Source organism: Ochotona princeps, chromosome 14 (genome assembly GCF_030435755.1).
Source record: "Ochotona princeps isolate mOchPri1 chromosome 14, mOchPri1.hap1, whole genome shotgun sequence".
NCBI lineage: Eukaryota > Metazoa > Chordata > Mammalia > Lagomorpha > Ochotonidae > Ochotona > Ochotona princeps.
Genome location: NC_080845.1, coordinates 957,877 through 1,095,277, shown reverse-complemented (window position 1 = coordinate 1,095,277; position 137,401 = coordinate 957,877). Strand labels below are relative to the sequence as shown.

The window sequence follows — 137,401 nt, the reverse complement described above, 5'->3', positions numbered from 1 at the left end:
CCCCAGTGAGAAGCAAGGTGGGACTCACAGACCAGCACCGCCTACCAGGTGTGTGACCGGGAGTGGGGGAACCCTGGCACACACAGGGACTCCAACCCTCCCCGGGTGGGGGCTGATGGGGGTGTGAGTGCGTATGGCCGCCTAGGCAGCAGGGGTGCACCCTCCTGGGCCCAGCGGTGGGTGACAGTACCACACCCCGTAGAGATGGGCCCCGGAGGCTCCTGGGAGCAGTGGGCAGCTGCCGTGAGTCTGGTCTGCCCTGGGACATAGGTGAGGCAGGGGGCCTGGCCAGCTGAAGAAAGGTCCTGGATACGAGGCCAGGGGCTGAGGACTCACTGTGAAAACAAGCTCAGAATGGGGATGGGGGCACCGGAAGGGTCACCTTCCATGGGTGACTCAAGGATACCCCAGGAGGCCCAGGCCACAACCTGCTGTCCCCCGTCATGACCACCCTCAGGGCCGTGCACCCATGCCCGGGGGTGGGGCAAGCTTGGCTCCTTTTTGGGGTAGGGAGAGAGCTTCTGAGTGGCCGTGTCTGAGCACTGTGCCAGCCTATGGCCCGTGGGGCTGAGGCCACGATGCTGGGGGCCTCATCTGGACAGGACGTGAGCTTAGAGAACATTCTGGAGGCGGGGCCTGGGAGGGGGTCCCCAGAGGGGGTCCCATAGCTCTCCTAGCTGTGAGTGTATTGCGGGGGTTGGGGGAGGAGCCTGGGTTTTCCCTGCTTCCTGTCAATCAGCCAGTGGTGGTCCTGGGACCTTTCTGGCCCCCAGCCAGGTCCATCCCTGCTGTGGGGTGCCCAACCCCTGACCCCAGGAGTTTGGGTGTCTGCAGGCACTGGGCTGGGATCTGTTGCAACAGATCCATTGGGCAATTCCTGCTGCGGGGGATGTGGGGGGATGTGGTCAGCCAGGCAGGGGCCAGCGCCTGTGTCCCGCCGTCTGTATGGCTGCCCTCGTCTCCTCCAAGCCCCTGCAGTGTGGTTGGACACTCGGCCAGGGGGATGTCACCCAGGCCTGTGGCCCCCGGCCCCGAGGGGGCCTGCACTTGGTGGGGGGGTGTGTGGGGGTGGGGAGGGGGGAGCTGGGTTGAGCCAGTGTGCAGAGCAGAGCTGGCGGCAGGCCACTGTCCGGGAGTGTGTGTACCGCCAGGCCCCAATTAGCCCAGTATGTGGGGCCTGTGACCCGGGCCGGCCAACCGACAGGGCCCCAGATCCTCTCCCAGGGCCCTCTGTGCCCTCGACAGAGCAGCGCCTGGAGTCCCACGACCCAGGGACATTTCCAGGGGCCAGAGGGTGTTCAGCACCCCCTCTTCCGGCTACCATCCCCCCAACCCTGGACCTGTGTGACAAGGCAGGGAGGAACGAGGGGGACATGAGGCAGCTTGCAGTCCCACGGAGACCTTGGGCACTAGGGGTGACCTGGGCCCTGCTGCCCCTCTTGGCTGGGAAGCTACATACATTCGGCTTCAGGGGGCTCAGGTCATGGGTCCCCAGGAGCGCCTGGCATGCTGGGGGAGGGTGGTGATGAGTGAGGGCCATTGGGGGAAGGGGATCCCTGGCGGAGGGCCCAGGAGGAGGAGCGGTGTTGGGGAGCCAAGGCCCAAGTCCAGGCCCCTGTGTGAGCCACTGGGCCAGCCTGGGCCTGGGGGCGGTAGTTAGCAGCCCGGGGAGCTGCCTGGCCCTGGCCCCCGCTGGGTCCCCACTGGTCACCCGTGCAGCAGCTCTGGCCTCTAGCTGGGGCCCCCTGGGGCTCTGGCTGTGGTCCATGGCCCTGGCACAAGTCGTGGGGTAGGCCTGGGCCAAGCCACGTCCTGCCCAGAGCCTGTCTGGCACCCCAGGCCCGCAGTGCCTGGCTGGTCCCACTGAGTTGAGCTGTGCCTGCCCTTGTCCCAGCACCTCCCCCAGAATCCCATGTCTGTGGATCTGTCGGGCAGCTGTCCGTGCGTCCACAGGGGCCCCTCCTGCAGGCCCGGCCTCCAGCGCAGAGGCAGTGGCTGTGTGTGTCAATGGTCAGGAAGGTCCCGCAGGTCCTGTGTCAGGTGCTCTGGCCCTCTGGGGACCCTGCATGGTCTTGGGGACAGTGGGAGGAAGAGGGGCTTCCTGTACCTGCACCCCCTCTGTCTGGCTGAGGCACCTACGTGCTGGTGTGTCTTCCGTCCCCCCTGCCTGTTCCATCTGGACCCTGCCTTCCTACTTAGGGCTGGGTATGCATGGGGGTGGCTTGGGGCGCTCAGCCTGTACTGCCCACCTCTGCCTACCACTCTGCACCCTCCTGGCCCTGCGCCCCAAACTGGGGCCCTCTGGCTCCCTTTCTTGCTTTTCCTCTTGTGGGGCGCTAGGCGGCCTTGGGGTCCAGGGCTGGGGTCCGGGGCAGACCCCGGGCTTAGAGCCAACTTCGCCCTGGTGTGTCTGGTGGCTGTGCCTGGCTCCTGAGCCATGAGGCAGGAGGGGCAGTGCCTGCCGGCCTGCAGGCCCAGGGGTTGTGTCCTGCCCCTGGGGCAGGGCGCAACGAGGGGCAAGCAAATCAGCCAGGCTGGGAGTGGGCTATCCTTGCCCTTCACCCTGGGACCCCTCCCTGGCTGGGGCCATCTGTGGACTCTTGGAGCAGGCGAGGCTCAGGTGCCAGCCTGGTGAGGCTGGGACCGGGCGGCATTCTCACCGTGTGTCCTCACGTGGGTCCCCCAGACTTTGGTAGCCTGAGGACTCTGGGGTCTGTCCCCCTGCTGCCACACTCTGTGCTCACAGATCGTGGGGTGACACGGCAGAGCCCCCTCACTGGGCTCTTGCAGAGTGGACTTGCTCAGCCCTGTGACCTCCCAGTGGTTTTTGGCACACAGGTAGCTGGGGGCGGGGCCGTGCCTGGGACTCCCCAACTCAGCTGCCAGGAGCCCAAGGGGCGGATGGCCTGGTGGCCCCAGCATTGGCTGGCCCTGCTCCCCAGTGGGCCTCCTGCTGCGGCCAGCCCGGGGTGTGGGGGGGCTATGGCCTTGCTCCAGGCTGCCGGCTCCCTGTAGTCACAGGAGACCGTGGCCACTGTGGCTGCCAGTGTGGGCCCTGGGGGCAGAGGTGCTGACTCTAGGGTCAGGCCGCTTCCCAGCCATGCTCACTGGAGGGGGTTGGCGTATTGCGGCTGGCACTGCCCACCGTGGCTGCAAAGGGACATGGTTCCTTCTGTTTGCCCTTGCTGTACGGTGGTGGATGGGGTGCCTGCTGTGTGCCGACACCGCGCCCAGCCCCAGTGTCTCGACCCTCTGCTCTCTTCTCTCTCTGGGAGGTAACCCTGCCTTCCCAAGGGGTTCTGTGTGTCTCTCCCACCTGCCCCAGTGGGGTTGACCTAGACATTCGGAGGTGCTCCTAACCCTGTCCCTACAGCTCCTAAGTTGTCCAGCAGACAGCAGGTGGCACAGCTGGGGGCGCTGGGGCTCATGTCACCAACCCCAGGAGTGGTGCTGGGCTTGCAGGCTCTGGCCAACCTGCCCTGGGTAGGAAGTGGCTGTGCCCATCTTACAGGCATGAAATGGAACCCCAGGGTGCAGTGATGGTCCACAGGGCAGGGCCAGTGTCTGCCCCTGTGGTTGGGCCTGGCGTCTGGGGCTCACAGAGGCAATGCCTCCGTGGGGCTGGAGCAATGCCCAGAGGGGGATCCCTGTGCCCTCGGAGCCTTCAGCTGTGCCACGTGGAGCAGGCCCGGGGGCTCCAGGAGACCTAGGGGTGCTAGGTGGCCAGCCATGGAGCAGGCTTGGGAGCTATGAGGCTGACCCTGAGCAGTGTGGCTCTGCAGCGTCTCTGCCTTCAGTGCAGGTCTCCGAGTGGCTCCTGGAACTGGGCTCTGGGCCCTTCTGTCCCTGTAGGGAAGGCTTGGCACTCCCCCGACTGGGCTCTGGGGAGAGCTGGGAGAAGGGGAGTAGTGCCACCCACGCCTGAGAGACACACACAGAGGCAGGGCACCCTCCTGGCGCACACCCACAGGCTTTGGCGTGCTTGTGCAGGCACCTGTCTGTGTATGCTGGCCGGCTGTTGCACATGCGCACCTCAGAGCTGTGCAGAGTGTGTGGGGCTGGAATGTACAGAGCTAGACATGCAACACAGACAAAGCTGGGCACACACGGGTGAGCTCACATGTATACACACACTCAGAGCTGGGCACACACACGTGCACACACTCAGAGCTGGGCACACACACGGGTGAGCTCACACACACATGTGCACACACTCAGAGCTGGGCACACACAGGTGAGCTCACACACGTACACACACTCAGAGCTGGGCACACACATGGGTGAGCTCACACACGTACACACACTCAGAGCTGGGCACACATGGGTGAGCTCACACACACATGTGCACACACTCAGAGCTGGGCACACACACGGGTGAGCTCACACATGTACACACACTCAGAGCTTGGTACACACACGGGTGAGCTCACACATACACACACTCAGAGCTTGGCACACACACAGGTGAGCTCACACATACACACACTCAGAGCTGGGCACACACACGGGTGAGCTCACACACATGCATGCTCACACACATAGAGCTGAACACACACGGGTGAGTTCACACACACACACACTCAGAGCTGGGCACACACACGGGTGAGTTCACACACATGCCCACACACAGCCACCTGGAGCCGGGCCACGGGCAGCCGCCTCCCCCACGCCTGTCTGTGCAGCTGGAGCGTCCTCTTGCAATCCTTGCATTTATTCCCAGCCCTTTGTATCGGCAAAAGCTTTCAAAACACTCCGGGCTTGTTTACTGAGCAGTGTGAGAACATTTTGTTTCCTCTCCAACTTGGTCTTCCAGAAGGATCAGGAACGTGCCCATCGTCTGTACATTGGGCCAACCCAGCGCCGCACCAGCCAGCAGCAGCCTGAGCTTCTTAAAGGGCCAGCGGGGCCACCTGGGAGGGGGACGGTGGAGCCTTGCACGGTGCCTCCTGGTCCTGATCTGGGTCCCTGAACAGTGAGGCAGTGGAAGGCAGGAGATGTGCCTGACATGGGGGCCCTGGGAAGACAGGGGCTGCCTCCTGTCCTGGCACACCCCTCCCATTAGGGCCCTGGGTGGTGGGCCATGAGGCATGCACAGGCTGCTTTCCTCTTGGCAAGAGCCAGGGAACCTCACTGTCCCCGGGGCCAGCCCCCAGTCTGTCCTGCAGCGGCACCCCCGAAGTTCCCTAGCAAGGCCCCAGGAGCTGGGGCCCCAGGTGATCCTAAGAGGCAGAGCAGGTGGGGGCAGAGGTATGGCCTTCCTTGAGACTGGGCACCTTCAGACTACTGTTTCAGCTGCATCCCCAGGCCCCTCCCCTGGCCTGAACCTCCAGGCCCCTCCCCTGGGCTGCACCCCCAGACCCCTCTCCTGGGCTGAGCCCCGGACCCCTCTTCTTAACTACACCCCCAGACCTTTCTCTGGGCTGAGCCCCAGACCCCTCTCCTTAATTATACCCCCAGACCTTTCTCCTGGGCTGCACCCCCAGACTCCTTCCCTGATGGTAATCTGGAGAGCGAGCCCTGGTAGCACCCCCACTTAGTGCCTCCAGATGTCACTGCATTCTTCTGGCCCCACAAGGCTCACGGCCCACATGAGCACTGGCCCTGTGGGTGGGGGCAGCTCCGTGGACTGTGTGAATTTGAGCAAATGAAGGTGAGCCCACCTTGGCCTGCTGAGCTTGACGTGGCGCCAGGAGACATGGGCCTCTAGAAGGATGGACAAGAAGCAGAGCAGAGCCCCTGCCTCCCGGGGTAGGCTGGGGGCGGTGGCCATCTGGGAGCAGCACTGAGCTTCCCGGCAGTCGAGGTGAAAAGCGAAATGCAGCCTGAAAGGGGCCTTCCCTGTTGAGGAAATCACCTGTGGCACTCGTTGCTGGAGGGCCCTTACACCAGCCTTATGGGGCAGAGGAGGAAGACGCAGCTAGGGGAGCCGTAACCCAGCTTCCTGGTCTCCCACAGCTGCGAGTAAACCTGCGGGGCTCAAGCTGTGCCTGTCTGCACCGCAGGGAGGGGTGCCTGGTGGGTGATGATAACTCAGGCTGGCCCCCAAGGCTGCAGAGCCCAGGTGTGGGGAGGCCTTGCTGGGGGGCTGGGCCCTCTGGCGTCACTGCACTGGAATGAGCTCAGTGGCAGGCCGAGGGTGGACGGCCGCGACGGAAGCCCCGGCCCAGAGGGTCTCTGGGTCTTTCCTTCCTCACTGTTGGTTTGGTTCGCACCCTGGTGGACAGGGGCTGACCTGTCCAGGGCTCCGCTTCTCCCAGAAGCCGATCAGCTGGGCCCGGGGTGGATGCAGGGCCGGGGAAGCGAGGTGAGGCCCGGGCACCCGACCTGTACCTGAGGGTGGCGTCCTGCTCAGCCGTGTGGGGGCTGTGGGGCTCGTGCCTGGCCTCCTCCTTCCAGAGGAAGAGCGGTGCCCCTGTCCCTGGCATTGTCCTCCCTGCCTGTCCGCTTGCCAGCCAGGCTGCCATCTCCTCCCAGCCCTGCCCACATCTCACGTCCTCCTGGGAGTCCCCTCATCCCTACCCCACTCCCAGCAGAAGCTGGCCGCCCTCCAAGGAACCTCATGGGATTGGGGCTGTTACTCTTGCGTGCCCGGGATGCCCCAGGCCAGGTGTGGCCACTGGCTCAGGAGCCCGTCTGCCTGATGTCTGGGCTTTCAGAGCCCGTGCAGGCACGTGTCTGTTTATCTCTGTTCCCACGGCGATGCCTTGGGCAGGTCAGCTAGGCTCCCTGCTTCTCTCCTGAGTCTCCTTCCCGCTACCCGCTGCCATTCACTGTGCTGGCCTAGGGCTGCCCAGGGACACCAGGGGGCTGCAGAGGACTGGCCAGGCTGGGGGCCCCTCTACTCTGCTGAATGTCCAGAGGCTGGTCCCCCACCTCCCCCTCCCTCTTGTCTTCTTGCCCCTGCCACCCCTCACCATACCCCTGGGTGTCAGGCAGCTGGCCCTGGCGCTGCCTGCAAGGTGGGTCACCCAGGAGGTGTGAGGGGTGTCGCTTTGTCCGGGAGGCAGCCTGGGCTTCCAGGACGGAGTTGGGGAGAACTGGCCAGCAGGGAGGCAAGGCCGCTGTACCCATTGGACAGGCATGTAAAGCGAGGTCAGGGAGAGGTGGACAGGCCCAGAAGCCAGCACCCAGGAGGACTTTCAGGAGAGAGCTGAGGCTGCAATTCCCCCATCTGGCTCCTGAGACCCCAAGGGTGCGTCAGCCCACCTCCCAGCGCCCCAAAGCCCACAGAACTCCCGGGGAGGTTGCGCTGGGAACTGGAGCTGGCTGTGGCACGCTCTCACGTGGGAGAGGCAGCCGCTCACCCTGCCCCCTTCCCTGTTTCTGGTTTAGTCCCAGGGTCCCCTGGGGCGGGGGCGGGGAGGGAGTCCAGCCAAGAGGCCGGAAGGGCTGACACTGCGGGGGGGGTGCAGCCCCAGAAACCGACCTCTGGCCTCATGGGGTGTTCTGGCGCTGCACTCCCCAGAGTCCCGTGCCGTGGGCTCACTCTGGCCTCCAGTCCAGGTCCCATGCACGGGACCATCCTCGGGCACCTCCTCACAGGCCCTGTACGGGCCAGATTGCCCTGCCACCGTGGACACAGCAGGCCAAAGTGAGGCCATGCCCAGGGGCGTCCAGGTGACCAGCCCTGGGGTCACCAGGCACCTGGCTGGCAACCCTGGAAGACTCCTCCCGGTGTTGGTTTTCTGCTTTGGGGACACTGTGTGACTGTACCCCAGCATTGTGGGAGGATAGAGGAACTGGGGTGCTTGGAGAAAGATCCCCCTGCCCAGGTCTGCAGGTAAACCCTCCCAGTGCTAGAAGCCCCTCCTGGGTGGAACTGGGGCTGCCTGGGGCCTGGCCCCCCAATCCTCAGACCTGGGGTCCCTCCTGGGACTTGAGGAATCAGAGGAGGAATCCAGGGAGACCCCAGGACCAGGAGGAGCTGCGTCGGGGTGCTGCCTGAGGCTGCCCTGGAAGTCCCAGGCAGAGGCCCTCTGCCTCCCTCTGAGGGTGACTCCAGCCTCAGCACACAGTCTGTGCCCCCATCCCGACCCCGCCCCACCCCGTCCCCCGCCCCCCACCGTCCCCCGCCCCCCACCCCGTCCCCCGCCCCCACCCCCACCCACCCTGTGACTCCACCAGCTCAGCCCTGGAGCCTCGCCCCTGCTTGTCCCTGAGGGCCAGCAGCCTGGTCTCCTCCACAGGCCCGCTTATTCCACCGCTAGGCTCCAAGTCCCCCTTCCACGTCTGAGAGCGGAGGCGCAGTCGCAGGCGCGAGCGGCTCCGGGCCTCCAAGAGAGGTCTCTGTGGAAGTGCCCGATGGGGGTGGAGGGGCCTGGGACAGCCACCCCTCCCCTGGCTGTGGTCGGAACGCTTCTCTGAGCTGTATCTGGTGCTCAGAGGCACGGCGTTTGGTGGAGGGGGGTCCAGGTATCGCTCTGGCTGTAGCACCCCTGCGGGGCCTCCACTGTTCAAGGGGCACTGGTTGGCAAGGCCTGGGGAGGCCTGTCCAAGCCTGGAGCCGCACGATGTTGAGAGCCAAGATGTTCTCCTCGGGCCGACGTTCTGACCAGACTAAGGGCTCTATCCAAGGATTAATTAGGCACCCACTGAGTGCTGGGTGCCAGCTGGCTCAACATTTTTCCAAGGGGATCGCTCCACAGGCACCTGGCAAGGGCCAGGCTGCCCCGGGGGTATGAGATGGAGGGGGTGGGAAGCCCCTCCCTCCAGGCATCAGTGTGAGCCGCCAGGGCAGTGACCAGCCAGGCGGAGGAGCGTGTCCCTGTGGGGCATGTGCCCCCTGCATGGTGCTTCTCCCATGACCCCTACACAGGCAGGTGGTGGGCACTGGGTGGGGTGCTCACTGGGCTCAACAGGAAAAGCTTAGAGTTCTGGAGGTCCGCAGGGGACCCAAACAGCCATGTGCCCAGGCTGGGATTTGAACTTGGGGCTTGAGCCTCCTCTGGCCCTAGAATTCCAAGTCTCTTGGTCCAGGATGGCAGTGGAAAGTTGTGGAAGGCCACAGACCCATCCTGTGCACCATTGCTCACACAGGGCCACTCCGCACCAGGACTTAACACCCCCCCCCCAGCAAAGGCCTCTCCCCTGGCTCTGGGCTACCGGGAGGGTGGGTGCTCAGAGCTGCAGCGGCAGGCCCGTGGGCTGGGGGTCCATGGGGTGGGAGCTGTCCCCAGGCGAGGCACGGGCTCAGAACAGGAGCCGGAGGCAGTTGTGGCCCCACGTGTATGCATGTTGGGCAGGCTGGGGCAAGCCTGCTTGACCACGCTGGTCCTAGTGGTTTCTCTGGCTCAGGGGCTCTGTCCTGTCTCCTGTCCTCGCAGCTGGCCCACACCCCCCTCGAGGTTGTCCCTCTTCCCTGAGGAGGAAGCCGAGGTGAGGAGAGAGGTCCCCACGCAGAGCCTGGAGGATGCAGTGGCTAGGTGGGTCCGCATGGCTCGGCTCACATCCCTGTGACCCCCGCCGCCTCCTGGACCTGCCTGGGGAGGTGCAGGGCAAAGGGCAGAGGTTCGCCAGGCTGGCACTGAATCACCGCCCACCTGCCTGTGCCCCACAGGTTGATGCCTTATCTGTGGCGATGCCCTTACGAGCGAAACGCTGGGACCGTGGAATGACAGCTCCTGAAAGGACTGTGGGGTCAGGTAAGGATGAGCTGCAGGATAATGACAGGGAGAAAACTCAGTGGCATTTAACAATCATCATGCCTGAAGATGTTGGCGAGACCTGTGGCGGCGCCTACCGGCTCTGCCGCTCGCCTTCCGAATGTGGAGTTTGCCAGGGCCCGGTCAAGGCCAGAGGCGGGGGTGCAGGTTGAGGTGGAGGGCCACCCGTGCGAGTTCTGTGGGGCCAGCCTGGGGTTTGGATGTGTCAACACACCCGCAGGGAGGAGAGCTGAAGCACCCTGAGGCTTGGGAGAGTCCCTTGGGGGCTCGGCTGGCTAGGTCAGGCAGGATAAGACGCCCTGGGGCGCTCAGTGCACCCCCAGCTCCAGCTGTCAGCTGGGGTTGCTGGGACGGTGGCTGGCCAGGAAGGGAACCCCGAGTGCTACCACACCGCCTGGTACCCCACAATGATACAGGAGTGGCAGAAGAGCGAGAAGGAGCACAGACCCACAGACCACCCAGCGGGCCGCGTTGTCACCCGTGGACAACACAAGCCTGCTTTATCTGGACAGCTAGCATCAAGAAGGGGGTCAGGGCTGTGGCACAGTGCGTGAACTCCCCACCTGTGGTAACAGCGTTCCCAGTCCCACCTGCTCCCCTCCGACACAGCTCTCTGGCCTGGGAAGAGCAGCAGAGGACGGCCCAAGCGCGTGTGCCCCTGCACCCAGGTGGAGTTTCTGGCTTCAGTCTGGCCCAGCCTGGCCACTGTGACTGTCTGGGAAGTGACCCAGTGGATGGAAGATTTCTGCACCTCCCTCCCTATCTCCCACCTCCGTTACTGCCCAGCTAACAAACTTCTGGAACTGGAAAACGCAATGATTGAAGTTAAAGACAGGATTAGCAGCCGGCAGGAGAGTTCAGTTCTCGTAAAGTGGAAACCTCAGGCAGTTTGAAAACTGTCTCGGGAGAAGCGAGCTGACAAGGCTGAGCAGGACAACTGCCAGGAGGCGACGAGCACTCCAGCACAGCACGGCTAGGGCGAGGAGGGGCTGGAACGGGCCAGCGGGGTGCAGGGAGCCGAGGAGTCCCCAGAACTGATGGCAAAACGGCCAGCGCAGGGACAGCAGGCAGCGTGTGTCCCTGACTGAACACGATTAGAATAAAGCCTCACGGCTGGACACTTCTCCAGCTTTGATTCTATTTTCAAGTTAAAAGAAAATAAAAACAAGCTGAAGACAGAGAGGATCTCACGCATCGAGCACCAAGTGTCCTCCGAGTCCGCTAGAGACCGCAGGAGTCAGGACACAAGGCGATGGCCCAGGCCTGCAGCGCCCGAGCACGGAGCGCAGGGTGGAACCCGAGCTGGTGGCACAGTGCGTGCTTCTTCCGCCGCTGGTCCTACGCGTCCCCTGAAAAGGGTACCTGTGTGACATGGTGATCGCACACCTGGGTGACAGCCTTGCAGTAGCAGGAAGGCGAGGGTTTGCAAATTCCAGGAAAAAGGTCTGTTTAATTTCAAAGTCAGAGACACAGAAAGAACTTCCATCTGCTGGTTCTCTCTTCAGATGGCTGCCGAAGCCAGGGCAGGGCCAGGCCAGGGCAGTGCCAGGAGCCTCTTCTGGGTCTCCCACGTGGATGCAGGGACCCAAGCGCTTGGGCCGTCCTCTGCTGCTCTCCCAAGTGCATGAGCAGGGAGCTGGGCTGGAAGTGGAGTAGCCGGGACTTGAACCTGCGCCCCTGAGGGATGCTAGTGACAGCTTTATCTGCAGCATCACAGTGCTAGCTCCAGGAGCAGGTTTGTAAGGAACTGGTGTGTATGTGCTACTAGAACTGATTTACGATTCGTCTGAACTGAATTGTTGTAAGACGTTAATAGTAACTCCTAGAGCAACTGCAAGAAATGAACACGCACACACATTTCATAATGATGTAAAAATGGCAGAAGCGTGTCCTTTCCTGTGATTCAGGAAATACAGAATAAACCCAAGGCAAGCAGGCGGCAAGGCTGGATAACACGCTGTGACCCAGCAATACACTATCTACAAGTCTGCATGGTCAGCTGTAGGGTTTGTTTAATCGGCAGGCGGAGGGACAGAGCTTTTCCAGCAACACAAGATGCTGGTGTCAGGGTGGTGGCCCAGCGGCCACAGTGCAAGGCTGACCCCACAGTCAGGCTGGCACCCAGAAAGCTCCCGACCCGTTGACAGCTGACACACCCACAGAATGTTCTCTAGGGTGGAGCTTGTGCCAAGGCGTTTACAAGGTCCCGGAATCATGCGAGGGCCCTCTCTGCTCCCAATAGAACCCGATTCACACGTCACGGGGGGACATCTGAGCAAAGCGGAGGACCGGTGGAGGGAAAGCAGCATTTCTGTGGTAACTGAGGTGCTGAAGGGTTACAGAGGAGACCAGCAAGCCGTGAGGAGGACCGTGGTGACGGGGGTGCAGTTAAAGCCATACCCAGAGCACACACATAGCTCTGACCGTCCACCTTAAACAGCAGAGGAGGTTGGGAGACACCTCAGGGAGTCCTGGGAAACCCAGGAGCTGTTGATGGCTCTGCCAGGGTGGTCTTCTGAGAAGACGAGGCAGGGATGGGCTCTCTGGGAGAAGCCAGTAGTTCCTCCATGTCCCAGCCTCCTGGACCCCATGTTGCTGGCTGCCTGTAGGTCCAGGGCCCCTTTAGAACCCAGGACCCCAGGGGAGAGTCTGCCTCAGGGGATGCAGAACACATGGGGACACCTCCTGGTGACTCTTTCGGGGGCTCACTGGGTCTTGGCCTCTGGAACTTTCTAGAAAGTTCTTAGTGGCAGCACCTTGGAGCTGAACCCCATCTGTGTCTCCCACCGCCCTGAGTCGTGGTGAGACCATCAGCTCCTGGCACCCCGATCCCAGGGTGGGGGTACCAGTGTTCCCACCTGGGGCAGCGATGAACTCTCGTTCTTTCCCCTGCTGGGCATGCCCTTCATCGGGGAGCTCACCACCTGCAAAGGCACGGAGGTCTCCCCGAGGCAGAGCGTGGGCACCCAAGGACACTGGGCAACCTCAGACCCTTGGCCTGCTCTGTGTACCCATGGCACCCCAGAACCACTCTGAGCCCTAAGCCCCTCACTCATAAGCTCCAATTCTCCCCTGGCCATGCGGGCCACGTCGTTGTGGGGTCTTTTCTTACTCATTTGTTTGTGAGAGTGGGACAGAGAGAGATACACTACCACACACCATTTCACCCCACAGGCCTTCAGCAACCAGGGCTTGGGGGGCTGAGCCAGGGCTTGGGGGGCTGAGCCAGGGCTTGGGGGCAGAACCAGGGCTTGGGGGGCAGGCAGAACCAGGGCTTGGGGGCAGAACCAGGACTTGGGGGGCTGAGCCAGGACTTGGGGGCAGAACCAGGGCTTGGGGGGCTGAGCCAGGGCTTGGGGGGCTGAGCCAGGGCTTGGGGGGCTGAGCCAGGACTTTGGGAGCTGCCCGCAGGTCTCCCACGTGGGTGACAGGGGCCCAGTGGTGAGCTGGTGTTGCCTGGCAGGGTCTGTGTTGGTAGGAAGCTGGAGCTGCGAGGCGGGGCTGGGAGCTGAGCCCAGGCCCTCCTGGACCTCGCTTTTGGAGTCTTTTCTGAGCACACCAGTGGCATGTGACACCCCATAATGCATGTGCAATTGTGTGTATGTGTGTGTGTCGGGGGTGCGGCCTGCGGGGAGGTGGGAGTGTGTTTTGGGGTCACGGCACATGTCTGGATCGTGTGACCAGGAGTGGAGCCCCCAGCCTGCTCCTGGGTGGAGCTGAGGTGGTCCTGCCCCAATGCCCACCTTTTCTGGAGAGGCCAGAGTGCCCGTGCAATGGTGGGTGGGCGCCATTCTGGGCTGTGCCCCTTCGTCCTGCAGGGGAGCCCAGCCAGCCCCGCTGGATGCAGGCTCTTCAGGCACACTGTGGGGGACAGGGGAGGAGCCTGGGGCCACCTGGCTGACCCAGGCAGGAGGACGGGGCTTTGGGCTGCCTGGGGAGAGGCTGGAGCCAGGCTGAGGTGCACGGTCAGGGAGGGAACTGCTCTGGGGCCCACGACGCCCCCACTCCTGCCCTGCCTGGACCCTGGGGCCACAGTCTGCCCCAGCTGGGTGGGGGTGGGCTCCTGGGAGCCTGTGTGTCATGGCATTGGTTGGCAGAGGCTGAACATCAAGCGCTGTGGGCTGGGAAGCTGGCTCTGTCCCAAGGCCCCGGGGTCAAGGCTGTGGCCCCCGGTACCTCCCTCGTTTCCCCATTGGATCCACTGCAACTCCCCCACTGTTCCCCCAGGATCTCTAAGGGGGTCAGGCCCTGGAACCTGGTGAATGTTGTGGGGTGATCTTGTGTGCCCTGGACTGGGGCCTCCTGGGGACACTTCTCAGGGTGCAGAGTCCCCTCAGGAGGGCACTGGTCCAGGGACAGGCAGGGCCACGGGGGCGGCCATCAGGACTGGGCCGAGAGCCCTGGACAGCAGGCAGCTCTCTCAGGTTACCCAGGCCATGGTGCCTGTGGGTGGCCCCAGCTGTCCACTGCAGGGCACAGGGCTCTGTGTTGGTCTGGAGGCTGACAGGACATCTGCAGGAGAAGGGTCCTGACGGGGCTGCAGGCCTGGACGGGCTCCATGCCAGTGTGTCCTGGGAGTTCGATGTCTCCCAGGGGCTCCTGGTCTTATAGGGGGGTTTGTTTTTTCATGTTAGCTCTCCTGCTACATGCACAGGCGGCAGAGACCCCAGCAGGGAGCAGGCCTGGGGCCTGGAGGCTGTGCTGGGTGCGTCCCAGCTCAGGGCTCCCTGGCTGGGGGACCTGCACGTCCCCTCCTGATGCAGTGGCCGTGGCAGGGGTGGGGTGGGGTGAGGAGGAAGGGGGTCAGGGATGCACGCAGGGGTTAGGACCAGAGGGGGTGCATGCCTGTGTGTGTGTATGTTCAGGTGTGTTTGTGATGTGCACACACACGTGTGCCCTGTTCACACACACGCAGCACATGTGTGTACGTGTGCACGAGTGTGCAAACATTTGTGCTCACACGCGTGCATGTTTGTGTGCCACTGTGTTTATACATGCATGTGTGTGTGTCTGTGTGTACTCATGTCTGTCAGGGGGCATCCCAGAACACCCGGAAGGGGCGAGAGGAGTCCAGGACAGGAGGGAGGTGGGAGGCCACCAGGTGAGGCCTGTAGGGCAGCCAGAGCTCCATCCCCAGGTCTCAGGGACCTGCAGCACCTGTCCCTCGGGGGTCCCCCAGCAGGAAGGGAATACAGCTAGGGGTTGGCCACTCCATCAGTCATGGGTGAGCCCCTGCCCTGGGGACAGTACTGGCTCATGCTGAGTCCTCAGCAGAGTTGGCAGGGCAGGCAGAGGTGTGTGTGGGCAGTGGTGTGGGGGACAGGCGGGCAGTGGTGTGGGGGGACATGGCAGGCGGTGGTGTGGGGGGACGTGGCGGGCTGTGGTATGGGGGACATGGTGGGCAGTGGTGTGGGGGACATAGTGGAGCTTCTTCCACGTGGGTGCAGGGCCCAAGCACTTGGCTGTCCTCCGCTGCTTTCCACGGCGCATCAGCAGGGGGCTGGATGAGAAGTGGAGCAGGTGCCCATATGGAATGCCAGGGCCAGGACGGCTTTATAGGGGTGAGCTCCCTGCACCTTGCAACAGCCCAGGAGAGCCTGAGGGTCATTGCTACCCATGCAGAGCTCCCAGCCCAGTGGCTGGGGAGCGTGCAGGCACTACCTGCCCATGTGCCTGCGGTTGCCCCTGACCTTGGCCTCTGTTCTCTCTGGACAAACTTGACCGTAGAGGGCCTGGTGTTTGCTGATATGGCTTTGTAGCAGCCGGCATGGCCTGATGAGACTGTACCTGCCCCGAGCTGTCGTATCCAGCAGAGCCGGGGCTGTAGCACCAGGGGCCCACCCAGACTCCCGAGGGTACTGTGTCCCTGCCTGGTGACCTGGGCTCTGGGTGGCTGCAGGTGCTCACGGGACCTGAGTCAGGGTCTCCTGCAGGCTCAGAGGTCTCAGAGACAGCCCCTCGGATGGACTTGCTGGGGTGTGTGTGGCTGAGGCCACCGTCTGGGCCCAGGCCATCAGTGTTTCCTGTCCAGGCCCAAGGGCCTGCCAGCATGACACACACACAGCCTCGCCTCCCAGAGCGCCCCAGCCAGGTCTACCATGTCAGCCAGCACCCAGCCTCTGACCAGCAGCATCAGGGGCCCAGCTGAGCAGCTGACCCCACCACTGGCTGGGGCTCCCCACGACCCTCCCCAGCGTCCCCATGCCTTGGATGATTCTCAGGAGAAGGTAGGGTACTTGCCACCCCAGGTCTCCTCCCGCCATGGGGCCCCGCCCACCCCAGGCTGAGCCAGGTGAGGGGCCAGGAGAGCCCAGATGAGACCCCACTTCGCCCAGATGCAGGCCAGCAAGACATCACCCCTTAAATGTATCGTCTGCTTGCTCTCAGAGGAGGGGGCTCATGTGGGGGTGGGCGAGGGGTCTCCCTGCCTGGGTTCTAGGGTACCGTCCTCTGCCTTAGCCAGACATGCCAGGGAGTTGGGGGTTGCCCAGGCTGAGGGGAGGGCGGGGCAGGCGCTGCTTCCTCCCAGACACAGCCCCAGTCCCTGTCCAGCCTTGGGGGCCTTTGGTGGCACTGCTGCCCAGCCCAGTGATGGGGCAGGCCTTCCAGAAAACACAGCCCCCTGCAAGAGTGGGCAGGGAGGCCGGAGGGAGGGGGAAGACCAGGCTGAGAGGGGTGGAAGGTCGGGGCAGGGACCTGATGGGAGGGACGGGCTTGGAGAAGCTCAGAGTCCCCGAGGCCAGGGCAGGGCACCCACTGCTGTGTCCCTGGCAGGGACTCATGCCCAAATGCCCACAACATTTTGCTGCCCGGCTCCTGTTCTCGGGGACCTGGGCCCAAGTGGCCTTGGAAGCCTTACCCCTGGCTGGAGACGGCCAGGCGGGCTGGGCAGGGACACCTGTGTGTGTGTGTGTGTGTGTGGCCACCTGTGCAGAGTATCAGCCAAAGCCATGCTTCATCCAGAGGCCAGAGCGAGTGAAGCTGTAGGGTCAGGCAGCTCCCCTGCGGGGTGGGGACAGGACCTGGCGCCTTGGGGAAGGAGGTCTGCTGGATGTACACGTGCTGCCCAACATCTGCCCACCTGAGGAGGTGGCACAGGGAACCACAAGGGAGCAGGAGGCCCCGCCAGTCCACACTAGGCCCCCTGAGATCCCCCCGAGGCCCCCCAGGCCCCATCAGTCCACACCAGGTCCCCTAAGGCCCCGCCACCCTCTGAGGCCCCACCAGTCCACACTAGGCTCCTTGAGGTCCCCCAAGGCCCTGCCAGGCCCTGCCAGTTCCCCTGAGATTCCCCCCGAGGCCCTGCCAGGCCCTGCCAGTCCCCTTGAGATCCCCCCGAGGCCCTGCCAGGCCCTGCCAGGCCACATCAGGCTCCCTGAGGCCCTGTCAGACCCCACCAGCCCCCCTGAGGTCCTGCCAGGCCCCCTAAGGCCCCCTGAGGTTCCCCCAAGGCCCAGCCAGGCCTCACCAGTCCACACCAGGTCCCACCAGGCCCCCCGAGGCCCCCCAGTCCCCCCATCTCAGAGAAGCACTACTCTCACGAGCTCATAGAGCTACGTGCTTTCCTCGTCCCCCAGGGTCCAGAGCGTCAGGTGTGTGCAGGTGAGGGCCAGGGCTTGGAGGACATGCAGTGTGTTGGTGGAGGGAGGGGCAGGGCAGGCCCTCAGCAAACCTCTGGAGGAAGCATGCCCGAGGTCATCATGCCTTCGTGACTGGGGACGGGACATGCCGTGACCGTGGGCCCAGCACACACCCGGGACGGGACACGCTGTGACCGTGGGCCCAGCACACACCCGGGACAGGACACGCTGTGACCGTGGGCCCAGCACACACCCGGGACGGGACACGCTGTGACCATGGGCCCAGCACACACCCGGGACGGGATACGCTGTGACCGTGGGCCCAGCACACACCTGGGACGGGACACTCCACGACCGTGGCTCAGGGGCTTGGGGCTGCATGCCTGCCTGTGTGTGTTCACGTGTGTGCACACGTGTGCGTGGCAGCCGCTGCCTCACACAATGGCCACGATTGCCTGCTGAGCCACGGCTGTTCTTCAGAGAGGGCGTGCGTCTGCATGTCAATTGGCTGCCTCGACAATGGCCATTTAATTAGCGTGTTTTGAAGGGGAAATGAGGAAACTCAGAATAAATCCCAGAAAAGGCCTCGGAGGCGCGAGGGAGGGGCGGGTAGCTGGGGCTGGGGGCTGCCACCCTGTCCCCAGGACTTGATGGTCTCAGCTGTTGGACAACACGGGGTCGGTTCTGCCCTGGCTGTGGGCCACGGGCCGGGGAGGTGGCATGTGGGCACGAGGCCTGCACGGGACTGCCGGCCCTGGCTCCTGTTCCCTGGGGTCCCTGCCGGCTGTGCCACCACTGCGGTGGCAGTGCAGCGTGGGGCCAACGGGGCACATAACCCCGACTCTGGAAGGACAGCGGTCTAAGGGGGCTTCACAGTTGTGTGTGTTGCTGAGGCACCCCTCTGACACTGCCACGGTGGAGGGAAGCCTCAGTCACCCCTTCCCTCGTGGCCAGGCCACTCTAGGGCCGAGGCCTCTCTTCCCAGCTGCCCACTGGGAAGTGCGGAGGCCCAGGCCTCAGGTAGACGCGGGCCAACCCCAGCCCATCCATACTCCGTGCCTCTGGGGCCCCTGCAGCTGCTCAGCGGCCGCTGGCTTCCCCAGCCCCATTGCTGGCGCCTGGGAGGGCGCGTTCCTTCCACCCAGGCTTGGGTGTGTTCCTGGCCGGCCTCACAGCCAGGACTCCTGCAGGCCTGGCAGGCTGGGGACGGGGAGTGGGTGCCAGTCCAGACCCTCCGTCTTGGCGGGGTGCCCCTGTGCCCAGCACCCCTGCCCCCTCTTCCCCATCCTGACTTCACAGGGGTCCGGCAGTGGCCTGAGCTCGGGCCCGGGAACCCACAGTTTTTTAAATTCTGTGTTGTTTCCATCGCCCAGCATGGGTGCTTGTATTTCACAGCCTTTGTGTATGATTTCCAAAGCTCACGTTGGGAAAGGCGAGTTGTGTAAAGTGTCTGTGTAGTAACTACACGGGCCAAAAGCAGTGTGTATATATATATATATATATATATATATATATATATATATATATATATATATTTATATATATGTTCATGATTTCTTCATCAGCAGCGCCTGCGGAGAGGCATCCGTTATCTTCCCCGAAACTGGGCGGCAGGGCCTGTGCGGGGGCTGGCTGGACCTGGGCACCTGCAGGCACAGTGGCTAGCTCTGGGCTCAGCTCTGCCCCCACTGCCATGGGACGCGGCCCTGGCCCGTTCCCATAGAACCGCTGGCTGCCACAGGGGGCTGTTGAGGACCCTGCAGGGAGGCCTAGCGTCAGTGGCTGGTGCCCTGCAACCAGGGGCAGCTTCGCTCCTGGGGCGTGGCTTTGAGCTGGCACCAACCCTGCTAGCTGCCGGGGTCTGCAGGCACTGAGCACGGCCACTCACAGCCCACTGACCTGGGTGGGTGGGCGGCTGGTCAGCAGGCTGTGGGGTGCAGGGCTGCACAGCCCCCCTCCACAGCCATGCTCTGTGCTGGGCCCCTGCCCGCTACAGCCACCTAGGCAGCCTCACCCATGGCCCACCGGCCACACGCGGCCCTGCCTCCTCACCCCGTGAGAGTCAACAGACCTGTTTGAGCAAGCGTGGAAGTCACAGCGAAGCAGAAAGGTGCCAACTGACGCCCAGCCCCACCAAGGGGCTCTGTCACTGTCCAGTCCTGCCCACTTGCCCCCTTGACGGCCCTGTATGCCCTCTGCACCCTCAGGTCTGACCATCCTGCCTCGGCCTGGGAGACCTGGGTGGGCTCTCAGGGACCGCTGGACAGGACAAAGTCCTCCCAGAGGTCTCTGTGCAAGGGGACAGGCCCACACTGGGAATGGACCTCATCAGAGCCCCCAAGTGTCCACGACGCATGTCAGATATGTGAGACACCTCCCCGCCTCAGGGAGACTGGCAGCAGTGGGGGTCAGGGTGGGGGCACCCCGTGGCACCCCCAAAAGCAGGTCGGGAGCTTTTTGCAGGCTTCTCCCGCCCCCTCCGCTCCTTCCCCAGGGCAAGGTCTCCGTTTTCTGCACCACTGCCACAGGCGCCTGTGCCTTAGGGTGGGGGCAGGGGCGGAGGCCAGAGGGAGGTCTCCATCCATCACGCCTCAGCCCCCCGCCTCTCTCCCCCCCAGGCCCTCCCGGGCTCGATTTGTTGGCTCGGTCAAGGCTGTCTTCCAGGTGACCATTGCTCAGAAACATAACCTCATTATCACCTTTGGCAGCTTGGCGCTGGGGGCAGGCTGCCTGTGGCCGAGGGAGGCCCCGAGCAGCTGAGCTCAGGGCAGGCACGCATTGAAGCCCTGAGCAGGCTGGGACCCCGATCCGGGCAGGCCTGACGGAGACGGATCTGTGGGATTATGGGGCTGCGAGGAAATATTACATTATGATAACAAATCACTCAGCTGATTGGAATTTAATTACGTCTCTTTTATCTTGGTGACAGTCATGCACCTGGGCTCGGGCCCGGCTCTGGGGCTGGCTGAAGCAGGCATGGGGGAGGCGGATTCAGTCCCAGGGGACTGTGAGACCAAGCTCTCGCCCTGGCTGCTGCTGCCTCTGCAGAGGAGGCACGGGGGTCCTCCCCTACCCCCTGCTGGGTGGGACCCCGGGAAGGACCCGCTTCAGCGGGGGTGGGGAATGGGTTGTGCCCAGTTCATGGCAGAGGCTGCTCAGGTGTGCCGACCGTTCCAGCCCGGTCCTCCTGGGGGAGTGGGTGCTGACAGCTCAGGGGTACCCCAAAGCAGGCGCACAGCAAGGCAGTCTGAGTGCTGGCTCCCAGGCATCCACCGCTGGGGCCTCCTGGCGGTGCAAGCAGTCAGGGGACCTGATCCTGCCGCCGATGCGCGCTGTCTGGGCTGGGCTTGCAGAAGCTGTTGTCTGCAGGTTCTGGGACACACCTGGCCAGGTGGGTACATGCCTGCGCTACAGTCACCATGGGGCCCCTGCCAGCGCCCAGCCTGGGGGCTTGGTGAGCAGTGAGGCGCTCATGGTCCCGAGGTACTCTGACCTCTGGGGACCCTCTGTGTCTCCTTTTTGGGGTGCAGCTACTCTGGGTGTTGGAGAGCATCGTCCCTGGTGGCCCTGGGGCTGGGTGCACACGGCTCCGAAAGCTGCTGAGTTAATCTGCTCAGGCTGCACGGCGGAATTAGCGCTATTGCCGAGCCGGCTGGTGGCTGCTGAGTCATCGCGGGAGGCAGTCCGTCAGCTGGGCAGCCAAGGGCGATGGCAGCCGCGGCCATGTCACTGCTTTGGGGATGGAGGGAGGCGGGTGCGTGTCTTCCACCCTGTTTCTGACAGGAATTGAACTGTGTGTAGGGGGAGTGTGTGAGTTTGTAGGTGCACGGGGGCCTGCAGAGTGCCTCCCCTTAGCTGTTGTGAGTGGGCAGGAGCTGCGTAGGGGCTGCAGGTTGCACGTGGGTGCCATGTGAGCTGGGCAGGCAGCAGGTGGAGGTGGTTCACGCAGGTGCCTGGGGACTGGCCCTGGAGCTTCCGGACTTGGGTGCTCTGTGCTGCTCGTGGAGTCCCCGCTTTGTCCCCCTGTACAGCCTCCCTGCTCTGGTCTGAGGACAGCGAGGTCAGCAGAGCTGGAGCCCCAGGGACAGAGGGAGGCAGAGCTGAGCTCTAGAGGGGCACTCCATCACACGCAGCTTTCCTCGGGGTTCTCCGGACAGAGCTGGAGTTCTGACAGGGCATTGGCTTTGTGAGGTTTGATCATCGTTAGTCCCGCAAGATGTGAACATCTGAGGAGCGGACGCACTTGGAGCAGGTGCAGCCAGCAGTGCACATCCTAGCGCAGCAGTGCACATCCTAGCGCAGCCGCTGCCTGCTCCCGCCTGGCTGTGTACCACACCTAACTGTCTCTCGCCGTAGCTACAAAGTTGCCTCCCCACTCCCTTCCCAGCACTGCATTGCATCCTGAGTCCTGCAGTCAACTCCGGAGTTTTCTCTTCTGCGCTTGGCGTGGGCAAGCAGACACTTTCCTACACCCTTCCCCCACCTCTGGATCAAAAGCCACCGCCCACCTTGAGGGGCCCTCTGCCCTCAGGCATCAGGGAACACTCCTAAAACATGCCCAGAAATGTTTACCCGAATACAAGGGCACCCCCGGCCAACGCAGCGAGGTGGCCACACGAGCCGCGGCGGGGTGGCGTGCACATGTGGGCCTGACTCCTGGGCTCACTGTGTTCTGGCGCGGAGAGCTGCACGCTGGGTGTGACTGCACTGCGGTAGTGTGTTTGTACTTCTGTGCTCTCTGTGCACACCTGTGCTGACACGTGTGCTCACAGGCGTGTCTACGCGCAGGTCCCGGGGGTTCACACCCTCCGTCGCCAGGGACCCTTGGCTCCTGGTCTGAGTCCCATCCCTTCCAGTCTGGGGCCCTGCGGGCTTGAGCTGCGTGTGGGAACAGTGCTGTGCCCAGGCAGGGAGGCGCTGCCAGCTGGGGCTATGAGGGTCGCTGCAGTGGCCTGGGGCCCACTAAGGACATGCGGCCTCTGCATGGGCACAGTTGGGAGCAGAGTCCCTGTGTCCCAGTCCCCAGGAGGGCACCAGCCTTGGCAGCCCCCCATTGTGAAGGGTAGAGCAGGGCCCTGACGGAGACAGCCAGCCAGGTGCAGGGTCCCAAGGTCTTGGGCCGTCCTCTGCTGCTTTCCCAGACCATGAGCAGGGAGCTGGCTGGGAAGTGAAGCAGCTGGGACTTGAACTGGCGCTCATAAGGGATCCTGGGGCTTGCGAGGCGAGGTGTGGGTGTGCGTTCATATGAGTGTGTGTATGTAAGACTGTGTGTCTGTGTGTCTCAGCTTGTATATTTATGGATGTATGGCTGCCTGTGTTCCATGTGTGTGTGTTTCGGGAGAGCGTATATTGTGTAAGGTGCAGGGCAGCCCGGGCAGTGCCTGGGACACCTGCTATTACATGGCATTGTCCGGTACAGTCTCACAGGTGACTCATGTGGCAGGTCCTTCTCCCAGGACCCAGGTGTCCTCCGCTTGGTCCGCGGATGCCTCCTCCTGCCAGAACTGTCTCCCATGCCTTGGTCCGGCTCTCCTGCAGTTCCGTGCTGCCTGTGGGTGGGGAGTGACATCCTTGGGGCCTGTAGCCCTGCCAGGCCTCCCTCTCTGGGATGCCCAGGCAGACCGTGCACGGGGATCCTGAGGATACAGACTCTGGTGGAGGTGCTAGGGCACCCCGGGGCACCTGCAGATTTGAGGGACCTTGGGTTGCTGAGTTGGGGCTCCTACCAGGGGACAGCACCCACAGGCCAGAGGGCAGGGCCAGGCCTTCCTGAGGAGACGGCCTCTGCCCCTGAGCTGACTCTGTGACACCCACCCCTGCCTGGGGGTGCCATCCCTGCACAGGCTGGCTTCCCTGCCCTGTGCTCACTGGGTGAACGGATGGCAGGCAGAATGTGCGTGCCCTCCTTCTGTCCAGCTCAGCCTTGCTGTATCTAGGGGAGCCCCTCTTCTGGGGACTGTGGGTCAGAGGGGCCAGGCCGGGCACTGACTCCTAGCCCAGCGGTGCCCCCAGCCCTCAGACAGGATGGTTATTCCATACCAGGTGTCTGTGATCAGCTCAGGGCAACCCTGGGGGCCCTGACCCCAGCTGGCAAGGAGCATCTTTCTCTGGGGATGACTTTCAGGGACACCTGATCCCTGCGAGCTCGGGGCCGGCGGCCTGGGTGCAGAGGGGCTGGTGTCTGCTGCTTCACAGTGGAGTGAGCCAGGGTGCAGGCTTCTGAAAACAGATTTTCCCTAGAATTTGGCAGGCAGCCCGCCCGTGGGCAAAGGGAGGGCAGGGTCTCTGCGGCAGGACCGGAGAGCTGGCACCGTTAGTCAGTCAGTCACAGGGTCTTACGCATCACCCTGCCCGTCATGCTGCTGCCCTTGTCCCTGCTGGGGCCCCGCCCCCCTGCTGCCACCCCATGAGCCACCCCTTGCATGGTGGTGGGGGGAGCTACACTTGCCTCCCTGGAGGTCCCCAACCCCACATTCCCTAAGACAGGAGCTCATGGCACACTCCAGGTGCCAGCTGAGGGTGCAGAAAGCCCAGGTCTCTGTGTAAGCCATCCAGGCCTGGCCTGTCAGGTCCCTGACTCTGGGGGCCAGGTGGGCTAGTACACTGTCCCTCCTTCTTGCCCCCGTTCTGCTTCTTACCTCAGCTGAGCACCAGCCAGCCCTGGAGCCCACACCCCTGGCCATGTCTGCTTTCCTGTGGGACTCCCGCTCCCACAAGCTCCTCCCTTTAGGGGACGGGGGGGGGGGGTCTTCCAAACTCCCTGCCAGACTCTGCCAGTACACTCCAGAGCCCCCAGAGAGATCCCGTCCATGAGTGGGAGGGACTAGGCCTTGTGGGGCTGGTGTCGGCCCCTCATTCTACCCACTCAAGAGATGGACTCAGAAGTGCAGCGAAAGCCACGAGGCTTGATCACCACTGGTCCTGTAGGATCAGACATCCAAGGAGTGGGCACACCTGGAGCAGGTGCAGCACAGCGCACATCTCAGCACGCAGGCCCCTCCCACCGCTGTCTGATTGGCTGAGGACTGCAGCTGCACTGCAGGCCCCGCCCACCGCTGTCTGATTGGCTGAGGACTGCAGCTGCACTGCAGGCCCCTCCCACCATTGCCTGGTTGGCTGAGGGCTGCAGCTGCACTGCAGGCCCCTCCCACCACTGTCTGATTGGTTGAGGACTGCAGCTGCACACCCTGACCCCAGCCTGAGCTGCAAGTTGCCTCCCTCCTCCCCTCTCTGCACTGCAGGTTCCTCCCATGACTTACCCACGCGGAGTGCGAGTTTGACAGCAGGTGCCAATCAGCTCTTGGAGCTTTCTGTTCTGTGTTGAGCTGGACCACCAGACACTTGATCACAGCCAGGCGGAGCCTCCTGCTACTGCCTCGCACAGGCCAGGCACACCGGCCATCCCGCATGACCAGACCTCTGCGTCCACTCACAGGTGGGCATCCGCTGGGTTGTTCTTCAGGTCCCAACGGGAGCTGGGGTGAGCGTGGGCAGGTCCCTGGGTGAGCCATCTGTGAGGGCTTCCTGTCACCTCTGACGCACGGCACGGCCTGTAGGGACTTCTTGGGCTGCCGAGACGTGGTGGGGTCTGAGGGGGCCGTTGCGGCTGGAGTAGGATCAGGGCTCAGTACACACCTTCTTCCCATGGGGGCAGCCCCAGGAACTCTGCCTGCACCCATCGCCCCTGGCCAGGAACCTGGCAGACCTCCCACAGTCCCGTTCGCTCTCCCTTTCGCCAGGCCTTGCAGGAAGAAGGGTGAACAAAGCCACAGAGGCTGGCCTCTGGCCGGGCCTTTTCTCTCTTTTAAATTGGATTTTAATAGGGTTAGAGGAAGATGCTTGGCCCAGTCGGGCAGGGGGCTGTGGCTGGTCTCCTCTCTGCCTGGGGCTGGACCCCAAGGCCCATGGGAGCATGGAGCTAGCTGTCCTTGCCCTGGCCTTTCCTGGAGTCTCTGTGCAACCCCTAGGGTGGAGCCCCTAGCTCCAATTTCCAACCCTTTCTGTGCCCAGCCCTGATGCAGACTTTAAACTCCTCCTGCCCAGCCTTCATGCCATCTTCCACTCCTGTGGTCCCTTGCTCACTTGCGCTGGATGCTCCGTGGGTCAGGGCCCGTCTGCGGCCCAGCCCCTCCCCGCCAGTGAGGCTGCCTCTGTTGCGGACATGGAGGATTGGACGTAAGCAGCTGGCCCAGATCCCCAGGCCCCGGCCTCCCCTCCAGGACACCCTACCCCCCGGGCACTGGGGGCACTGGGACAGGGGCAAAGCTGCAGCCAAGGGACATTTTGTCCTGGGCTCTTGGAACCTGGGCAGCCACATCGGGCCTAGGGGACCCCAGGATCTGCCCAGGCCTTGGGGGTGGGGGGCAGTACTCCAGCCCCTGGCTGCCCCCACTCTCCCTCAGGGGAAGGGAGTGGTTTTGAAACCAAAGGGAGATCAACTCCCAGAGCACTCCCACCCCCAGGACAGGCCCCAGCCGCTGAGGCCACTGCCGCTTTGCAAGCACAAGGGTGGCTCTGTCCGGGGAATCAAGAAGGGCAAGCAGCCGAGACGGCCACCAGCGGCTGAGTGGATGGCAGCAGCATGTTGCCCAGCCAGGAAATGGGAGGCTGGATGGAGCCTGCACAGCTCAGGAGCACCAGGGCAGCAGCTGGCCTGGCCCCGAGTGGCCACGTGCTGGGATTGGAACCGACACTCCCACGAGGGACGCGGGTGTTACAAGCGGCAGCGTGGCTCAGTGTGCCACAAGTGGCCCCCTGCTTGCTGACAGAGCGGGAAGGCGGGGGCTGTGCTCTCCTGTCAGCGGTGGGCGGGGCCTCTGGCGGCCCCTCCAGGCTTCTTCACTGTGCAGGTGGAGGTCCCCTGGAGCGGCCGTGGCTCAGTCTCCCTGTCCGCGCCTACCACGGGGGCGTGGGAACCACCTGGCAGCCTCATGGGTTTCTGATGGATTCACCTGGATCCCAGGGTGTGTGCTCTGACTCTATGCCTCCAACCAGACTGCGGCCTTGAAGCCAGAGGTCATTCCAGCCATGATTGCTGTGTAATGGGCCCAGCAGGCAGTGGCTCAGAATGGCAGTACCCAGGACCCTGGTGCATGGCAGGTTAGACCTCTGCCGGTGGCACTGACATCTCCTATGGGTGCTGGTTCAAGTCCTGGCTGCTCCACTTCTGCTCCAACTCCGTGCTAATGTGTCTGGGAAAGCCGTGGTCCAAGGCTTTGGGCCCCTGCGTCCATGTGCGGGACCCAGACAGAAGCAGCCCCTGGACACTGGCTTCAGATGGCCCAGCTCCGCCTGTCTCAGCCATCTAGGGAGGGAACTTTTCTCTTTCTCTCTTCTTCTAACTCTGCCTTCTAAATAAATAAATAAATCTTAAAACAACAATCAACTGGGCCTGGCATGTAGAAATAGAAAATAATAAGTAAATCTTTAGAAAAAATAAGAAACTGAACAAAGCAGCAGCACCGTTTCCGCCCCGTGGGGCTGGGTCAGGCTCCTGGGAGAGCCACGCTGGTCAGGCTCCTGGGAGCTGCCACACTGCGCCGGCCGGGCCAGGAGGCTGTGGTGAGGGCACTGACAGGGTGGCAGCAGGGTGGTGGGAGAGCCATGTCAGGGGCTCCCACACTGGCAGGCGGCGCTGGCAGTCTCGCTTCTTCCCTGCTCCCCTCCCTCGACCGGCTGCCCACCAGGGCAAGGGACCAGAGATGGGGCAGGGCCGGCCTGCCTGCGTACGCACCAGCTCCCATGGGTTACACAGGGAGACCCTGGAAGAGGGGCCCACGGGCCCAGGCGGAGGGTGCTGGGGTTTGTCTTGGTGTGCGTGGGGTGTGGGAGCTCTTTGATCCGCTGTTTTCTGTCCTTCGAAGTAAATTAATCATAATTCCCTGTGATTACCCACACTGCAGTGCATCCTGGGAGCGGCTGCCGGCCCGAGGCGATATTTTTAAAGCTGCCTAACACGGTTGGCTTCGCAGACCGGCCAGCATCTCACGGCAAAAGCATCCCCGTGCACCTGCCAGGATCCGAACCCTCCCTGACTGCTCTGTGCGCTTCGTGCCCAAAGCCAGCACCCCTAGCCCCCTGAACTGTTTGGGCAGCTGTGGTACACTGCCTCCTGGGTGCCCCTTCCCACCCCCTGGGACCCCACTGCCCGGGCATGCCCAGGAGCACGCCCAGGGCTGTCCTCTGTTGCCACAGCTTGAAGGTGCTGGGTGTTAGGGGGCCTGAGGCATAGGTATCTCTAACTTTGCATGCACCCTGACTTTTAGAGAGCCCCGGGTCTGCACAGTGTGGATTAGGGCAAAGGTGTGCGGTGTGGCCAAGGCGTCGCTGAGAAACACAGGCTGGGACTTTCTCCCACCTGAGGGAGCATGCTAAAGGCGTGGCCAAGCCCTCTCTGAACCTTCCAGGCTACGGGGTTCAGCGAGGTTGACAGGCATCTGGCATCGCATACACTCCCAACCTGCACCCCACTTCCCGTCCAGCTCCCTGCTAGCCTTTGAAGGCAGCGGAGGAGGCATCCGCACGGCAGACCCGGATGGGGTTCCTGACTCCCAGCTATGGCCTGGCCCAGCCTGGCTGTTGTCACCAGACACATCTCGAATTCTGTCCTTCTGAGCAGGGTGAGGAGAGGCACTCCCTGCCCAGGGTCCGGAAGCCTGTGGACCAAGGGTGTCTGCTGAGCCGCAAGCACCCTACACTGACCGCTCCCAGGGTCCTGCCACCAGCTGGGAGCTGAGCCTCCAGGCCAGCCAGGCTGAGCCCTGTGGCTGTGCTCCGGGTCCCGTGCAGGGGGCAGGAAGGGAGAGGTTGGGAGAACCCCCTGAGTGGAGGGGGAGGAAGAAGACCTGATGGACAGCCACCAGGACACAGTGTCTCAGGCCTCCCCACAGGGCCTTCCCTGAGTCTGCGGCTGTGGGTCGGCCTCCCCCTCCCCCGAGGCCTGGGAGTGCTATGCACCTGCTGAGCTCCCACCCCCCACCCCCACTTCTCCTGCAGTAGGTTTGAGGGGCCAGGTCATCCCTGCTAGTGCACCCCCTCCACTGGCTTCCTCCCTTTCTTGCAAACCCCAGACTGGGGCCGGGTCCCGCCCGCACCAAGCCTCTGCAACACACTGGCCTCACCCCTGCCTCCACCCTCCGGGCCAGCCAGCCTGCCAGTGTTCACTGCTGGCTACGTTCTCAGCTCTGAGCGCCAGGAGAGGTGCTTGGGGGCTGTACCCCAGACACCCCAATTGGGGAATGAGAGACCAGGCCCTTCCTCCTCGTCATTGTCCAGTTGGGTCCTTGCAGAGCCCCTGCCCTGCTGTCCTTGGGTGTCTCTGCCCTGGGACCCCCGGGGTGGCTGAGCTGGGGTTCCCTCAGCCTCCATCTGCGGCTGGGGGCGGGGAGCATTTGGCAAGTCGTCACCTTGGTAAAACCCTATTAGAAGTTGGAAATCCATTCTCCTGCTGCTGATTTTTCTCCTTTTCATTTAGCAAACATTGATTTCCTGCTCCTGCCGAGTCTGCAATCTGAGGCGCCCCTTTGGGGCGATTTAGTCATCAGAGCCTGGGGCTGTGCGTCTCTCGTCACCTCCTCCACGGTGGCCTCATGACCCTAGACAGGCGTTTAGCCTTTTGCCATGGCCCACTGCCTCCCTCAGCTAGGAAGGGTGCCCCCTGCCCTCGTCCCTGGGAGTACCCCAGCAGCCTCTGGTGGAAAGCCAAGTTCAAGGTTGTGTCAACACCAAACACCACCAACTGGCAACGATCCTATTAGCCTGATTAGTGTAGACAGCGCCTCCCGCTGCCCTCCCACCCCTTCCCGAGCCCCGACAGCTGTGGGGGCTCTTGGAGGCTCCTGGGGTGCAGGGCCAGGGGCCCTGTCTGCTTCTACTCTGGCGGTCACAGGCCTCTCTCTGGGGTCTGTGGCTGACCTCTCGTAAGCCTCCGAAGAGAACATGTGGTGTGGGCCGACCGGGTCTTGCTGTACTCCTTGGGGTGGTGTGGCCTAGCACCCCCCTCCCCGGCCCGTGCTTGGTGTGCCCGGGAGCTCTGACCACCGGCGGTGTGGGGAGGGAGGGGGCTCCAAGGGTGGTGATGGTGGCTGAGCTTGCCCCCAGCAGCCCTAGCTCTGAGTCCGACAGCTCATCCTCGGCTTCCTGAGGATGCCTCCCGCCACCACCGCCCCCTCCCCCACCTGGGAAGTGTCCTTGGGTGAGCCTGCAGGACCCCTGGCCTGGGACAGCACTTCCGGGGCACTGGCCCTTGGCCCACAGCTCCTCTTTGTGGTTGGACCCAGAAGGATGGCCGTGGGACAAAGAACATGATGACAGTTGTAAAAATGATGATAATGAAGATGAGGATGATGATGATGGTGGTGATGGTGGTGATGATGGTGGTGATGGTGGTGGTGATGACGATGATGATGGTGGTGATGATGGTGGTGGTGGTGATGGTGGTGGGGATGGTGATGATGATGATGAGGATGATGATGATGGTGGTGATGATGGTGATGATGGTGATGGTGGTGATGATGATGGTGGTGATGGTGGTGGTGATGATGGTGATGATGGTGATGGTGGTGATGATGATGGTGGTGATGGTGGTGGTGATGATGGTGGTGGTGGTGATGGTGGTGGGGATGGTGATGATGATGATGGTGCTGGTGATGATGGTGGTGGTAAAAATCTTTCTCACAAAACACTGGCTCACTGATCAGCCAATCAGTGCAATAGCCTTCCAGAGAGCCCTGGCCCAGTCATCCCTGCTCAGGGGAGAGCTGGGGTCCAGCTCCTCTCCTTGGGACCATGGGGTAGCTCTGCAGGCCACTCAAGCCACAGATCATGATGGAAATGGTGGCCAAGATGCCCAGGGCCATGTCAGCCTTGTAGCTCCCTTGTTGGGCCCCTGGGGTGTTGTGGCAGCCCTGACCTGGGCCAGAGGTAAGAACATGACCCTGCAAGGCCGGGGGTGGTGATGCAGTCACAGGAGGCCCACACACCAGCTGAGCCCCAGTCAGACAAGAAGCCCTTTCATGCCGTGTGGAGCAGGGCAGTCACCAGGCGGACCCCAGAGTATACCTGCACTGCTCTGTCACCAAATGCGACCCATTGGCTGCTGTGGAGTGTGCCACACCCAACTGGAATGTTGGATCTGGATGGGTTTGCATCCCAGCCGTGCCCTGAGAGAGCAGCACACCGCATTCGCAGGCAGCTCCAGGCCTGAGCACTTGGCCTGGCCTTGGGATGCTACAGGCGAAGAGAGATCGAGGTCTCCTCGCAGTGGGGTGGGCACACATGTGTCAAAGCTGGTATTCAGGCCCAGCGTAGTGACCTAGTGGCTAAAGTCCTCCCCTTGATTGCGCTGAGATCCTATATGGGCACCGGTTCTAATCCCAGCAGCTCCACTTCCCATGCAGCTCCCTGCTTGTAGCTGGGAAAGCAGTCGAGCACGGCCCAAAGCCTTGGGACCCTGCACTCGCGTGGGAGACCTGGAGGAAGTTCCTGGCTCCTGGCTTTGGATCAGCACAGCACTGGCCATTGCGGTCACTTGGGGAGTGAATCATTGGACAGAAGATCTTCCTCTCTGTCTCTCCTTCTCTCTGTATATCTGACTTTGTAATAAAAACAAATAAATTTTTTTAAAAAAGCTGGTATTCACAGAACGAAGCTGGTCAGGGGCTCCCTGGGGCCCTGGGCAGGCCCCATGGTGGAGCAAAACCACTTGCCAGTGGCCTGGAGGGTGAGGCTGGACAGTGTGGGGTGGAGTGACCAGCCAGCTTGGGGATCCCTGCTCAGGCCAACGCACTTCCTCTTGCCAGGCCCTGCTACAGGGAGAACTACTGGCAGGCCCCGGCTACTTCCCACGGGCAAAAAACGGATGGGCAATGCAGAGGAGATAGGAGACCGATGGCCTAAATGGACTGCCCCACCTGCAGAATGTCAGGGCTGGCCCAGCAGGGCCCCCTCCCCGGAAGCAAGCCCTGGGGGGGCTGTGCTGGGCCTGGACTTCATTGTGTCCCTGCCCTCTGCCACTTGCTCTCTGATTGTCCAACACGGGACAGGGTAGGCAGCAGGGCGGACCATGAGTTTCAGGGTGAGGGGTGATGTTCTGTGTCTTCCCACCCCGAGGCCCCCTGTGAGCCTCAGTGGGGCACGCCCCGTCTGTCTCAGAGGGGCCTCCCTCCACCACAGCCTCGCCATGTCTGATACCATGTCCCGGGCACCCAGAGCTGACACAGCACTGTGCTCACCCTGCTCCATTGTTCTGATCATGGGCTGTTCTCATTCTAGGTGCATACGCCTTACGCTCAAGGTCATACCAGACACCCACCCCCCGGTGCACACACCATGGACCAATACTCACCCCTTTTGTGCATGCCATGGGCACATGCCCACACTGCACAGCACATCCATGACCACTTCCGGTGTACACTGCGCTCCCTGCCCCGGCCCTGGGGGTTGATGCCCGCTGGCCGCCTGGCCCTCCGCCCTCTGGAAGCTCGTCCTGCAGGCTCTCCTGTCTCTTGGGCTCCCGGATGGGCAGACGGCTGGGGAGAGGCGAGGACAGTGCTGACACAGGGACAGCCGCCTGTCCCACGGGAGCAGCCACGTCCCGCCGGGGCAGGAACAGCCCCCATTGAGCGCTCTCTAGGCTTGCCTCTGTTCAGGTGGCACACATGTACAGACCCCTGGCTCGTGTTCCAATGTACAGCTTTTGTTCCTATTTAATTGGAAATGTTATTTGTATATTCTGAACATGACTTTTCTGTGGGTTATATGCCTTACAAATAATTTCTCTTAATATGTGAGCTAGTTATTTTTATTTTTATTTATTTTTAAAGGTTTATTTATTTGGCAAGTCAGCATTGCAGAAAGAAAGAGGGAGAGATCTTCCATTTTCTGGCTTGTTCCTCAGTTGGGCACTAAGGCAGCACTGGGCCAGGCCAAAGACCAGAGCCAGGAACTTCCTCCAGGTCTCCCACGCGGGTGCAGGGTCCCAAGGCTTTCCCAGGCCACAGGCAGGGAGCTGGATGGAAGGTGGGGCTGCTGGGATTAGAACCGGCGCCCATATGGGATCTCGGGGCGTTCAAGGCGAGGACTTTAACCGCTAGGCCATCGTGCCGGGCCCCTCCTTCATTTCTGTGTTCTTGTAATCCTGAACCAATCCCCAGGTTGTAGAATTTGCCTTCTGGATTTCCTTCTGGTGGTGTTAGTATTACGCTCACCTCAAACTTTGGAATTTCATTTTAAAAAAAAATTTCAACGTATTTTGAAAGACAGGGAAAAAGCCTGCATCTGTCCAGTCACAGCCCAGATGCCAGTGATGTTGAGGCCAGGCCAGGCAGAAGCCGAGGGCCAGGGCCTCTGCCTGGGTCCCCCCCGTGGATGGCAGGGGCCCGAGGACTTGAGCCCTTGTCTGCTCCCCCAGGGTGTGTGCTGGCAGGAAGCAGTGACAGCCAATGGAGCTGGGCCCTCACCCTGGCACCCTGGCACCCCGGCACCCCGACACCCTGAGCTGGACCCGCCATCCATTCCGGGGGCTGCTGCCCTTGCCGGAAGGGCTAATGTACTGTTGTGTGAGCATCCAGTTGGTGCAGCAAAGCTGCTGGTGTGTGTCACACTCACACACAGACACACTCAGACACGCATCGACACACTGACACTGAGACCAAGACACACAAAGACACAATCAAGGATCTTCGGAGAGTTTGTGGAGGGTGAAACCAAAAAGCAAAGCCGGAACATGCGAGTCGACTGGCACACTCAGATAACTGCCCCCTCAGCGGCTCAGCCCTCCCCTAAAGACCAGGGGGCCCTGAGATTCCCTCACATCCAGGAAATTGTGTTTGTGTAATTGAATGAAGACGAGTTCTACAGTCAGCACACAGAAATCAGAGGGCCACTCAGGAGGGCCAGGTGGTGCCCACAGCATCAGAGGGCCACTCAGGAGGGCCAGGTGGTGCCCACAGCATCAGAGGGCCACTCAGGATGGCCAGGTGGCGTCCACAGTGTCAGAGGGCCACTCAGGATGGCCAGGTGGTGCCAACAGCATCAGAAGACCACTCAGGATGGCTAGGTGGTACCCACAGCATCAGAGGGCCGCTCAGGATGGCTAGGTGGTGCCCACAGCATCAGAGGGCTACTCAGGATAGCCAGGTGGTGCCCACAGCATCAGAGGGCCACTCAGGATAGCCAGGTGGTGCCCACAGCATCAGAGGGCCACTCAGGATGGCCAGGTGGCGTCCACAGCGTCAGAGGGCCACTCAGGTGACGTCCACATCGTCTCACAGTAGTCCTGGCCGAGGAGGAGCGTCACTGTATGGGTGGGAGTGGGCTTCCGCAGGTGCTTTTGTCTGAGCTTGGGCTGGCTTTGCCCACCCACTTCCTGTGCACGCCACTGTGCCTGGACCCCAGCAACACACCTGAGAATCGCACACACTTTCTCCTGGGCCCCCTCCTCCTTGCAGTAGCCACTGCTTTGGCTGTTGCTGCCATCAGGACGGTAGGGGCAGAGCTGTGACGAGTTCAGGGTGTGCAGCGTTTCCACTGGGAACCTGGCCCTGTCCACTGCTGGGCACTGCCCAAGCAGGAAGCTTCCTCCACTTCCACATCTCGCTGAGCCGACGCAGACGCCTGGTGTGCTGGTGTGCTTCCCGTTATCAACGATGCCTTCCGGCTAGGGTCTGAACACGCTGGGTTTGTTTCCCCAAACAAGCGGATGTAGACGGGCTGCCGCTTGGCCCTTCTTAGAATGAGTTTTCGTTTGGGGCTGGTGTGCAATGTGCTGGGTTGAGCTGACACTTGTAACACCAGCACCCCTGGCTGGAGCCCCGGCTGTGCTGTTTCTGTGGGTGCAGCTGGGACAGCACGGCTCTAGGAATTGCGTCCCTACCATCTCCCGGCTCCTGGCTTCAGCCTGGTCCAGCCGCAGTGTTGCAGCCATTTGGGGTGTGAACCAGCAATGGAAGATCTTTCTCCTCTTCTCTCCTCCTCTGTTGTTCCGGCTTTCAAACAATCGATCTAAAAAGCTGAGTTGCCCTGTTGTAAGCTGCCGGCTTCCTGGAACATCTTCCCCAGGGGTGGCCCCGCTCTTCAGCCGGTCGTCACTGCCCTTTGGATGTTTGTCCCTGCTTCTGCTTTGGCAGGGTTCCTGGCTGAGGCCTCTGCTGCTCAGTGTCTGCCCCAGCAGCGTGCGGGGCGTCCTCCTGCACGCACGCCAGTGGGCGTAAACGCACGGGTTTACAGAGCGTGCTTTCCCGTGTGCACACGTGCGGCTGTGCATTAAATGTATTCCAGAGGCGCTCAGTTCATGCAGGTTTACAGAAGGGCCACAAGCTGGAAGAGGAAAACGCTTCACCTTGGTTCTCTTATTTAAAACCTGCTCTGGCTCTTCTAGGCCATTGCGGCTTCATACACATTTCTGAAACAGATCATCAATTTACTTTAAAAGAAAGGTTCACTTATTTTTATCTGAAAGACAGAGTAATGGAAAGAGAGAGACTCTTCCTCCACTGCTGTGTTCCATAAAAGCCACAGTGACCAGAGCTGAGCTGATCCGAAACTGGGAGCTTCTTCCAGGCCTCCCACGTGGTGCAGGAGCCCAAGGCCCTGGGCCGTCCTCCACTGCTTTCTCAGGGCATTAGCAGGCAGCTGGACGGGAAGTGGAGCAGCTGGGACATGCACAGGCATTCACATGAGATCCTGGCACTGCAGGCTGAGGACTGGTCTACTACACCACCACATCAACATCCGAACCTCCCCACCCCCCAAGAATCAATTTTTGGCTTTTTTTTCTTTTTTTGCATCTCTTTGGGGAACTTCTGTCTTCTTACCCAGTCTGTGGACATGGCACACCTACATGTATTTGCAGTTTCCTCGGCATTGTTTCTCGTACTTCTCAGCAGGAAGGGCTTGGGCAAACGTGTGAAACCTGTCTGGGTTATTTTTCTCATTTTGCATGCTATTTTTGAGGTTTAATTCCAGCCTACAAGGAGGCAGGAGCTTTGTGCTGTCGGCCTTGTGTCTGTGACCGCTGGCTACGTCTCCTGATCCTTGTGGTGGCGGCTTCGGTCCGTCCCTGGACGTGACCAACCGTCGGCCTCCTCCACCGTGCTGGCCGCCGCCTGGCTTCTGCTCTGAGCCGGGCGGCCTGGCTGGCAAGGACCACGAGTGTGCAGTGGCTGGGGGTGGCCTAGCCACGAGAGCCCTCCGCTCGCAGGCCACGAGCTCCCTTCCTGGGTCCTCAGGGTAGCTGTGGCCACACCCTCTGCCCTCAGGAAGCCATGACTTGCGCCCTCCCCGTCTGAGTGGCGTGGACAATGGCACAGCTTGCCAAGCTTCCTGCTCCCCCGGGGCCCCAGTCCTGAGGGCCCGGCTCTGCACGCAGGCCCCAGGTCTCAGAAGCCGAGACCTCCCCAGGGGCCAGGCAGGCTCTGGTGACCGCACCGAACTCAGCTTGAGGCAGATGACACGGAAGGGACCCCCGGTGTTTTCTATCTGGAGAATCTGCCCAGGAGGAGCCTTGGCCTGCTGCGTTGCAGTGCTGGGCCCTGGCGTTCATGTTCCAGCGCGGCGGGTCCCAAGGCCTGCCGGGCCCAGCTCAGCTCCCGCTGCCCACCGAGGAGCCCCAGCGCCCGGGGACGTCTGGGTTGAGCTTAGTCATGCTGGGCCACGCTGGTGGACACCTGTGGGCTGCGGGGCAGAGCTGTTTCCCCTGCCAGGCCTGGCAGTCCTGGGGGCTGGCGTCTGTGTGGTATCTGCTCAACGCAGGCCATCGTCTCATGCCTCCATCTGTGAGGGCCACAGGTCGCCCTGTGGGGTGGACACAGAGCCCCGGGCCGAAGTGGCCATGATGCGAATGGTTCCTGCGGCTCCAGCCAGCCCCTGCCTGGCTTCACCGTGGCTGTGCTGGTGCCGTCGGCCTGGGAAATGCGAAATGACAGTGAACCTCCCCACTTTTTTCCCAGATCCAAATGCCTCCCAGGCAAGCCGCTGCCCCAGAGGCCCAAGGGGAGCGGCAGGATGGGATGGGGTCTTCAAGGGGCAGTGCGGGGCCTTTGGTCTCTTTCTCATGGCTCCCCAGAGGTCTTGTTGAAGTCCTGGGAGATAGGGGCCTGTGCGGGGGAGCCTCCCTGCTTCAGGAGCAGTGATTCCTGGGGCACCGGCATGACCTACCTGGGAGGGGCATAGCCTACCTGCAGACTTTGGGGTCTCCAGGAAGTCCTCCTCTACAGTGGGCACCCTCCACCTCACCCCCTTGGGTGGGCAGAGTATGGGGATGTCGAGGCTGAGCCGTTTGTGTCTCTACCTGCGCCTCTCCCGAATGGCCCTGGTGGGGATGCAACCCCCACAGCCAGGCACACCACCTGGCAGGCAGAGGCACCGCCTCCGGCAGGTACGGCCCACATGAGAAACGCGGGAGCCTGTGGCTGGGGCGTCACTGCCCAAGGGAAGCCTCCACTGTGGGTGGGGGCGACCCAGGAAACCTTGCACCCCCTGAGGATGGCGTCCCCCCCAGGGGTGTGGCGAGGGTTGGACCTGTACTCCAGAAATGTGTGCTGACACCTTCCCGGAGTCCAGAGCGAGAGACAGAAAGAGAGTTTCCAGCTATGGGTTCCCTCCCCAGACACTCACAGCCAAGGCCAGGCTGGGGCCAAGCCAGGCACCCAGAGCCCCTCCACTGGGTGTCCCACACGGGTGGCAGGGTAGCACCCTGCGCTGCCTCCAGCACCGTCAAGAGGGGTCAGCTGCCCAGTGTGGGCTGTGTGGCCCCAAGCAGTGGCCGAAGCTGATGAGCCACCGCGTCTGTCCCACCAGGGAGCCATCTCAGCCAGGATGCTGAGCGATGGCGGAAAGTCAGTCCCAGCCCCCGCCCCTGCGTGGCCTACCAGGGACTTGCTGCTTGCCACGGGCCCGGTACAGGGAGCTCTGGCCTGGGCTTCGTGGGCCTGCCTGTGTGTGCCTGCCTCTCTGTGTGCCGTGGGCCTGCCTGTGTGTGCCTGCCTCTCTGTGTGCCGTGGGCCTGCCTGTGTGTGAGCATTTGGGAGCATGTGTGCCTCTGTATCTATGAGTGTGAATACCAGTGTGTATGCCTGTCCTTCGCGTGTGTTGGTGGTGGGGGGGGCATGTGGTGGCAGGGGAGGGTCCCCAGCTTTGGGGCCACATTGGGAGCTGGGCTCCCCGCGGCCTGCAGCAGCCAGTGGGGGCAGACACAGGTGCTGGCTGGGGGTTGGGTTGTGGGCCAGGCTGGGTGCGGGCAGCAGGGAGTGACTCGGGGCGGGTAGGCGGGAGGCAGAGTTGGGGAGGGCTGCCTGAATGAGTGGACTTTATCCTGAGAGCAAGGGGTGCAGGGGAGGGGGTGGAGTGTTGGCTGGGAGTGTCTGGGTGGGCAGGGGCGCTGCCCGTGTGTGCAAAGCCCAGGGAGGGGACGAGCCAATCAGCGACATGACCGTGCAGACTCCCCGTGTGGACCTGGGCCCCCTTGAGATGCAGCCTGTAGCCCAGACAGGCCCTCCAGGACATGCAAGGCGAAGGCCAGGCACCCGCCGGGAGCCAGCACACCTCTGCCCCAGCTGTGCAGGTGGCCCGCACTGTGCTGCATTCTGCCCTGAGGACACAGCAGAGCAGGCGGTGGGCACAGTCTGGGACCTCAGTCCATCCTTCAGTGCCGGGCAGCCCCTCTTCGGGCCACCATTGGTAACGGCTGCCACCATGGCCACCCACAGCGGACTGGGACCGCATGGCAGCGGAGGGCTGAGGCCGCCGGAGAGTCTTAACCTCACAGGCCAAGATGGTTCAGACCACGTCTGTCAAATAAATAGCGTGAATCACCACCTGTTATCTTTATGGGCAGGTGGGCCCCATCAGGGGGCTCGGGCTGCATATTCACCCACCCCTTACGTTCACACATGTGAACAGAGATTTACAACGTGATTGTCGATCATAAATGCCCCTGAGAAAACTCTCTTCTCACTCGAGGGGCGGCGTCTGCGGGGCCTGGCAGAAGGAAGCCAGGGAGGACCTGCCTGCCAGCCTGAGCCAGGCGGGGTTGCATTGGGACCTGCAGGCTGGGCCCCCTCCCCTTCCCAGCCAGCCACCGAGTGGTTCTTGTCTCCCACTGCTTGGACGCAAGGACTGAGGTCCAGGGAGGGCCTGTCCGAGGACTGAGTGAGGGTAGGTGGCAGAGCCGCCTCCAGCATCCGCCTTCCCTGTGCCCCAGCACGCTGCGTTCCAAGTCTGCACCCCTTTCTCTTGGAGTTCTGCTCAGACCAGGCGCCCCTGCCCTCCCGGCCCGGGGAGTGGGGCAGCTCACAGGAGGTGGGAGAGCAAGGTGGCCTCATGGCCTCCAACCTCAGTGAGTGGGAGTCAGTCATGGAGGGGCTGTCGGCCTCGATGTTCCCAGCTGTGAAGTGGGGGAACTGGCACCTCTCAGGGCTGTGCACAGTAGACTGGGCATGCCCTTGTCAGCCCGTGTACTCTGCCTGGACTCCAAGTGGCCCAGGTATTTGCACAGGGCCCACAGCTCCTTCCTCCAGGCAGCTGGGTTGATCCAAGCCCCCACACAGCTCCCTGGGGTTTGGCAAGCAGGATCCACTGCCGGCGTTTTGGGGGGCCCGCTCCCTTCCCTGGTCAGCACGGGGCTGTCTGCACACCTCACATCAGGCCGTGGATGCCGGCTCTCCCTCCGAGTGTAGGTGTGCAGGTTCCTGTCCTGCCCCTGACGATGGTGCATGGAGGGAGACGAGTGCTGGACCTTAGGTCCCGTCCCAGGCCCACCTGGCCTGGCCGCTGGCCTGGCTGGCAGTGGCTAAGCGCCTCCCCCTCTCCAGTCTACCTGGCGAGGGGGCCATGTGGTCCCCAGCCCTGGAGTTCCTGCCTTGGGGCACATGCACAGCCAAGGTCCAGCGGCCTCAGGTGCCCGGCCTTGCGCACAGGCAGGCCCGGCTGGAGAGACGGAGCCGAGGCAGGCGTGTGCAGGCCAGAGTACCTTAAAAAGCACCCTTCAGGGACTTCAAAAAAAAGCCCTAAACCAAAACCAAGACACAGAACCCTCTCATGGCCCGCGGGTAAATGGTCGGATATTACTACAAAAATATTCTTGGCCAGGGAGCAGCGGCGGGGTGGGGGTGGTGTTTTTCCATGGTGGCTCCAACCTGGCGGTTCTGAGCCGGCAGCCAGGCCCGGGAGTCCCCGGCCGAGGGGACCGGACGGGAGGCCGCAAAGCCAGCGGTCCAGCCCTCTCCCAGCCGGCTGCAAGGCAGGGCTCCTGCAGCAGTTCCCAAGACTCCTGGGCCAGGGGCGAGGCTGCAGGAGGGGAGGCCACCACCGCACCCCACTGCCCTCCCTGGGAGGCAGCCTTTAGGTCTTCGCAGCTGCGGCCTCTGCCCACACCACTTGGGGGTTTGCCAGGGGAGCTCCGGGGTGCAAGGTCCCTCCCCCAGCAACATTTCCTGGTGGAGCCATGTCCCTTTTGCTGAGCCCTTCCTCCCCAGCGCCTGCTGCCTCACACGCCCCCCCCCCAACTCAGGGGGTTCCCTCTAAGCTCACACAGCCCCCTCTGCCCCGAGACCCTCGGGCAGGGCCACGGCTGTACATGCCCGCAAGGCTGGTGGCTCCGGGCCCACAGGGAGCAGGGTGATGCGTACTTGGAGGCGGCTTCCCGGCCACCCTGGTCTCAGTCGCCTCTCTTCAGGGCCAGGTGTGCCGGTCAGAGCTGGGATGGCTGAGGCGGGCTCCAGCCGTGGGACCCAGGCCCACGTGAGGAAACGTGTCCGGGACAAGGACAGAATGAAGGGCCACAGCCTGGGAGACGGGCAGTGCCTGTTGTGACAGAGAACAGACAATGTTCCAATTAAACAGGCTGCTGGACACGGGCCTGGCTGGGGAGGGGCGGCTCATGGGAAGGGATGAGGAAATGGCAGAAGGGGGGAGAGGCAGGCAGAGCTGTCCACCCTGGGCCACCGCCCGGCCTGGCCTGCGCCAGGGGCACCTCCTGCCTTCTAGCCGGGTGCAGGCCTCGGGCTTGGGGACCTCTGGTTCATGGTGCTGCGACTGGCCCATTTCCCAGAGACGCAAAGTGAAGGCCAGAACGAGGTCACCCAGGCCGCCCTTCTCTCTCTCTCTCTGCGGGGCAGCCCGCCAGCCGCCAGCCCTGGGTGACCAGGGCCCCGCAGCCCGCCCACAGAGCCCCAGCCGGGCAGGAGCCACCCCCCCCCCCCCCAGCCAGGGCCCGGCACCAAGCACGCGCCCCTGGCGTGGAGGCGCGCAGGGCGCTGGTGCCCGGCCCCAACTCCGGCCACCCCGGGACCCGGGCAGCACTTCCTTTCGTTTTTAAACAAACCAAATCACGAATTGAGAAACCTGCGCAGGAGCCGGCTCCGGGGATTAAAAACAGCCGCGGGCCAGGCGGCGTCCACCGCCCCCGCCCCGGGAGGCGCTCCCGGGCCTCCGGGCAGGGGTCGCGGCTGGCGTCGGAGCGGGAGCCGGGCAAGAGCATCCCGGGGAACGCCGCAGCCCGCACCCCGGCCGGTGCCTTTGTGCGGCCGCCGCAGACAATGGCCCGGCGGCGGCCGCCGGACTCCGGGGCCCCGCGCCCCTCCGCCTCCGCCCGCGCCGGCCGTGCGGTTTTTTTTTTTTTTTGGCAGGCGGGGAGGGAATTCTGCGCCCGCCCCCGCGCGCTCGCCCCCGCCCCGCGCTCCTCCCACGCCGCCTGCTCGCGGCTCCCGGGAACCCCTGGCGGACGCAAACTTGCAAGTTTGCGCAGCGCTCGCAACTCGGCGGTGGAGCTGAGGAGCCGGGGAGCGAGCCGAGGAGCGAGCGAGCGGGCGCGGGGCCGGGGCACGCAGGGCCGGGGAGCAGGGCGCAGGGCCGAGGCGCAGGGCGCAGGGCGCGGGACCCGGGGCGCGGGCGGCGGCGTTGCGCCCAGTCCGCGCCCGTCGCGGGCCCCCCGCCGCTCCCCCCGCTGCAGCGCCGCGGGCACGCGCGGCGGGGGCGCGCGCGGGCGGCCGGGCGCGCGCGCGCGCGCGCGCACACACACACACACACACACACACACACACGCACAAGTAGTTTACATTGTTGCCCGACTTTTGCAACAACTCGCCGCGTCGCGGCCTCCGCGCGCCGCCGCCGCCGCCGGCTCCCCGCGCCCGGGCCCCGGCCGGCTGCCCGGGCCGCCGCCACCCGCCGCCACCCGCCGCGGCTGGGCATGAGTTAGTCGCAGACATGGACACCAAACATTTCCTGCCGCTCGGTGAGTGCTCGCGCCGCGCGGGGCCGACGGGGGGCCGCGGCCGGGGCCAGGGCCGGGCTGGGCGGCGGGCGGGGGCGCGCAGCGGGGAGGGGGTGGGGGTGGTGGGCTCCCCACCCGCTCGCGCTGAGAGTTGGGGCGCCGGGCCGGGGTGGGCCCGCGGCAACTTTTCCTCCTCCCCTCCACCGGCCCGGCGGACGGGGTGTTGGGGGGCCAGGGCGGTGCGCGCGAGGGTCCCCGCCAAGCCCCTCTCCTCTCCACCGCTCCTTGCGGGCGCAGAACCGGGTCGAGCGGGAGGAGCAACTTGTGCGGCCGGCCGGCCTCCCTGGCATTGGGACGGGGCCGGCGCGCCGGGCCGCGGGTGGCCTGTGCGCGGCCGGCCCGGAGGAATCGGGCCGGGCCCCGAGCCGGGCGGGTCACCTCGGCCCCGCTGGGCAGGCCCCTTCCCGGGAGCGAGCGGGGGGCCCTCACTCGGGCACCCTCCCATCTCGGTCCCTGCCTGTCCGGGCCTGGCCCTGCGCCGGCGAGGAGGAGGCGGAGGACAGCTCGGGTCTCCTGTCCTCCCACGGCCGGCCATCCTGCTCGCAGCTCCGGGCCCTGGACTGCCCGCCGCTCCCGGTCCTGGACTGCCCGCCAACTCCAGGCCCGGACCTAGCCAGGAGGAGGAGGAGGCGGAGGAGGCTCTGCCGCCCCCACCCCCCTGCGGCTCCACAGGGCCTGGGCACCCATGGGTACCCAGGAAGGAGACTTTATAAATGCGCTGGGGCAGGATGGTGATCTGCTGTTTGGGGCGGTGGCCAGGCTGTCAGGCCTGGGTGAAGAATTTGTGCGGGATGGAAATGGAAACAGCCAAGTGTGAGGGGAGCCCCCAGGGACCCCTCCTGGCCTCTGCACCCCCTGCAGCCAGGGTACACCCTGAGGGGAGCTCCAGGGAGGGAGAGGTTTGGGAGGGGAACTTTGAAGTTTGAGGGGTCCCAGGTGTTAAGTAACTCTGGGGGTCCTGTCTCCAGGTGGGCCACCACTTTGAGCTTGCAGAGCGTGCATGGGGTGTGGGGTGGACAGTGCTGACGTTGTGGCTTCCATGGGCACGATGCACGCACCCAGCCAGGCTGTCCCCGAGGGTCCTGGCCCCAGTGACACCCTGAGCACCAGCTGTGGTGCTTGACCACCCGGGAGGGAATGGGCTGGTGCTGGGAGCTGGTGTGGAGGGCAGGTTTGGGGGTGTCCAGGCTTGCGCCCCCCAGAGTCTGGGCAGGACAGGCTGGATCAGCAGGCCTGGCCACCCTGGCAGCCCCTGCCCTGAGTTGTGGGGAAGAGGCCCAAGTTCTCATGACATGCGATTTTTTTTTCCTAAGCTTCTGACCGGCTCTGGCGTCCAGCGCAGTTGAAGGTCCATTTAAGCGGCTACTTGCCTAAGCTCTTTTGTCAACAGTGCCTAATCCCTCGTGGGGGGTGAGTGTCCGAGGGCCTGGCTTGCCGTCCTGGGCCCTGCTGGCCTCCGGATCAGTCCTGGAGCCACTGCGAAGGTGTGGCTGCCCCTCTGGTGCCCAGTGCCACCAGGCGTGGTGGGCCAGGGAGCCGCCTGGCCCGGAGCACTGGGAGAAATGCCGCTGAGAGGCCCGCCTGGGGCAGCCCCGGCCCCGCTGCCCAGAGCTGGCCTGGCTCCCGTGCCTGTGGGGGAGAGAAGGGCCTGGCAGGCCGCGGGCTGCATGCTGAGTCTCTGGTCCGAAGGTCTCGGGCCACGCCAGACCCTGTGGGTTGCCAGGGCGGCCGGGAGCGGAGCCCTGGCTGCCTGACCGCCCTGGGGAGGTGGGCACGCAGGGAGCTCCGAGAACGGGGGGCTTCTGGGAACCTCAGGGCCCTCAGGACCCAAAATAGAACACAAGCCTCCCGAAATAACAGGGTCACGTGGCGTCACTGAGGCCGGGCCTGGCCAGGCAGCTCCCCGGCTGACTGCGGGGGGCTGCTGGGGGTGTTTGTTTTCATAAACTCTGGAGTTGGGAGGGTTTGTGTTTGTTGACTGGGAAAGTGTCAGGGCAGGAAAAACGGCCCTCAGATGCCAGACTGATCGTGGCCGTGTCCATGGCCTTGCTTGCCTGCTGACCGGCCAGCATGCCTTTCTACAGCCAGCTGCCACGCGTGGGCCCGAGCACACAGCCCTGAGCCCTGTGCCCTGAGTCGGGGCAGGGAGCGGGGGACCCCTGCGTCCCTGTCCTGGCATGTGGCGGCCCCAGGCCCCCGGGCTGTGGGTGCAGAGTGGAGCCCGCGGCACCGATCACGTGGGCCGGCTACCGGCTCTGTCAGCACTTCCAGCTGGCTCCGTCCTTTAGGAGCCATGGAGGACATCGTGGCGTGGCCGTGGTTCCCTGGTCTGAGATGGAGCCCCTGGAGGGGTGCAGCTCTAGGAGGGCTCCTGATGGTTGCAGAGGTGGGGGTGGACAAGGTGGCATGTCGGGAAGTCAGAGGTGTCCACCCAGAGCTGGGGGACACAGTCGGGGAGTTGCCTTCCCTGGGGCATGTGGGGTATCAGCCCCTCTGAGTGTCTCAGGGCTGGGGCCTGCATGCTAAGCAAGGCCTGGCCCCTGGAGCTCGGGGGTCCTGGGCCTGGCTCAGCTGTGCCTGTAAGCCTGGGCATGGGGCCTGCTGGCTGGCTCGCAGCCGGGCGCCGTCGCTGCAAGCCGAGGCCTGCCCCTTCTTCCCTCCCGTGCTGGGCTGGTTTGTCTTCCCAGCTTGGAGGTGGGAGCTGAGCTGTTCCGGGGGCCGGACCAAGTGTGGGGCCAGGGTCTGGGGCGTCTAGGGGCGGCTGTTGTCTGGGGAGGGGAGACGTCTTCCAGACCCTCCTTCCTGTGCTGTCCCTTTGCCCGCCTCTGTCCCTTGCCCTCTCCTACTCTGACAGGCCAGGGGCCCCTCGAGCAGTCGGTGGGATGGGCGACCCTCACTGTCCGTGCGTGGCGTGTTTCCGGCAGCCCCTTGCGGGGTGTGAGGGCAGGGGTCGGGGCCTCTGGGCCTCTGGGAAGGAGGCCACGAAGCAGGCACGGTCACTGGTGTTGCCGTGGGCCGCGGGCGCAGCAGGCCTGGACAGGGCACGTCACTGTACACCGAGAGGGGCCCGGGGCCAGCCTGGCCACCACATGGACTCTCCCTGGAGCTCCGGGAGACAGTGAGCGGGTGAGCAGGGCACACGCCCACCCGCGCCCGGTGTGGGCTGCTCTGCGCGGTTGCACCCCAGCGCCTCGCACGCGGGCAGACTGCGCAGTAATGTTGGGAAGCGGTCGTCGGCTTTAGCAGCTGAGCGAGTGTGAAATGAGGCAGGGAGCAGCAGACCGGCCGGCATGACAGGAGAGGGAGGCCCCGTGCCACTGCGGGCCCGTCTCGTGCATGCCTGCTCGGCATGGGTGCGGTTGGGCGAGGCGGGCCTGGGGGCTGGCGGAGGAGGGGAGCCCCTGCCTCTCTCCCTGCTGCCCGTGGACCTCTGCCCTGCCCAGCGAGCTTGCCCATGGGCCCCTCCAGTGGGTGCTGTGGGGTACTGCAGACTTGCCTTCTGCCCTGAGCAGTGCCTTCCCATGATGCCCAGCTGATTTCACAGGCTGGGGAGGGGCACAGGTGCTCTGCCCACCCCCAGATGCTCCTGTTCCCTGCCTGCTGGGGTCTGGGTCCTGCTGCGTTGACACCAACGAGGGCTGTGGTCCCACTGGATCAGCCTGGCCCCTGACACTGGAGCTGTAGCTTGTCTGCGGAGGGGAGACCCCGCGCTCCTCACTTAGGGTCTGCCTTGGCTGGGACAGGGGCCTGCCAGAGCATGGAGCCATGGGCTGGGCGAGGGGCCCGAGTCTGGTCAGCTGCGGCCTCCCTTGACCTGGGCAGGGCTGTGTGGCTGCTGAGGGACCCGGGGGCACTGGCAGGGTCTGCCGCACGTGGTCTCCAGGGCAGGGACGCTGCCCTGTCCTCATCACACACTTGTGTATGCATGCACACGTGGCCACGAGCCACACCGTGTCCTCAGCACACACACACATGGCCATGAGCCACACCGTGTCCTCAGCACACACGCATACACGTGGCCACAAGCGCACACATATGTGGCCACAAGCCACACCGTGTCCTCAGCACATTTGTATACTGACACACAAACACACACACAGACACACCTCACACCCTCTCTGTAACTCGCAAGTGCACACACACACACACACACATAATCACACTTGACCTGAGCCCTGGCGCTTATGGTCCCCACGGGCCCTCTGTGTGCCCTCGAGCATGCTGCCCTTGGGGGATCCTGCGGGGTCCTGCTGGGTCCTGCGGGTGAGGAGCGGGGTGAGTTGTGCGAGAGGAGGCTGGGGGCCCGGTGACCTTCCTGGCTGGAGTTAGGCCTCCAGGGGCCCCTGCCGGGTGGTCCTGGGCTGCCCTGGGGGTCCCCACCTCTCCGCTGGCTGGAGGCTCAGCTGGTGCCGTGGCGGGCACAGGCCTGTGTGACCTTTGCTCCCTCGGCCTGTGCCGGTTCACGATGCCTGCCCTGCCGTTAACCAAGGTGTCTCAAGGCCTGGGAGTTGTGGCGTCTCCTCTGTGTGTGTTGGGGAGGGTCCTCAGGTCAGTGAGGGCGGGTGGCAGAACGGAGCAGCCGTTGGAAGGTCCAGCTCAGGCCCCTGAGTACTGCGGGGGCAGCCGTACGGCGTGGACGCAGGACAGGGTCCCCGAGGGCCGTGGTGGGGACTCGGCACTCCCTGCTTGAGACGTCTGCCACTGTCCCTGGGATTGGCCTTGGAGCCAGCGCAAGTGGTCTGTGCCCGGGAATGGGATACACGAAGGCCCTGCGTGAGATGTGGGCCTCAGTTTCCCTGGCTGCGCCCCAGGGCACTGGCTCAGGCTCCCCGCCAGTCAGGGCTGGGCGGGGAGGGGCGGGCAGTTGGGCCGGGGCCAGGCTGTGTGTAAATCCTCCAGTGGCGTGGATAAGCCCCGCGGAGTTCAAAGCCAGCCCGGGTTGGAGCGGGGCTGTAATGAGGTTACTGATTCAACAGGCTTCCTGGAGCTGCCGCCCAGAACGGAGGGAGGCTGGGAAGCCCGGGGCAGGGATCTAAGTATCCCGTAATTGGCCAATTTAGCTTAAGTGTCCGAGCTGGCCCGGGGCAGAGGTCAGGTGGCCACGGCCCAGGTGTCTGCACACCAGGTCCTCCCAGGCCCCTCCTGAACGCCCCTGCCTGAAGCACCCTCTTCCCACCTCCAGCCCCCTCCCTGCAGCCCCTCATGTATGCAGGGCGGATCCAGGTGCAAACACCCCCCTTCCCATCACCTCTGCGTGTCCTCTGCCCGCCCCCATGGTGCTCGCTTTCCTCAGGGGTGGGGGGCTGTGGGGTGACTGTGCCCTGTGGGGGCTTTGGCCCTGGTGTGGCGGGCACAGGCTCAGCTTCAAGGGCTCCTGAAGGGAGCACCCAGCACTGGGGGCTGTGCCATGGAGGTGCACCCAGGGGTCGGCAGGCGGTGCCCAGGCCCTGTCCCCTGGGTTGGCCACAGTGGGCACCCCTGTAGCCAATGAACGTTCCCGGAGCAGAGGCTGTGGGCAGCTGTCTGTAGGGACAGGCCCAGGCCAGGAGGATGGGGGAGGCTCAGGCTCCTTGGCAGAGGCGAGCCCCGGGGTGTGCAGCTGGTTGTCCACTGTGGTGTGGGTCATGCTTGGCCCCTGACCTGTATCCCTCAGGGTGGCTTGGGGCCGCCACGCCCCTCCAGGTGGTGGCATCTTGCACGCTCAGCGGGCAGGTGAAGTGAGCTCAGGACAGCTCTGGCCCCTCTGGTTCGCTCACCGCCTGGCCCTGGGCTGCTCTCCCTCGTTAGGCCTGGGGCAGTCAGGGGAGCTTCGTGGAGGAGGTGAGGCTGCACTTGGGTTTTGAAGCATGAGGAGGAGTTGGGAGACCTTCTCCAGGGAGTTGTGGCCCTACCACGGGGGCAGCAGGGTCCTCCTCGGAGGGTATCAGAAGCGTCTCCTCCAGTTGGGTGGGTGGTGGCTGCGGTCAGCTGGTCTGGGCCTCCCATGCCGTGAGCTATTTCCGTCCCCATGCTGGCTGAGCCTGGGTTAGCTAGGCATCCCTTGTCCTTCCGCCAGGCACCCAGAAAGCTCTAGTGTGGAGCGTGACCCACGCTGTCCCTCCCCACTCTCTGTGCTGTCACCAGCTGGGGGTGCCAGCTCCTGGGACAAGTGGCCCGTCCTGGGGGGGAGGGATCCCTGCCGGGGGCTGCCCTGGGTGTTCCCCTGCTTGAGCGTTGGGCTTGTGTTGTCCCCTCGGCACCCAGGAAAACAGCTTCGACTGGGACAGAGTCCACGGGAGGTGATGGTGCCGACCCCACCGCACCCCTGCTGCTGGACTTTCAGCCCCAGATCAAGGTCGAGGTGAGGGCGGGGCGGCTGGGGCCGCAGTCATTGGGTGCCAGACCTCTGTGGGCTGGCCGCAGGGGCAAGGCTGGGCGGGGGAGTGGCCCTTCCAGTCACTCTGGGCCAAAGGGCAGGGCACCTACATGCGCCTGCCCCGGTGGGTCCTCCGGAGCCGGGCCTTGGGGTGCGACATTCACTTCCTGTCTCAGTGCCCCGCTCCTTGTTGACACGCTGCCAGGAGGGTGCCGGGCAAGGTGGAGCTAGGCAGGTGGTCCCGAGACCCGGGGTCTGCCCCCCACTCCCCGAGGGGCTGCTGGCTCCCGCCTGCTCCCACCACTCCAGGTGCTACACAGGCCCGGTGGCGTCTGCTGGGCCAGTCGGCTCTCGCCGGGTCAGAGAGCTGGGCCTGAGCTCAGCCCTGGGAGCATGGGTGTGGAAGTCTTCCCGGTGGCACAGACTCCCTGCCTCTAGGGGTCTCTGGTCAACTCCGAGGGGAGGGAGTCTTGCTGTGTATGTGGGGGTCTCTGGCTGACTTCAGCAGGGCGGGGCAGTCCTGCTGTGTGTCTGGGCCTGGTGCCAGTTACGGGAGTGGGACTAGACGGGCGCCAGGCTCAGAGCTCTGGGGTTCCCTTGGGCTAGCCCCTCCTGCTGGGCTCTGCCACCTGCTGGCAGCCATAACCTGGGCTTCCCTGGACATAGATTCTGGGGTGCAGCACGAGGAGCTGTGCCCTCTGCCCACCCCCACAGGCCCTGGCTCCTTCCCAGCTGGGAGGACCTGCACGAGCTGCCACCTGCCGCGGCCTGTCCATCTGTCCGATCTGGTTTCTGCTGGCCCAGGGAGGTGGAGCCCAGCCAGTCCCTGCCCTGCAGGTGGCCAGGGTGGTCCCCAGGTTTGCCACTTCCCGTGGGTGATCCCAGACCAGGCCTTGGTTTTCTTATCGGCTAAGTGGGACTGATTGTAGGCTTCAGCGTGGGGGTGGGTGAGCTTGTAGCTGGGGCTGTTGGAGGCGGCCTTCCTGTCCCGGTCGGGCTAGACTGGCGGGAGGACATGGCGGAAGCAGAGGTCACCCTGGTGGGCAGGGGCTGGGCCTTCCGCACGGGTCACGAGGGACGCACAGGCGTTGGTCTGGAGAAGTCACGCTTGGTCTTCGCTATGCCCTAAGAGCCTTGGTCCCTGCAGCTCCCTGCCCTGTGGGACCCATCAGTGTCCCCCCTTGGGGGTTCTGGTCCCTAGCCCCTCGTGGGGTCCCTGGCTGTAGCCTAAGTGACTGTCGCATGCTGGACTTGGGTGCAGAGGGAAAGGCAGCTTGAGAACTCGTTCAAGCCCACTGGCTGCAGGCCTGCCGCAGGCGGCTACAGGGTCCCATACCTGCGGGGTCCCGGCCAGCAGGAAAGCGGGGCAAAGGGCGAGAGGTGGGGTCAGAGCACAGGACCTGCCTAGGAGGCCAGGGCGGAGCAGCTGCAGGGGCCTGGGTTCTGGGCGTGGAGTCTGAGGTGGAGGGGCCAGGGTGCCCCGGGGTGGGGTGGGGGCTAGGCTGACAGCCTGGAGTGTGTGAGGCCACCTGGAAGCCCCTGGGGAGTTTGGGGCTCAGTGCCTGGAGGAAGAGGGGAGCTGTTTGTGTGGCCGTGGAGGGGACACCTGGCCAGGCCGTGGGGGTGGGGACTGAGCCGTTGCCACGCTGGAGAGGATCATGGGGTGTGGAGGGTGGAGGAGCCTGTGACATGCACCCTGACCAATCCTGTGGGAGGCAGCCCTGGCCCTGGCTGCTGGGGCCCCCATCCCTGCCCCTCTTGTGGCTTGGGGCTGTCCAGGGTCCGGGGGAGCCTTCCGGCTTGCCCACTGTCCTGGGCCCTGGAGCAGGGAAGGATCCTGGCAAGCCGACAAGGGATTTCCCCGGAAGTAACGTCCTCCCTGTACGGCTGGGACGCTGAGCCGGAAGTGGCATGTTCTGGATCCCCGCCAGCAGCTGACCTGGTGGGAGAGGGGGTTCCTGGGACGTGGGAATCCTTCCCTGCCCACGGCACTCTGCTCGACCCTGTGTGGCCACGGGAACAGCTGTACCTGGGGAGGCTGGTAGCAGGGTGTGAGTGTGCTGCTCACTGTAGCTTAGCCTGTTTCTGCTGGCCAGCTCGCCCGGGCTGTCTGGTCTTGGAGTGCAGTTTGTGTGTGCTGTGGGTCCCTACAGGGCCACAGCTTTCAGGTCACTGGGTCACCAGTGAGGTGACAGCCGCTGGTGGCTGCGGCCCTCTGGACAGGCCGTGCCCGGGCGCATCTGGTGGCCACAGCCTGTTGGCCCACAGTCCAGGGTTCCTAACATATTTGCTTGTGGACGCCTGATTGTGTCTCTGTGCTGGGCAGCAGGTCGCCCACAGAGTGAGGCTGATATGCTGGGACACTCCCTGTCGGGCTGCCTGTGCCCACCAGCCTCTCCTTTGAAGCCACTCCGTACTGCTCAGGCTCCTGGACACAGGCCTGTGACACGGCAGGTTCGGGCAGGGGCTTGGGGGCCCAGGGCGACCCCCTGAGCTTGAAGGTCACCAAGGCTCCGGCGGTAACCCGCCCCTGCCTCCCGCCGCTGCTGGCCCTTCTGCCCTGCTTGGCCAGCGCCCAGCCTGCGTCTCTCTTGCTGCTCGCCTCCCTGTCCCTCAGGTCTGAGAACAACGGGTGATTGTTGTCACCACTGTCGTCTGTGGCTGCTGGCCTGCGTGGCGGCCCTCGTCGTGGGCACCTGGCTGGTGCCCGGTATCTGGGCAGAGCGGGAAGAGCCACTCGCCTGGGGTCGGCCCCAGCACCTGGCCCCCTCCATGCCTTGTGTGCGGGCGCTGTCTGGCCACGGGCACATGGTGGAGAGTTCGTGCTGCCCTCCTGCTCGCTGCCTGGCTGTCAGGGCCACACTGGCCTTTCCTAACTGTGCTGCCCTCTGCCCACCAGGGCCCCTGGAGCCAGAGCCACGTGCACTGAAGGTGACGGCAGGTGTGTGCCGGTGGCCAGGGCTCTGAGCCGGAGTGCGTGTGTGTGCACTCGGTCCCCGTGGGAGCCCGTATTTCTCCACCATGAGCCTTGCTGCACGTGCCTGTCCCCTTTGGGTCTGAGTCTGAGCCTGGCTCCGCCATTAGCCCAGGACCCTGCAGGGTGGCAACCTGACCGTGGGAGCAGTGTGGTCACTCGGGCAGGCCCAGCCCCGTGTGTGTCGGGGGGGCAGCGCTCCAGCAGGTCAGGGGCAGGTGGTGTTACGAGGAGCTGTGCAGGGTCCCCGTGGCAGGTGTGGAGCCTGTGACAGGCCAGGGAGCTGTGGAGAGTGGGGAGAGTGGGGAGAGTGGCTTGGGGCTGGGGGCACTGGGTCACACTGTGATGTCAGTGCTGGGGGCCAGGAGTGTTTTGGGTGTTGGGGAGGGAGGGAGGGACATCGGGGTTCCTGGCTCACACCCCAATGCCGCCAGCCTGGGCTGTGGCAGGCATTGCTAATCAACCGCCACAGCCCCGTTCCCTCCCGGCAGGTGCCCAGGACAGGCCAGCGTGCAGGAGTGTCGAGCGATGTCTTGACCTGGAGCCCCACACTCTTGTGGGCGGACTGGCAGCTTGGATGTGGCCTGCCCCCAGGACCCCTGGCTGGTGTATGTTTTGGCACCAAGAGCAAGGGGTCTGTCTGCTGTGGGGGTCTGTGCTCCCAGGAGACCTAGCCAGGCTGAGCCAGGGTCTGGAGCGCAAACGAGGCCGACTAGAACCCGGACAGGCTCCTGAGGAAGGGATAGGAAAGGACGCTTCCGCGCATTGTGTGGGCGAGGAAGTGCAGGTTTGAGAGCTGTGTGGCCAGCCGGTGGGGACAGGCTGCTCCGTGGCTGCTCCGTGGCTGCTCCGTGGCTGCTCCACGCCTGTCAGGCCAAGCCTGGAAGTGGAGGGGCCGTGCGAAGGCAGTGGGCACGGGCCTGGGTGGCAGCCCCAGCCATGCAGGGCTGTGGGAGGGGTGCTCTGGGCTGCGTGCACCCCACATACCTGCTCACCAGGAGTGGGCCTTGCCCTGTGCCCACGGTGGGAGGCTGAGGCCGGAGGGGCTGCAGCTCCTGGTTCCCGCGCAGTGTTGGTGGGCACACGGAGGTGGGGGTGCCTGGAGCGCAGCCCGCCCTGCTTCCTACACCAGCAGCCAGCGCTGCCTGGAGTGATTTTCTGTTTGTTTCCTATTTTTACTTCCCTGTTGGCTCTTTTTAGCAACTCTGGAGCTGGAGGAGCCCCGCCCTTGGGCCCAGGCCCGGGACCTCTGAGAAGCCGAGTGTGTGCATGTGTGCACATGCGTGGGTGTGCATGGTGTGTGCACACACATGTGCGTGTGTGAGACGGGGTGGGGGGCAGCACGGAGCACAGTTTAAGCAGCGCCTGGGCTCATCCTTTCCTCTCCCCGACATACTGTCCTCAGGGTCCTGCCCTGGAAGGGCCATGCCAGGAGGTGAACCAGTCTCCCCTCCCTCCCTCCCCTGGCCGAGGGGGTGTGTGTGCCCTGGGCAGGGGCCACGGTGGACTTTGGGTAAATAAACCCTCAGTGTGTCTGCCGGGCCTGGCTGGGCAGACCCTGGGGAGAGTGGAGCCCGGCCACGGTGCTGGTGGCTGTGAGAAGCTCCCTCCCGTGTGCTGGCCTGTGTAGAGTGATCTGGGGGCTCTTGTCCCCACCCCCATGTGAGCGATATGGAGGCGTGGGCATTGGTGGTGCCCAGTGTGGCGGTGAAGTCAGGAAACTAGATCCTATGACCTTCCAGGCATGTGGGGCCATCCTGGGCCAGGACGCTTGGCCTGGGGGAGGTGGGAAGGGGACCCCAAGGCCGCGTGCGTCTCTCACCAGTCCTGAGAGGTCATTTTACTGCGGTTCCTGTGGGGCTGTGGCTGGGAGCCCCTGGACCTCAGCCCTTCCCCGAGGGCTGAAAAGTCACTTGTGGGGTACCTGGGGGGCCGGGGAGGGACTGCCCATCAAGTCGTGCATTGGGTGGGAGGCGGCCCTTCCTGTGGGCCCTGGGAGGAAGTGTGTCCCAGGCAGTTTCAGGGGCAGCTGGTTCCGGAACCATCCGGGGGCCCCCAGGATTTCCCAGGCCAGGATGGGAGCCTGGGTGCTGTGTTCACCACGGGCTTGAGGGGCATAAGTGCCTTGTCCTTTGGGGTGAGGAGTCAGGTTGATTCCCCTGCAGCCCCAGGCGGCCCCAGGCTCCCCCCTGCCTCCCCTTCAGCCTTCCATGGTTGTGGGAAACCGTGTTCTAGTCCCAGTACCCACCATCTGGGTGCTGGCCTGGACTGCCCCCTCACTGCCCCTCGCAGCCTCAGAGAGGTGGGCACAGCCCGGTAGCCATCCTGACGGGGGCCCAGCAGTGCTGGGCTTGGCCCGAGGTCCCTGGGGGTTGTGCCGTGTGGTTCTCACCACTCAGCCTTTGTACCTGCCTGCTGCTTCCTCCTCTGCCCCCACCCCCGCAGGCCTGGCCCTGTGGGGGAGGTGAGGGGCGATGTGTGTGCCCTGGCTGGAGGGCAGAGTGGGTGCGCACCTCAGGCTCCGTACCCCATCCTGGGTCCTGACTCAGCAGCCGTTGAGTGGGGGACACAGGGATATTTCAGCACAGCTGTACCTAACAGGCTGTGTCAGAACACAGTTCCTGCATGGGGTGGGGCCAGGGAACCTGGGGGCTGGCTCCTGGGGACCCCACTCCCCCACTGCTCCCTGTGCACTGCTTTGGGGCTCCTTGGGTTCTAGCTCTGTGGTCCTGGGATAGCCTTGCTCTACCTCTGGGCCCCAGAACCCTGTGCCGCTTCCTACAGGAGACCCTCCCAGGTTTGATTCCCCGGCAGCATCCATGTCTGTGTGCCTCCTGTCCCATCACGCCAGTGGCAACAGTGAGATGCCCCGGAGCCCATGCCAACCTCAGTGACATGTGTCGAGGCCCATGGCAGTGTTGGGCAGAGGGTGAGGAGCTGGGCTGGAGCCGGAAGCCCCCAGAGTGGACTCTGGGCTGCATGGTCGGGAGAGAGCCAGGGTCAGCACCCCATGGCTAGACCTGCTACATGGACGGCAGATCCAGCCAGCCTGGCAGCGCCTGCTCTGCCAGGACCCCGATGGGAGGTAAGCAGGTGGGAGTGGACGTGCCGGGGCGGGGCAGCGCCCGCGGGTTTCTGCCTGGCCACTGTGGGTGCCGGCTCCCTCAGGAGGGCAGCTGAGGGTGCACGTGCCCTGGGGACTTATCCTGCTCCTTCCCCACCTCTGGCTGCTGTTGGTGGGGTGTCTGGTGGATGAGCAGGGACCACAATGACAGTCCATCCCTGGGGGCCTGGCCTGGCCTTCTGCTGGGTGACCGTGGCCCAGCCACCTGCCTGCAGTCTGCTGGGGCATTTGTGCAGCGGGCTGAGCCCGGCTGGACGCCAGGCTGCAGCTGGAGGCTCTCCCTGGCCTGGCCGCCGTCAGTGTGTGAGGCACGAGGGAAGCTGCTCATGCCCGTCGGTCACCGCAGAATCTGGGTCAACTCCCGCCCGCAGCAGGCCAGGCAGTGATGGTGCTGCCTCCTCCTATGGGAAGCCCTCCTTGGTTCTTCCTTTGGGGGTCCAGGTGCTTGGTACGTGTGTGTCTGTTTTCATTAACTTGCAAGGTGGAGTTAGAGAGAGAGGCATCTTCCATCCTCTGGTTCACTCCCCAGAGCGCTGCAACAGCAGGCTGAAGGCAGGAGCCCAGAGCTTCTTCCGGGTTTCCCAGTGGGTGCAGACCCCAAGCACTGGGGCCGTCTTCTGTTGCTTTTCCCAGGTGGACTGGAAGTGCAGCAGCCGGGACTAGAACCAGCGCCCATGTGGGGTGTCAGCATTGCAGGGAACAACTTATTGTGCTAGGCCACAGCTCCGGTCCCGACGTGTGCGTGTGTCTGTCTTGCAGGGGCTGTGTCCAAGTGGGGGACAGCATCCGGGAAGGGGAGGCAGGGTGGCTCTCAGCACCAAGGGCTGGGGTGTCAGGGACCACAGAGAGCCCCCCGCAGGAGAACACCAGGCCTCCTCGTCATCTGTGGCTGGCCCCACCCCCATTGCCTCCACGATCAGGGAGGTGGGGTGGCAGCTCAGGCCCTGGCACCCGTGCACCGCCCCTACCCGCTCCCCCGTGTGGGGACTGGGCCTAGCTCCCTGGCCTGGCTCTGTACCGGCCGCCCCCTCCCCTGCATGCTTTTGTGTTGTGGCCTTGTTCCTCGGGCCGCTGCCTCTTCGGTTCTCACTTGGCTGTCACCCCCACAAGAGGCCTCCCTGTGGCCACTGGTGGCAGTGACCTTGCTCCAACTGGGCACTGCCACCTGCTTGACCTGTTTGTCCCTTCTGAGCAGCCGGCACGCCCGGGGAGTGGCTTTGTTCCTGGTCTGCTCATGGGCCCGGGGCCTGGGGCTCTGGGAGTGTAGTGGGTGACGTGGGGGTGCACCCAGGGGCTGAGCCCATGTTGGGGAGTTGGAGCCCAGGAGGTTCCTTTGGGCTTGGGTACTGAGGCAGCAATGCATGGACAGAGAGAGGTGGAGGAGGGGCCGCGGAGCTCGGCCAAGGCCCTCCCATCCCTCACCTTTCCCATCTCACAGAGGAGAACGCTGAGGCCGGAGATGGGGGTGCCTGAGGCAGGGCTGGATGGGCTTGGGGAGGGGCGCATCTCCCTGGGTGGGTGGGAGCGGGTATGGGAACCTGGTGCCCGTGCGGGGATGACATGGGGTTGCCGTGAGAGATAGGGCAGGGAAAGGGTTACGGCGTCGAGGCATGTAATCATGTTTCTAATTTTCTCGTGTGATTTAATAAAAATGTAAATGGCCGGGTGGACAGCTCAGCCGGCACGGCGCTGACCGAGATGGATGGCGGGTGCGGTGGCTAGCCGTCTTTGTCTCTGCTCCTCCGCTAGGGACAGGCTCCACACCCCTCCATCCGGATGGGGAGCTGGGGCGTCCGGGTGTGTGCCCGGGAGGGGCCTTGGGTGGCCTGGCTGGGCTAGGAGGACCTGAGGCCCGGCTTGATGACGGCACAGTCCCAGGTACGTGGCTGGGCCGTGAGCCACAGTGGGCAGGGCTGGCTTCCTTGTATGATGTGCAAGCTGAGTTGTGGGTGTGGGAGAACCTTCCAGCATGGGAGAACCCTGGGGGCAGCACGTGTGTAGAGGGCCCCTGCAGTGACCTGCGCAGAGCTGGGGTAGAGTGTCGCAGCGTGCTGTGACACGTGGCAGGCCCAGCCAGGTGCAGCAGGACCCGAGTGCCCAGTGCTGGTGGTGCTGGGCAGCCCCCAGGGGAGGACTGTGGCTGTGTGTGTGTGGGGGGGCGCCCTGGCAGGTGCTGGCTGCTGGTGAGACCAGGGCTGAGGGACAGCCCTTGGCCATGGGGACAGCAGGTGGATCTGGGTTTTGGTTGAAGCCTCGAGCCTCATTGGGGTCTGGGGAACCAGGAGCTGGGACCCGGAGTGGGAGTATGCTGGCCAGGCCGGGCAAGGCTGCTTGGGGCTGGACGGGCAGTGGCTGCTGGTGCCGAGGCTTAGGACTTCAGGGTCTGTGGCCAGAGCTTGCTTAGAAGGTTCCAGGTGCAGTATTTCGGCAGCATGGCCCGGAGTGTGACAACCAGGAGTGTGCAGCAGGCTTCGGGGTTGTGGGGTGTGGTGGAGGGAGGGTCGTGTCACTTCCTGTGACCCTGGAGGGCTGCTGGGCCCTGCCGCAGGTACAAGGCTGGTCATGCGTGGACTGTTGACCTGTGGGGATGGAGGTGGCCTGGGCAGAGGCCGTCTTGTTCAGGTTCTGCCCTGTCCCCATAGCCACTGGGTGTCCGCTGAGATGGAGGGGCAGCGGCTGCCTGGCACACCCTGGCCTGCGCCTCCTGCTCGGGGTCTGGCGTGCTGTGGCCTTTCCTGTCAGGCTTGGTCAGAGGTGTCGGATGACCTCTGGGTGTGAGCCTCACGGTGCCTGCAGGATGCAGCCTACCGGGATGTTCCCCGGGGAGCGGGCAGGCCACCCCGGCCTCTCTGCGAATACCAGCTGCGTGCTGTGCTGGTGGAAGCTGGCACCCTGCCAGCGGGCGGGGCGGCTCCGCCAGGGGGGCGGGCTGTTGAGACCTAGTTCTGTCACCGGCGATGAAGGTGATGATGGGCAGTGCCGGCAAGGAGGGTGTCAGGGCTCCTGGTGGGCGTGCTGCCAGCCCCGCTGGGGCCCATTGAGGGGTGTGGCCAGGCAGTCCCCAGGTCCTCTCTCCCTCACCCCCTGAGCCCCGCTCAATGCCCGGAGCCCTGTGGGGTCTGCAGCTCTGGGTAGGGCAGGGCTGTGTGGTGGTGGGCAGACGTCCTCAGAGGGACCCAGGGGGACAGACGGGGTCGGGTTGGGGCTGGGAGGCCAATGGGTGCCGTTGTGTGAGCTGAGCCTGGATGGGAAGCTGGCGGGTGTGATGAGAGGGGCACTGTGCCCTGGGTGCTGGTGTGCGGCAGCGTGTGTGCACATGGGTGCTGCGTGGGTATTGGCTGGACACGGGCAGCGGTTGGGGTCTTCAGGTCTGTTTGCCGGCCGGTGCACCTGCTGGGGAGGCTGGCTTGGGTGGGTGGAGGGAGATATGCGGCCCCGGGCGGTTCCTCTGTGCAGGCGCTGCTGGGACTGCCAGCACATACTGCTGCTTAGTGTCTGCCCAGGCCTGGGTCAGGGAGGGCACGCCACCAGATGGCCAGCCTGGCGCATCTGCCTGCTTGTCGGGAGACGCTGTGCTGGCCACAGCCTGTGATTGAACGGCTTGGCCGAGCTGGCTGGGCGGCTGGGCAGTGTCAGACCCCCACGGCAGGATGTGCCCCAGCGAGTCCCTCCCGCTCCGGCCTGTCGGTGGTTGGGGTCCCATGGGTGGCTGCTGCTGCTCTGGCGCCTTGGTGGGCTCTGACCTGCTTACACCTGCACAGCAGGGCCTGCTGGACCAGGCTGCTCCCCGGGGAGCCTGGAAGGAGGTGGGCTCTGCCCTCACTGCCTGTGTGGGGTGTGCACTGAAGGTGGAAGCTGGCCCGGCCCCTGCTGGGACCGTCACTCCCTCTTGGCTTTATGTCCCTGTCGTCTGCTTCTGGGTATGGGTGGTGCGCTGAGCCGGGGGCGTTGGCGTAGAGCGTTGTGGTCAGCAGTGCCTCAGTGTCCCCCCGGACTTCCCTGTCTGAGCCTGCACCGGCCTCAGGGGTCCCAGCCGACCCCCACGTATGTCCTGGGGTTCTCAGACAGGAGCTTGGGGCTGACCTGACCCTCCAGCTGAGCTGGGGCAGGGGTTCGCAGAATAGGCAGGGTCCTCATATCTCTGGGCTCTCCCCCGAGGGCCCCATCCCCCAGACGTGGAGCCTTCCCCGCTCTGGGAGAGGCAGGGACCCCGCACCTTGGGACACACAGCCTGCTCTCGGCCTGTGAATATTTCAGCAGGATTAAAAATTGAAGGGGGGCGGAGACGGGGCCGGTTGGAGTGTTTTCTTGATGGAGCTGTGCAGTGTTCGAGTGACATGGTCGTGTGACAGCCATCGTGTGGTCCTCAGGGAAGCCGGGGTGCGATCATGAGTCCGTGCCCGTGAGCAAGTTTTTAACTGTCTCTGAGAGGTGAGTGACACGGGGGCTGTGCCATGCGGCAGCTCTGCCCGGGCTGGGGATTGTTGTGTGTGTGCTCTATGCATGTGTGCCTGGGCTGGGAGGGCCAGGGGGCCCAGTGGACATTCAGGGGCCTGCCGAGGGCATGGGTGCAGTGACTGAGTCATAGGAGGGGGGGTCCCGCAGGGGGTTGGCCCCAGGGGGGCTCCGACGGATGTGTGGAAACCTGAGGGGGGGCTCCCGGGAGCTAGCGGGGTGCTGAGAAAGGCTGTGCAGGGGCCTCGGGGGACCCTGAAGGGACATGGAGGGGCCACACTTCCTTCCTGCCGGAGAGTGAGAACCTCATGGCAAGCCCCCAGATGGGCAGCACGGAGCCTGGCAAGGCTGCCAGCGGGTGGAGCAGCCTCTGGCAGGCAGCAAGTCCTGCAGCCGAGGGACCTCCCGGCCTCTGTCGCCCGCGGGGTCTGGTGTTTGTTTTCCTTTGGTGGGGCTGTGTGTAGCCAGTGCCCGGCTGGCTTGGGCTGCAGCCTTCCCCCTTGGAGGTGCTCCGCCCCGCCTCTGGGTGCCACCTTGGCCACACCCCCGGGTGTTGGGGCTGTGGGCAGCAGGGTCCCCTCTGCAGTGGGGGGGGACCCCCCAGCTGGGACTCTGAAGCACAAGGAAAACACCAGAGTTGTTGTTTGGAGAGCAGCCAGGGCTGACCCCCGACTGCCAGCTCAGCTCGCGAGGTAGTTTTCCTAAATGGGCAAGCAGGGCTGTTACTCCCGCCCCCACCAGCCCACCTGCAGGTGGAATTTCTGACTGCCATTGGTTGTAGGAGGCCCTGGGCCAGCCCGCTGGACAGAGGGGACCCGGCTGGCAAGTGTGTGCACGCATGTCCACAGCCACGGGCATTGTCGGATGAAGTCTCTGGGTCTGGGGCTTGCTGCGGGCGGAGCCGAAAGCTTCCTCAGGTCCCAGTGGGGCATGGCTGGAGTGGCCGAGCCTCTGGCGGATGCTGGGCCCCACTCACGGGCAGGACATGCTGCAGCAGCCGGCCTGCTGTGTTTGAGGGGAGGACCCGAGCAGGAGAGTGCCTGAGCATTCGACTGTGTGGGGAGCCAGCAACCTGCCAGGCTGCTCGCGGGGCTTGGGGAGCCCCAGCCTGGGCTGAGCTGGACTCCACGGGCAGCAGGGCACACATGCTGTCTCACAGGCCAGAAGCTGGGGTGCCTGGGGTGGGCTGTGGGCCACTGAGGTCAGGGTGGGACAGCTGAGCAAGTGGGGCTCTCCGGCTGGCTGCCGATCATGGATTGTGAGGACTGCAGGGGGAATGGATGGGCAAGGTGCGGGTGACGCTGTCCTCATGCCAGCAGCTCACCTCGCGTCGCTCTTCCTACTCATGTTGCATGAGGCCATGTCTGTCCCTGGCTTGACTCCACATTTCCAGCCAGCTCCTCGACTGATCTGTCCTGGCGAGTGAGACCTGCAAGTGTAAGTGGCGATACGAGCGACAGCCCCCAAGTTGGCACGGCCATGGCTCGGGGTTCTCACCGTGGCTGGAGCCTGGAAGCTCCCGGACCACACTCCGGCACAGCCGTGGAGCCCCAGAAAGTCCTGGGGGGCTGCTGGGCCCCTTCCTGCAGCTGGGCCCCTTCCTGTGGCTGCTTCTGAGAGCTACCTGCCCTGGGCAGAAATCTTTGTGTCTCTTGCTGCTGGACCCTCAGCTGCCCAGGCCGCTGTTGCACAGGTCCCTAGAGTCCGCCCCTGCGAGTGGGTTCCCACAGACTCTAGTGGGCAGGGGGATGGAGGGGCCAAGAGGCTACTGAGGTGTGTGGGGGAGAGGGGACCACGTGTGTGTCCACTCCAGATCGGGAGTCAGGTCTGCGGGAAGTGGGAAGCCCAGGCATCTGGGCACCTGAGCTGGGGACCCTGTGTGGGCACTGCCCTAGGGGCGGGGCCCGTTGTGGGTGCTCCTGGGTTTGCCCGCCTGGGCTGTATCCCCACTTTATCTTCCTGGGGTGTGCAGGGCTGTGGCCAGACGGTGCTGCCCTGTGGCCTCGCAGGTGCTGGGCACCACAGCTCTGTTTCTTCTTTGCTTGCTTGGGCTCTGCCTCTTGGCAGTGGGGTGGGAGGGAAGGCCAGGGCTGGGGTCCCAGGGAGATGGGGAGCCGTGCAGTCAGCGGGCAGGAGGAAGTTTCTGCGGGTAGTGCTGGGACCAGCTTCATGCCAGCCCTCCTGCGGCAGGCCAGTCGGGACCCCACCCCCTGCCACCGGCCTGCAGGTGCTGGAAAGCGTCCTGCTCCACCCTCTTCCCTGCCCCCCTCTGGTCCCCGGCTGGGAGTCAGACTGGAGGGTGGGGAGGCTGGGACTGAGGGAGTGGGCAGCTGGGGCAGCCGGGCGCTGGGGTGGGTAGCTGGCTTGGCTCAGTGAGTCCCGTTTCACCTGCCGGGCACCAGCTGCTCATGCTGCCTTCCTGTCAGGCGGTTTCTGGCCCGCTGTTGCCCTGCTGGAGGGTGTGACATGTATGGTTGGTGACACACGTGGGGAAGGGGACTTTCTCAGGGTGGGGAGGGGACCGCCCTGCCTAGCCTTCCCCTCCCCTTCCCCCTTGGGGGGCCTGCCTAGCCGACGACCCCCCCGTGGCTCTCATGTGGCACGAGGACATCTCACTCTGCCTCCCTCCTGCCCTGTGGGAGCGAGGCCATCCTGGCATCCCCGTGTCCAGCTCCCATGCAGGGTGCCCCCGAGGAGTGAAGACACCAACGGGCCGCAAACAGAACAAAAATGCGCCCCTGGCCTGCCCGGCCCAACGCCTGGCCTCCTTATCTGTGTCGCCACCGCCTGCCGATGAGGTGGGCAGATAATGGCCCAGCGGGTGTGGCTGGGCCGTCAGTCGGGTTTGCCTCCCCCAGCGGGCTCTGCAAAGGCTGGCCGAGGGTAGGTGGGTGGGTGCAGGGGGCGGGGAGGGGGCACATCTGGTCCCTCCCCTGCGCCTGCGTTTCCTTCTCCAGCTTGGTGTGGAGGGTGTAGCGACAGCAGGTGTATTGTTCTTGGTTGGGAGTCAGGTTTCTGCTGGGCTGGAACCTTCTGGAAGGCAGTGTGTGCCCTCTGGGCTCAGCCTGTGTTCTGAAGTGGAGTGCTAAGCTGAAGGCTGTGTCTTCATCACTTGGCCCTGGCAACCTTCCACCTGCCTTATCTCCCACCCAGGGGCACGGGCAGGAGTAGGGGGTGGGAGAAGATCCTATCCCGGGTCCTGAGCGCTGCCGTCAGGTTGTGCGAGTAGGCGGGGCCTGCCCTTGCGGCCTGGGGCCTGGGAGTGGCTTACAGACAGCCACTATTTCACGGACTCCTTCCCGGCACCTGCTCCAGGCCCAGCAAGGAGCCCAGCTGACCTGGTGGGTGAGCCCCTGAGCTGGGCTGCAGGCCACTCGCAGGACATGGGTAGCTGCAGTCCAGGCTGACAGGCGCCTCCCACATCCTGGGGCAGGGTGGAGCTGGCAGGAAGGCTTCCTGGAGGAGGGGTCAGCCCCGAGGGCCCAGGCAGGGGGTGTGTGCCTGTAGGAGCAGCACTTTGGGTCCGAGGTGGTCCTGGGAGTCAGGTGCTGGGCAGCAGTGGGAGTGACTGCAGGAGCCAGCAGGGTCGTATCTGAGGGGCTTCCCAGCACCCAGGGGCCTCATCCTCTGTGTGTGTGTGTGTGTGTGTGTGTGTGTGTGTGTGGTGGAGCCTGGTCTAGCTAAGCTGTGCAACTCAGGCTGTCCCTCGCTGGTGCACGGCAGCCTGGGCTGGGCTGGGCTGGGCCGGGCTGGAAGGGGTCTCCCCAGGGTTGGGTTCGGGCAGGGGCTTGTGGGCTTGCAGCCCTTGGTGGGCCGGCAAGGACTGGCTGAGCCCACCCGCAGCCCCACCAGGCAGGCCTGGTGATGCCGCCTGCCTTCTCCCCTCATCGCCTGCTATTGGGGAGGGTAAGCAGTGTTAAGGGGGTGTTTACGGAGCAGTGCCAGGACACAGTTTTGCTGGGATGGCATTTCAGGGGAGCCCTAGGGCAGAGGCCTGGGGAGTTGGTGTGTAGTGGCGGGTGTGCACCTGGGGACACAGGCGGGATGTGCCCAGGGTCCCTGTTGCAGCTGCCCAGGCCTGCTCCTGCAGGAGGTTGCTGGGAGCCGCTTTGGTGTGCTAAGGCTAATTGTCCGGTAGTAACTGCTAATTAATTAATGGCTGTGAACCTGTCACCCTCCCCCGCCCCCCAACCTTCACCCTCAGTGCTCCTGCCTGGGCCCAGCAGGGAACTCTCACCGGGGCTCTTAGGGTGCTGGGTCAGGTTGGGGGTGTTGTAGGGCTGGCACCTGAGCCCCCCGATTAGGGAGTCTGAAGACTGGACAAGCAGAGGCCCTGCCCTCAGAGTCTGCTCCAGGCTCAGGTCAGGGTCAGCGTGGGGTCTCTGGCTCCCTGCACGTGGGGTCCCCCGGCTCTTCCTTGGCTGGTTGTGGGCCAGGCAAATGGGGAAGGGACCCCTGTTCTGGGGGCTTCTCTCTCTCTCTCCAGTTCTTGGCCTGGTGGAGACGGATGTGTTTTGGGGGCCCTGGCCTTACGTGAGGGCCCTGCTTCCTGCCTGGGGCAGGGGCCAGGGACATGGGCGTGGGATTGGGCCTGGAACCTGCTGTCTGAGCTGGTGACTGTGCCCGCAGCCTGGCAGGAAGCAGCTGTTCCCTCCCAGGGCCCGCCCCTGCTGCTAGTCATGGGTTGTGCTGTGACGGTGAGCGCCGGACCCCACAGCCTCATGGAAGGCAGGGGTTCTGGGTTCAAGTGCATGGTCTGCTGTGTGCCTGGGCCGTTGCTGGTCTTTGTGGAGGACGTGGAGGGAGGCTTGTGGAGGCCTTGTCTGGGGTCCCCACTGTGATACCCCCGCTGCCAGCGCTGTGATCACGAGCCAAAGCCAGGCACCTCTCAGGCCTCAGGACCCCTTGACCGTCCGCTGAGCATGGAGCGGGCACACTGCAGGCTGTGGCAGCCCTCCGTGGTGTGTGCGTGTGTGTGTGTGTAGGGGGAAGGCTGGGAGTTGGAGAGGGAGTTCAGGCAAGAATTTTCCAGAAAATAGCCCCATTCTCAAGCTCTGAGGTTCCTGTGTGTCGGGGTGGCCCCAGGTGGTCAGGTCAGGGCCGGGCACCATGGCAGAGTTGTGGGGTGGGCCTGGACAAGTGTAGGTGTCTAGCCTGGGTGGGAGCACCCCCATGTTTGCCTTGAGCTGGGTGGCCCCCCTTCCCCGGCTGGCACTGTCAGGCTAGGCCTGCCCACGTGCCCTGCCACCTGACTCACCCAGCCCCAACCATGATCACTCTGCCAGTCTATTCATCAACTGGTTCTGGAACTTTCTCCCCTTTGGGCGCTGGGTAGGGTGCCAGAGGGAACTTGGAGGGCCTGCTCACGGGTCTGGTTTTCACAGGTGAGCGAGGGGCACCTCCTGTCACCTCCTGCCGGCCCGCCTGGCCCCAGACCCTGCACTGCGTACACAGGGAGAGGGGGCCTGGGTGTGTGGGCTGTGGGGGAGGTCTGCTTTGGCCAGGACACTCAGGACCCAGCTTGGTTCCCTTCCCGTCCTTCTCTGGCCTGTGGGGACACGTGTGGGCGGAGGTGGTGGCGGCAGGAAGACGGGGTGGCAGCTGTGGCCGTAGGCGCTGATGAGCGCTGGTCAGTAGGACCTCGGTCTGGCCCATGTTGGCACCCGCCGTGGGTAGCCCGTGGGCTTTTCCTGCAGTCACTTGCATGTCCTGATTGACAAAGGCTCAGGGGCTCCCAAGAGTCCACGGCTGGGGTGGGCGGTGGCTTCCAGGGCTGCCGGGTCAAGTGAGTGGGCAGAGGCAGAAAGTTCTGGAACGAGAGCTCCAGGCCCGAGTGTGGTGGCCTCCCTTCTGATCTGACCTGGTGCTCCGTCTGCTTAGTGGAGAGAGCTCCATGCCCTTGGGTGCCACTCCGCGTGGACCAACTGGGTCCCTGGTGCCTCCTCGGCTGAGGGTGAGCCTTGCCTGGGCAGGGCCTGCTCTTGCCCTTGGCTCGGCCCTATCTTTCTGGGCCTGCTGTGCCAGCGGTGCTCTGAGCTGGGCAGTGTGGCCCGTGGACCTGGTGTGGAGACCCCACAGCTGCCCCACATCCCTGAGAGCACCGTTTACAGCCGTGGAAATGCAGACCCTCACAGGCCCCTGCAGAGCTCTGGCCTCCCCCCATCAGGGGCTCGGGGTGCTCCAGGAGCAAGGGAAACCTGCTGCTTGGCCCAGCCCAGTTGGCTGTACTCTGGGGGTCCCGTCTGGTGGTCACGGCCCTGAGACCCTCAAAAGCAGGGACCTGCTTCTCTGTAACAGGAAATGAGGCTGGGGCCTCTGTGAGTGGCAGGTGGGGTGAGCTGGGCAGGTGGACGGTGGGCTGTGCATTTGGTCCTGTGCAGGCCTCTGGGGACCCCCCGCCAGTGCCCCACCTGGAAGCCCCTTCTCCTGTTGGGGCAAGGAGTGCCTGGCCGACATGGGCAGGATTGGCAGGCAGGGCCGCCTGTGACAGCAGCATGCCTGTGGCCTACCTTGGTAGTCTTCCTGCTGGCAGAACAGGCTGGGGCTGAGCTGGGGGCTGAACCTATGTGTGGTGGGGAGCAGTGTTGTGGGTGGCCAGGCTAGGCAGCGGCAGGGAGTGGTTTGCCGGGGTTCTGGCCCAGGAGGGCAGGGGAGTGGGCCAGAAAGCACTCTCCCTTCCCTCACTGCCCCCACCCACAGGCCTGCTCTGTGTTGGAGCCCCAGCCTTTGCCAGGGACTGGGGGTGTCATCAAGTGGCCACCCTCGTGCCTTGTGTTTTGGGGATTGGGTAACCCCAGTTCCACAACCATCAGTGATGGGCTTGGGACCCAACCCACCCGTGTCCAGTGTGGGTGCTGCCGGGTGGGAGGTGGGATGCGGCCTCGTCCCCTTTCTGGCTGGCCGCCCGTTTGCTCTGGCTGCAGCAGGCCCTGGCGTGGGTGCAGGAGCTCACGTGATCCTGGCTTCCCCAGCTGCCGCTGGCTGCTTCTGTCTCCTACTGGCGGCCACATCTGGAATGTGTTACCTCGGGGTGTCGCAGCCGCAGAAGCTCCCGGCCCGGGAGGAAGGGGCCCCCTCCGCCGGCGTCTCCCACAGCCTTCAGCTGCCCTGGGCTGCCTTGTTCCCCGTGGGCTGGTGTAGGCAGGGACAGGGAGGAAGTGGTGCCCCCTTTGCCCCCGCAGGAGGAGCTGGGTGGGACTGGAGACGGCCTGGGGCCGGCCTGGCCTTCCTGCCTCCTTTTGCTTTGTGGTGGAAAGGACCCATCTGCCTGTGCCTGGGACTCCTTGCTTGGCTGGGCTGGGTCCCCAGACTTCACGGGGGCCTCCCTGGTAGTACAGACACACAGGGACAGGAACCTGTGTGGACAGAGGGACAGGGGTTGGAACGTTCTAGAAGTGGACCTTGGCTCCTGCTGGGAGGGCCTGCGTGTTTGCAAGGCCAGCCCTTGTCGCCGTCCTCATGCCCTGCCTGCGGCCAGCGCCAGGCTTTCGGGCTGCCTGACTTCCTCTCCTGGGAGGCTGGCCGTGCTGGGCGTGGACACAAGCTTGCAGCCCACGTGGGAACAGCCACGCCCCAGCTCCTTTTGGGTCCATGTGGGAAGGGGGCCTCTGGGGGCAGGTCTATGTCATGTCCATCCTGTTTTCTGTTCTGCAGAGTGGGAGGTGGTACCTGGGAACAGGATTGGAGCCCAGGCAGGGGCTGACTCTGTATATGGTCCCTGCCGGCCAGGGCTCGGCCTGCCCGTCTGTGCAGTGGGACAGGAGCTGCTGGCACTGATCGAGGCACAGGGCGCCTTGGCGCCTTTAGCTCCCGCTCCGCCTCTGGTTTGTTGCAGAGCTGCGAGGGGTGGCGTCTGAGGTGCCAGGCAGCTCCTCCTCCTCCGGCTTCCTCTCCCTCCCCGGGCCTCCACCCAGGGCCCGCCCAGCTTGTCGCTGGCAGCTGCAGCTGGCTCCCCGGGCCTTGGGCCCAGTGGCAGGTTTGTGCTGACACTGCAGGCGCTGCTGATGAAGCTAACAGTTCCCGGAGCTCCCTGCAGACAGCCTGCGATGCTATCAGGCCAGCTGGGGAGATGCCACGCCACGCCATGCCACACCATGTCACGCCATGCCCCTGCCCTAGTAGCTTGTCACTTAGCAACACTGCTGGTTCCATCTTTCTTCAGCTTAGCTGGGGCACCTGACCTTCCAGGTCCCCGTGGAGCCTACAGGCAGCCCCTGCCTTCCTGGGGACCCTCCCTGGCCTTGCGTGGGTTGGGGAGGGACTTGCCCTGCAAACCGTGGTGAGCTGTGGCACCCATGGTTGCCCAGTTCTCTGGAGGTGCCAGGTGGTTCTTCCCACCGAGCCTCCCTGGTTATGGAGGGGGCAGGGGGCCCCATCTCTGTAAGCCCTGGAGAAATCTGGGGATGAGTGGACAGATGTAGGTATAAGGCTGTGATACCTCCACTTTCCCAACAGGGTCAGCAGCCCCAGGGCTGTGGCAGCTGCAGCCGGGACCCCACGTACTGAGGCTGGATGGACAGCCTCCTGTGCTCGGGGCCTCCCCACACTGCCAGGTGACCTGGCGGCTCCCCTGTGGGCTCCAGGGACTCCGGGAGCCAGTTAGGTGTGTTGTGCATGGTTAAGGATAATTCACACATTTGTTGGGAGAACAGAATAAAACCCGAGTTTATTTTGGTGCATTTTTTTAATTGTCCCAGTGTGTGTGTGTAAACAGTGCTGGGCGCCACACTTCCACGGGCCTCTCGAGCCCATGGCCTGGCCCTTGGGAGGGACCTGTGCCACTCACAGGGAGCGCCCAGTGAGGGGGTTGCATCCTACTGGCCCCCTCTCACCCCAGCTGTGAGTGTAATGGGGTGAACTGCTTGTGCTCCAGGGGAGAGCCCAGCAGTGGCTTCCGCAGCCTCAGCCAGCAGGTGCCGCTGGCTGGACTTGGGGCCCTTGGCCGCCGTGGCTTGAGAGGCTCCGTGGTGGCCGAGCCTTGGGGCTGCAGCTGCACCTTCGGGTACAGCAGCCACCCCCGTGAGCCCCACCCGTGTGGGCCTGTCCCGAGGGTCAGGTGCAGGGAGGGCGCGTGCCTGTGTCTCGCCAGCCATCCTTCCTAGATGCTGCTTGGGCGTGTTGAAACTCGGCTGTGACACAGCCACGGTGTTGAAACAAGTGTGTGTGCATTTCCCAACATCCTGCCGGCCCGTCATAGGACTGGGTGTCGGCCCCCGTGACGTCAGGGCACGGTCCTCTGTGCTACCTGCTCCTGGTGGCTTCCCCATGGACAGTGGGGCAAGCGAAGGCTTTTGCGCGTTGAGGCATGGGACGTAAACCCCAGGCCTCCGAGTACGAGGGGCGGGAAGGGAGGCCAGGGGCTCAGGCCTGGCTATGACAGACGGCCCTTGGGAGGGTGCTCTAGGGACCAGCTTTGCTGCCAGCTCTGCAGCATGAACGCCTTCCTGGAGCTCAGCGAGGGAGTAGGTGGGATGAGGGGCTGGCGTGTGAGCATCCTGCAACAGTGCCCCTAGAGGCCAGGCTGGCTGCGGGTCATGCGATTGTGGCCTTGGCCTGGGGAGGTGGTGGTGGGGCATGATGTGGGTCGTGCTCTCGTCACACGAGGCGCGTGCTCCTGGGAGGAAGCTGAGGTTCAAAGCTGCCCAGGGACCTTCTTGGGGGCGGCAAGGACCCTTCCCCGACCAGGACTCTGCCCTCCTGTCCAGATCCAGGAGCAGCTGGACATGCCCACACCATGTGACCTCAGCCAGGGGCCTGTGCTTTGCGCTGTCCTGGGGGCAGAGCTGGGCGGCCAGGTCCAGAGCCTGGGTGAGAAGATGGTGCAGGGAGCCGGAGAGGGGTTCAAGGCCCGTCTCCCCGCCAGCTGGGTGCGGGCCGTGAACTCTAGGAAGCACGTGATGAGGCCTTGCATGGACATCAGTGCCGGCAAAGGAGGGGAGACCAGTCTTAGAGATGAGGAAGCCGCACCCAGAGGGGACCGGGGCAGGTCTGGGCCCTGCAGCCAGGCGGCCACTGCACCCTGGTGTCTGGTAAGGTGGCTGGAGGAGGCTGTGGGTTACAGATGGCACCAGAAGGGGCAGGGCAGTGGGCATGAATACGAGCTTGGTGGCCATGCGATCACGCGGGGTGTTACGGTTGGCGCGCGCCTCGGGAGCAGCTTAGCTCCTTCAGGTCCTGAGGATCTGGTGCCAACCCATTTCCCAGATGAGAGCACCATGGGCCACTGTGGATGTCAGCCTGGAGGTTAGGTGGCTGGGGTGGCCGTGCCCTCACGGTGGACCTGTGAACTGGTCTGTGCAGTGAGGGAATAGGGGAGCCTCTTGGTGGCCCCTTGGCCTTGGGAAGGGGCTGGCCGGATGCCTGACTCGGGACCAGGTGTCCCCGCGAAGGTCTGGCTCTGTGATGGGACGCGGTGGGCCCCTTGGCTGTGTTCAGGTAGGCTGTCTGTGTCGCCGTGAGGCTGCAGCCGAAGGTGCCGTCTCCTCTCGGGCCAAGGATGTTCCCGCGGGGGAGGTTGAGTCTGATGCTGCGGCCCCACCCGGCTGTAAGCGGTGCTGCCAGAGCTGGGACCAGGATGCTTGCCTCCTGGGTGGGGTGGGGGAGTGAAGCTCTGGCTCCCAGGTGGCCAGAGGATGCCCCCAACCCCTCTGGGCCTCCCGGCCCTGCAGGTGCTGGCTGGTGCTGCCCTCCCGCCCCCCCCCCCAGGCCTCCTGGCCCTGCAGGTGCTGGCTGCTGGGGGAGCTCCCCCTGCCAGGTGGCTGGCTGGTGCTGCCCTCCCGCCCCCCAGGCCTCCCGGCCCTGCAGTAGCCAGCTGTCCTGGCTGTTCTGTCCCTTCTCTGCCGTGACCCGAGCAGGTGCAGCTCTTTGGTGTCCTTGTTGCGCTGGAGGAGGCACCGCCACAGGGACCCGTAGCGGCCACGTTCCTCGGAGGTACCTCTCCTGAAGAGGAAGTGGAGGCACAGAGAGGCAGCCAGAGTTGCTTGGACTTGCCCAGCTTGTTGGGGCTTAGCGTGCGGCACTGGGGTCTCCTTGGAACTTCACTGTCGCTCCTCCTGTCCGCCGTCACCCCTCCCCCATGGCTGTGTTTGGCACCTGCTCTGTGCCAGGCCTGGGGTGGGCCCCGCACGCAGGGCTCCTCAAAATGTGGTGGGCTGAGGCAGGTGGGCAGACCGAGACCGCCCCAGGTGAGAGCCTATGAGGGGCTTCCTGGAGGAGGAGGTGCATCTGGAGCCGGGAAACCTGGGAGAGTTCCTGACCTAGGGGATGGTTCAAGGCTGGCATCAGGGTCTAGTCTGTTTCTGGAATGACCCAGGGTGGGACAGAGAGTGGGCAGGGGTGCCAGAGAGCATAGGTCAGCGTGGGGTGGGCCTGGCAGGGAGGTGGCTGCAGCCTCCTCGCCAGGCACTCTAGGAACCATTCCTGTCGCCGACACCCCGGGGTTTGGGAGATGGGTGTTTTCAGGACTGCTGGGCTGGCTGTCCCAGTCCCAGCTGACAGTCGGTCCTGGCAGCTGGCAGAGGTCTCCGGCAGGCCCTGGCCCCACGTGAGCCTTGTTCCCGTCTGGGTTGGCAGGACCTTGGTGACGCCCTGGGCCTTGGAGCCAGGGCGGCTGTGCCGGATCTACCAGCACCTCTGCCCCGGCTCCACCAGCTGGCGTGGCTGTGATGAAGTTGGGCTCTTTGTAGAACCGTCCCCTGCCGGAGTCCCCCGCCCCGTGTGCGGTTACCAAGCCTCAGCTGTCTGCTGTCCAGGAGCCTGGATCAGCACGGTGGTGTCTTCGAGGCAGCGAGGGGCCCAGCTGTGCAGCCCACGTGGTAGGGCCAGCCCCTGGCCAGAGCTCGCTCCTTTGTGGGGGTGGGATGAGCAGCAGTAAGCCACACCTTGGTCATGGAGCCTTCTGGCTGTTTCCGTTTGATCAAGTGTGGCCTGGGACATGCCAGCTCCCTGGGCTCCGAGGCTTCCCTGTGGCATCCCCCGGCTGCTGCGGAGTGGACTACAGGACCCCGTGGTCCTCGTGGGAGCAGAGACCGGCAGAGCCCTGGGCTCGTGCCGGGCTGGCTTCCTGTCTGTGCTCCTCTTTGCAGAATGGGCCTGGTTCCTCTGCCCGGCTGCTGGCTGTGTTTGGGACGAATGTCTCGCTGACCACCTGCTAAGCTTGCCTTCTCCCCGCCTCCCCACGCTGTGGTGGTTGGCACGTCATGGCAGAGGGGGTGGTGCTTGGTAGTGGCGATTTTTGGGGGGATGTCTGGGTGCAATGTGAGTGGGTTTGGTGCTGCCCTGCCTTGCTTGGCAGCAAGCCCAGGTAGGTTGAGGGCCTCTGGAGCCCCGGCCTCTGCCCTGAGCCCCCTAGCAGCGGCTCCACCTCGCCTAGACCATTGCGCTTGCTGTATGTGTGTGCAGGGGGTCCCATGTCTGGTTCTTGGACCCCCCGATGGTGGGGGAAACGGTGTGAGGGACGAGTTGGGCCCAGCCACAGAGCAGAGACTCGGAAGCTGCAGGCGTAGATAGGGCCTAGCGCTGAGCCGAGCCGAGCCCCCTGCGTGGTGCCCTGGTGCATCGTGGGTGCAGAGCAGGTCTGGGCTGCCCTGGGGCTTAGGAGCCAGCTGGGCAGGAAGTGGCTAGCTGCCTGGGTTTTGGGTAAGGCCAGGGAGGGGCACAGAGTGAGGCGAGGCCCTAGGCTTTGACAGGGCCCAGCACCATGGACCTTGGCCTATGATGATGGGTTCCGAGGTGGTGGCCCTGGTCGGCGCCAGGCCGTGTGGCACACAGAGCTGGCCTTGCCCGCTGCCCCGGGGTTTGCTGAGGGTCCCAAGTGCCCTGCAGATCAAGAGCTCATGCTGCAGGGCCCTGCTGTGTCTGCTGGCCACTCAGGGGCCAAGTGTTGGAGCCGGCATGGGGTCTGCTGGGCTTCTTGGAGTCAGGTTGTATTGCCTGTGCAGTACCCAGAAGAGAGGTCCTGCTGTGCCCTGGCCTTCCGAGGTTACTGTCTGCTGCCCTGACCGCTGGGCTCCCAGCCCCGCCCTGGGCCCCGCACCTCTGGCTTGCTGGTCTCACCTGCCCAGCCTGTCCTGATCACCTTGACCAGGACTTTTTTCAGGTTTCACCCACTGCCAATCCCAGCCCCTGAGTCAGGCCACCCCCTAACCTGGTCCCAGGTGTGTTCTGGGCCCACGCCTGCCCCTGTCTGGCCATCTTGGGGTGGGAGCTGTGGCAGAGGACGCAGCTGCCCAATGCTGGGGGTGCTTGGAGGGAGGCAGGCCTGCCCGGGCAGCTGTGTCCAGTCCAGGTTGAGACCGGTCTCCTGCCCTTCCCCTGCGGGACGCTATCCCGAGTCCCCGGCCTCCCTGGCAGCCTTGGAGGCGCTGCCCCTGCACTCCATGATAGCTGCCAGGGCCTGGTCTCCTGTCTGTAGGTGGGTGAGACAGCCCTGGAGTGGGGCACCCCTAGAGCTCAAATCCCAAGGCTTGGGGAGCTGCATTTGGGTATTTGTGGGCTCACCTCCCTGGACAGGACATGGCCCTCCTAGTGTCCCCTCCTCAGTGCAGGCAGGGCCCCGCCAACCCTGTGTTTGGGATACTTGGCCCTTCTGAGAGCTGGTGGGCCCAGCACGCCCATGCACTGTTGCTGCCGGTGTCAAGCCCGGGCAGGTGCGTGTGCGAGGTAGGCCTGGTGAGTCATGCAGGCCTGGGCCCGGGGGTGAGGCGGACAGGCAGGCCCCTTGTGGGCTGCCATGCTGAGGCTTGCCGCTGGCCGCCCGTGGGCTGGCACTGTGGAGCAGGGCCTGGCTGGGGGGTCTGGCTGGGCCAGGGGCCAGGTCAGAGTTTGGGGTCGGTCTCCGCTGTGGGGCTGAGGTGGCTGGAGACATGGACATGCTCCTCCAGGCCAGTGTCCACGTGGCTCAGTGACCTCAGAGCTGAGGCCAGGAGCTGCCGAGGAGTCTTGGAGCCAGGGGCTTGTTAGATTCTGTGTGATAGCAAGCGGGAAGGCTTCCCGGAGGAGGTGGCCTTGGCCAAAAGACCCAAGGGGGCAGCTGAGGGGCTGGACCTGGGGCAGAGTGGGAGGGTAGCTGCCAACTGGAGGTGGCCGTGGTGGTGGGGCAAGAGAAAGGTGGGACTGGCCTTTACAGGAACCTGGCTGACAGGGAGCGAGTCAGAGCCCCGAGGGGGCTGCCCCAGGACCTGGCACAGGCCTGGGCGTTTCTCCAGAAAGGGCCTTGTACCTGCTGGCATGTCAGGGGGATTGCTGTGGGCCACACAGGTGGCACCTTGGGATAGCCCTGTGACCTGCTCCTGCCCCCGCGTCCCCTGCTTGCTCACTGTCCCAGAACCAGCACTTATGTAGAGGCCAACAGCCTGGCAGGGCCTCATGGCAGCCCCTCGCTGTCTGTGCCAAGGTGCCCCGACTGCCTCCCCTTCCCCCCGACCATCACTGCCAGGAGGTGAGCCAGGAAGCAGGCAGAGGGCTGAACTGGGGGAGATACCTGGGCCAAACTTTACCCCTTGGCCCTGCCTGCCCATGGCCCCTCGGCCCTGCCTGCGCACTGCCTACGGCCCCTCGGCCCTTGCTGCCCATGGCCCCTCGGCCCTGTCTGTCCACTGCCCATGGCCCCTCGGCCCTGCCTGCCCGCTGCTTGTGGCCCCTCGGCCCTGCCTGCCCGCTGCCTGTGGCCCCTTGGCCCTGCCTGCCCACTGCCCATGTCCCCTTAGCCCTGCCTGCCCGCTGCCTGTGGCCCCTTAGCCCTGCCTGCCCACTGCCCGTGTCCCCTTAGCCCTGCCTGCCCGCTGCCTGCGGCCCCTCGGCCCTGCAGGAGGAAGGAAGCTGAGGTTGGGGTGGTGTTCTGTGTACTTGCCTTTGATGTGTGCCGAGCACTCTGCCCAGTGCTTGACTGGGACAGCCGAGGCCTGGCTGGCAGCACCGCTGGGTGCAGGAGCTGGCTGCTGGGCAGGCCGGGCCAAGGCCAGGCCAGCAGTGCTGGGAGGGGAGGAGGGAATGTCACCCACAGGGCCTGTCCCTGGGGGCATGTGCTGGACAGGAGAGAAGCAGATGCCGTGGGACCCTGTGCCCTGGGGGCGCTTGGGGTGAAGATTGGGCCCACTCACTGTCCCCCTGACCTGGGCAGGGGCTGTGGGTGCTGGGAAGCCTGCAGCAGTGGTGGGCATGAGCATTGGCATCTCTGTGCCCGTGCTGCCAACACTGCCTGTGCAGCTCTCACAGCCACGTGGAGCTGTGGAGGTGACATCACGGTGGCCGAGTTGGGCTCTCTGCCAGGCAGAGCACGCCCCGCCCGTCTACTCTGCCAGGGGCTTGCTCAGCGTCCAGGCACCACTGGCTGGGCTGACTTGGCAAGCTGTGCTGGGAGGCCCCTTGCCGTGCCCGGTGTGGCTGTGTGCTGCTGGGATCTTGTGCCGCCTGTGACGGGGCTCCTGTGGGCTCAGAGGCAGGGTACGGGCCGGCTGGGGGCACCAGCTTCCATCCCTGCCCCAGGCCTGTTAGGTGCTGGCAGTGCCAGTGGACCGTGGAGGAGAAAGCTGGCGGGACCGGCCCTGCGACTGGCCATCTGGGCCGGCTCTGTCCACAGAGGGTGGGTCTCCTGTCACAGATGAGCCACGTGGGACTGGACGAGGAGGGGGTGTGGTGGCTGGGCTGAGTCAGAAGACACATTTGTGTTGGCTCTGAGTGGTGGCTCCGTGGCCGTGAACCCCACCTGTCGCTGGTGGGCCTGAGGAGACAGGTGGGTGGAAAGGCACCAGCACCGCATGCTCTCTGGATCTGTCTGGGGGTCCCGTGGGAGCCACCCAGTCCTCCCTCCCTGCCGGGGGAGTGGAGCTAGGAGGAGCTGCGGGTCACAGGCCACCAGCAGCCACAGCTGTGCTGGCCAGCTTGCCTCCTCCACTGGGGCTGGGCCAGGATCCATGCCCCATGTGCGACCTGTCCAGGGCAGCGGGAGGAGGTGGGTAAGGGCAGCACCCGGCTGGACCTTGGCCGGGGTCTGCGTGGAATAAGCAGAAAGCCCGCTGCTGTGTCCCCTGCTCCCACCCCCAGCACGGTCACCCTGGGGAATCCTCAGATGCTTGGTCTCAACCACGCCCATGTGACCAGGCGTCAGGTGCAGGGGGCAGTGAGCCAGGACCCAGGCCCTGGACCTTGCGGCTGAGTGTGATGGGGGAGTGGGGGAGGTGGCAGGCTCCAGGCTGCAGGAATTCAGCAGGGACCCTTCGGCATGCAGTTCCCAGTGTGGCGGCGTGTGCTGGGCACTCAGCTGGGGGTGAGGTCCCTCTGGCCCAGGGAGGAAGCAGCCCGCTGTGCTGCCCTGTGCCTTGGTAGGGTCCTGGGTACTTCCCAGGAGGTCAGGGCAGTGCCCACCTCCTCCGGGCCAGGGCAGCAGGAGGCTTTGTGGAGGACTCTTGAGTGGGTGGTCCCGGAGGCAGTGGGGACATCGCTGTGGTCTGTGCCCCCATAGGGCAGCCTGGAAGCACCCAGCCTGGGCTGGGCTCCTGCCGTGTTCAGGCAGTGAGGGCTGGCTGCCCAGAGCTGCCCGGGTCAGGCCTTGGCCCTTCAGTGGGGTGGGAGGCTGTGAGGTGAGCCCCTGCTGGGGATGGGCTTGGCATTGGTGGACACCCCACGAAAGACTCCTGTGCCCGAAGAATGGTGCCCTTGTGTGGCTGGAGGGTCTGGGAGCTGTGAGGGCCGCCTTGCTTGCTGAAGCCCCCGCAGACATTGTATCGGGGGCTGCTTGGTTGGGGGTTCCACTAGCCCCCTGAAGCCTCCCAGTGCCCATGCTGTTGGTCTACCCTGTCCCTGTCCTGTAGGCCTTGAACATCTGGGATCTGCCTCTGCGGGAGCCATATTCTGCAGTGAACCTGCCCCCAGCTGGGGGGCCGTGGTGGGGACCCGGGCCGGGGCAGGGTCGGGCAGTGACAGTCACACCGCATCTGATTGAGTGGGCTGGGCTGCGTGTGCCCCTGCCTTGCAGCGTGAAAGCCCCCCAGCCCCCTCACCCCCCATGCCGGGCCATTTGCAGCCACGCCAGCCGGGCCTGGGATTGAGGAAATGGGGCTGGAGTTGTCGTCCTCTGCCAAGAAGCTCTTGGCTTCTAGCGTTGGGAGCAGCCGCTTGTGGCCACAGGTGTCTGGGCAAGGGGTGGTAGGCCGGGCGGGCCCTGGGAAAGGGGAACTGGGGCGCGGGCAGCTCCTCAGGGCACCACTCGCTCCTGACCGGCTCTCGGCTGCTCGCAGGGGCTGGCCTTCCTCGGCTTCCACCCTCTCCGAGTCGCCACGCTGTATCGCCCGAGGCTGTGGGGGCCACTGGGGCCGTCCCCATGGTGGGACCTCTCGCCTGCCCTCGCCATGAGGCTGCGCCTGCTGGCCTCGCTCTCTGGAGAGGGCCTAGCCTGGAGGGCTGGGGACCACAGGTGGCTGGCAGGTAAGTGTCAAGCCGAGGGGCCGTCCCAGTGTGAAGGGGCCCAGCTCCGGCGGGAAGTATCTCCCTAGAGGTGCCCATCAGAAGCGGGGCTTTGGGCATCTGCCTTCCAGGCTCTCGCTGTCTCTGGGCAGCTGGGCCGGAGGAGAGAAGGGGGAGAGTGGTTGCAGGTGAGGGATGGAGGCTGGAAACCTCGGGACTGGGGGGTGATCTGGTACAGCCAGCTCCGTGCCTCTGGGATCCGCTGCGAGTGAGCAGGGGTGGGGGGCCGGTTAGGGTTAGAGCTGTCTGGAGCTGTTGTCCAGGGGTGGTCCCAGTCACCGCTCCTCTTTCCTGTGCCCCCTCTGGACCCTGCTCTGGCTGCGCCCTTTTGAGGCAGTCCTGTGTGCAGACTGGGGTCTCCGATTTCCACCTGGGAGGTTCCACTGAGGACTTGGGTCTCACATCCTGGTGGCTGTCCCCTGAGACTGGGCTCGTCTGTGAAGGGGCTGCACAGAGAAACTGGCCGTAGGGCTGGGCTGGTTAGGTGCTGCCAGACGACTTGTGTGCAGACCTCTGGGTGGCAGGAGGCCTGCTCCGTGCCTGCTTCATGCCTGCACCTCAGGGCAGGGTCTCGCCTTGTCGGCAGCCGGCATCCTGGGTGCAGGCGGGCAGCGGTGAGGTAGTGTGCTGCAGGGGGCCCTGGCCCAGGCCTGCCCCGGCTTGGTATAGGTGGGGGAGAGCACCCATACCCCTGCTGTGCTCCTTCGCTGACCATCCGCGTGGACTCTGGGTTAGGGACCGCCCAGTGTGTCCACAGGCTGGCCGGAGCCAGAGATCCTGGTGCAGCCATGGGGGTGGGGGACGCCCATGGGGCTCCAACTCCCCACCTGGGCACCTCCTTCCAGGGAGCTCTGTCCACTTGATGGTCCTGGGCCCTGTCTGTGCCTGGAAGAGAGGGTGGTAGGAGGACGTGGGGATGTCGCCGAGAAAGGCCGGAGTGCCCAGGATGGTCCCAGAGTGACCCTGTCTTGCTGGTGTGGGGCCAGGCTGGGCAAGTGTGCTTAGGAACCCAGAAGCCGGCTGGGGCGCAGGCGACGAGGAGGAAGACATGCTGGACCCCAGGCTGCGGGTTCCACGACAGCGAGTGGGCGGTGGCTTCCGCGCCACCCAGAGCAGGGTGGCTCAAAATGAAACCAGAATCACTTCTTTCCCTGCTGGGGGTGGTGTGGGGGAACCACCTGCCCATGCCCACAGACACTGGGGCCCCTTGGCAACACCGGTGGCCCCAAGCAGGCGGCACCTGCTCCAGGAATTCCCCTCCCAGCCTCCCACCCTCCTCGAAGGCCTGGGTAGGCGGCATGGCAGTACAGGGGCACAGCCTGATGGGAGGCTGCGGCGCCCAGGAGACCCTGCCTGGCCTTGGATTGGTGAGCTCCTTCCAGGTGCCCCTGTGGGGTGGGCTTTGTGAGGCTGCAGCATTCTGGGAGCAGCAGGGGCAGAAAGTGGGGACGGGTGCCCCGGGCCGCAGCTGTGGCTGGGGGCTGAGGGTGCCCCATGCCTGGCCACTGTCTGTGTGGGCCCCACACTTGTGCAGGAGTAGAGCCGTGGTGACGGCTGCTCCATTTGTAGGGCAAGGCCAGGGCTTCAAGCTGCACTGGGAAAGTCCAAGCGCTGTCCCTTTGGCCACGCCCCCTGGTGGTTGTGGCTCCTCCCACAGGGGGAGGAGAGTCCGGGAGGTCCCAGGGAGGGCCCTCATGTCTTCTCATCTGGTCTTAGCCATCCGCACACACCTCTGGATAGCAGATGGAACAGTCCTGCCTACTCTGCTGTGCTGTGGGGCAAGCTGCTGACACCAGACAGGTGGCTGGCTGGACCTGGGGCTTCATGCCCTGAGTACTGGACCTGGCTTGGCTGCTGTGGGCGCTGGGTGTCCTGGCGAGCAGGCATGGAGGAGCTGCCTGCGGCATGGACCCAGGGCCTTGTGCCTTGGGTGCTGGCATGAGAAACCCTCGGCTCTTTCCTGGAACGCTGCCTGGGTGTGGGTGCTGGCAGCTCCGGCCTGCTCCCCAACCACCCCTTCCTCCTGGCTGTGCTCCCCACTTCCCTCCTTGTGGCTGGGCACCAGCCGCCCCTGCCACCGCTGGGTCTGACCACAGCACCCCTGGCAGTAGGTGTGGGTGGGCACCACTTCCTGTTCTTCCCTGCCCCTGGCCAGATCCCAGGTCTACAAGGGAACCTGAGCACCAAGCCTTTGCTTTGGGGATGGACCTACCAGCTTTTGTGGGCTTCAGGCTCCTGTCTACACTCGTGGGCTGTCTGTGTGGGCCACATTGCCACCATCAGCTCAGTACTGCACCACCATCAGTATCATGTCACCATCCGTGCCAGCATCGCCACCATCACCATCATCATCACCACCATCATCACCATCATCACCATCATCATCACCATCACCATCATCGTCATCACCACCATCACCACCACCATCACCACCATCATCACCATCACCATCATCACCATCATCACCATCATCATCACCATCACCATCATCAGCACCATCATCACCACCATCATCACCATCATCATCATCACCACCATCATCACCACCATCATCATCATCACCATCACCATCACCATCATCATCATCATCACCATCACCATCATCACCATCATCACCAGCACCATCATCACCACCACCATCACCATCACCACCATCATCACCATCATCACCCCTCATCATCATCACCATCACCATCACCACCACCATCATCATCACCATCATCACCATCACCACCATCATCACCATCACCATGATTACATCATCACCATCATTACCATCATCATCATCACTATCACCACCACCAACACCATCATCACCATCATCACCATCACCATCATCACCATCACCATCATCACCCCTCATCATCATCACCATCACCACCACCATCACCATCACCACCACCATGATTACATCACCATCACCACCACCATCATCACCATCACCATGATTACATCATCACCACCATCATCACCATCACCATCATTATCCCTCATCATCATCACCATCACCATCACCATCACCATCACCACCATCATCACCACCATCATCATCATCACCACCATCACCATCATTACCAGCTCTATTAACACCAGCACCAACACCGTTGTTTTGTATAGCGATGATGGTGATGGTGGTGGTGATGATGGCATAATGAGGTATAGATGGGTTTGTGTGCTTACTGGATATGTTCACAGACTTCCCTTCTGAGCTTTGTTCCTGGGCAAGGTTCACTGGCTGAACCCTTGGGCCAGGATGGCTCTGTCTCCATGGGGCGCCTGTGCGCCAACTCCCTGCACCCTGGAGTCTGAGCTGAGACCTGCAGGACAGCTAGATGTGGGCACCCCTCCCTGTGCTCATCCCTGGGGATGAGCAGCCTGCCTACCCCAGGCCCTTTGTCTACATGCCTGGCCCTTCTCCCAGCCAACCACTGGTTCCTCATGGAGGAGCACTCCATGGCCCGAGAGGAGGGTCAGCAGAGGTGAGCCCAGCGTGGCACCCCTCTTTGGGCTGAGGCTGAGGGTTTTGTCCACATCAGCATGGGGGCTGGCTGCCACGGTTGGGGTGGGCACATGGTCAGGTGCAGCATCCAGGGGAGGGGTGGGTGCATGCTCCCAGAGGCAGCAGCCAGGCAGGAACCCGGCGCTGCCCCACGTGGGCTCCCAGGGACGCATCTGTTCCCTTTTGGAGACGATGGTCCATGCTAACTGCCCAAGAGACTCAGGACCGTGTGGTGAGCCCCTCCCTCACGTGGGTCCTGGCAGACCGGGCAGGGCAGCAGGAGGCTGGGTATTGTGGAGAGAAGCCCTTGATCGGTGCCAGCCCATGGCCCTGCCAGCCAATGGACTTTGGGGACCTTAACCTTGACCCTCTCTGCGTGGTGCCCCAAGCTTGCCTGCCTTGGACCCTGCGTGGGAGCTCCTGGGTTCTTGGGGTGGCTGGCAGGTTGGCCCATCACCTTTCAGGAGAGAATGGCCTGGGGCCAGGGCCACGGGCTGGGCGGCAGGAGCCGAGATTGAGCTGGAGTAGCTGTCTCCATCGGCGGCATGCCCAGCTCACGGAGGCGAAGACCAGGGCTGTACTGGACTGCTTGGACAGGGAGGGGTGGGCATGGCAGCTGGGGTGGGTGGGAGCCCCCCTCCCAGGGCCAGCACCTCCTCCTCCAGCACCTGTGGGCACTTCCTCCCTCCTGATGCTCCTTGCCCTCCACCCTCAGCCGTCTCCAGTCATGCCACTTCTGCCTCCTCCAGGGGCGGGGTGAGGTGCAGGGGAAGCAGTACTTCCAGAAGGGCAGGGCTGGAGGTGGGCATCCCCACGGCCCTGGGTCTCACGAGTGGCCCGCCGTCTGGTTTCGGTTCTGGGGGTGTCTCCAGGCAGGGTGGGGGTGGGAGCCCTTGTACTAAGTGCCAGCTCCCATGCCCCTTGGTTCACGTCACCCGTGTCATGTCCGCTGCCCCGTCCTATTCAGGAGCTCTCGTGGTCTCTGTGGACCCTGGTTGGGTGACCACCCTGGCCCCCTCACCATCCAGCCTGTGGCTACCTGGCATCCGGCCATGGTAGGTTTTGCTCCTACCACGGGGCTGAGCTTTGCCCACTGAGAGTGGGGGTGGGGGTTCCCCGGTGCCCAGCTGGGGGCTTACCCCCGCCCCGCCCTGGTTCGGGCTGGCATTTCCTGCTACTTCCTGTGCCCACCTCTGGCAGGAAGGGAGTTGGTGGGGGGTTCCCCAGGTTTCCTGTGGTGGGACCGCAGGGGCATGGGAGGGCTGTGGACCTGGTGGGTACTACAGGAGCACCCTGTGAGGTGGAGGCCTCGTGGGGGTGAGGGCTCATGAGGCAGCCCTGGGTGCTGCGGGCAGGTGGCCTGCCCAGTGGCGGGGCAAGGCCTTGGTGACAGCAGTTTTAGTCCCCACTGCCCCCAACACCGTCCTGGAACCCATTTGGCGTGGCTTCGATGCCAGTGAGAAGCGCTCATCCCCACCTCTGGGCTGAAATGCAATAGCCAGTGGGGAGGCTGTGGGTGTGTCCTGCCTGCCTGGTCCGCGGGTGGCACCTCCTCCCCCAGGGCCAGTCCCCAAGGCCCCGGGGGTTGTGTGAGTCTAGGGTCTGGAGGCCCTGTGTGTGCCGGGTTTGGCTGCCCTGGCCCCAACCCCCTCAGGTGGCCTTGTTGAGCCCAAGGTGTTAAGGCTGCACTTGGCTGTGGCCATGGCCCTAGCTTGAGCAAGGCATTCTCAGAGTCTGGTCCGGTCCTAGCCAGGGCACAGCGGTGCGGGAAGTGGCCGCACGTGCGGGCTCGTGGGGCTCCCAGCGGGGACAGGTGGAGGACATCCGGGTGATTTTTGCGTTTTCTTTTTAACATTCTCTTCCTGGCCAGAAAGCGTATCTCTTGCAGAAGATTCCAGAAAACACACCCAGCCCATTGTCACCCAGGCCCCAGGAAGGTGTCCGCCTGTAAACAGGAAGGGCCCAGGCGTCGGGGCCTGGGGCGGAGACCGGGGTGCCCCGAGCGTCACCTGCGGTCCTGTTTGGGGCAGTTGCCCACCCACGGGCCTGTGCCCCTGTGTGGGGCAGCTCGGGTGGAGGTGCGGCTTCCTTTCCCAGAGCCTCTCCTGGTGCCTTGCCTCCTCCGTCTGATCTGCGCCCGTCTCCAACATTTGCACTCTTGGCCTGGATGTGGGCAGTGTCTTGGGGAGCAGGGAAAGTTTGGGGTGCAGTCTGGCAGTCGCTGGCAGCCCGGAGCAGGCTCGCCTCCCTGCTCCCTGGCAGTTCTGGCTGTCCCATGGCTGTCTACCTAGAGGCCTCCGAAGCCCAGGAGTGTTTCGGGGACCCTGTGGGTCTCCCTTGTGGTGGGTACTTCCAGCCTGTGCCACAGGACTCCCTCCCGGCCCACCCTCCCGGCTCTTCTATGGTTGTGCTTGAGCCAAGGTGGCAGCTGAAAAGTTGGCATCTCTGCTCGGCTGGATGGTGGGTGGAGGGTCCTGGGCCGCGGCAGGACCCTAGGGGCGTCAGCTTCCTGTTCCCCTCCAGCTGGGGGCTTCTCTGGTTTGCACAGGAAGTGGGGCCAGGCCTAGCCCAGGGTTCAGCTGTGTGGGTTTGGGTGCCAGCAGGGCTGCCCTGTGTGCCCATGACAGGTGGAGTGGCTGAGGCTGTGACCAGACCAGCCGTCTTAGGCCTTCTCTTCACTGCTGTGTGTGGGTCACAGTGATGGTGCCATTGTCCCCAACAGGGTCCCAGGGTTCCATGAGGATCAGGATGCCCATTGCCTGATCTGCCCATCTCTTAGGGCTGCAGTGCCCTGGCTGGCATTCTATGAGGACCTGGCTGTGGGGTCCTTGGGCTGAGGGCTAATAGGGCTGGATTGCAGTACCGTTCCCTGCCAATGGGCGCCGCCACCATCAGACTGGAGTTGTTTCCATTGGTCAAGATCTGCTACTTGGTTTAGTCCCAGGGCTCTGCAAGGGTCCCATGAGGCCTGATGGCAGAGCACCCCAAGCCCGACAGGTGGCAGCTGCTGGCCCTGTCCCACCTGATGCACCTGCTCCCAGCGTGCTGGTGGGGGCTCGGGTCCAGGCCTGCTCCTGCTGGGTGGGGGGTTGCTGGGTGCACCCTCATGACTGAGTGGCTGGGGGCCGTGTTGGGCTCAGGGGACTGCAGCTTTTGCAATCGCCTTATGCGGTGTGTGCGGTGCTGGCCTGCACCGGGCACCCCGTGTGCATCCCCTCGGTCTGGCCCAGCCAGTGGGCAGCAGGTCCACCTCCTGGAGCCCGGGAGCCTGCGTGTGGAGCGGGGAAACTTGTAGCAGTGTGTCATATGGGGTGGAGGTGCCAGTACCCCCCCAAGCCTCCCTGGAAGTGCCCTGTCCACGAAGGACCCCAGTGCGGGGTCCAAGGGGCTTGAGGGTCGGCTGTGTTCCCTGCCGTTGCCATGGACCTGAACGGGGCCGGCCGGTGCTGACCAGCCTGGCCCTGCCTGGGCGGCAGTGTGCCTTCCCCCCTGGACATAGGCTAGTGGTCTCCCAGCCCGGCCTCTGTCAGCCCTGGGGTCAGACCAGTTCCTGTTGGGCAGTTGTGGTTCTATAGGCATTGGCCGAAATTCCTTTTGATCTCAGACCCCCTGCTGGTCCCCGACTGCTGGGCACTGCCCTGGGGATCCGGCTCTGTGTGGGTGGGTAGCGGGCTGTGTGAGGGAGTGGACTGGGGTTCTCTGACCCTGCCTCTGACCCTGGCTTCTTCTCCTACAGACTTCTCCAGCCCGGTGACCTCCTCGCCCCTCAACTCCCCGACGGGCCGGGGCTCCATGGCCGCGCCCTCCCTGCACCCCTCCCTGGGGCCGGGCCTGGGCTCGGCGCTCGGCTCTGCTGGGCAGCTACACTCACCCATCAACGGCATGGGCCCGCCCTTCTCGGTCATCAGTCCTCCCGTGGGCCCCCACTCCATGTCCGTGCCCACCACGCCCACCCTGGGCTTTGGCACTGGTAGCCCCCAGGTGAGTGCTGGGTGGGGTGGAGGGCAGGGCCAAGGGCGGCCTGGGCTGGGGCTTCCGGCAGGAGGCACTGCCAGCCCCTGTGTCTCGGGCGAGGTGCTGTGCCATCCTTCGTCCAGGGCCTGGACCCCTCGGGGCGGTCAGCACAGCTGGTGGACCCCTCTCTGGGCTGGTGCTTTCTACTTGCAGGGCCCCGAGTTCGGGAACGGGTAAGGGGCCTCCCGGTCACTTCTCTGCTCACCCCTGGGCCGGTGGCTGTCCTGCCACGGAGGCCACGTCCAGGCTTAGTGCCCAGTACGGCACCAGGCTCCACAATGGTCCCTGGCGGACTCCTTGGTGACTCCAGGACACACGGTAGCCTCTGTCTGTTGGACACCGCTGCCCTGCCTGCCTGCAGTTTGCTTGGTCTCTCTTCCAGCACTGGCCGCACCATGGCCGTGCCTAGCTGCCCTTGCGAGAGGACCTGGGAGCCCCTCTCCCTAGCCCCTGCTCCCGGGTCCCCTGACCAGTGCCAGCCGCCTCCTGCTCCTCCCAGCTTGGCTTAGCTGGTGGCCCGCCCCCCCAGCACTTGGGGCTCCAGCTGCCCACAGGGGCTCCTCCCTGCCTGCAGCCTCATGGCCAGTGCTGCCAGCGGTGCCCAGGGCACTCCCACTCCAGAAGTCCTGGGGCACATTGGGGCCTGGAGTCAGCCATTTCCTGTCCAGTGGGGCCTGGCCTGGGCCTTCTCCCATGTCTTGGAGCAGTCCCCCTAAAACTCAGGGGCTGTGTGCAGAAGGTCACTGCCCTGTCCCTCCCCTGAGATGAGCAAAGGCCAAGGTGCCATCTGAAGGAGGCCTGACTGTTGGCAGCGTGGCTACCCGGTCTGGCTCTTGCTGGATTTCGGATGCCAGGAGGCGCTGGGGAGCTGATGGCAGACTCCGCCTCCACCACTTCCTGGCTGCCCTGGCTGGTACCTGAATCAGTAGCAGGTCCCCTGGGGCACCTTGATGGCTGGTAGCTCAGCCGCCTGTCTCGCATGCCCATGGGCTGTGCGTCTCCACGGAGAGGGAGGGACTGAGCTGAGCGCCAGGCAGGGGTTTGCATCCTGGGGTGCCCGCCTGGCCATGGCATGACTCTGCCAGCAGTCCTAGAAGCACCCAGTAGGTCTGCAGGGCTACAGCCCGTCTGCTCACACGTGTTCCTGTGCACAGCACGTGCCTGCCAGAGCCCAGGTGCCCGTGGGCGAGTGCCAGCATGCCTCAGCCCTCTTGCCCCTCCGCAGTAGGCTTGCACGCGGCTGGTTAGCTTCCGAGAGAGGCCCGTGCCCGGCTGCTGGCCGTCCACCCCCATGGGGCCCACACTTCCTCCAGGACCTTGGGGCTGGTTTCCGGGTTTGAGCCGTTTGTCTTGGAAACCTGTGGTTCCTCATGTTCGTGGGAGTGTGGGTGGAGGTTCCGGGCGGGTGTGGGGGGACAACATGTGCCCCTAGCCCAAGCCCCAAAACCGCAGCCCCACAACCGCAGGGGCAGAGCTGCCGGAGGCCATGCGGTCCTCTGACTCGGGCCACCGTCAGGGCGGGCTTGGCCTTCTGCCCGGCTCTGCCTGCCCCTGTCTGTGCTGCCACGTGCTCTGGGCCAGGCCTGGACTCCTCGAAAGGACCGGCACCTGGGTAGGGCCTGGCCTCGCCACGGCGGCCAGAACCTGTGCTGCCCGGGTGGGTCACGGCAGTGGACCGAGAGGGCCCTGCCAGCTGCATGTGGGGAGTGTCCCGAGAGCTGCGTGCTGTGCCAGGCCTGCACGGGTCGGGAGCGGCACCTGGGCTCCGCAGAGGGCCTGCTGGGGGATGGAGGCCCTCTAGGCCCTCGGCAGCTCCTGCTGGCCCAGTGGGGCCTCCTGACTGGGGGCCGCCCTGGGCTTGGGAAGGAAGGGTGCGGTGGGTGTGTGCCTGAGGGGCGCGCCCCCACCACCCGGGTGGGGCTTGAGTGAGGTGGGAACTGAAATAAGTGCCAAGGCTCCGAAAAGGGGAACGGGCAGACTCCACCCTGGTCACGTGTGTGAGGCTCCCAGCATCCTGGGTCTGTCGGGAGACGGTGCAGGGAGTGCGGGAGGAGGCGCCTGACGGGAGCCTGGTAGAGCCCTGGGCCGGGGCACGCCTGGCCACTGGGCCCTCCAGGGTCAGGGTGTCCCCAGGCCGGGGAGCCTGGGTCCGGGCGGCCTCGGGCCTGCTGTGAGGTGGCCTGGCCTGACTGCCCAGCCATAGCCCCGGAGCTGCCTCTGGACGGGGGGCCGCCTTGTCCTGCTGTGCCTCCACGTGTCCCTCCCTCTGACCGTGCCTCAGTTTCCCAGTGCGGGCAGCGCCTGTTCCCACACAGTGTGCGCGCCCATTCTTAGCTCACAGCTTCTGCCTGTCCCAGGCTGGGCCGGCTCCGTGCAAAACCTGAGCGGGTCCTGGCCCTGCCTGCTGGGCCTCCAGCTTCCTGTGCCCACCCCCAAATAGCTGGGACGTGACCCCCTCCCAGAGGGACTGTCACCAGTCCCTGCCTGGGCTGCCGCCTTCCGCGCGCCAAGGTCAGCTGGGTGTCCAGCTGGGGTCTCGCACGCTAGCTTGCGTGGCGCCACTGCCGGGGCCCGGCTGCCGGTCCGGCTGTGCTCCAAGCAGCCCCCAGGTGGCCCCTCACAGCCGACCTCAGAGGGGGGACCCTGCCTGGGGCCTGTCTAGTGGTGTCACCCCAGAATGGACCAGGCAGACTGTCAGCTGAGGTCCTGCAGGCCTGCACACTCCCAGACCCGGGGAATGGCCCTGGCTCCCCTCCCCAGCCTCTGTGGCCTCGGGGAGCCCCTCGGGGAGCCCCTCGGAGCCGGGCGGGGGGCTGAGAGCCTTACGTGGTATGGGAGGACTTCGACTCTGGGCAGCTCCCACACTCCCCCCCCCACCTCAGGGACCCCGCCTCCAGCTGGGAAATAGGAGGGCAGCTCTGCTCCCCCCTCCCGGGGCTCTCTGTGCCAGGAGAAGCCAGTGTCCAGGGCTGTTCAAGCTAAGGGCACCTCTACGTGTGGTGCCAGCAGCTGTGTGCATGAGGTGTAGTGCTGGAGGCCTGCGCCTCTCTGCCCCACTCTGGCCTCTTAAACCCTGATATCTGGGTGGTTTCCAGCACCCCTGCATGCCCCGGGGGCCTGCAGGAGCTAAGTGTCCAGTACCCCGTGGGCCAGGGCGAAGGGAGGCTTGGGGTGACTCCTGCTGCTCGCGCCAAGCACGGAGCTCTTCCTGTCCTGTGAGAAGGGGGGATGGGGCTTGGAAGCAGAGAGGAAGGAAACTGGCTCCGTGCCCCCTCCCCCTGCAGGAGGTGGCCTGGAGCCAGCCGCGGGCGGCCCCTGGGGAGTCAGCAGCTTTCCAAGTCGGCAGGGGTTTGCAGAAGTGGAGATGGGGGGCTGCTGCTGGGGTCCTGCCGCCGCCCAGTGCGTGCAGATGGCTGGCGGGCGGTGGCGCAGGCGGCGGGCGGGCGGGAGGCAGCGGGAGGCAGCGGGAGGCGCCTCCGGGCCCTGGGCGCTGACTGCAGAGCTGGGCTGCAAGGTGCGGAACCAAAACTGCTGTGTCATTGCGACGCGGCAGCTGTTGCCAGGGTGACCGGGTGAGTTTCCCACGCTGGCCCTGGGGGTGGGGCAGAGCCGTGTCCTGGCTGCCAGATGCCTAGAGGGGGTGCGCTGCTGCCCTCCAAACCTCCCGACCAGGGCAGTGAGGGAGCCTGGCCCCTCTCTCTCGTTCCCTCCCTCCATGGGGGCCTCTGTGGTCTGCTTTGTGGGCCAGGGGTCCCTTGTGCACCTGCCACCCGCCGCGGGGATCTGGAGGTGGGAGGCTGTGGGTGATGGGTGGGGGCCGCGAGTAGGATTGGGGTCCTCCATGGAGCCCGCCATGTACAGGGCTTTTGGTGGGGGCAGGACGGCCACCCCGGGCCCGGGCCAGGCGTGTGGGTTCCTCCCTGGGCTCGACTGTGTGACTGTGCCCTGCTGGTCACAGGGCTGTCAGCAGGGTGTCAGGGGCCGGCCCCTGCGGGCACCTGCCTCACCCGGCCACCCCTCCTTCTGCAGCTCAACTCGCCCATGAACCCTGTCAGCAGCAGTGAGGACATCAAGCCCCCACTAGGCCTCAATGGCGTCCTCAAAGTCCCCACCCACCCCTCGGGAAACATGGCGTCTTTTACGAAGCACATCTGTGCCATCTGCGGAGACCGCTCCTCAGGTAGACCTGGGCCCAGAGCGGGGGCGGGGACCGTTCCTCAGGTAGACCCGGGCCCAGAGCGGGGGGCAGGGGACCGCTGCTCAGGTAGACCCGGGCCCAGAGCGGGGGGCAGGGGACCGCTGCTCAGGTAGACCCGGGCCCAGAGCGGGGGGCAGGGGACCGCTGCTCAGGTAGACCCAGGCCCAGAGCGGGGGGCACGGGACCGCTGCTCAGGTAGACCCGGGCCCAGAGCGGGGGCGGGGGACCGCTGCTCAGGTAGACCCGGGCCCAGAGCGGGGGCTCCCTCCCAGGCCAGCTCCGTCCTGGGCGCCGGGCATCCTTGCTCCAGGGGGCATGGTGAGGTGGGGTCAAGGACACCTGTTTTGTGGTGGACTGAGTGTGTGTGGGGAGTAGGCATGAATTCAGGGCATCCAGGCATCTGGCCAGCCTTGGCTGCAGCCCCTGTGGAGGGTGCCCCCCCTTGCTGCCTGCCCACTGGCCCTGGGCCACGGTGTCCCACGCGTCTGACTGGGGGTTCTCTGTGCTGGGCACTGCTCCACAGCCCTGTCACCCACCCTGGAAAGCATGATGGGGTGCAGAACTGCACTGTGCCGTGTCTGGGTGCAGGGGGTCCCCGCCCAGTGGCCGCTCAGCAGCCCTACCTGCCCCACTCCCCCAGGCAAGCACTATGGCGTGTACAGCTGCGAAGGCTGCAAAGGCTTCTTCAAGCGGACAGTGCGCAAGGACCTGACCTACACGTGCCGCGACAACAAGGACTGCCTGATTGACAAGCGGCAGCGGAACCGGTGCCAGTACTGCCGCTACCAGAAGTGCCTGGCCATGGGCATGAAGCGGGAAGGTAGGCCGTGGCGTTGGGCGGACACCCCGCACCTCCTCCTCCTGGCACACGCGCTCGGCCACGTGGGCACCGGCTGGGCTTCCCACCCCCACCTTCCTGAGCGGCATCTGTGTTGGGGGAGAGGGGCCATGACCCCTGTGCTCGCTGCTCGGGCTGCTCGAGGTGGACGGCCGGGAGCTAGCATTCCCAAAAATCACGGCCAGCGCAGGCTGGAAGGCCCGAGGGCCCAAGGCTGGTCTCTGACCCGCGGCAGCCGAAGTGGCCCCTTCCTGTCTCTGCACCATGTGGTTCTGCAGACCCAGCCCCTGATGGAATGGGGCCCCCTGTGGCACTCACTCCGATGCCTCCCCGTCGGGGTGGGGGGCAGGTGCTGTAGAGCCATCTCACATGGCCGCCTGTGCGGTTCCACTGTCTTCTCTGCCCTGGCCATTCTTGCTCAAAAACAAGACCGCCAGCTGGGCCCCACCCATGCCGCCACGGACATGGCGCTGGTCCTGGCCCTGAATGTCGCCATGGTGCTGGCTGTGGCCCTGACCCTGAATGTCTCCATGGTGCTGGCTGTGGCCCTGGCCCTGAATGTCGCCATGACGCTGGCTGTGGCCCTGGCCCTGAATGTCGCCATGGCGCTGGCTGTGGCCCTGGCCCTGAATGTCGCCATGGCGCTGGCTGTGGCCCTGACCCTGGCTCTGAGTGTCGCCGTGGCGCTGGCTATGGCCCTGGGCCTGAATGTTGCCATGGCGCTGGCTGTGGCCCTGGCCCTGGCCCTGAGTGTCGCCATGGCCCTGGCTGTGGCCCTGGCTGTGGCCCTGGCCCTGAATGTCGCCATGATGCTGGCTGTGGCCCTGACCCTGAATGTCTCCATGGTGCTGGCTATGGCCCTGACCCTGTCCCTGAATGTTGCCATGGCGCTGGCTATGGCCCTGGCTGTGGCCCTGACCCTGTCCCTGAATGTTGCCATGGCGCTGGCTGTGGCCCTGGCTGTGGCTCTGACCCTGGCCCTGAATGTCGCCGTGGTGCTGGCTGTGGCCCTGACCCTGGGCCTGAATGTCTCCATGGTGCTGGCCGTGGCCTTGGCGTTCTGGCGTTGATGTGTTTGTACTTGGAGCTCGTGGTTTAGGATAAGCTGAGCCCAGAGGGTCCAAGCCTTCTCTGGGGTCCAGTGCTGGGCTGGCTCTTGTTTCGGCCTCATGCCCCATGCCAGTGAGGCTAGGGGAGTGGAGCTTGGGGATGTCTTTTTTTTTTTTTTTTAAGATTTATTCATTTTATTACAGCCAGATATACAGAGAGGAGGAGAGACAGAGAGGAAGATCTTGTGTCCGATGATTCACTCCCCAAGTGAGCCGCAACGGGCCGGTGCGCACCGATCCGAAGCCGGGAACCTGGAACCTCTTCCGGGTCTCCCACGCGGGTACAGGGTCCCAAAGCATTGGGCCGTCCTCAACTGCTTTCCTAGGCCACAAGCAGGGAGCTGGATGGGAAGTGGAGCTGCCGGGATTAGAACCGGCGCCCATATGGGATCCCGGGGCTTTCAAGGCGAGGACTTTAGCCGCTAGGCCACGCCACCGGACCTGCTTGGGGATGTCTTGAAGCCAGCCAGGGGCAGACATTGGGTTGCCCACTCTGCCAAGTCCAGAGCCCCATGTATGGCATCAGTGCTGCCCTCTGTCCTTGGTGCCAGGCAGGCAGGCGAGTGCTGCTCAAGGAGGGACCCACCTGGCCTCTCCCTGATCCTCATCTCCAGCACTCTTGCCAAGGGCTGTGTGCCCAGAGCAGCCACACAACTTGTTCTCCTTGTCCCCGGGACCCGTCTTCCTGCAGGAGGTGGGGGTCTGCTGTGTTCCCTGCCTGCACCCCATGTCCTCCGTGTTCCCTGGAATAGGCAGCCCTGCCTGGGACAAGCCAACCTACCTGCCCCTGGGGCCCTGACCCTGGTGTGGGTGCTCACACCCACACACACTGGGCAGACCCCTATGAGGAGGGCTCCCAGGTGGCAGTGGCCGTGACTGTGGGCTCTGAGGATCAGACAGCTGAACAGCACTGTGGGGCCCTCAGAATGTGAGCCGGCAGCCCGGTACCCCTCTGCGCAGCTGTGCCACAGCTCTGGGCCCTGCCGCCTGGCGCAGTACTGCCAGGAAGTAGATCGGGGCTGGCGCCAGGCCCGACTGGCCTCAGGCAAGGGCTCAGCTCAGACCCCAGAGTGGTTCTGCCACGGGCAGAAGGGGTGTTCCCCCCAACCCTGCACCGCTAATGAAGGGCGCTGTGGGCGATAACATCTCCTGTTGGGCAACCGCAGGGGCCTGCGCTCACAGGCAGCCACCACGAGGGACTTGTTGAGCCGCATTCCCGGACTGGGGGTGGGCAGAGGCCCCTGGGAAATGCATGGGTGGGGCCCTGGCCCCTGGCCAGGCTGAGCCCAGGCCTGTTTGCGAGAGCAGCCAGGGGCAGGGCCCGGGACCTGCAGGTGTGCTGGTCTGAAGGGACAGATGGCCCTGGCCCTGGGAAGGGGATGCTGGGCCAATTGCTTCCTGCCTGCAGGATTGGGGGACAGACGGGGCAGTGCCGTGTGTGTGTGTGTGTGTGTGTGTGTGTGTGCGCGGCAGTTCCCGTGCAGGGACACGCCTTCTGGGTGTGTGACCCTGGGCACCTGGGTTTTAACAGCAAGGCCTCTGTGTTCTCAGCTGTGCGGTGGTGGGTGGGTGACAGGCGAGCCAGGGTGGCGGCCACAGCGTGTCTACACATACACATATGTACATGTCTGTCTGGCACCAGCACATACATGTGCATGTGTGCCTGTATGGCCTTTGGGTGTATCCACGCATGTGCTTTGTCGAATCCCTTGAGAGACAGAAGGCCAGCTTTCCCGAAACAGGCAGACCCTGAATGTGGGGTCCCTGGCAGGGTGTCTTGGTTGCAGGGCTCCTCTTGGCCATTGGGGTGATGCCTTCTGGGGATTTGGTCCTGTCTCAGGCCTTGCCTGGGCTATGTCTGGGCTGGAGGATGGGGGAGAGGCACCCTTTCTTGGGGTGTCTGTGGGCCCTACACCCCCAGCACGGAACCTTGGGCACTGCACCAAGCCTACCTGCTCCACCATTGAGGGTGGTGTAGTGGTTTGGACCTCTGGCTGCTGCTGCTCCGCCAAGTCCCAAGCCCCAAGTCTGTGCGTCTCCCGCACCTGGGCCCGGGCCAGCTGGGCCTGTGCCTCCCACCTCCTCACGCTGCCCGGAGCATAAGGAGGCCCTGTACTTAGAGACGCCTCCCGTCCGGGCTCCCTGGCGCCAGCGGAACAGAAGTCAAACAGGACTGTGTCTAGAAGGTGATGGAATTGGCAGGACATAAATCCCAGCCCCCCCTCGCCCCCGCTGGCTATAAATAACACGGTAATATTTGTGATGATGCTGCCGCTGGGGCTGCCGGGCCCTTCGCAGCTTCAAAGCGCTTCGCAAAACATTTGCTAATTAATTCTCAGCCGCCCCCGCCTAGCAGGCTGGCGTCCAAGAGTCCCCTTCCCATACCCGCCTGCTCCAGGCACCCTGGGGTACCCGTAGCTCTGGTCCAGAGCTCCCCATGCCCACCCAGACTCTCCTAGAGAGGGAGGGATGCCCAGAACTGGGATGGCTCCGGGGGCAGAGGGGTGGGCATTGGAGGGAGGGGTCTTGCGGGTGTTGTCCTGGGTTGCCCCCCGCTGAGGGCAGGTCTGTTGCGGCTTCACTCACCTGGGGGGCCGGGGTAAGGCTGCCTGCAGCTCTGAGCTGCTTCTGGTCCCGACGCAGGTTCCCCCCAGCCTGTGGCTCTGCCCACGGTGACAGGCAGCTGCCTCCTGCGAGGTGAGAGGGCCCAGAAGCCTCAGCGTTAGCTTTCTGGGCATGGCCAGTGGCTCTGACCCAGACTAGATCAGCACCTGCCATGTGTGGCAGGGGTGAGAGACGCCTGGCTTGCACGGCCCCTCCACCCCCCCCCCCCCGAACTCCTTGCCGTCTACAGCGCTCGGCTTCCTGCCATCAGGTGTAGCAGAAAAGCCAGGCTTGCAAAACATTGCCTCCGGGCTCCTGCCTGGCTTGGCCCAGCGGTGTGTTCTGGAAATGCCAGGTGGGCCTCCTGTCCTTGTATCTACCCACGTGGATGGAAAGTCCCTGGCTCCAGTCAGCCCGGGGGCTTCTGGGGGTGCTGAGGGTACAGCACTCATGTGGCCGGCCTGCCGACAGAGGATGCTCTTGGCTCTTGGTGCTTGTTGGCAGCTGCAGTGGTATGAGGGGTGAGGGTCCCTGGGCAGTGGCTAGAGGGGGCCGGGACGCAGGCGGCGTGGGGCCCAGCGGAGCCTGGGCAGTGGCTAGGGAGGACCAGGACGCAGGCGGCGTGGGGCCCAGGGAGCCCGGGCAGTGGCTAGAAGGGGCCGGGACGCAGGCGGCGTGGGGCCCAGCGGAGCCCGGGCAGTGGCTAGGGAGGACCAGGACGCAGGCGGCGTGGGGCCCAGCGGAGCCCGGGCAGTGGCTAGGGAGGACCAGGACGCAGGTGGCGTGGGGCCCAGGGAGCCCGGGCAGTGGCTAGAGGAGGCCGGGACGCAGGCGGCGTGGGGCCCAGGACGCAGGTGGCGTGGGGCCCAGGGAGCCCGGGCAGTGGCTAGAGGAGGCCGGGACGCAGGCGGCGTGGGGCCCAGCGGAGCCCGGGCAGTGGCTAGGGAGGACCGGGACGCATGGCTGCTCCCTTGTCCCTCTGCTGTCCCTTCAGTTTGCCAGTCTCACCTGGGGGCAGGGCCGAGAGGTGGCCTGAGCTTGACCCCTCAGAGCCCATGGGGGGCAGGTGTGCAGGGGGAATGGGGAGGGGTCTGTGGCTTGGCAGGCCCTCAGAGTGCTGCAGCCGCCAGGTGGAGCCCGCAGGGTAGGGGCCAGCACCGTGCCAGGCCCAAAGAGGTGGCTGCACCCGCAAGCCCTCAGAGGGTGCTGTCCTGGGGTCTGGGAACGGAAAAGGAGGGTAACCACCCGGCCCGCCTGCGGTGGGTGGGGGAGTTGGTGCTGTTGGGCACCAGGTGCTTAGAGATGGGAGTGTGGGGCTGCAGGGGGCACACGCTGAGTCCTCCTGTGGGGAAAGGACTGCGGCTGTCCTGCTCCTCCGTGGGGCGGGGTGGCAGGTGTGGCTGTCGTGGGGAGCAGGAAGCGGCAGAGGTGGGACTAGGGCCCCTGCTGGGGGCAGGACCTGCTGGCTATGGCAGCTGCCTTGAGCTAAGCACCATCCGCACCCCAGCCTGACCCCTGCCCCCTGTCAGTGTGGACATTCGCAAGCAGACAGGCATGGGTGGGTGGCTCCCCTGGTGCTGTGTAGACGGGTAGGCTGGGGCCTGGGGGAGAGGTCGTGCTACCTGGCTGCCCTCAGGGCCAGGGGACCCTTTCTTGAGGCCTGACCCAAGCTGCAGGACTGGCCGGAGGCTGGCAGCTGGTGGAGTCAGCTGATCGGTTCTCTCGGGCCTGGCTGGGAGTGTGGGCCTGGGGGCCCAGTGACCAGTGCTGCCTCCAGGGTCCCGCCCCAACAGGCCTGAGGGACAGGTGTGGCCAGTGGAACAGCACGGACAGTGCTCGGATGGGCAGGACCAGGCCTGAGTGTGACTGGGCAGGGCCAGGAGCCTGTCCACTCTTCTCTAGGGCCCCGTAGGGGTAGGGCAAGGGAGTCTACAGGGTTGTCCCCCATCGGACTCAAAGGCGAGCCCCTTCCCATCATGTGGGGCCTCCTGCCGTGGCCCAGGCTGTGATGGCTGGCGCTCCATGGCTGGTGCTCCATGGCTGCCAGTCCATGGCCGGCATGGATGCTGCCTGGGGCGGGCCTTGGGCTCACGGGCGCCTCCCTGCGTGCTGTCTGCAGCCGTGCAGGAGGAGCGGCAGCGAGGCAAGGACCGGAATGAGAGTGAGGTGGAGTCCACCAGCAGCGCCAACGAGGACATGCCCGTGGAGAAGATCCTGGAGGCCGAGCTGGCCGTGGAGCCCAAGACCGAGACGTACGTGGAGGCGAACATGGGGCTGAACCCCAGCTCGGTGAGTGCCGCCAGAGGGTGCCCGCTGGCCCTCGCCACCGCTGCCCAGTGCCCACCGTTGCCTATCCAGCCCTCTCGCTACCTGCCGGCCCTCGCTGTTGCCCACACAGCCCTTGCTGCCCGCCCAGTCCTTGCTGCCTACCCAGCTCTCAACACTGCCCAGCTCTCACCACTGCCCACCCAGCCCTCACCGCCCACCCAGCCCTCACCACTGCCCACCCAGCCCTCACTACTGCCCGCCCAGTTGTCACCTCTGTTCACGCTGCTGAGGCACTGGGGGCCTCTGCTGCCTGCGCCATGAGCCCCTTGTCCTGGCTGATGACCCTGTGGGGTCCAGCGGTTTGGGGGTCAGGGTCTCAACCCCCTGGTGGGAGGGGAGGTGGGTCTCTGGGAGGGGTGCTGCAGGCAGCCTGTGGCACCATCCCTAGGCCTGTCTGTGCCTTGAGTGGACACAGGCAAGGGGCCCTGTTGATGCAGCTCCCAACTACAGTCACCGTGACCCCTCACCTTGACCCCGCTGCGCACCCTCGCATTTCCCCTCCCACATGTACCTGCTGCACTCTGTGACCCCTTCCACTCTCAGGAGGTGTGAAGGGAGGGGAGGCAGGGGCGGGCTGCAGCCCTGACCCCAGGCCGCTCTGGGTGAGTGCTGGTTGTCCCAGGGGTATTAGTCGAGACCCCCGCCTTGCTGTCCCCATGACGTCTGTGTCTGGGAGGGTACCGAGCTGGGGCCCCTCTCCCCCACCAGCCTCATGGACGACCCGGGACAGCGTTGGTTCCCCTGCTCTGCCCAGAGTGCCATCTCTTGGGCTGCTTCTGAGGTTGTGGTGTCACCTTGGCGAGACCCCTGCCCTGAGCCCTCACTCCTGGGCCTGCCTGGGGGTCCTGGCCACCGTTAGGGGCTCAGAGCTTCACATGTACCCCCACGCCCCCAGTACTCAGCACGTGGTCTGGGTCACCAGCCTCTCAGCTGCCCAGGCAGGGTCCTACAGAAAGTGCCCTGCAGTGGGGCCTGTGGGTGGGCATTCCGGCCACGTCCCCACCAGGCCCTGGGCTGAGCGCCGTGCCCCTCCCTCCCTGCAGCCCAACGATCCGGTCACCAACATCTGCCAGGCAGCCGATAAGCAGCTCTTCACGCTCGTGGAGTGGGCCAAGCGGGTCCCACACTTCTCCGAGCTGCCCCTCGATGACCAGGTCATCCTACTGCGGGCAGGTAAGTGACCAGGCCGGCGAGACAGAGCCACGGGTGGGGCAGCGCTGTCAGGGCCCCAGAGCCCGCCCCGTGCTCAGGAGCTGTGGGGCACGGGGCCTCTGCTGCAGGTGGATGCTCCGTGCCCCTGCCCGTGGGAGGGTCTGCGTGAGACCGGCTGCCCACTCTGCATGCACAGGGACATGGGTGCCCCTGAGTGGTGTGCTGCTTTGTCCCTCCCCCTCTGTGCTCAGTGTCCATTTGCAAGGATCCACAGCTCAGCTGCACCCATGGGGGCTGTCCCTGTAAGGCCCCCGGAGGGAGCCGACACTCATTTGAAAGGTGAAGTGAGAGTGAGCGGACACTCATTAGCTCCCCAAATGGCCACAGCAGCTGGGTGCCCTGCCAGGAGCTCCAGCCGGGTCTCCCACGTGGGTCCAAGGACCCGAGGACTTGGGCTGTCCTCTGCTGCTTCCCCAGGCGCATTGGCAGGGAATAGGGTTGGGTGGCATGTGGGTATGCAAGCAAGAGGCACTGAGCCCTCTGAGCCCCTGCGTGGCTCCATGCTAGGGTCTGACTGGTGGGCTGGGGGCTCTGTGCAGGCCTGCTCTGCTCTGTGCCCAGGGGCAGTGTGAGTTGTGGATACAAGGCCCTCTGTACTCCAGATCCTGGGGGTTGGCACTGCAGGGGAGCTGGGGACCACCAGGTTAGCTCATGGTCAGCATTACCGCCAGGCCTGGTGTCTGCTTCGCTGGGCAGTGTCCCCAAGGGGGGCCATGGCAGCCACAGCCCCACAGTAGTCTCACACTAGGGCAAGACTGCACTTGGAACCGTTTGTGGGTCAGCGCTGCAGGATTAGGGTCTCTGGCTCAGGGCTGGCTCCGCCTCCTGTCTGTCCTGAGGGATGTGGGGCAGCAGAGATGGCCCTCAGGGCTCTGGGCAGAGGGGCAGACAGGCAGGCCACAGGGCGTGGCAGGGGCTGGGAGAGTGTGTGTGGCTGAGGGCAGAGGGGCAGGCAGGCCACGGGGCATGGCGGGGGCTGGGAGACTGTGTGTGGCTGAGGGCAGAGGGGCAGACAGGCAGGCCACGGGGCGTGGCGGGGGCTGGGAGAGTGTGTATGGCTGAGGGCAGAGGGGCAGACAGGCCACGGGGCATGGCGGGGGCTGGGAGAGTGTGTGTGGCTGAGGGCAGAGGGGCAGACAGGCAGGCCACGGGGCGTGGCGGGGGCTGGGAGAGTGTGTATGGCTGAGGGGCAGAGGGGCAGACAGGCCACAGGGCGTGGCAGGGGCTGGGAGAGTCTGTGTGGCTGAGGGCAGAGGGGCAGACAGGCCACAGGGCGTGGCAGGGGCTGGGAGAGTCTGTGTGGCTGAGGGCAGAGGGGCAGACAGGCCACAGGGCGTGGCAGGGGCTGGGAGAGTCTGTGTGGCTGAGGGGCAGAGGGGCAGACAGGCCACAGGGCGTGGCAGGGGCTGGGAGAGTGTGTGTGGCTGAGGGCAGAGGGGCAGACAGGCCACGGGGCGTGGCGGGGGCTGGGAGAGTGTGTGGCTGAGGGCAGAGGGGCAGACAGGCCACGGGGCGTGGCGGGGGCTGGGAGAGTGTGTGGCTGAGGGCAGAGGGGCAGGCAGGCCACGGGGCGTGGCGGGGGCTGGGAGAGTGTGTGTGGCTGAGGGGCAGACAGGCCACGGGGCGTGGCAGAGGCTGGGAGAGTCGGTCCGGCTGTGGCTCGGGGAGCTCCTGACTTCAGCCATGCTCCAAGCCAGTGCAGAAGTGGCTCCTCCCCAGGAGTTCTTGGGCCATGAGGGGTGAGCTGGCCACTCGGGGGTGGGGTGGTGCCAGGTCCCTCAGAGTTGCCAGTAAGGACGTGAGGGGGCAGGACCACTCCAGAGGTTGGGCTGAGCTCTGCCCAGCTCCTGGGCTGTGGACGGAGCCAGGGCTGGGCTGGGCTGGGGCCAACCTGCTATCCTGACTTGCTGGGTGTTCTGGGACCCACCTGCCCGTTGCCAGGCACCCTACGAGGCCAGCCTCACACGGAAGGCGCTGAGGGGCTCAGAGCTCAGCCGGTGGGTAGGTCCCAGGTTGGTGTGAACAGAGTAAACATGGGGCATGGAGGGCATGGGCTTGTCGGGACTCCGGAGCGCCCGTGTGTCGTGTCCATGGGGCGGGGTGGTGGCCGGCACTCTGCAGACGCATGCCAGGGCTGCCTGGCCTCCCCTTCCTCTGTGAGGAGCATCTGGACAGGTGTGCTGACTAGGCCACGCCCACTGCCAGGCTTCGCTCCTTGCTGTGGTTCCAGCTGGGGCCTGGGGGAGGCAGCCCTGCTTTGGGGCCTCAGGGGATCTGGTCACTGCCCCAGCCCCTCAGGTGACCAGGCTGTGGGATGGGGCTTGGCTGTGTGGACTCCCTGTGCCATGTCTCAGAAGCTGCCACGGGGGGTGTGGAGCATCCCATGGCACCGTGGTTATAGGAGCCTGTCAGGAGGAGCCAGACACAGCTCCCACCACCTGCCTGTGGACTGGCCCCTCACGGGCTCCTGGGCCGCAGCGTTGGGGTCCTTAGTGCCCCTGAGAGCTGGGTCTATGGGGAGACGGAGCGGGTGACCGCGTGATCCCATCATCACTGGGGTCTTAACTCTTTGCTGCCTGCTCTAGTTTTGAGAGCTCTGGCCCCAGCCTGCCCTGTTTCCATCAAGAATGAGACATCCTGTGCCCCCAGGAGGCACTCCAGAATCCCCCCATGTGGCACATGCAGCCCCCGAGTTTAGGACCAGGCTGGTGGTGCTCGTCCAGTGTGTTGAAGTCTGGATGACCTGGGTCCCCAAAGTCGCCCCAGAGTACACTGAGACTCCCAGGGCCTTGCTTTGTCCACGCTTGGGAGCCTGTGTCCTGGGAGCCCTTGAGGCGACTTGGGGGACCCTCACGCCAGGTGGCTCTGGGGGCCTGGGTTGGAGGGCCTGGGCCGGCCGGGCAGCCCTGGGCGATGGGCCGAGGTTGGGGCCCGGCTGAGTGACCTTGCCGTCTGTCAGGTTGGAATGAGCTGCTCATCGCCTCCTTCTCGCACCGGTCCATCGCTGTGAAGGACGGGATCCTGCTGGCCACGGGGCTGCACGTGCACCGTAACAGCGCCCACAGCGCAGGGGTGGGCGCCATCTTCGACAGGTGCGGGCGGCGGGAACTGGGAGGCCCTGCTGGGGGGACTGGGAGGCCCCACTGGGGCTGACACCGCGTGGGGTTCCTCCGTGCTGTGTGCCCGCGAGTGCCGTGGACGCTGTGCCTGACCGGGTTGTCCGTGGGGCCCCAGCCACCTGCCTGCTGGGCCTGGACAATGTGAGGGCCAGAGGACACAGAGCTGTGGGCTCTGCCTGCTGCCTAGGTCCCCGCTTGCCTTGGCTCCACGTCAGGAGGTTCCCAGGCTGCGAGGGGTTGGCCCTGTTGCCTGCCAGGGCATGGTCCCAGGTGGCATTGGTCTGACGGGAGCACGGGATTGGCCCTGTCGCCTGCAGGGTGCTGACGGAGCTGGTGTCTAAGATGAGGGACATGCAGATGGACAAGACAGAGCTGGGCTGCCTGCGCGCCATCGTCCTCTTCAATCCCGGTACGGCCGTCCTGTCCACGCCCGTGTCGCTTGCTCCTGGCCCTCTCGTGGCCGCTGTGAGCCCCGCTGTCCCTTGGACCCTGGACCCCTGCTGCCCCTGAGTGCCGCTTGTCGCTAGTGCCCAGTCTGCTGGCGCGGCCATCCAGGATGCTGCCCCACCCCCAGGGCATTCAGGATGCAGCTCAGCTCAGAGCCCCTGGGGACTCCCCCACTGCTGGGTGAGGGCCCTGACCACCTGGGGACCCCCCACTGCCGGGCAGTGGGCTCTGACTGCCTGGGGACCGCTTCCCCTGCCCCCCACCTCACCCCCACCACCAGGAGAGGGGCTCAGAGCCCCTGGGACCCTCGTCTTGCCAGGCGAGGGACCCTGACCGCTGTGGCCTCTCCCTGCAGACTCCAAGGGCCTGTCCAACCCGGCGGAGGTGGAGGCACTGAGGGAGAAGGTGTATGCGTCACTGGAGGCTTACTGCAAACACAAGTACCCGGAGCAGCCCGGCAGGTGAGCTGATGCCCCAGGCCTACGTGTACCAGCAGGGGGAGCCCGTGGCAGGTCCTGCCTGGGGGTACACCTGCCGTCTCCTCCCTGGGGCCGCCCCAGGCCCTGACGGTGAGGGCTGGGCTGCACCAGCCCGTAGCAGATGGCTTCCCCCGTGTGTGCACAGCAGGTGCGCAGGGCTGGGGCAGGGCGCTTGTGAGCAGGCTACACCCTCCCGGGGGCCAGCCCTCGCTTGTGGACACGTGGTTTTCATCAGGAGGAGGAGGCTTCATGTGGACTAGGCCTCTCGTCTGGGCCAGTACAGTCCCCCCACTCTGGTGTGCACACAGTTAAGTGGCCTGCTGCCCGTTCAGCCCTCATCTGGTTTGGTTTAAAGTGAAACTTCCCGGAGGAGGCGGAGGACGGCTTCGACAGGAGGGGGTAGCCGGCTGCTTGTTTTCCCTGGCTTACAGCCACGGCCCATCTCGCCAGCTCAGCAGAAAGCGGCCCTCGGCTGGCCCCGCTCCAGCCCCGAGCCCCGCTGCTGCCTTCAAATGAGGACATGTGGCGAGGGCTGCCATGGGGTGTGGCCGGGACAGGGACCCAGGCCCAGCTGCTGCTCCCAGAGCCCCCGGCATCTGGCCCTCCCCTAGAAACCTCCCGAAGAGTGGGGAGCCCCACAAGCTCTCAGTTCCCTGCCCCCCCCCGTCTCCCGGGGACATGCCATGGGAGTGGGAAAGGCTCCCTCAGCCCTGCTGTCCCGAGCGAGGCACCTGCTCCCCTGAGCCAGGCACCTGCTCCTCTCCGGTGGGACTCCAGCCCGTGGTTTCTCCTCTGTAGCTCGCCCCACCCCGTCCTGTACTGCACTCAGGCCCCGGGTGTCTTTAGGGGTCACTGCTGTAGCTCGGTTACCGCTAGCACCCGGACCCTCTCTGTCACACACACTCCAGTGTCCCGGCAGTCCTGGCCCCACAGACCTGGGGGTTGTGATGTAGCTGCCCACGCGCCCTGGCCCAACTGCTTTTGCAGGCCAGGTGGGCGGGTGGCATCCCCCGTCCTGGCCAGCCCTCACGGTCCCCACGGCCGCCCACAGGTTTGCCAAGCTGCTCCTGCGCCTGCCGGCCCTGCGCTCCATCGGGCTCAAGTGCCTGGAGCACCTCTTCTTCTTCAAGCTGATTGGGGACACACCCATCGACACCTTCCTCATGGAGATGCTGGAGGCGCCGCACCAGATGACCTAGGCCGCCGCCAGCCCGGCCCTCGCGCCTGGCCCGCCTGGACGCCAGCCGCCCTGCTCAGCCCGAGCCTGTCCCTGCCAGCCCGCGTGGACCTCCGCGGCGGTGCCCTTGGCGTGTCGGCCCAGCTTGCCTGTGGCCCAGGATGGTGGCCGGAGAGGCGAGAACTGGCCTGAGGCCCAGCCGTTGCTGCCAGCCCCAGGGTCTGGGCAGCTTGTGGGGTCACAGGGTCGGGGAGCCGGGGGCCAGTGTCTCTCGCTTTGCCGCTGGTGTCCGACGTCGCTGGGGTCTGCTCCCCACCTTGGGGCGGGGGCCTGGTCTTGGCCGACTCAGAGCACGGATCCCCGCCAGGTGTGAGGAGGAGGGGCACGTGGTGGCAGGTGTGCCTGGTGGAAACGGCCGCCCACCCCACCCCAGGCCAGCAGCCTCCGTTTGCTCAGCATGGAGGGGAACAGCTGGAAGGCAGCTGGATGGGGCCCTGCGTCCCGGGGAAGCCCCTGGCGTCAGTGTCTTGGTTTAGCTTTTCTCCCCGCACATGCGCCCCTGTGCAGCCTGGGGTGCCCAGGCCACTGTGCCCAGGCATCTCCCGCCTGAGGTCTGGCCAGACCTGGCAGTGTGTCATGGTGGAGACAACACAGCCGCTGACCGTGTCGCAATCGCACGTGGCAGCCGTGGCCGCGGGGGGGAGGGGGCCTGCGGCCAGTGGCCAGGTTCAAACCAGAGGCCCTGGGCTCTTGGCTCAGTGCTGTCAGGGGCTGACGGCTTGTCCTCGACTGTACCTGGGGTTTCTTCTCACGCGCATGGCGGCCCCGTGCGGCCCGTGCCCTCTGTGGCCTGTTCTGTGCCGTGCCGTGCGGCCTCTCTCAGGGTGAACTCGCCTCTTGCACAGAAGGCCCCACCAGCCCAGCGTCCTGCCGCAGCCCAGCTCTTGCCGCATGGGGTGGGGGGCAGGCGCCGTCTCCCTCTCCCCCAGCTGCTGCCTCCATCTGGATGGGCAGCTCCTAGGCAGGGACTTCCTGTGGGTTGTGGGAGTTGGGGTGGCAGCAGAGGAGGGGCGATGTCCTGGCGTCTGGGGATGCTGGTGTCTATCCCTGACCTCTGGGGGTGTCCCCGAGCCAAGCTGGCCTGAGGTGTGTGGACCCCTGCCAGCCCTCTGTCCTTAGGTCACATGGACTCCCATCTGGCCAGCTCTCCCAGCTCCCAGGAAGTCTTGGCCTGTGGGGCGCTGAGGGGACAAGTTAGACACGGACCCTGCGGGTCCTGCCAGCCATCGACACCCCCAGCCCAACCCCGGTGCCTTCTACAGCCTATTGCCTCCGAGTCGCTCAGTGTCCACGCACGCCCTGTGCTCCTAGGGGGAAGACCACAGAAAAGCGCCCGGGGGCCCTGCCGGCCTGCTGACCCGCTCCGTCGCGGTGGCCAGTCCAGCTCTCGGGGCCTTGGCCAGCTCGCCCCGGACCCCGGTCCCTTGGGCACACAGCCCCTGCCACCCCACACGGCCAGCGTCCGTGCGGCCTCAGCCTGTTCTCATCAGCCCTGTTTCATGGGTGTCAGCCGTGGCCGTGGCTTGCCACGTGGTTGAGCCAGTGCGGGTTTTATTTAACCAGCTCTTCGCTACTGCTATCCATCTGATTCAAATATGGTGATCCTTTTGTAATTAGTATTATTATTATTGTTATTTTGGTGGGACAATCTTTAATTTTCTAAAGATGGCACACACATGGATGTGTCAGGCTCAGCCCCTGTTCCCCCACCCCCGTGCCCATGCCTCTGGAGCCACCTCGTCCAAGCTGCCATGTCTGGGACACCTGCAGAGCCAGGCTTCCCTGGCCTTGGCCTGCGGGGGGGACAGGCGCTTGAGTTGCCAGGTGTGTCCCGGGCACTGGCCATGGCACAGGACCTGTGTGTTGTCCCTGTGTTCCGCATTTATTTTTAATCAAGAACACTTCCCTTCCGTTTTCCTGAAAATCTGTTCCTGTTGGCGAGTCCCTGCGGCCCCTCCTCGGCGGAGCGCCCCGCTTCGGACCTGCGGCCCCGGGCGAGGGAACGCATCTATTTTCAGATGCTTGGCGGCGGCGGGCTCTGGGAGCCCCTCTCTCCCCAGCCTGGACTTCCGCAAGGACGGCAGATGAGAAGGTGAAGACAGGAGGAGGTGTCTGACACACCGGGAAAGGTTAAAAGAAAAAAAAAAAGAAAAAAGAAATCTATTTTTGTACAAATGTAATTTTATCCCTCGTGTACTTGGATGAAGCTGCGGGTCAAGGCCGAAGCTCCCTCCGGCAGGTGCGAGAACTCGGGCACCGCCCGCCCACCCACCTGCCTGGGACTGCGAGGGAGCCATTAACTGCCGCCGTGTCCTTGCTGCCGTGTCTGACTGTGAAGCCACCTCCCCACGCAGCTTCCCCACGCAGCTGTCAGGGCCGGGTGGACAAGGGACGAGCACCGTGGAGAAGCTAAGCAGGGAGAGTTGGGGGAGAAGAAACTAAATATGAGAGTTTCAAAATATATTCCGCGTTCTTTGTTTCGCGTGGGGCTCTCCCGCTTGGGTCTGCGTGTCAGGGATCCCGAGGGGGGCTTCTGATCCGGGGGCTGCAGCTCGTCCCTCTGCCTGACGGGGCACACCCGGCTGCCCAGCTCATGGCGACGCCATGCGCGCCGTCACGGGCGATGCATGGCCTGTGTGTGCCTGCCGTCCGTGGGCTGGGCTGGCCCTGGCCCCAGGTGTGGACCTGTCTTACGCCTCTGTGCGGCAAGCCACGCTCCCGGACCAGGGCTGCCACGGCTCTTGTGTGTACTCACTGTTACCACGCGTGTGCATATGTTCGTTCAGGCCCGTGGTCAGACACTGGTCATGTGCTCACGTGGCTCTGTCAGGACTGATGCCAGATGTGGAGGTGGGGGTGTGCACAGGGCTTAGGGCTGGCACCTCATGCTGGCGCACCCCCTTCCCGCAGTGTGTCGAGGCGGGGGGCGGCCACACCCTGATGCCCTGGACCCCTGACAGCTGGAATAGAAGCTGCCTGCAGGACCCCTCGGACGTGGGACCAGCCACCTGGTCAGAACGGGGCCTGGCAGCCACGCTCGTGGCCCTTCACCCACTGGGTGTCATGGGGACACCCCTGGGAGAGGTCTCTGGCAGTGACCCCCAGGTGTCCAGCTGCCGCCTCCAGGCTGGCACAGCTGCGCCGGGCAAGTGTTCATGTCCTGGCCGCTGGGCTCGGATGGACCAGCCCCTGGCCCCCCCTTCTGCCTGCCCACTGCACACGGGGCCAGTGTGAGAGGCCGCGGGCTCCCCCTGGTGGTCGTCAGCGCCCATGTCCTGGGCCCAGCCTCCGGAGCATGCCTGACCTCAGATGGATTTGTACTCTCCTGCGGGGTCTGGGGGTACCAGGGCAGGGCAGCAGGGCCACAGGGCAGGGCAGTCCAGGTGGGGTGGGGTCTGTGAACTCTCCCAGAGTGTGAGCACAACCCAGCACAGCAGAAACCCAGTGTCACAAGCAGCTGGCCTCGGGTCTCCCTGCTGCCTCTGGTTGCCATGGCAGCACTTGCCCGGGGCAGTCCCTCTGGACCCGAGATGCTGGGCTTGGTAAGTTTATCACAGGTGGGATCTCGCAGGCTTGGTGTTTGTAACTGGAGAGGTTGGGCCTCTGTGGTGGGGAAAAGGTGCCAGTGACCACAGTACCCTGGGTTTTCTGGGAGCCGGGGATTGGGTGCGGGCTGCCATTAACAAGACTGATGGAGACCAAGGGCATGCCCGGGAAATGGGGCTGTCTGGAGAGTGGGGTGACTTCCGCAGAGGCCCGTGGCCAGCTGGTGCACACCGGACAGGCCTGCAGGCCTAGGAGTGCCCTGGAGTGACAGGTGGATGGGGAGGTCGGGGACCCCAGGGCAGGGCGGGAGCAGTGTAAAGTGTCCCAGCTGGGCTTCCGGCGTGCACCGCTGGCTGCCTGGCTGATGGTGTGTGTGTGTGTGTGTGTGTGTGTGTGTGTTGGAGGGGGTGGCGTTGAGTCCAGCCCTGTGCACTCCTCTGCAGCAGCCAAGCCGCTTCTGTGCAAATGGCCGGTGAGACCCCAAGCACAGCCCCCTTTGGACCATTCATGGAGCCCCTGGAGGAAGTGCAGGAGGCAGGGCCAGCTGGCCACTCCCTTCAGTGAACACTGGTCACTCTGGGTGTGCTGGGTACCGCTACCTGTGGGACAGCACTGCCCCCTGCCGGAGGCACTGGATCAGACCGGTTCCCGCGGTGGCTCCTGTCCCTTTGTGGGGGGAGGCTTTTTCCACATGCTAGGATCACCCAGAAACTGCTGGAACCCCAGGCTGATGCAGCTGGGTCTGGGGTAAGAGCCGCCCTTGCGTATGCTTGGCTGAGACCCTGGGAATCTGCTGTGTGCAGAGATGAGGGTTTGGGCCTGGAGGAGGGAGAACTGGGGGGTGGGGAGGTGAGGGCAGGGCGGCAGGGCAGGTCCCCCCTCCTGGAATTGGTCTCCCTGTGTCCATCATCCTCCCAGGTCAGCCAGAGAAGTCAGCAGCTCTCACTTCCTCTCTCTTGGGAATGAAGAGTAGATAATGTGGGGGGCGGCAGGGAGGGCCAGCTGTTCGCTGGGGACTGGCCAGGACAGTCAGCACAGGTGGACATACAGAAAGAGGCAAAGGGGGTGTGACCCCGCTGAAGCAGAGAAATAGGGCTTGAGGTCCAAGAGTAGGTCAGTGAGCGGCAGGGGTGGGGAGGGGGTCAAACGGTAAAGAGAAGACTCCGTGATTCCCCATCCATCCGCCCACTCACACGTCCATCCACCCACACATCCACCCACCCACACATCCACCCACCCACACATCCATCCACCCGCCCACACATCCACCCGCCCACACATCCATCCTCCCGCCCACACATCCACCCGCCCACCCACACATCCACCCGCCCACACATCCATCCACCCGCCCACACATCCATCCACACAGCCACACATCCATCCACCCACACATCCACCCATCCACCCACACATCCACCCACCCACACATCCACCCGCCCACCCACACATCCACCCACCCACACATCCACCCGCCCACACATCCATCCACCCACACATCCACCCGCCCACACATCCACCCGCCCACCCACACATCCACCCACCCACACATCCACCCATCCTCTGATCCATCCACCCACCTAACCGTCCGTCCATCCATTCTTCTCTGTCAACTTCCTCATGCAGACATGTATCTCAGTTTATCCGTCATTCATCAGTTTATTTGCCATTCTTCTGTCTGTCCACCTTCCAGGGATTCTGTATCATCTGTTCTGGTCATTTCCGCTCACCCCTGTATCTGCCCATCAACCAGTCATCATCCACTTGTCCGTCATGTCCCTCCCTCCCTCCACTCGCCCTTCAACCACATGTCTCTCCGTCGTCCATGTTTCCGTGCACCTGCAGTGTGCGATGTGATGGCTTAGGGGTCTGTCATCAACAAGGCCACCCCATCGCTCAGGTGACCCATGGCTGCTGGTCGGCCCATGCAGTGCTGGGACTCTGCACCTCAGCAGATGCTGGTCGGCCCATGCAGTGTTGGGGCTCTGCACCTCAGCAGATGCTGGTCGGCCCATGCAGTGCTGGGGCTCTGCACCTCAGCAGATGCTGGTCGGCCCATGCAGTGTTGGGGCTCTGCACCTGAGCAGATGCTGGTCGGCCCATGCAGTGTTGGGGCTCTGCACCTCAGCAGATGCTGGTCGGCCCATGCAGTGCTGGGGCTCTGCACCTCAGTAGATGCCAGGCCTGCCTTGCAAGACCTCACAGCTGGCGGCACTGCTCTGCCAACCATTCGTGCTGCCAGGGGAGGGTGTGGCAGAGTCCCTGACAGAAGAACCCCATGGCAGAGGTGGCTGGGACCCTCAGGAGGGTCCTCTCCTGGCATGTGTCTGGGCCCATGACTGGGCACAGCGTGGTGGGTGCCAAGGCACCATCCTGATGCAGAGACCCCACCAGCTGCCCCCTGCATCACTGCCTGCAGCAGGGAGCAGGACACATCCCCAAAGGAGGACCTCCTCCTCCCGGGCGAGCAAGGAGAGCCTGGGAACTGGGAAGGGGTGTGCTCTGCAGAGGCCCCGGATGGACATGGAGAGCTGTGCGGGGAGGAGCTGGAGACTCTGGGGTGCACAGTGCTTGGGGTGGCTCTTCCTATCTGGAGCAGAGTTGTAATGGCTGGAGGTGACAGTGAGAGGCAGGCTTGCTGGCTCTGGGGCTCAATATGGAGACCTTCGGGTGGGCATGGACATGGAGACAAGGACGGGCCCAGGGGTGTGCCACAAAGCACCCATTCAGTGAGGGCTGGGCTGGGCGCGAGGAGCCCTGGAATGTAGCCGGAAAGCATTCAGCCAGGAAACAGCAGAGTTCTCACAAACAAGTAACAAGTGAGCCAAGAACCAAGGGAACACTGAGCCCCGGGAAGGACCCCTCGGGCCTCAGCAGGAGGTGTCCCGAGTGTCCAGTTAAAGAGAGGAGCCCTGGCCCGGAACAGCTGAGCTTCTGAGGGCGCCGCTCACGCGCCCGTGCCCATACAGGAGGTGGGCCGCCTGACTGCCCAGGGCAGCAGACCATCCTTCGTCCCCCTTCTGTTGTTCGGAGGGACATTGGCTCCACCCCTGGGAGGCTCTGGTAGGGCCTCGGGACCCACAGTGTGCAGCGTGTCCTTCCCCTGACTGGAGGCCCTCACACCTGCACGCCCTCACACCTGTGTCTCCACACACAGGCTGTATGCATCGGGATGGAGGAGCCGTGTTTCCAGAAGACGGGGCGGGCAGCAGGTGCCTCTGACCCACTCAGAACCCATCAGGGTCAGGGGCCGCCGCTGCCTGCACCCGTGTCCACCACCAGAGGGCAGGGTCGCCCCACAGAGCTCCCGGAGGGTCCTGCTGAATGGCTCCCAGCCAGCGGTCTTCTCCCGCTGCCCCACCCTGGAGCCCCTCGCTCAGAAGACACTGTTGCCGCCTGCTGCTGCACCTGTGTGCACCCCAAGAGGGACCCCACAAACACGCACCTCAGAATCACCTAGGCTCCTCGTCTTCCTCCAGGGCCTGTGGTCCCACGTGCAACTCTGAAGATGCAATTAGAAGGGAGAGGCTTGGGGAGGAGTACAGATGCCCAGCACCCCAACAGCAACGCCCCAAGGCTGGCCTGCAGGGCTGTCTCCATGACCGTTGGGGACCCAGCCGGGGTGTTCAGGGGGGGCTGGGCACACTCTGATACCCCTCTGGGGGGCTATCACTCTCTCCCTTACTCAGGCACCCCTCTGGCTGGACAGACCCAAGGCCCCCTGGTGCACCCCACACCTCCATGAGACCCCTGGAATCAGCCCGCCCCGCTCGGCCCCAGGCCGAGTCCAGCCCACAGCTGCCTTGAGCTGGTGCAAGGTGAGGCGCCCCTGGCGGCAGCCCTGGGCAGAGGCCGTCACAGCTGGCACTGCCTGGGGCGTGGAGGGCCCACGTGCATTTAGTGTTTCTCCCACAGGCCGCACGTGTGAGCCGGCTTCCTGCTCTGTCTCCCAACCCACCGCCCGGGCCAGGGCCCTGCGTCCAGTCTGGCTGGGGACTCGATGAGCCTGGAGCCAGGCGCTGTGTCCTGCCTGTGGGCGTGGCTGTGCCCCCCCCCCCCCCCGCCCCGGCGGCCTGCCGACACGACCACCCCCGCCTTGCCACGTCGCCATCCCCCAGCCCCAAGCAGGCAGGAAGCCGTGCGCTCTTTCTGAGGGTTTGTGGAGGTTGCTGCGGCAGGAAACAGCTGGCCGGGACCCAAGGTGGGGCCATATGACTTCACTTTGCCTTCGTGGGTTGTCTGGGGGCCGCTGACGTCAGCTGGGAGCTATGCGGTGGCTCTGGGGGAGCTGGCGGGGATGGGGCCATCCCCAGGAGGCGCAGGGCAGGGGGTCCCGGGCTTGGTACTCTCTTGGAAGTCTCTCTTGTGGGGTTGGGGGCAGGTTGGGATGGGGTGGGGGAGAAGTCCCCACCAGTACCCTGCCGGTCCTGCTGGTTCTTAGAAACTTCTAGAGCTGCCTGGAGCCGGCTCAGCGTCCCCTCCAGGCCCAGGGGATGCCACACTTCACTCCCAGGGCCCTCGCCCCAACTCCCATGTGCGCCAGACATGCTTGCCCACCCAAAAGTGGGGAAAAGGACTTAGGAAGCGACTCTGGCACGAGTTGCCTGAGCAGCGAGTGACCTGCCTGACCAGAGTCCCAGTGTGGGGGGGCCAGGGGAGCTCCCTGGGGCTCCAGTGCAGGGAGAGGGATGAGAGGGCCCGGCCATCCTGGGCCACCTGGCCAGGGCACAAGGCCATGATGCTGGCCCTGCCCATGCTCTAGAACCTTCTGTGTGATGTGAGTCATGAGTCTAGCATCGGCCCATTCGGCTCCCAAGGCTCCTTTCAATCAGGAGGAACCGTCCACCGCCCTGGGCACCTGCTGTACGCCCACCACGCGCCGCTTCTTCTCAGAGACCCCTGCCTTGGCTTTTGCTGACTCGCAGAGACCAGTGGGACTGTCGGCCCAGGGCTGTGACCACTGAGGGTTCCTGGGTCTGGCTCCACACCATGTCTGGGCAGTGCCTGTGGCTCTAGTGGTGACAGCTGAGATGCGGGCTTGGGCATTGGTGCCCCTGGATGCGCTGGCAGGTAGGCTCTGTCCTGGCCCTTGGGACAGCCAGCTCAGGGCCTGGGCACAGTCCAGGCTCTGTCCTCAGTCCTAGGGGCCCGGTGCAGGCAGAGCTGGGGACACCAGGAGGTGGCGCCGTGTGCAGGCTCTGGCTTGGTCTCTTGCATGTGAGGACCGGGCAGCTGACCGAGCCAGCTGGCATGGGGGACCCGGGCACTGTGAGCTATCTGGTCCAGGTAGCCTCCTGGGAGAGCCCTGCCTCCTGTGTAACCCACGCTCCACGCTCACCTGTGTGCTGGCATCAGTTTGAGGGGGCCAAGCCGTGGCAGGTGGGCAGGGGTGCTGGGCCCCAGGGTCACCTGCAGCATGAGGCCTTTCAGTCCCTGAACCCTAGGTCCCTCGGACACAAACCCTGGCTCCACCTGGGAACAGCTGTGCCTGGAGCTGTTCCCCCGCCTGTGCCAGCCTCAGTTTGTCTGTCTGTGAAATGGGGGAGGGGGAGAACACAGAGTAGAGACACAGCTGCCCTGAGGACCATCCTGTGTTGTCATTCCTGGCCTGAGGACCATCCCTAGCCCCGCGACCCTGCAGCTGCCCTGGCCCTGGGCTGCACGCCACGCACGTGTTGCCTGGACACCCAGAGGGCTGGGTCCTGCTCACAGTGGCCCTGAGGGGTGCGTGGGAGGGGCAGGGCAGGGCCAGCCGTGAGCGGGCGGCTGGTCAGGGGGGCAGCGATGAGGCTGGAGCTCATGGCTGTTCAGTGTGTTTCATGTCAGGGCCACTGCGGCCACTGGGTTGCCAAAACATCTCGGAAAATGTGCAGCCACTTCTTTCCACGGGACGGGCGCCCAGCCCCGCTGGCTTTCACTGGACAGGGGCCTGGCAAGCAGAGGGGTGGGAGGGTGCTCTGCCACCATGACGAGCCAGAGCTGCCTCAGCCTGGGTCCCAGGCTCCGCCCTCGTCCTGCTCCGCCCTCAGCTCTCCCACCACCCGCCCCAGGGCTTTGGAGTCCGGCCTTCGCTTCCTCAGCCCATTTTGCAGATGAGCACCAAAGACCCAAGCATGATGCAGGAACACCCATAGGCAACCCGAGGACGGGCCCCTCCAAGAGGGACCCTCCCGGGCTTCCTGGCCTCCCACCCCCACCCACTGGCTTCCCCTAGGACAGGGTCAGATGGCCTGGGCCCAGGCTGGGGACCGGCATGGACAGCACCTCACCATGGCTGGATGCTGGAGGGGGCCTTCCGTGTTCCCGTGTTCCCGGCCTGTCCTCACCCTCACGTCACCTTCCTCCGGGGGGCCGGCAGGAAGCAGCCCAGGGAGCCAGGGCGGGGAGAGTGCCGACCACGCAGAGCTGCAGGGGCTGGCGGCCGCGCGGCCACGGGGTCACGGGGTCTCTGCTCTGGCATTCCCTGGGCAAGGCTTGCTTGCTTTCTTTATCTTTTTTTTTAAACATTTGTTTATTTGTCTTGGAAAGGCGGATATACAGAGAGGAGAAGAGACAGAGAGGAAGATCTTCCGTCTGATGATTCACTCCCCAAGTGGCTGCAACGGCTGGAGCTGAGCCAATCCCAAGCCAGGAGCCAGAAGCTGCTTCCGGATCTTTCCCATGGGGGTGCAGGGTCCCAAGGCTTTGGGCCGTCCTCGACTGTTTTCCCAGGCCACAGGTAGGGGCCACTGGGATTAGAACTGGCACCCATATGGGATCCTGGCACATTCAAGGCGAGACCTTTAGCTGCTGGGCTACACTCTGTGGGTGCTGAATGCCCAGGGCTGACCCCTTGCTGCTTGGGGCTCCGGCCTGGCCCCGGTAGCACCTCTGTCTGGGGCTCAGAGGCCACGGTGGCTGGGCTGACTGGGCCAGGAGGAGAGTGAGGGGGCTGTGGAAGGAGCCATTTCCTCAGAGAGCCCCTGAGTGTGGCCCCTAGGGCTGCCCGCCCTCCCCAGGGTCAAGTCCAGCCCCTAACCCAACGCTGTTTTCACAACCTCCCTGGCAGAGGCAGCTGGGCCTTTGCCTGTGTGGAGGCCTGCCTGTTCAGACACTGCAGGATGGGGGCCGTTCTGGGCAAATGTTCTAGAATCTTCTGGAAGCTGCCTCCTTGTGCTACGACTGTTGGGGGCTCCCCAGGGAGGACCCGGCCACAGGGTGTGGGAATCACGGAAGGATGCCCAGAGTGGGCGGCGAGGTGCGCAATCCCAGCAGACCCTTCAGTGAACCCCGCCTTGGACGGGGGTGGCCTGAATCCTGCAGGGGAGCTCGGAGGCTGGGAGTGCCATTGGGCATACTTGCTGTCTTACTCTTCTAAGACCCCCAGCCCCTTGCTCTGCTGGGACCCGCAGGCAGAGGGCCTCGGCCCCTCCCCCATGAGGCACACACTTGGTGCTCAATGCATGCTGACCGGAGGACCCATGTTCCCCTCCCCTGGTCAGGCCATGGACCAGGGCAGCTCCGGGGCAGCTCCGGGGCAGCTCTGGGGCAGCTCTGGGGCTCCGGGACCTGGATGCTGCCTAACCAGAGCCAAGCCCTGGGCTGCCGGCGCTCCCTGGCCGTCCCCACAGCAGGCACGCTGGCCGCCTGGCCCTGGATGGCCGCTGGAGGAGGAAGTGGCCGTGGGAGGTGTGGGCTGGGCAGCCCAGTGACACTGTGTTCAGATGGACAGCTGGGCGCTGCAGGCCGTCTCCAGGGCAGGCCGGCGCGGAATGAACTCCCTGGGGAGTGAGGTCCCCCACCCCCACGGCGGGCGGCTGAGCGCGGGCCTCTCCTGGACGGCTGAGAACCGCCACGTGGCCAGCCTGCACTTTCTCCTTTCTCAGAGCTCACTCAGGAAATGAACTTTTCCTTCTCCTCTTCTGGTGGCTTCCCGCAGGGCAGGGTGGCCGCCTTGGGCTGCGGGAGGAGCTGAGCGGGCGGGCGGGGGCGTGTCGCTCTGCAGCCAGTGGGTCCCCATCTCCCCCAGGCCTGGGTGGGTATGGGGGTGCAGCCGTGCCCAGCTATGCTTCCTGCCCACCCCTCCCCGCAGTCTGAGGGAGGGGATCGCTGGAACCCCCCAGGACTGCCAGAGCTTTCTTAGCACACTGCTGTGAGCTGGAGAGGGCCAGAGTGTGGCTGCTGCTGGCTCTGCAGGCCTCAGCTTGCCTATCCGGGAGGTGGGCAGGCAGTGTGGACAAAATTAAGGCTTTGGTGTCCGGTGACAGGCAGGCTGGACGAAGGACTCCAGCTGCACCAGGGGTGGGGGAAGGGACGCCCGAGGCCTGGTATTTTCTAAAGCTTGGTCATGGCTGTCCCCTCCAAGAGGCCCCGGAGACCCTGCAAGGGGGAGACGTACTGAGCAGGGGAGGGCTTCTGGAAGGAGGAGGGCAGTTGGGGGCCTCCCCGCTGGCTTCCCAGTCAGGGCTGTGGCCTGGGTGCCCACGGCTGACTCAGCCTGTGGGGAGCCTGGGCAGGGGGCCGAGGGCAGGCCTGGCGCATGTTCCTCCCAGGCCTTACTGGAGCTGGCATTTGAGGCAGCCGAGCTGATGCAATCCGAGAGTAGCTGGAGGCCTCAGCTGCTCCCTGTCACGGCGGTTCTCCCCTGGGCCCAGGGGTGTGGAGCCCACTGGGGCCGGAGCCCTCTCGAGGTCCTCGCGGAGCTGGCTGGCGCAGGTGTAAGAGCTGCGATGTGTCCCAAGCGCCATGTCCAGCGGAAGCCCCTTAATCTTTGCTCTCCACCAAGGTCAGCTGCAGGGGGGAGGGGTTTGGTAGGGAGGTGCATGGGCAGCGTTGCTGTGGCTCAAGGCCTTGCCTGCAGGGGACCCCGCCCGAGTCTGCCTGCCAGCCTCGCCAGCTGGGCCCAGCCACATAGGCAGGGCAGTGCCCCACCCATCCGGGGTACGGAGGTTCGAGCCACAGGAGGGCACTGTGTGACCATGGAGGGGCCTCTGGCTTGTGCCCAGGGCTTATTCCGGGGGGAAAGGATTGTGGGAGGGGCATGGGCTGGGCCCTGGCAGCCTGGAGCCCGAGGTCCCTGGGTTCTCGGGTCAGCCCCGAGGCTCCTAGGGCCACATTCCAGGAAGCGCTCGACTCTGTCAGGGTATCCTGGCCACGCAGCTCAGCCAAGACCGTCCTTCATGAGCTGTGACATCATGTCCCCCACCCAGCTCCAGCACCCCAGCGCTGTCTCAGGCCTTCTGTCTCAGGGTCCAGACCTTCCCCATCCAGCCATGAGGTGGCTGGACCCTGGTTACTGGGTGGGGTGAGTGGCAGGTGCCAGCTGCTGGAGTCAGTCCCCAGGGGGCGGGCACTGACTGTTTAGCCCCGTGGAGGTGGGGGATGGGGGAGCCAGGCCAGGGACTGACTGTGTCACCTCCCCATCTGTGTGCGGTTCCAGGCGTTCCTGGCTACACCTGCTGGCTGGGCACTGGACACTGGGCACTGGTGTCCACCTGCTCCTGGCACTCAATTCCCACTTCTTTCTCAGGAGTCTGAAACTTTGTGCCCCCGTGGAGCTGTGACAGGGCCTGCGGTGCTGGAGCCACACAGCCTGGGGGTCACGGTCAGAGAGTGCCCCCCAGAGAGCCACCGTCCTGTGTCCTGCCCACCGGAGCATGTGGGACGCTCGGGGTGTGGTGCACGCCAGGCGTGTGCTGTATCTGAGCATGTCCCTGCCCCTTGACCCTCGGTCCCCATTGTGCGGCGGGGAGAGGCGGGCCTTGGAAGGGAGGGAGTGCCAGGCTCCACCCTCGTGGGTGCCTTATAAAAGACTGGGTGCAGGGTGGGGCGAGCACCCCTGCGTCCTGCTGCCTGCCTGTCTGCCACCACGGGAGGGTGCTGCTGTCAGAAGATGTGCAAGCTGTTGGCACCTTGGGCCTGGCCTGCCCGGCCTCCATCCTGTGAGCAGTGGACTTCTGCCCTGAGCGGCCTGTGGAGCGGCCGTCGGGGTGGACAGAGACGAGGCGAGGGGGAGGACAGTGGAGCTGGATGGGGTGGGGCAACCCTCTAGGGAGCAAGTGTTGTGAGTGACACCGGGTCCACTGTGACCGCTGGACAGTCCCCGTCACCCCCAGCCCAGTCACGGCTCGCCCTGGGTGCGTGCAAAAGGGCACGGCCTCAGGCGCGGCCAGACTGACCTTGAAGGAGCTGATGAGTGTCTGGGGGTGGACATCCAGGGCGTGTGTCCCTGTCTGACCACAGGCTGTGGGACCTGTAACCTCCCATTTTACAGACGTTGGAACTGAGGCTGAGATATAGGGGTGGGGTGAGAAGCGGTGAAAAGTGCTTTCTCTGGAGCCGTGCAGGAGGGCGTGGGGCTGCTGGCGGCTAGTGGCCAGGGCTCTGCATCTTCACCCTCTGTGGGCTGCCTGCGTGGCTTGGAGCCTTCTACACTGAACGTTCGCGGTGCTCTACACTTGAGTCGTTCTTAGTCGGGGGCCAAGCCTGGGCACAGCATGGCCTCTGCCCTGCAGGTCCCTACACCCTGGGTGGCTGCTGTGTGACCCGGGGTGGCCGTGGGTCGGGGCTGCTGTGTGACCTGGGGTGCCTCATGGGCCGTGGGTCAGGGCTGGCTGTTGGGGGAGGGCACCTGGCCCTGCTGCCCTAAGCGTGGGTTCAAGGCCCTTCCTTGGTTTGCTCACGGCCCGCTGGCGGGAGCTGGTGCTGCTGCCAGGGCCTCTGATGCCCTCTGCGACGCTTGGAGGCAGTGCTGTTGCCTCGTCGTTTGCTCGCGGGTTGGCAGTCCTGCTGCTGTGAGGAAATGAACCAGGCAGGAGCTGGCTCCAGAGGTCGGGGTGGGAGGGCGGAGTCGCGGGCTCCCCGTGGAGCATACCAGAGCCACCTTAGGGTGGCTGGACGCCGAGGCATGGGGCCTGACTGTGCACCCCGTCCTTCAGAGGCTCAGAGAGCTCCCCCCGGATCCTGTCGCCCTGACCCTCGCTGCAGGGGACTACCTGTTGGAACGTGTTCGCACCTCTGCTGCAGCTGCTGCGAACCAGGGGGCCGCGCTGGACGCAGGCCCGGGGTGGCCCTCCGTGTACCCGGGGTGCTGTTTCCTTAAGGACTGGACGGTGGCTGCATCTGGAGAGAGAGCTGTTGTGGGGTGGGGAACGGCAGCACACGCCTGGGAGCCCTGCCTTGGGGGACCTGAGTCTGCCGCGAGGGACCAGCGAACTCTCGTCTTCCGTCTGCTCTCATGGCAGAAGCCTGGCCCTGGTGGCCGCTTGACCTGCTGCTCCTTGGGCTGTTCCCTTAGGGTGACCCCTGCTGACCCCAAGGCCTTGATGGCCGAGTCCTGGGCCGACACCTCCAGCCTGCCCCGTGGCACTGGTCAAGTGACACTGACCTTGGGCCTCAGCTGTGGGAGAGCGAGATGGCCCCATTGTCCCACCTGAGCCCAGGTGAGTTTCCACAGTTCAGGTGCTCTGTTCGGGAGTCTCCGTGCTCCCCAATGTTGGGTCCCACTTAGGAAGTTCAGCCCAGGCAGGCGTCTCTCTGGCTTGGATGCCAAGCGTGGCTGGCACCCGCGAGGCTGGGTCCTCCTGCTGCCAGTGTTCCGGGGAAGAGCAAGCTCTCCCGGCCCAGCGGTGTCCTCTGTAAGCCAGTAATCCAGAGGGCGGGCAGGTCGGGGAAGCTTCTGCCCCCAACGGCGTGGGGCACTTAGGAGGGTGGGCGGCTGTTGGCTGCGGGCCACCCCCAGGTGCCATCTGGTGCCCGGGGCAGCTGCCCCCTGCGTTGATCTCCGGCAGGGCCAGCCAGGGGGAGTTTTCCAGCAAGGTGGCTGGCAGGGTGTTTTTGCTTTGATTCCAGCAGGAGGAGTGAGATCTCCCTTTGTTTGCTCATGCCCCAGTGGCCACAGTGTCCGGGGCTTGGCCAGGCCAGAGCCAGGAAGCAAGGACTTCATCTGGTCACCCATGGGGGGGCACTTGGGCCATCTGCTACTGCTTTCCCAGGAACGTGAACCAGAAGTGGGGCAGCCAGGACTTGAACGGGTACGTATACAGAACGCAAGGGACAGCTCAACTTGTGGCACCACAAGGCTGCCCCCGTCCTGTCCTGTGGACGGAAGTAAGTCATGGACGGTGTGATGGCTCAACTGGCTAAGCCTCTGCCACCAAGTGCCAGCAGCCCATGTGGGCATGGGTTCGTGTCCCAGCTGCTCCACTTTCCATCCAGCTCCCTGCTTATGGCCTGGGAAAGCAGCAGAGGACGGCCCAGGACCTTGGGCCCCTGCACCCGTGTGGGAGACCAGGAAGAAGCTCCTGACTTTGAACTGGCTCAACTCTAGCCATTGTGGCCATTTGGGGAGTGAACCAATGGGTGGAAGATCTTCCTCTCTGTCTTTCCTTCTCTCTGTAAATTTGCCTTTCCAACAAAAATAAATGAATTAAAAAAAAAAAGTCACAGGCCCTGCCCACATTCAAGGGGATGTGGGGGGAATATAATGGCAGAAACTCAAGAGACCCAGGTCACGGAGGGCGCCCGGGCTTCAGGCCCCTTGGGCGTGCTGGCACCTCCATCCTCGCCCAGGTTTCCAGGAGCCTCACTGCACGTGGCACCTGCCCCAGGTGCAGAAGGTTACTGTCTACACCTGCGCAGGTGTGGACGAAGCTCACACGTCATGAGGTGGCGCCGGGACGCCCACACAGCAGACGACAGAGGCCTCAGACCCCTGAACCTGTGCTGCGATGCCACGTCCCCCGCTGTTGCGCCCAACACCAGCCCGAGGCCCAGATAGGAGCAGGCTGTGGGCCAGGCGCCTCCTAGGGCAGCCTGCTGACCCCGCTGTCCCCCAAATCCCAGAGGCTGAGAACAAATGAAGCTGGGATTGCTCCTGGGAGGCCGAGAAGGAAGCCGGAGCAGGGCCAGTGCTCCTGGCATGTGCCTCTCCGAGCCACACTGTGTCTACTGCACCCACGCCTCACCAGCCCCGGAGGAAGTCCACCAAGCCGCATGGACGGCAGGCCGCAGTGCTGGGACCATGACAGGTGTGGCCACTGGATGGCGAGGCGGGAAGCGCACGTGGGGGGAGGGAGGGGGCAGAAGCCGGTCAGGAACTCGGCCAGGTGGGCGCCTGGGCCTGGGGTGCTCCCACCTAGGCTGCAAGGGCCACCGATGGGCAGGAATCAGGACCAGGCGCCCTGGCTGAGATGCAGCTGCCCGCCACCTGGCCCAGGGCGCAATGCCCTGTGGGCTCCAGATGCCTGGGCTGCCTGGCCGCCGCGGATTTTCCATGTAAAGGCTGAGGCCGGCGGCTGTGATGGACACGTGCCTCACGGCTCAGCGGAGCCTCCGGGCTCTGGCGTGAGTTCCTGGGTTCCTGGGGCTGTGGGCTGAGAGTTTATCCCGGGATAAAAGCACTCATGAGATCACAGGATTTGTGGGGCTGGGCGGGCCACGCAGGACACTGGGCTCCAGCCCCTGGCCGGGCCGAGGCGGAGAGCAGGCGTGCGGCTGTTCAGAGGAGGGACCGAGGCTTGGGCATGAGGGGCCAGCGTTCCCACCGCCTCTGTAGTTTGGGGTGGTTGGGGGAAGTACCCAGGTGGCCGCTCAGGCGCAGGGAGGTGCTGAGGTGGGCGGGGCCCGCGCTCTGTCTCTTGTCTGTCCAGGCCTTGGGCCTCCGGCCGTCCAGTGGTTACCTTTGATGATGCAGCGGCCACCGCTTGGTGAGCTGCCATGCTCCCTGCTACAGTGAGTGTCTGCTGCCCACAGCCGGACAGCAGTACCAGGGTCACGCGGGAGTACAGCGGCTCCTAACTGACCCCCAGTCAGCCCCTCCTACACACTTGCCAGGACTGGGGGCAGCGGGGCGGGGGTGGGGAGAGGAGATGACATGGGTCTTCAGGAGAGCTCGCACCTTTCTCTGCCTCCATCACCCTTTCCCTGACTGGTCTGAGTGCCGGCCAGGGAGCAGGAGGCTGCTGGGCTGCTTGCCTCCTGCTCCTGCGTCCCCACCAGCCGCCCTAGGGCCATTGGGGCCCTGGAGGTCACAGCTGTACCCTGGGCTCCTTGCTCTGTGTCCCAGGCAGGTCCCCACATGGTGTCTGGCGCTTGTGTGAGGTCCAGTTGCTGCCTGGTATGCCATCCCGAGGGTCCCTGGGGTGGCCACTGGGCTCCTCCCACGTTCCCGGGCCTGAACCCAAGACAGAGCAGTTGGAGAAGTTGCGGCATGACCCTGGCACAGGCAAGCCCAGAGTCCTGCTACACGGCGCCCCACTCTCCCCTGGCTACACGGCGCCCCACTCTCCCTGGCTACATGGCGCCCCACTCTCCCTGGCTTCCGGTGTGAGGAGAGAGAGCTGGGGGCTGAGACCCCAGGCTCCCAGGCCTCACCGGTTCCTTCTGTAGACAGAAATGTGACCCCAGGTCCAGGAGCACCTGTTCACAGGCCCAGAACCTGAGGGACCATGGGCATGTGAAACCTCGCTTTCTGGTCACACCACCCTGTGCTGGTCCCAGCATGGAGGGCGGCTTCCTCCCGCTGCAGACGCACAGGCTCTGTGCAGGGGCCATCCGTGAGAGCTGAGTGGCTGCCAGGCTCACCTCTTGCCCACGGCACCGCGAGCGTCACATGATCGTGGGGCCGGCATTGGGGCACAGCACAGTAAGCTGCTGCCTGCAGCAGTTCGAGTCCCGGCTCCTCTGCTTGTGGCAGTGGAAGACAGACTGAGTTTGGGCCCCTGCATCCATGTGGGAGACCTACGTGGGGCTCTAGGCTGCGGCTCTGCAACCATTTGGGTAATAAGCCAGCAGCTGGGAGAATTCATTCTCTCTCTCTAAATGGAATAAATAAAATTCATCTAAAAAAAAAACGCCTCTGGGTGAAGCTGAAGAACAAGGCGGTGTTAGCTTCTGGGAACCCCTGCCAGGCCTGACACCGGAAGCGGGCTGCAAAGGGGGCCAGAGAAGGAGGGACGTGAGCTTCTAGGAGTTGGCTGGGGCCACCCCCGCCTGCCCAGATCTGGGCCATTCCCTGAGGGGCTGCACACCCTGAGCCGGCCTGGCCAGTCAGTGGGCAATGGGCGGCTGGTAGCAGCCAGCACCCTCTCTGGCCGCCGTGTGTGGCTGGTTAGGGCCCAGAGAGTCAGCTTGGGCTGAGCGCTGCTGGCTCCGGTGCCCTGCACACACAGCAGAGATAAGGGCCCCAGCTGGGCTTGGAGCTGAGCATTCCTGGGAGGCCAGGAGCCCCTTTCTTTCCCCAGGACCGCCTGCCCGGGGTCTGCTGTCCTCATCATCTGCAGAGCCTTGGTCTGCTCACTCACACACTCAGCCACCACCCAGGCAGCTGCTGGAGCCTGGCTGCCGGCCTGGTCCCTGGGGCTCAGCTGGGAATCCCCCCAGGCAGAGAAAGCAGCCAGCATGCTGGGGGAGGGACTGCAGGGAGAAGTCCTGGTGGGGTGGGGCAGGGGAGCAGGGAAGGCTTCCTGGAGGCAGAGCTGCAGGGGCTAGCGGGCGGGAGCCAGGGCTCAGGACACTCCCTGGACAGCAGGCCAGCAGGCAGTGGTGGGGCGGGGCGAGTGGGCTGCCAGGCACAGGGCTAGGGAGGGGCCACGCCTGCCCCAGCGAGGGAGGGCGGGTTCTGACGTTGGGGTCAGGATGGGAGAGGCCCGAGGGGAGCGGGGATTCCGGGTGTAGATGCTGTAAGTCCTGTGACGGTGTCTTCTGGGTTGGGGGACACGGCGCCCTAGAACCCACTGGCCCAGTTCTGCTTCATGTCTGGAAGGGTGTGGGGCTGTTTGGCTGCTGTGCTTGCCTTTCAACCTTTCATTTGGCTTCTTTATTTTTATGCGCCATTCTGAAGTTTAAGACTCAGCAGCACCAAAGGCACAGTCCCCTGCCCTTCACTGGTCCGAGGTGGCACTGGGCACTGTCCCCTGCCCTTCACCGGGCGTCTGGGCCCACGGCTGTGCTAGGCACTGTCCCCTGCCCTTCACTGGGAGCTTGGGCCCAAGGTGGCACTGGGTGTTGTCCAGGCTCCTGCGCTGGCAGGTCAGTGATTGGTGGTTGGGAAGGGGCCGGGCTTGCAGGGGTCACACTGGCTGTTTCCTTGCGAAGCAGGGTCCCCCAGGAGTTGTCAGGTGGGTGGGGGGCCGGCACTGGACAGCGGTAGCGGTGCGGGGACCTGGGTGAGACCATAAGCTTCCTGCCCCCGGCCCCACGTGCCTCTTGCTCAAATGCCCAAGGACCGGAGAGGCTGGCCGCCCCCCACTGGGCAGCCCTGTGCCCTGCTGGGCTGTGTCCACACAGGTGCCCAACACGAGGCCCTGGCCAAGGACCGGTGCTCAAAGGGAGTGGTGAAGATAGCATCTATGTACCCCTGCCTGGAGCTCTGGGTCCCACCTTCCTGCTGTCGGCTGCCCTCCCAGCCATCTGCCAGGGCTCAGCAGCCACAGCGCTGGCCACTCTGCCTCCCGCTAGGTGCTGGAACGGTGGCCATCGTGACCCCTGAGGGGCAGGAGGTCACAGGCTGTGTCACGCACGTGGAGACCATGGCCACACCACTCCTGTGGAGAGCCGAGGCCGAGACGCCTGCCGGCGAGCCCGTGTGCGGTGGGCTCTGGGACTCTGGGCTCCGTCACTCATGGTTGGAGTGAACCCACAGCTATGCTTTTATTGTTTGGGCGTGTTTTCTGAAGAGTTCCAGAAGTCTGTGCGCAGCCGTGAGCGGGAGCAGAGTCGTGTGGGACGGCCACATGGGGTCACAGGGAGGGGCGCAGAGCCCGGTGTGGCTGGGCAGCCGGTGGCTGGTGGTCCCTCTGGGAGGCTGCCCGAGGGCAGTGCCTCGGGGTGCGGCCGAGCCTGCCCACGTGCAGATGAAGGCCCTGCTCTGAGTGGGTTTTGTTTGCCTTTCGTTCTGTCTGTGCGTGCGTGCGCAGAACACTGCAAGTCTCTTAAAGGAAGGCCCGATCTCTGATTTTCACGGATGTATTGTGTTTGTTTGCAAGGCAGGGAGAGGGGGAGCCAACAGGAGAGAGACAATCTGCTCGTTCACTCCCGGAATGTTCACAGCAGAGGGGGCCCACGTGAGTGGAACTTCCCACTGGGTTCCCACGTAGGTGGTGTGGAGCAGCATCACGGCTGCCTCCTGGGTGGGCCTCAGCAGGAGGCTGGGATGGGCCAGACGGGGCTGCACCCTGGCATCACAGGATGGCATGCAGGTGTCAGATCTGCCATGCTAAGCACCAGAGAGCTGTCAAACCAGACATGGGTGGGATGACTTCAACCATGTGTTTGGTCAGGATGTCAGAAACTCAGTTAAGCCCCTGGAAGCCTGTCTGGCCCACAGAGAAACCGGTGGTGCGCTGGAGGCAGCCGATTAGTCAGAGCTCAGTGGCTCAAGAATAGCGTGTGGGCCGCTGGGAAGGTGCAGTAGTGGGAGAAGGCCTGGTGCCACTGTGCCTGGGGGCCCTCTGCTGGCAGAAGGTGTGCCTTTATATCTCCTGCAGCCAGTGGCTGGGCTGAGGCGGCCCCAGGGCAAGGGGGCCAGCACCACCCACAGGTCCACCTGCGTCACTCTACCTGCTGAGCCAAGCAGCGTGTCGGGGGAGGCCTGCGGCCGTGGAAGCACTTAGCAGGCGATGTTAGGGCAGGTTTGCTGGGGGTCCGGTCTACAGTCAGGGAGAGGAGGGCCCCATGGCCTTCCTGCTCGTGGCTTCTCCAGGGCCGGGCAGAGGCGTGCAGGCTGCCAGGGGCTGAGGCCTGGCTGCACTGAGGCCTGGCTCAGCGTCCACCTGCATGAGGCCAACTCTGGCCCCACCTGCTTCCTGTAGTTCTTGCCGGGACAGCTCAGGGCCCACCTGTGCTCGGGCCTTGGGCAGCAGGTACAGGGTGCTGCAGGCTGTGGTTGCTTGGGTCCATCTCCTGGGTCAGCTTCTGCCCTCCCTCACTCTCTTGGTGGGGGCAGCAGGAGGGCTGGCCAGGGCAGCTGAAGCCCTGCTGGTTTCCTGGAGCTGTCTCGGGGGCACTGCGGGAGGCCACACACCTGCTGCTAGGGACAAGAGCATGGGTGACGAGTGCCTGCGTGCCCTGGCCGTGTGGCTCGCCATCTCACTCCTGCAGCCGGGCCTGGGTCAGCAGGGCCCCTTAACGACAGGCATCTAGGTTTGCGACTGAACCCCCGGAGGCGTCCGTGGCTGCCGCTGGCTCTGCCCGTGGGAAGCTGGGTGGAGGCTGAGTGTGCCTGGGCTGAGAGCCAAGCCGCCCAGCTGTTGGCAGCGCTGGGGTGGGTGGGGCGTCCCCGCGTGGTGGCAACCGTAGCCAGAGGGCTGGGAAGGAAAGGCTTCAGGCCTGCTTTTGCTCCCTGCCGCCTGGGGACAGGGCTGTCCGTGCGTCAGCTGCACCGTTCCCCAATGTCTGGGGCAGCGGGATGGGCACACGGAGAGCCCTGGCCTGACAGAACTGTAGCATTTGCCGTCCTGTGAGCCAACGGATCAGAGATCTCTCTGTGTGTCTCTCCCTTGCACTTCCCAAGTGGTCACAAAAGCTAGGGTTGAGCCAGTCTAAAGACAGGAGCCTCTTCCAGGTCTCCCACACAGGTGCAGGGTCCCGAGGCTTTGGGCCGTCCTCGACTGCTTTCCCAGGCCATGAGCAGGGAGCTGGATGGGAAGTGGAGCACCCCGGACATGAACCGGCGCTGGTATGGGAAGCCGGTGTCACACATTAGCCGACTACATCACAGTGTTGGCTCCAACTGTAACAGTGTTTTAAAAAAATGCATGGACAATGGAATTAGCATATGTCAGTGTTGGTGTGGCCAAAGAAAGAGAAACCTAGGCACGGCTTTTAAACAGTAGATGCTGTCAGCAAACTTTCTGCTTGGCAAGAAACTTCACTGAGTTGCACCTGTGGGAACACAATTGTCCAGTCTGCGTCTGGGGACAGGTGGAGTCGCTCTCTGGGCGATGGTTCCCCGCCTGAACCTCTGTGACTTGCACGAGGTGGACCACAGGGGACACAGTGCCCACACCTGCCTTGGGCCCTGTTTCTGGCTTCCCTGGTTTCCTCAACGGCCTGTCTCAGGCCAGGGGCTCTGCCACTTTCTGCACCCATGGAGATGGAGGCAGGATCCGTTTAGCTGGGGTCTCTTCCTGTCGTAGATGGTATTCAACTTTAGCTTTTGAGAGCGCGTTGACTTGGCAAGCCTGCCGTCCTCAAACTGGTGTGGCTGGGAGGGAGTTGCCCCTCCCCACGGCTGGGCCCACTTCGCCGACAGTGATGTTCGCCTGCTGGGCTGCCCCTGAGCCATCCCCGGTGGGCAGGGGCCATGCGGCCTCTTTGTTGGGGTTTGTGGTTATTTGCCGGTGAGCTGTTCTCAGGGGGCAGCGACTCAGTGGCTGTATGATCATTTTCCAGTCAGTCAGATTCTTCTAGAATGCGTTGCTTTGTTGCAACCTTGACGTCGTCCGGCGAGCTGCCACTCTTTCTTCCTTTCCTTGACCTCTGTGACTGACGGGCACTGCCCTGTCTTCTGTCTGACCAGAGGTCTGTAAATTGTAGGTTTTTGAGCCTGGCGTGATAGTGTAACGGCCTCACCTTGAACATGCCAGGATCCCATATGGACACTGGTTCTAATCCCAGCAGCTCCACTTCCCATCCAGCTCCCTGCTTGTGGCCTGGGAAAGCAGTTGAGGACGGCCCAAAGCTTTGGGACCCTGCACCCGTGTGGGAGACCTGGAGGAGGTTCCTGGTTCCTGGCTTCAGATTGGCGCAGCACTGGCCATTGCGGTCACTTGGGGAGTAAACCATTGGATGGAAGATCTTCCTCTCTGTCTCTTCTTCTCTCTGTATATCTGCCTTTCCAATAAAAATAAATAAATAAATCTTTAGCAAAATTGTAGGTTTTCAAGGTACCAACTTCAAGCTTTCATGTTCTGTATCATATATCCTGTCTCAACCAAGTATTCCTATTTATCTTAAAGATTTTATTAATTTTTATCGGAAAGGCAGATTTACAGAGAGGAGAGAAAAAGATCTTCCATCTGCTGGTTCACTCCCCAAGTGGCTGCCACCGCTGGAGCTGAGCCAATTTGAAGCCAGGAGCCAGGAGCTTCCTCCAGGTCTCCACGTGGGTTCAGGGTTCCAAGGCTTTGGGCCATCCTCCATCCACTGCTTTCCCAGGCCATGAGCAGGGAACTGGGTGGAAATTGGAGCAGCCGGGACTTGAACCTGCACCCACATGGGATCCCGGCCTTTCAGGCAGTGAATTAACCCAGCATGTCACAATGCTGGCACCCATTTAGGGGTTCTCTTGTGTGTAGGTTGAATTGTCCTGTCCGTGGCTTGTCCAGGAGCTATGATCTGCGCTTTAGCCCATTGTGTTAGCTTCCCGGGGCCCATGACCAGTGGGAGGCCACAGACCGACCCCCGAGGCATGGCAGGGCTGCGTTGCCTCCAGCTGCTCCTGCAGGAACTCCTGCCTGCCCCTCCCGTGTCCTGCCAGCTCTGAAATTCCCAGGCTGCTGGTGGCCCCGACTTCACTCTCCCTTGGCTGTTTCTTCTGCCCAGGCCCTCACCGGCCTTTTGTTGGAGCTGCCCTGACGAGAAGACACTTGGTGGGTCCCCCTTCCAGGGAAAGAGGCAACACGTGCTTCTTCTGGGAGCCCCTGTTGGGGACAGGCAAGGCTTCGCCAGGAGGAGCCCCACAGGGACACTGGGCACCCCCTGCCCCGCTGTCCTTGGTCCCTGAAGAGGGGCCGGCATGATGGTACGAGGGGTTGACCTGCCACCTGCCCCCGCAGCACCGAGCCACTGTCTGTGGGTTGACCCGCTCTGGCTGACAGAAGCGAGGTCCTGGCTGCTCCCTGCCCACTGCTGCCCCCAGGATGATCTCTCCAGAGCGCATCTGGGGACCTGGACGGCTGGGGAGGGGGAGGCACCCTCTAGTACCCAGCTCCACCCAGCAGGGCCCACTCCCCCTCTGCTTCCCTATGCCAGCTGGGACCATCCTGCTCTGAGCGGCCCATTCCCACTGCATCCCCTGTATCCCAAGGTCCCCACCCCCAGCTGCTCCCCACCATCTGTCCCTGCCCTGCTAGGGCCTCTGTACTGCCCCATCTGGCCAGAAGCTCCCAGCAATGGCAGCTTTTTGAGACCTGACTTACCCCACACTCCATCTCTCCCAGGTGGGAAGCAGCGACCAGATTGGGGGTGGGGTGGGGTGGGAATGTGGGGGTCTGGGGCAGGCATCACAAACCGCAAGGAACCTGGGGGAGGGGCTACAGAGTCCCAGTGAATGAGATGGGCACCGAGCCCCCCATGTGGCTAGAGCTGCGGTGGGCGTGGGGACCACCGTGGAATGACTGTCGTGGTGCTTGCCGCCGCCTTGGGCCTGCGGGCCAGTGCCTGCTCGGGTATCTGAGGTGTGCCCTGGCCCGGCCTGGGCACCATCTGCCTCCACTTAGTGGCTTCCCAGGCCAGGGTGATGTCATTGCTTTGAGGCTTGGCTGCTGCTCGCCAGTGGCCCCGGTGCTGGCTCTGCTGGGAACCCCCAGACCACAAGGAAGGGCCCCCCGAGGCCCTGGTCCTGGTCCTGGGCTGCTGCCCTCTGGTCGCACACTCATGGCCTTGCCAGTCCCAGTGGTGAAGTTGTTTCTCCTGGTCCTTGGGCAGCTGCAGGCTTTGGGTGAGGTCGTGCCACATCCTGCATGCAGTCCATGGGTCCTGGTGAGGACACTGAGACCTTGGGGTGGGTCAGGGAAGGGCAGGGAGGGCTGCCTGCCACAGCCTGTGTGCTGAGCGGGGGCTGTGTGCTGACTCTTAGCTGCCACTTGGCGTTTGACCCCGAGTGAGGCCCCCGCCTTAGCAGTCAGGAAGTGGGGTTCAGGTAGAGCGTGCCCAGCAGAGCCTTGACCCCGAGCTGCCCAGAGCACCCAACACTGTGCTGGGCTCTTTGTGCTTGTCCTGTGTGGCTGCAAGGCCAGCTGGAGCTGAGCCAATCAAAGTCAGGAGCTTCCTCCGTGTCTCTGCGTGGGTGCAGGCTTTGGGCCTCCTCTGCTGCCTTCTCTGGCCGTGGGCGGGGAGCTGGGTGGGAAGTGGAGTAGCTGGGACTCGAACCTGTGCCTGTGTGGGATGCTGAGGCTTCACGTGGGCAGTTTTACTGGGCACCCCACAGCAGCAGCCCCTGGTGGCTCTGTCTTCCTGAGTGTGTCCCCTTCTGTTCCCCTACGCTAACCCTGTTGGAGCCAGGCCAGCGGCCAGCCAGGGCTCTGGCACTGCGCCTCCACCCCGTGCTTATGCCGGTCATTGCAGCCAGCACGGGTCGGGGGAGAGCACGCCTCTGGGGCGTCCAGGCGTCCTGGGCCATGGCCGGCCTGCAGCTCCTGTAGCAGCAATGCCTTTGCTGGACCATCACCCCAGGACCAGCTGACTCCCTGACTTCCTGCAGCCGGAAGAGGCCAAGGGGGCACAGACGAGTGGTGGGGCCAACTCCCCTCACGCTGAGCTGCAGGCGTGGCAGAGCAAGGCTTCATGGTGCCAGGTGCTGCGACCCTTGTGGTGCCTTGCGAGAGGAAGCCTGGGTATGCCCAGCACCTGGGCAGGGAGCCCAAGGTAAGCATGGCCCAGACCTGCCGGGACATGGTGTGGCCTCCTTCCTCCCCGAGACCCCCAAGCTCTGCGGGAACAGAGCCTGTCCGGAAGCCCCAGCCTAGGAGGCCAGGCTTGGCCGGGCGCAGGTGATGGGGGAATGCAGGGGCCTGGGCCTCGCGCTTCGCTGAGTGCCTGGTCTCCTGAGCTGGCATCTCTTCTTCCCCTCCCCTTCCTCCTCCTTTCCCTCACAGCCCCTTCCTCCTTGGAGCCCCCAGCTCCCTGGCTGCAGGCAGGCCAAGCAGGGCCTCCCCTCCGCCCACTCTCTCCCTGCGGAGCAGCTGAGAACAGCCCGGGGGCCCCCTGCCAGCTGGGGCTGGAGCGGCTGTGGGAGTGATGTCACCATGTTCCAGGCCCAGCCACAAGAGCGGCCTGAGCGGCTCCCAGGTTTCCGCTCGGCCTTGGCTGCAAGGGGGAGGACACAGCAGCCCCCTGAACAAGGGGGAGGGAACACACACCCCACAGCCCCCTGGGGTCCCTCTATCCGGCCAGCCTGGCCCGTGCCTGCTCTGTGGCGGGTGAGAGGCGGGGTGTCCTTTGAGCCATCCAGGACCGTGGGCTCGGGGCTGGCTCGTCTTGGCGCCGGCCGGCGTACATTACACAGCGTCCATCTGCAGAGCCAAGGGGCTAAACGTTTGCGTGTAACCCGGGAAACGTGGTGTGGCCACTGCGGAGGACCCTGGGGCTGGATGGGAGAGGGGAAGTTGGGGGGCAGGAGATGAGGGTCTGGGGGTGCCTGAAGACCCCAGCACTAGGTGCTTCCAGAGCTGCAAGGTACCGTGACCCTTTGAACCCCAGTGAGGGCCTGGGACATTGAAACCCGCGGACCAGTGACCCAGGCCAGTTGGCGGTGGTGGCTGATGGACTGTGGGGCGTCACGTGACCTGGTGCTCAGCTTTAGGGACAGTCCTTTGGCCTTGTAAATAAGATGTCTGACCTGATGGGGACCCTGGGAAGCAGCCGGTGGGGACGGCTCGGGCACTCAGGTCCCTGCCCCCATCCGACAGGGAGACCTGGTTCTGTTTCATGCTCCAGGCTTTGACCCGACCCGGACATGGCTGTTGTGGGCGCTGAGGGAGTAGGCTTGCCAATGAGCACTGTCTCCCATAGTGAAACAGAAACGCAGCTTGTGGGAAGGTCACCTGTGCTTTGCCATGGTGGGCCCCGCGAAGCCGCCTTTTTCTGGTAGCTGGCAGGCCAGCAGGTGTGCGAGCGCCTGGGGAGAGCCCCTGGCTGCAGCAGAGCCTTCCCCAGGCTAGAGCAGGACCCCCCTGGCTGGAGCAGGGCCTTCCTGGAGCAGGGCCCCCCAGGCTGGAGCAGGGCCCCCCTGGCTGCAGCAGGGCCTTCCTGGAGCAGAACCCCCCCCCGGCTGGAGCAGGGCCCCCACTGGAGCAGGGCCCCCCCTGGCTGGAGCAGGCGCCCCCCTGGCTGGAGCAGGGCAGTTGTTGGTGGCAGCAGAAGTTTCCTGGAGAGGAGGGGCTTGAAGCAGCTCTCCTCCCCAACCCAGGGCCCTGGGCCTCCCAGGACTGGGCTCCCTGGGCAGAGAAAGCCTTGGGGAGGGGGCAGGCCAGGGGTGCTGGGAGGCAGGTTCTGGGCTTCAGCAGAGCAGAGGAGGGGCCTGGGGCCCTTCAAGGGTGGTCCTGTGGTCTGGCGGCAGAGCTGGGATTTGAACTCACTTTTGCCTGTGGTCTGCACCCTCATGAATTTCCAGTGTGCAGTGCTGTGGGGAAGCCTGCTGCAGCCTCGCCTCTCGGCAGTGGGGCTGCTGGGGTGTGAGCCCTCCCCCACGAGCACAGTGGGCTCCACAATGGCCCCCAGGGGCTGGGCTGGTCCAGGCTGCAGCTGACCCTGGGCTCTCAGGCCAGGTCTCTCATACGCGTGGTGAGGCTCCACTCCCCGAGCTGTTGCCGTGGCCTCCTGCTCTGTGTGGGCAAGAAGATGCGGTCAGGAGCTCAAGTGGGTGTTGACTGGGGCCTCCGTTTAATGTGGGCCCCTTGGCATCTTCATCGCCAGGCAATGCCCTCTCCTGGGTGAGTGCTTCTTAAAGACTGGTTTATTGTTGGAAAGGCAGAGAAAGGGAGGAGAAATGAAGATCTTCCATCCACTGGTTCACTCCTGGCAGAAGCCAGGAACCAAGAGCTCTTGCGGGTCTCCCACATGGACGCAGGGTCCCAGGGACTTAGGCCGTCCTCCGCTGCCTTCCCAGACCATTAGCAGAGACCCTGGTGAAAGTCAGAGCAGCTGGGACTCAAATGAGCACTCATGGCATGTCGGCGCTGCAGGCAGAGGCTTAGATCGGCTATTTCTGAAACAAGGCTTTGCTGAGACGCAATTCACGCTACAAACAGTTCACCCTGTCACGGCTGGTTCCGTGGTTTCCAGTGTCCCACAGAATTTTTAAGTTGTAACAATTGCAACAAAACAGCCAGGGCGGGACCAGGCGCCTGGCGCTCCACCTGGCCTTCTGGATGACAGGCAGGGATGGCCCGCGGCAGCCTGTGGCATCCCCGTACACCGTCACAGGCACCGACAAAGGTTGGAGCAGGTGGGGGATACATGTGCCAGAGCAGCCTGGTTCGCACAATAGGGAGATGCTGAGATGGCCAACATGCCCAGTGCCAGGGGCTGGAGGCGGGGGGCACGTGGAGGCGTGGGTGGGTGTGTAGCCTAAGAGAGGGGCAGGAGCAGACAGAGGGCTGTGTGCAGGACCAGCGTGTGCCGTGTGGACCACCAAGCTCTTGGAGGGGGCAGCCACTGAGGTGCCAGGAGGGCTCTGTCAGGCAGATGCTGGTGGTGGGAGCAGGGTTCGCTCAGCCCAGCCCCTCGTGTGGGGACCCAGCTCGGGTGCAAACCCGTCAGGAGCAAGGAGTGTCAGAGCCTTCCTGCCTTGCTGGGGCCAGTGCACCCTGTGCCCTCCAACACCCTGGCCTGCCACCCTTGCTCTTCCTTCTGTTGCTGTGGCCTTGTGCACCCCGGCTGGCCCTGACGCCCCAGCAACACATGGCACTCGCTCCGTGTCTGGCTGCCTCACTCCTTCCCCCCACAGGGAGGACGCGCCCCTCTTGGCCACTGTGACTAGAGCGGCCCTGTCCCCGGCGGCTCTGTGTGCTCACCGGAGCCCGCCTTGGAGCCCTGGCCGAGCACTGCCTCTGTTGACACTCAGGCTGTCTTATCTGGCCCTTCGCTAGCTCCGCCCACCGGTCCCAGGAGAGGCATTTCTGGAAGCTTCACAAGACGTGAACAGATTTGTCACGGTTAGGGGGTTTGTTGTGGCTTCCAAGTCTGTGCCGTTCCACACGAAGACCTGTGGGCATGCTGGTCCCAATTCCAGGGCTCTGGAACCTCCGAGGCCAGTGGCCAAGGGTTAGGCAGACAAAGATGCCAGCTTCGCAAGAATGTTCTAGAGGCCTGTGCTGTGTCGAGCTACATTCTGCAGAGTTGGAACTGCTTCTTGCTTTTAACACAGTGTCCTGCCAACCCTGCCACAGTGTCGTGGTGCTCAGAGCTCCAGGGAGCAGCAGGGTGGGTGCCAACTGCCCTCTCGGCCTGGGACGTGGCCTCTTAGAGGCTGGGAGGGGCCTGGGGACATGGCTGAGGCCGCCCTGGGTGGGGCCAGGACATGCATCTCTCTGAGCAGAGCCCAGACCCAGGGCGTGCAGACCGGGAACTTCTGGCCGCTTGTAAAGTTTCACAGATGTTGGCTTGGCTCCGAGCTGCTGAGGGTGCTGGGGAGGGCGGGGGGGATGGGGTGAGGCGGGCCTGGGGGGCGCCTGAGGGGGCCCGGGCGTCTCTCTCCTTTGCAGAGCGAGTTCCAGCTGGGGAGCAGGGGGCCTCTCGGTAGCCCCTTCCCTCGCACGCTGTTCCAAGGAGGCGCCTCCTGGCCTCGCTGCGGAGTGAGCAGCTGGGCTGCTGGATGGGCTGTCAAGGCCCCCCGGGCCCTGGATTCCTTGTCTATGAAATAAGCGGCTCTTCTGGCCTCCTGTGGGGCTGGGGCCCAGTCTCCCCTTCCAGATCTGGCCTCTTTGCTTAGGCGTTCTCTCCCTGAACCAGCGTTTCTGAGGCAGCCCGTGCCAGGGCCGCTTCTTCCCCCACGCTGGCTGCAGCCAGCAACCCACCTGTGTGGCGTGCAGGGCAGGTGACCTGCCCAGGTCACGCCATCAGCAGGCAGCGACTGCTACCGCCCCCACCTCCACCCAGTGTGTCAGAGCTTCGGGCAGCTGGGCCGGGGGAGAGACGTGGTCCCGGTGTGTCTGACTCCGGCCTGTGGGGGCCCTGGTGACGTGGCCCTGCCTGCCCAGCTGCATCGGCCGTGGGCTGTGCTCACTCAGGCCGCATGACTTCATGCCGTGCACGCCCTGCATTGCACTGAACACAACCCCGCTGGCCATCACTTGTTAGCGGTTTTGTGGGAGCCCGTTGAGCATGGAAAAACGGCCGACGCTGGGCACTGGGACGGGGCCATCCCCACGCCGAAGGCCTCTCTGTGTCCTTGAGGACTGTTCCCCCAGGCTCTCAGCGGCCCAGCCCTGGCACAGCTGCCAGGAGTGCTCCGAGGGTCTGCCCTCTTGGCTGTGTCACACCCTCTGAGATGGGTGTTGGGGTCTTCACTGCTTCCCCCGGGGCCTTGGCTCCAGGCTTTTAGGTGGGAGACAATTAGACGAAGAGGGTGGTGGGCAGGTGTGGGGAAGAAGTGAGGGTGCCAGGTACTGTGGGGGGCCAGTCTCCAGAAGGCCCCTGAGCCAGCCATGGGAGGCAAGCCTACCCCCTCCAGGAAGTGGTGACCACTGCCCTTTGGGGGCAGTTGTCTTCAGGAAGGACCTGGGCTGCCTTGGTGACTGGCAGGGCAACTCCTCTGCCACCATCATCATGTGGGCTTACACGCCTACTGGCTGGGGGTCGGGGCCTGCTGTGACCATGCAGGGTCACAGGGGCTGCTGGCTGTGGGTCAGGGTCTGCTGTGACCATGCAGGGTTACAGGGGCTGCTGGCTGTGGGTCAGGGTCCGCTGTGACCATGCAGGGTCACAGGGGCTGCTGGCTGGGGGCCGGGGCCTGCTGTTACCATGCAGGGTCACAGGGGCTGCTGGCTGGCCTGCTGTTACCATGCAGGGTCACAGGGGCTGCTGGCTGGGGCTCAGGGTCCATAGCTTACTGAGCAGGGGCAGCAGTCCCAGGCCACATGATTGACACTCTGTGTGGAGGTGCCAGCAGGTTGGTCTTCCTCTCGGGTGAGGGCCATGCCTGGGGCTCTGATGTGTCCTTTGCCCACTGGGCCCCAGCAGCCACTCCTTCTACGAATCACTCAAGCCAACCACTTGAACTGGCTGCCAGCCGACCAGCAGGTCACAGGGCTGTGTTCCAATGCACGCAGCAGGTTTATAGCCGTGAGTCACCACTGCCTGCCCAGTGGGCTACTTAATGTTAGATTATTTTTCCTAAAATTAAAAAAAAATTATTTAGCTTTTGAGAGGTAAAGTCACAGAGAGAGAGAGAGAGAGAGAGAGAGAGAGAGAGAGAGAGAGAGAGATGCAGAGAAATATTCCGTCTGCTGGTTCACTTCCCAAGAGGCCACAATGGCCAGAGCTGAGCTGATCTGAAGCCAGGAGCCAGGAGCCTCCTCCAGGTTGCCCATGTGGGTGCAGATACTCCAGGTGGCCCACGTGGGTGCAGGGGCCCAAGCACAGGCAGAGCAGGGACAGAAGCCGAGCCCCTGATCTGGGTCTCCCTGTGAGCAACAGGGACTCCACTGCCTGAGTTCTGGTCTGCCACCTGCTTCCGTAGGAGAGCGGGGCCAGAGGCAGAGAGAGGCTGGAACCCAGTGTGACCACACAGCACCTGGGCATCCCAAGAGTTGCCCTGGCTGCCGCCCCAAGCCCTGGTGGCGTCCCTTGGGATTATGCTAGCAGCCACCATGGGGTGGGCTTGTCACCACCTCCTGTTGTCAACAAGGGAAATAAGGCTTGGTGAGGAGGTGTAGCTTTCCAAGGTGACTGGCGCCCCCTTCCCCCTTCTGCCCCTCACTTCTCAGGATGCTTTGGGGGGCTGTACCAAGCCCGTCCAGGCAGCGGGGAGGTGCAGACCCTTCCTGTCCCAGTGATGGCCCCTGGGGAGGCAGGAGGGTGGGGAGGGCGGGCACAGCTCGCTGCCCTGTGATGGTCCGGGGGCAGGCCGCTGTTCCGTGGCTCACACATCTTTGAACTGGGTACAGGCGGTATTTTCCACGCTGACTGAAGTCAGCATGTATGGGAGCCACGCAGATGCAAACCAAATATTTACCATTTGGAACAGAACTCCAAGCAGAGCAGAAGGCCCTCAGAGCAAAGGATGTGGGGGGCCGGGAGTTCTCAGAGGCAAACAGCTGCTGCCCAGCTGTGGCCCTGGGAGCTTGAGCTGTCCCTCCCGGAAGTGCTGGGCTCTGTGGGAGTGGGTGGAGGGGCTTGGCCTTGGGGCACGTCTGCTGACCGGGGAGTGCCCAGTCTCCTCCCCTGCGGTCGGCTTGCTGCCACCTGCTTTGGCCTTCTTGGGCCTTCTCCAGGCTGTTGCCCTTCCTGCCCTCCTTCCCGTCTGCTCCTGCCGCCCCATCTCCTCCCTGTCTCAAGGGGTGGCTCGCTGTCCTCCTGTGGCCCCTGCATGACCAGCTGTCCTCGGCCCACAAGCGCCGATGGCCCTCAGGGATGCCGGGAGATCCAGCCGCATCTGGGTGGGGCTCTCCCAGGTCACCCACCCACCAGACACACAGCCCACTGAGGCGTCCACCTGCCTGCCCCCTGCCTCCACCCCTCTTTGCCATGGGACGTCTGAAGGATGTTGATGTTGGCGATCCAGCTGGGCTGACTGCAGCATCAAATCCCTGGGGTTTTGCATGGCCCACAGGGAGCTCCTGTCCAGCTGGCCAGAGACACACTGGCTGACCTGCCAGGTGGCAGCGAGCTGGCCTGTGTGCTGGAGGGAGCTGTGGGGAGGCAGGGCCGCCCGCCCCGTCCTGCTGTGGGGCTGTGTTCCTGGACCTCTGCTTGCTGGTCTGTGTCTCTGCGGGGCCAGGGTCGGGGCTGTGTCATTCCCAGTTTCCCAGGGACAGCAGCCGGGCCACCGGGGCTGCCAGACACTCCCTGTGTGTGAGTTGACTGACTTTGCATGCAGCATGTGCGGCATGGGGGGGTGGGCGGCTGTGTGCACCATGGGGCTCTGGGCGGGCGTGCCTAATGTGGGGGTACAGGAGGGTGTGTCCACTGCAGGGACGTGGGAGTGCGGCAGGGAAGGGGTGTCTGCAGAAGTCTCGCCCCTGCCCTGCCCCGCGGTGCCCGGCATGGGCTCTCCAAGGCTCCCTGGCCAGTGCTGGTGTGGGGGCCCTTGCTCATAGGGGAGCTGGCTTCGCCTCTTCGCCTCGTGTGGCCCGTTTGTTGCCCTTCCACTCAGTCTGGCACACGCAACATCAGCTTGAGTCACTCAGGTGTGGGGATTCACGGGTTACTGGGAGCCGGAGCTCTGGGGCGTGGAGACCAGACTGTCTGCAGGTCACGTGTCAGCATGTCCGCCCCACGCGTGTACACACAGGCGGGTGCACGTGTGGGTGGGCCCTTGCAACGTCCATGGAAAAAGCAGATGAGCTGATGAGACTCGTTTTTCAGGAACTTCTAGACGTTTCTTCATGTATCTACAGTCACACTGTGCACAGCTGTCAGATGGTTTGTGAAGGTTTGTTGATCTCTTTTCAAAGGTAGAGTAACATGCAGAGATCTCCAAGCCACCGGTTCACTTCCCAAAATGGCCACAGGGCTGGGCTGAATGGCCAGGGGTGCCATCGGGGTCTCCCACGTGGGTGCAGGGTGCAGGCCTGGTCATCTTCTGTTGCTTTCCCAGGCCGTAAGCAGGGAGCCGGAGTGGAAGTGGAGCAGCAGGGCAACCGGCGCCCTGGCATCGCCCTGGTGCACCGCAGCCCCGTCCTCCAAGCCAGTCCCCAGCAGCTCCTACTCAGCGACGGCAGCACAGACCTCAGCTGTCTGTTTCTTCCTGCCTTTGCCTGGCTCCACGCTCCCTCCTCTGGAATTTGATCGGCATGGGGACAGTAGGGGACAGTCTCCTACCAGCCGTTCCCTCTGGGGTCGGCCATCAGCCCTACTTCCCACGGACACTCTGCATATTGCCAGGCCCTCCTGCTCTCAGGGTCCTCCAATCTCCCGGCTCACTCCCGGCCTCTGCCCAGCCCTGGCCGTGGTGGGTGCTGGGGAGTGAACCGGGGGGAGGGATTCTCTGACCGTGTTGGTCCCTCTGCCTTTCAAATAAAAGCCAGTGAACATGTAAATCTGAATTGCACATGGCTCACCCCAACACCCCTGCCGAGAGGACCCCTGCCCTGCTGAGTGGACCCCTGCCCTGCTGAGAGGACCCCCTGCCCTGCTGAGTGAACCCTCACCCTGCTGAGTGGACCCCTCACCCTGCTGAGAGGACCCCTCACCCTGCTGAGAGGACCCCTGCCCTGCTGAGTGGACCCCTCACCCTGCTGAGAGGACCCCTGCCCTGCTGAGTGGACCCCTGCTCTGCTGAGCGAACCCTCACCCTGCTTAGAGGACCCCTGCCCTGCTGAGTGAACCCTCACCCTGCTGAGAGGACCCCCACCCTGCTGAGAGGAACTCCTGCCCTGCTGAGCGAACCCCTCACCCTGCTGAGAGGACCCCAGCCCTGCCGAGAGGACCCCTGCCCTGCTGAGAGGACCCCAGCCCTGCTGAGAGGACCCCTGCCCTGCTGAGCGAACCCCTCACCCTGCTGAGAGGACCCCAGCCCTGCCGAGAGGACCCCTGCCCTGCTGAGAGGACCCCAGCCCTGCTGAGAGGACCCCAGCCCTGCTGAGTGAACCCCTCACCCTGCTGAGAGGGACCCCCCCGCCCCGTTGCCACCCTGGTCTGTAGATGAGCGGGTTTTTTGCTCCCGCACAATCCATCGTGGTCCCTGAGGTCATCCGTGAGCAGCTGTCCCCCACCCCACCCCACCCTGTGTTCCTGTGCCTTTGATCGCCACACACGAGGGTGAGTGACCTTCGAGGGTCCACTCTCAGGGGCAGATGCAGCTGCACAACCTCCCACCCTCCCTGCCCTGAACAGGGGCCGTGGGAGGAGCCTGGTCCCGGCGGTGCTTTGGAGCTCAGCCTGGCCGTGGCCGTGGCCGTGGATGTGGTCCTGGCGGCCGTCATTACAAGAGCTGCTGGCACGAGGCCCTGCCTTGTAATTAGCTCAGATTTCTTCCAGCGTAGGAATGCCAGCGGCCTGAGTCACAGGGCGACATTCACGGGCACAGGCAGCTAATGGAAGCCAGGGTCAGCCCCCAGCGCCCTGGGGAGCCCAACCCCACACAGGCCCGCCTTCTGCTGGGGTCACCTCCTGGGGCTTGGGCCAGGCTGGCCAGAGCCCTGCAACGGTGTTGGTCCTGCTGTGCCCCGTCCTTTGGCTGCTGCTGCCCCAGCTCCCCTGGCAGAGGGCCGCCACAGGACCAGCAGCACCGTGCACGCTCCTTCCCGGTGCTGCGCCTGCAGGAGGCAGAGCCACGCTTGGCAGCCCAGGGCAGGCGCACATGGACCCCAGCGTCTCCTGCTGCGGGGAGTCACTCACGGAGGGTGAAGGAGGGGACACGGGCCTCTGGTGGTGGGGCCGTGTTACAGTTGTTCTTATGTATTTATTTGTCTTGGGCCAGCACCGTGGCACATAAGGCTATGCCTCCGCCTGCAGAGCCAGCATCCATCCCATGTGGGCGCCGGTTCGAGTCCCAGCTGCTCCATTTCCCATCCAGCTCCCTGCTTACAGCTTTGGAAGGCAGTGGAGGAGGGGCCAGTGCCTTGGGACCGTGAACCACGTGGGAGATCCGACGGAAGCTCCTGGCTCCTGGCTCCTGGCGTTGGATCGGCTCAGCTCTGGCTGTTGCGGCCTTTTAGGGAGTGAATCAAGATGGAAGATCGCTCTCTCCTCTCCCTGCAACTGGGCCTTTCAAAGAAGAATAAAATGTGTCTTTAAAAATGTCTATTTATCTGAGAGAGAGAGGAGAAAGAGATCTTTCGTGTGCTAATTCACTCCCCAAATGAGCACAGTATTCAGAGCTGGGCTGGTCCAAAGCCAGGAGCCAGGAGCTTCTTCCGGGTCTCCCACGCGGGTGCAGGTCCCAAGGCTTTGGGCCGTCCTCTGCTGCTCTCCCAGGCCACAAGCAGGGAGCTGGATGGGAAGTGGAGCAGCCGGGACATGAACGGGCGCCTACAAGGGCTGTTGATGCCACAGGCGAGGGTTTCTCCTGCTGTGACAGCGGCCGTCA

General features: G+C 64.3%; 1 protein-coding gene across 1 annotated transcript; it reads left to right on the top strand.

The window, feature by feature from the left end:
- The first annotated feature begins 41,251 nt into the window (after positions 1–41,251).
- Positions 41,252–101,335, top strand: RXRA (retinoid X receptor alpha). The gene is made up of 10 exons (XM_058672936.1): positions 41,252–41,474; positions 83,117–83,361; positions 87,424–87,574; positions 88,233–88,412; positions 94,263–94,432; positions 95,515–95,644; positions 98,643–98,775; positions 99,120–99,211; positions 99,605–99,710; positions 100,780–101,335. The coding sequence occupies exons 1-10, from the start codon at positions 41,447–41,449 to the stop codon at positions 100,925–100,927; spliced, it is 1,383 nt and encodes a 460-aa protein (XP_058528919.1). The 5' UTR covers positions 41,252–41,446; the 3' UTR covers positions 100,928–101,335.
- Positions 101,336–137,401: the final 36,066 nt, after the last annotated feature.

Excerpts from the sequence above, each read along its gene's own strand:
- RXRA (XM_058672936.1), top strand. The coding sequence starts at position 41,447 with ATGGACACCAAACATTTCCTGCCGCTCG. Across the intron at positions 41,475-83,116 it reads CAAACATTTCCTGCCGCTCG|ACTTCTCCAGCCCGGTGACC; the intron begins GTGAGTGCTCGC and ends CTTCTCCTACAG. Across the intron at positions 99,212-99,604 it reads CATCGTCCTCTTCAATCCCG|ACTCCAAGGGCCTGTCCAAC; the intron begins GTACGGCCGTCC and ends CTCTCCCTGCAG.